At 37.4% G+C, this 144179-nt stretch overlaps 2 protein-coding genes and 4 long non-coding RNA genes across 10 annotated transcripts; 2 read left to right on the top strand and 4 right to left on the bottom strand.

Moving 5' to 3' along the window:
• The first annotated feature begins 1340 nt into the window (after positions 1–1340).
• Positions 1341–3320, top strand: LOC128921896 (uncharacterized). Of its 3 annotated transcripts, none has more exons than XR_008471214.1 (5): positions 1341–1750; positions 1874–1930; positions 1989–2054; positions 2321–2877; positions 2952–3320. It is a non-coding gene; the product is annotated as an uncharacterized LOC128921896 (long non-coding RNA). The 3 variants fall into 3 exon arrangements; XR_008471215.1 differs by having other exon boundaries at positions 1341–1754; XR_008471213.1 differs by lacking the exon at positions 1341–1750 and having other exon boundaries at positions 1824–1930.
• A 3634-nt stretch (positions 3321–6954) lies between these two features.
• On the bottom strand, positions 6955–24522 carry LOC105220220 (autophagy-related protein 9A). The gene is made up of 14 exons (XM_011196652.3): positions 24364–24522; positions 20183–20332; positions 19485–19662; positions 18550–18763; positions 18277–18401; positions 13367–13494; positions 12998–13182; positions 12196–12374; positions 12013–12144; positions 11494–11647; positions 10961–11419; positions 10554–10852; positions 10367–10466; positions 6955–7246 (listed from the first exon to the last, which is right to left on the bottom strand). The coding sequence occupies exons 1-14, from the start codon at positions 24365–24367 to the stop codon at positions 7127–7129; spliced, it is 2427 nt and encodes an 808-aa protein (XP_011194954.2). The 5' UTR covers positions 24368–24522; the 3' UTR covers positions 6955–7126.
• Positions 24523–40883: 16361 nt separating this feature from the next.
• LOC128922264 (uncharacterized) lies at positions 40884–48905 on the bottom strand. The gene is made up of 4 exons (XR_008471486.1): positions 48821–48905; positions 48638–48694; positions 41400–41803; positions 40884–41325 (listed from the first exon to the last, which is right to left on the bottom strand). It is a non-coding gene; the product is annotated as an uncharacterized LOC128922264 (long non-coding RNA).
• A 1084-nt stretch (positions 48906–49989) lies between these two features.
• LOC105220109 (E3 ubiquitin-protein ligase HUWE1) lies at positions 49990–85678 on the top strand. The gene is made up of 12 exons (XM_011196526.3): positions 49990–50470; positions 64388–64627; positions 64683–64904; positions 66593–66864; positions 66927–67384; positions 73042–83091; positions 83676–84080; positions 84319–84507; positions 84568–84889; positions 84966–85131; positions 85225–85415; positions 85478–85678. The coding sequence occupies exons 1-12, from the start codon at positions 50204–50206 to the stop codon at positions 85578–85580; spliced, it is 12885 nt and encodes a 4294-aa protein (XP_011194828.2). The 5' UTR covers positions 49990–50203; the 3' UTR covers positions 85581–85678.
• Positions 83197–83788, bottom strand: LOC128922265 (uncharacterized). The gene is made up of 2 exons (XR_008471487.1): positions 83652–83788; positions 83197–83459 (listed from the first exon to the last, which is right to left on the bottom strand). It is a non-coding gene; the product is annotated as an uncharacterized LOC128922265 (long non-coding RNA).
• Positions 85679–93548: 7870 nt separating the features above from the next.
• Positions 93549–109182, bottom strand: LOC128922262 (uncharacterized). Of its 3 annotated transcripts, none has more exons than XR_008471483.1 (3): positions 107682–108969; positions 96346–107462; positions 93549–96281 (listed from the first exon to the last, which is right to left on the bottom strand). It is a non-coding gene; the product is annotated as an uncharacterized LOC128922262 (long non-coding RNA). The 3 variants fall into 3 exon arrangements; XR_008471484.1 differs by lacking the exon at positions 107682–108969 and adding an exon at positions 108976–109182 and having other exon boundaries at positions 95730–96281; positions 96346–98741; XR_008471485.1 differs by having other exon boundaries at positions 95730–96281; positions 96346–98741.
• Between the last annotated feature and the right edge of the window lie 34997 nt (positions 109183–144179).

The raw sequence follows: 144179 nt of genomic DNA, 5'->3' as shown, positions 1-144179 counted from the left end.
ATAACGAACAAGCAAATTTGTTTAAATTGAGTACCTTAAATACGGAACATCGGGGATTTGTAAGTACTCGGTTTAACGAAAAAAATGAAGAAGACATATGAAAAAAGAGAAAAAGTCAAATAGCACCAAAAGAAATGTGCAAATTGAAAAAATGTTGAATTTTATAAAAAAACTTAAAATTATTGATCAGCACCAAATAAAAGTATAAGTGTCAAAATTGATTCATTTTGGAGGGATTTATTAGATTTGAATTTAGTTATGGTTTTTCATTATTTAACAAATTATTACTCAAACAATTTATTAAACTGCAATTTACGGATATTTAACTCATTTTTATTCAAAAACATACCTCTAAGTGAGTACTCGAATTAACGAAAAATTTGTGTGTTCGTTATTTCGGAAAACTACGGTACATATAATTGGGTGATTCGCCGGAATACTTTTAAGGGGAACTCTGCGTTGTTAACGACAAAAATAACTATTTTTAATTTAAAGTCGCTTGTGGACTAGTGAGATATTTTCGGAAAATAATTCGATGAACATTTTTATCACGGTGTTTATGTACGTTTGGTTGTCGATACATTCGCCCCTGTTCCCGTTGTCGTTATCGTTTTAAAACGACTTAAGAACGCCTATTTGGCATTCCTGTTGGCGTTAACGACATTTATCGAAAATAAATTGAGATTCCCCAATTTGAAACGACATAGAAACAGTCGTTTTTTGTCGTTGCTATAATTGTGAGCGACATAGAAACGACGCGGTTGTTTGAAGGAATATTTAAAGTGAAGATGAAAATTCCAAATCGGAAACAGTTTGAAAATTTAATTTCTGAAATGGAAAAATATCCTGCATATGCCAAGGACTTTAGAAAAGGGATAAATCCTTTAAATTTCGATTTTTTGGGAGGGATATTTTTTTTCTAAAAAAAAAACTAAATCCATTCCACCGCCATCTCGCGTCGGAAATTGTTGGCATTAATGAAATTGCATTTTTATATCTAAGGGTATATTTAAGATACGAAAGGTCTTAAAATTCAAAACGAAGAAAAATATAGTACTCCAACAAGACGAGGAGTTAATAAACAGATACCCAAACCTCCTTTGGCTGGACCACTCGGTAGAGTAGTCGGATTAGCCAGAAGCAAGGAGCATGAGACGCTGGAAGTATAACATATTTTAGAAGAAAGATTGGAGGACGCAGATGTTAGCACAACTTATTTTAAAAAATCAAGTAAAGATGGAAGACTAACATTGTTGTACGTAAGTACAATAATTACAGTGATAAGTTTATTTAGAGTCAATAGAGAATGGCGTAAAATCCATTAAGGACTGCTGTAAAAATGTGTCTCGTTACATAAGAAATAAATTTTTATATAGGAAAAGAGCGCCTTAAAGTATACTATATAAAATATGTAGACAAATTTCGATAAGGCGTTACGATCCCTACAAAACGGAGCTAACTCATACACCACTACACATGCAAATTTTTTCAGCTTTTTACAAACACATTCTTAGGCGTTACGATCCCTACAAAACGGAGCTAACTCATACACCACTACAAATTTTTTCAGCTTTTTACAAACACATACACATTGCTAACATTTTGTAGTTAAGTGGCAATCTCGGTAGTTAGAGTAGCAAAATTCATTAACCCTAATTTTTGTATGTGTAAGAGAGAGAGACAATGAACCGTTCAAAAATCGCCGCCATGGCCGCTGTTCATTTGAAAATAAAATTTTAAGTGAATGGACGTAAGTGCGTAAATATTTCTTTTATTTCGTTAAGTGTTTTTGGATATTTATCCATCTTATAAATGCATTATTTGTGTTGCTTTTGTTATTTGTTTTTATAATTAAAATTTCATTTCATTGTAGTTATACGTGTGTGCACAGCAAAGGAGGAGCAAGGAGGTGACGGTGAAATTAGTGGAGGTATGTTTCATATATTTTTAATACATAATACAAATTAGTAATTTTAAATAATTTCAAGTTTATGGATTTAGAATTGGTGTAATATATAACAACAACAACGCAGAAAACAGTGGAAAGTAACATGGTAAATATAAATGCGTATATGTGCATGTTGAGTTGGTGCGTATTAAGATGTACATACATATGTACATATGTATGTATGTACAAGAATGCATCTGTTGGATTGTGTCCAAAATATTTATTTAGAATAATTTTTATTTAAATGTTAAAAAGTTGTTTATTTTTTGTTTAGTTATTACAAGCATTAAGTTCTATAGATATATATATAGATATATATATATATATATGTTTGTTTTTTAGCATTACTTATATTTTTATTATCCATTTCAGATATTGAAAACACAAATCTTCTTCTGCTTACGCGGTTATATCCGAGTCCACAACAGCGCGCCACGCATCTCTCCTTTTGTTAGTAAGGCGTCAATTGGTAGTACCAAGTGAAGACAGGTCCGTCTCCACCTGGTCCTTCCATCGGAGTGGAGGTCTCCCTCTTCCTCGGCTTCCACCGGCGGGTACCGCATCGAAAACTTTCAGAGCTGAGGCACTTTCGTCCATTCGAACAACATGACCAAGCCCGCGTAGCCGCTGTCTTTTTTCGAACAACACCTACAGCTCATCATTTCATCTTCTGCGGTATTCGCCGTTGCCAATGTTTAAGGGACCATAAATCCGCAAAACCTTTCTCTCGAAAACTCCTAGTGCCGTCTCATCGGATGTTGACACCGTCCACGCTTCTGCACCATAAAGTAGGACGGGAATGATGAGGGACTTGTAGAGTTTAGTTTTTGTTCATCGAGAGAGGACTTTACTTTTCAATTGCCTACTCAGTCCATAAACACATATACTTTGCACAAATAGAGGATTACAATAGCTACAACTTTTCTTAGGTTTGTACTACGAATACAAATATATTCATATTTTCTAATCTTTAATAACAATTTCTATTTCTAATATTTTTCAGGCATGATAAACAAGACAACAACAAATCCCATCGGACATTTAGATTAGCAGTTGCACAACCTCTTTCCGACGAGATGAACCCTTTTATGATGTACATATGAGATAGGATTGTGTGGAATTGACATCAAACAATATTGGTTGAGTAGTTTCGTTGGAACCTTACAGAATAGTTATAAGGAAATCGTTCGCGTTTAGCACTAATGTATTAATTTTGAATTGATATAAATTATTAATTAGATTTAAATGTAAAATATTGTTAAATTATACTAATGAATGTTCGAATACTAATAACAGTCGTGATAGTAGTTGAATTTTATTTGTATTGTATGACAACAACTGCAAAAAATAAAAATTTAATAATTAATACTAACTTTATTTGTAAAATATATAAATTTTGTCTATGTAAATGATAGCTGCAAAAACGTTTGTAAAAATTAAAGGTCACTTTGTACTGAAATGCTAATATTTGAAAATTAATCTATAATGGTTATTAAAAATTTAAAATATTATACCATACTAATTTATAAATGTAAATACATCATACATTTATATTAAATAAATAAAAATAAAACAATTTCAATTTTTCATTTTTAAACGGAAAAGTAGGTGACCTATAGAATGAAGACCAATGGAGACCAATGAACCAAATTTAAGTAAGGAAACGGTGACCCAACCGGTGACCAATACCTGTGATTAAAGGGTTACCCTGAAAATGATAATTTATTGACAGTCTCCGCTGATAGATGGCTGATTAAAAAAAAACTACTACAGGGGGCTCTGCTAACCACAGAGTGACATATGCCTTTCCAAAAAAAAAATTAGAGCAGAAAGACATATGAGCATTGGCACCAAAATCCATGAGAGAGAGCGAGCAAGATAATCACACCGACATGCCGTAAAAGAGGAGAAATGATAACTTTTTCCCTGCTCCTAGAACAAAAGAGACCAAAAAAATAATACAAGCTTTCTTTACCGTTAACCAATATTCCATAAGATAAGTAACTCTACTCGTCTTGCAGGGATATACTTCAAGAATACCAATTTAGGAACGAAACGACGATAAGAACGACAACGACAACGGGAATAGGGCCGATTATTTCGACGTCCACATAGTTTACGTATTTCAATATACGCCAGTTTAGAATGAGGAGCATAAAATCTGGTTGTAGCGTTGGTCCCAGAAATAGAATGTCATTTATTGACTTGCCCGAACTTGTGTGATGCACTGAAGACAACTCTTGCTTTTTTGTCTGGCATTAATAAAGCAGGATGTGGCAGGTAAAATTAGTAGTATTTGTCGTATTGTATTGAGGTACCGACCATTATTTGATCGAGTAGTTGTGCTTTATAGAACTTTTTTCCATACTGATCTTCGGGGGTTTTAATCGATATGTATTCTTAAAGAAAAATATAATATATATATCACGATGGAAACTATTTCTGAAACTTTTTGTCAGCGTTTTCGCAGAGCTCTTTGAATAAGGAGAGTTTTCTTTATTGTTATCAGGACTTCACGTACTAGATCGTCCAGAATCCTTTCAAAATCGCTTTGCGAAACACTCGGTGGTATATAGCAACTATAGAAGTTGAGTCCACAAATATTACCTCCTGAGTAGACCATTCTCAATAGAGGCTTTTTTTGAAAAGCTTTGCCTCCGCCATAAGGCTTTGTTAGTGATGCGTTTGACGCTTCTTCTGTTTCCGACTTCTCTATGGATTTAGCAGCAATGATTCCTGCACAGTTTCATCTTTCTATGCCTCTTCATGCGTCGCTTTTTTTAGTATTCTTCTCTTTGTTAGATTTTCGTCTCGGGACCTCTTTGGCGTTGTTAAGCCTTGAGGAGGAAATTATGTCTAATGTATTTCGTTCCTGTGTGTTATAGAGCTGGGGATATCTCTCATGTTATTGTTAATTAAACGTCCCGGAGGACGCATTGTTTCAGCCAGCTTTTTTATAGCATTTCCTAGCTCTAATATGTAATTGTCATGCACCAATTTTTTCTTGTACTGGTGGTGACGATTTTAAACCTTGAACGTTTCGGTTTATTTACCACAGGAAAAGGATCAATTTCCGCACTTGTTCTCAACATCAGGTCTATATCTGCGCCAGAATTTTCAGCGCCACTATTCGTTATTTTTCCATTGTACTGGTGGTGACGATTTTAAACCTTGAACGTTTCAGTTTATTTACCACAGGAAAAGGATCTATTTCCGCACTTGTTCTCAACATCAGGTCTATATCTGTGGTAGAATTTTCAGCGCCACTATTCGTTATTTTTCCATTTGTGATATTATTACTTGTGTTATTTTTATTGACTCTCGATTTGTTTTTCATTGAATTAGATTATATGCGTAGGGGGTGGGCCGGAATATATTGGAACGGAAATACTCTAAGGCAGAATGCTCCTCCCCCGGGTCCCTGAAACCTGTCCTTTGTCAGTTCCGGAAAACAGGGACGGATCCTACGTTCAATGCAGACTTCCCGACCAAGGACCAAAATGGCTGACTACTGATAAACAGCACAGCTGATATTTCGGCAGAGCCAAGCTCACATCACCCTATCCATTTCATCAACAGAAAAGTCGGTCGTGAAAATTCAAGTGACTCCCGGTATTCTGCGTCGTTTACCGGTCGGATAATTTTAATCAGCCGCACCTAGCATGGTCCGTCGCATTGTAAGGCTGAGGCTCATTAGCCACAGATAGATAAAAAGTTATATACATACATACATGTAATACGAAGTAATCAGACATAATGAGGTTCTTATTGCAGAGGAGCGAAATTGGACCGAAAGCTAGAAAGTGCTATAACTACCCCACAAAGAAAGCTATTAAAGTTGCTACAGAAAATCATAGTGTGGAAGGCATATTCAGGTAAATTTTTTGGTTTAATGTCAACCAAACTAACTAGGTGTATTTCTCTTTGGTATCTTATTTTACAATTTTAAATTTGATGAAATAGGAAAATAAACATGCTTATTCATCCATCCGAAGAATAAAAACACTAAATTGTATAAATTCAAATTGGTATAGAAATGGACAAGAGGTTTGGCACTATAAGTGTTTGGGTCAAAAACCATACCTCAGGAAATACTCGATAAATTTCAACCATATTGTGTACATAAGATCTGCTTGACATCCTAACGTTCTTCTTCTTCTTAAATAGTGTAGACACCGCTTTGAACAACATTATTTAGCCAGCGCAGCCGCTGTCTTTATTAGCTGAACTACGCCAATATCGTCAAAAAAATCATACAGCTCATCGTTCCATCGTCTACATTATTCACCGTTGCCAATATTTAAGGGACCATAAATCTTCCGCAAAACCTTCCCTTCGAAAACTAACTAACGGCGCTGTTGAAGATTGTACCTTCTATTTAGCTCTGCAGCTCGTATTGTTTAATCCAGCATCTTGTCAAAGAAGTCACATGATAGTGAGTAACTTATACCTCGTTTGGTATCGAACGGCTCGGGGAGGTCCTTCCCGATCCAGATGGAGTTTTTGGTATTACTCAACCTCAGTTTACACAGCCACATGATACCAAATTCAGACATAGCGGTATAGAGGCAGCTCGAACACAGCTTTAAAAGACAAACAGACAGTGTGTGTCGATCATAATGTTATATCTTAGAAATGGGCGTAATCGGCTCTCAACCACAACAGCTTCCCATATTAAACGATTTGGATTCGTTCCTGATCTATTCGTTCACTTTCAGTTTTTCATATATTCTAGAGAAATTAAGAGGGTTATAGAATTTGGATACACGAAATTCGTTTACTTCATTTATTTCTCATATCAAAGTATCGAACTTACATCTCTCAAAATTATATATCTCACGAAACAACTCTCCATCATTTCTGAAATTTATGCGTGTCTTTTGAAGAATGTGTTCAAACAAAATGTATGGATACATACATACATAGATTAAACTCCAGTGGAATCCTCTTATAGAAACGATACGAACAGTTTTAGTCTGTCTTGTATCAATTTCAAATCTTGTTGATTTGTCAAAAAATATAGACCATTTATTGATATTTAAAGTACAGTGTATGAGATACTTAAATTACTTACATAATTATATCTATTTACATCCGATACATGTAAAGGATGTATTTTTAAATTCTGTGATATTACTATTTTCCTACTTTACTTAGTTAGATCCAATATTCTTCCTGCTAAGAACGCGCATTACCGAGAAGCGGTGTGTCTTCTGCAACTTTCGAAACAATAATTGCCTTTTTTGATGTACTTGGTACAGCCTCTTCTCCCACAATATTTCCAACAGAATGTTCAGTCTGGAATTTGAAAGAAATATTTACAAGATACTTGGTTTTCGGCGATCAATTGCATAGTTACAAAGAAACATTGTGTAGGGAACAAGGAAAATTGTATGACCACTTTCTAAAGACACAAGAGCAAATCATATCAATCAATGAAATATTTAAATTAATTTCACGATATTTGCGTCCACAATGTTTGTTACATAAAATACTTAATTAATCTTTATTACGAAACATAAACACCAATCGGATATTAGTGTTTGATACAGAAGTCTTGTCAGCTCTACTTTAGAACAATAGATCTGGCTGAAATTCAAAATAGAAGTTAGAAAAAAATGCATGGATGTTAATCTTTTGATATATTGTATGTAAATATCCGAGGTAAATATTAATAATAGGCGTGTTTTATTTGACCAGCAAATTAAGCTATTAACTTATTTTGTATGGAAGACTTAACCAACATAATTATGTTGGCTTGTCATAAGCTAATACCCCTGACAGACGGCGGCGTTAACTCGGAATTACTGCTTTAATCGGGGTTAATTCGAGAGTTATCTCAGTTAACTCCGTTTACTAACTCCCATTTAATCCTCAAAATTTTAGAGAGTTAGTGGGAGTTCGTGGCATTTTCGTTGGCAACATTGTTAAACATGGCCGCTTTTTATCTATTGTGAATGAAAATATGCAGTACTGACAGATGTTTTTCAATTAAATGTAAACAAAAACATACGCTTGCTATTTTTTTCTAAAATGGAAGTAATAATAATAACGTATTTATATCTATTTTTTTAATAATTAGTGATTTTGTACTATTTGTGCGGCTAACAACCGCAATAATTGCTTTCTATCCAATTTTATTTCACCAAAATGGAAATATTATTGCCAATCAGCTGTTATGGGAGTTTATAACTCACTTTGCTGCCGTCTGTCACCCACAAAATTGGAACTGATTAAAAGCGCAGTTAATCGGGAATAACTTTGCCGTCTGTCTAGCGTATAACATAGCTTGTATATTGAACTAGAGGCATTGCCAGTTTACCGCGTTTTTTCATTCACAATAGCCAGGTTTTTTTCTAAAATATTCAGGGACCGTAATCATTTTAAGTTTTATTTATGATTATTATTTATTGATTTTTATGATTTTCTTCACAATTAATGAATTACTTTGAGTAATTTTGTAAAAAATCATAAATAATTATTATTTTTGAGAAAAATAAATAAAACTCATAAATAAGAATTATTTTTGAGCAAAAAATAAAATTCATATATAATAATCATTAAATATGATTTTTATTTTTTTTTTTGCTCAAATTAAAACTCACTTTTGGATTACAGGTTCTTTATCACGTTTTTGATACTATTGTTTCAAGTCGTTTTATAAATAACATATCTGACTATTGCGATTCCAAAATAAATTGTATGAACAGAATTTCGTTGAAATTAGTGCAGTAATTCCTGAAATATGGATAAGATAATATAAGATACTTTGTCCATTAAAACTTTCTTTTGTGTATCTTCTATATTTTGGAACTGATTGAGATAAAACTTGCAAGGTGACTGCAGTTCAGGGCATTTATCCTGCTTGTGAAAATTTGGGGCCCTAGCTCAAAAATAATGCTCGATATTCACATATATTTGTTTTTAAATTTTCCTTATTTTTTCACTGATTTTCACAAGACGAAAGAAGGGAGTGGCAAATTCATATCATAAATTTGATCCGTCAGATATACTATAAAAGGACATGAAAGAATAGTACCAAAGAACTTAATAAAGTACCTGTATCTAAAAGTGAGTTTTATTTTGAGCAAAAAAAATTAAAATCATAATGTATAATGATTATTTATGATTTTTTATTTTTTTAGCTAAAAAATATAATGCTTATTTATTAATTTTATATATTTTTCTAAAAATAATGATTATTTATGAATTTTTATAAAATACTCAAAATTAATCATTAACGGTGAAGAAAAATATAAAAATCTGAATTTAAAAAATCATGATGGAAACGGATAGATCGACCAAAATGGATTAATATGACGTTATTCTTTTGTTTCTGTGACAATTGTAAGTGATTGATTTTTTAGTTTATTTACGGTCCCTGAAAATGTTATTTTGACAGATAAAAATATAAACAAATAAAAAATTTTAAATTCTATTCGATGTGATTTAGCTATTAGCTTGTGGTGGCAGAAAAAACGTATGTTGCATTATGTTCTGCTTATAGTCCAATTATGATTTTACTTTTCAATCTCAAAGTTTGATTCAGTCATGAAATACTCCCGACGTTTATGAAACAACTGTTACTACTAATAGTAACAGCCACCACAGTCGCGTTATTAACACAGTAAGGCCAAAACACAACACAAATAATACAATCATAAGTGCCAACATTCATTAAAGCAGGTATTTAATATGAATAATATCTCTATTATTTCGCACACTCAAAAACGATCTTAATTCACAGAAATACCTGCGGCCACGCACAATTTACCATGCAGAAATTTCAAATCTACTCATATTTGACAACATTTGATAGCGGTACGAGGTCACAGCCCAAAAGAGATTTTTACAATGGACGAAGTCGACTACATATACTCATATGTATATGTCTTACAAACTTAGTAACTTGATATCGATATAAGAGAGTATTCATTAAGGTGATATAACCGATATATTTAAAGCTATAAAAATTTGGATTTTGCCGATTTTACTATAGTGAATGAAAAAAAATATATTTTGTGGTTTTAAAAACTTATGGTTTGACTTAATTTTAATTGTTCATAGAAAAGTTACCATCCATGATGCTCGAAACTCTGGGGTTAGATTACTAAAATGTTTTGACCTTGATTCTCACTGATGTAATGCAATTTTATGCATTTCAAATATTTGCATAAACGTAACAAAAAGCTCAGAAAATTTATTTTTTCGAAAATTTCACTTTGTGGTAAAGCAGGTTATCGCCGGAATCAATGATTGTAGAAAATTGTCGATCGAAAATCATTTCCGTATCGAAATTGAATTCGCTGCGGATCTTACCATATCATTTATGACATTTAGAATTTCTTCCTTATAGTATATATTATAGATATTTGTTATAGGATTATTATGGTTTTGACTTAAATATTTTTAACTTACATTGTGCTTGTGTAAGTTGTGTAAATATAGTGTACTTAGACTCATATCTGCAACAGTAATATCAATTGGGTTCGATATTTTTGAGTCGATTCCATATAGACTGTAATAAAAAGAGACAAATAAAATAATATTTTAAAGACGATGTTTGCCACAATTGTTAGTATAAAAATAACTGTACCATACTTACTTATATAAAAGTGCTTCTGATGGCCCTTGCAGTCGTCCTTCTACTTTGCTAATACGCAATTTGCGCATATTTTCCAGCGAATTACCACAAGAAGTTTGTAATCGTAACATACTTCCTTGTTGCTCACCAAAGCTTTGTTGAAGCATTTGTTCAAAACCACTTGTTTGAGGAATATTCGGTGGTATGGGATGATTTTTTCTATCATTTTTTTGATTCATTGACTGTTTAATCGATGATGTTAAGAGTTCCGCCCTTTGGATATTATGTGCATTAAAAACAGATGTAGCCAAAGAAGAATACTGGAAGTTAAAATTTTGTAAAACGTGTTAATATTAACGTCATCGTAATAATACTTAACATTGTATATCAAATTATATTATACTATAATTATAATATTGTTCCAATACCTCAGCATCGATTGTGCCGAATGAAATTAAGCTTTCCGTTATAGGACTTCGTTTGTTATCCGTATCGTTGATCAATGCGTTTCTCAATTCCTCCGCAGCATGTTCTCTAATATCGTTCAAAAAATGTTCAGCATCTGGTGGGACTTTCCATTCTGGGTTGGTTAATGTGAATCGGATTAATGAAAGTTCGGTTTTTCCGTTGTCGACTGCGCTGTTTGTAGTACTATCAAATGCATCAACGTTTCCTTTTTGTTTTTTATTAGGCTTAGGAAGTTGCCAATCAGGGTTGCCATGTTTTCTAACATCCATTTGAGCAAATGAGCAGACATTTCCAACACCCTTCACACTTACTGTAAAACTTCTGAAGAATTTTACTAGTTCCAATGATTTTGGACGGAATACAAACATTAATATAAACGGAGTTACAAGAGGACTAATAATTTCATTTAACAAGTAACCCTACAATCATAAAGGTTGAAATTAAAATAAATCCAGTTTTTAGTTAAAATGTATTTTTTAATTAATAAACTCACCGCTTTAAATTGAAACAAATTTTCAAATTCTTTTCGTACAGCAGCTGTATGCGCCCTATTCTTCCAATTAGAAGGTAAATAATGCACATGAGCTAATATGGCGGTCATCAATTGCTCCGGGCACCATATTAAATTTTCGTCCGGGATCATAGTCCTGAATTTTAAATGTAATGTAATGAATATTTAGGTTTTAGTTATGAAGAAGGTAATATCGCATTCATCCACTTTATCCAATTTTTCTTCAATAAAATTTGTACTTTGATGATGTTTAATTGTTGTAGTTTTAAATTAAACTTTATATAAATCTTGTAAATCAATTCCTTGCTTAAATGCCGCACTCACACTTACAAAATAAAATAAAAATGTTTTTGGTTTTTCGGTTGCGAATATTTTATTTTTTTGAAGCTCAAAATTTTATGTTTATGCATTTTCATTATATACAAATTTACTCGAAATCTATTATGTTGCATTTTCACAGATTTAAGATCAAAGTCTAGTTAATGTATAATTGAAATTTACCTGCATATTAATCCGATGACAGAAAGAATTGTGATAATCGTTAATACATGTTCCACTTGGAAGACAAATTCGTCATATATGCCTAAAGTCAAAATTAATACCAATATTCCTCCAGAGATAAATAGTACATTTCTGAAAATTAATTTGTTAGTATAAACATTTTTAGCTTAATGGTTAACGAACCTTGCAACGACCGCCATTAAAGGCGAAGAAAATGAGTTTAGATACCTATCTGCATATTCATAAGCACGATTTAAACGTGCATCCAATTCATGTTCTAACTCATTGAAGTGTCTTAAGTATAAGCGACCATAGTTGGACCATGTTCGCATTCCTAACGTTCCTGGCTCTTTTCTTAAAATCTGTAAAAAAAACCCATATCAATTTAGATTGAACAAGTAAATCGCATTTTCTGTGTACACATTTTGTTGAATTTGGTCGAGGAGTACTAAAATTTAGTTCATAGCAATTTCTTTTAGAATGTTAACGCACTTTTACTAATTTTCGTACGGACTTGCCTTTCAAAATATAACTCAATAAATGAAGAAACGGAAACAAATCTGGTATTATATATATAATTATAGATTTATATACATATATAAGTTTCATATATTATTATTATTTTTATTAGAGATTGTCGTCTTTATTCACCAAAAGCATCGAAACATCGTTGCCAACGCAATTTTCGCTATTAAAAGCGATCCCGTACAATAAGCGGAACCGTTTGCTCAATCGCGTTTGTCACCTAATTTTTCATCATCAGATTTAGTTGTTCATTCGCGTTTGTCACTTCTTAAAGATTGCATCATCATTTTTAATTAATCGGTTAACTTGTAAATTGTAACTTAACTTTTGCTATTGAAAAACATTATTTGTAAATTGTAAGCATTTCATATTTACAAGTGATACTCAAATAAATTCGACTGATTTTTATAAACATTTCGATAATTCATTTTACTTACATATATGCTTATATAATACTTACATTCGCGTATGAGAATAAAAAATATAGACACTGCCATACAAAAATAACTGGAGCCAATAAAAGGTTAGCAAGGGCAACCCACATAATAAGTTTTGACAATCGTTGAGCTAGTTCGACCTGGTTGGTTCGATAGTTGTAGTCATCTCGGAGTTGCCAATTATTTTGAAACGGTGAACCGGGTCCTCCTATAAATAAATATCATTTAATTAAACTGATATAGTCATAGATTATTAAAAAATGTTTCTCATATTTGTGTATAGTATATTATATGTATATTAATATAATGGACAGAAAATTACTTATAAAAGTTCATTTTTATAAAAATTACCGGAATCATGTACATTTACCATTAATTTCTAATTAACTTACTAAATAGTATAAAATGTATATTAAACAAAAGTCCACGACTTAGGCTCACACATTCTCCAAGCAGAGGTACATTAAATTTCACTGGTAGTAGGTTTTTGTTCATAAGAGCGACCATATAGTTCTTAAATCTGAAATGGTAAAAGGAATAATTTAGAAGAGTTTATTAGCTAACAAATTAATAGAATAAAGAATAAAACTGATACAATAGGCGAGTTTTATTTGACCACAAAATGAAGCTATTAGCTTATTTTGTATGGAAAAATTAGCCAACATAATTATGTTGGCTTGTAATAAGCTATCATAGCTTGTATATTGAACTAAAGGCATTGCCAGTTCAACGCTTTTTTTCATTCACAATAGTTAGGCTTTTTCAAAAAAAAAGTAGTTGGCAATAGCGAGAAACCCCATTTTGACAGATAAAAATGTAAACAAACCAAAATTTTAAATTCTATACGATTTGCAAAATGGGAAATAAAAAATGTATCAATATTAATTTTGAGCATCCCGGATCTAATAATGATTGTAGATTCCTTAAAAGGTCAGAATATTATAGAAAAGCGGTAAACAAAAGGAAAATTTGATTTATAAAATAATAATATAATTTATTTTATAAAATCCGTTCTTTTTCAAATAAATTACATATCTGCTTAGAGCATTACCTGCATTACCAACATAATTCATTTTTAAGCGAATATATGAAATAAGCTAAGTGCGTTTTATTTGTCCATGATTTAACTATTGGCTTGTGGTGGTCAAATAAAACACGCCTAATAATGAATGGTTGAATTATGCAGTTTATCAATTCTATGAAATTTTCTATATTTGAATTATTCTTTTGATTTATAAATCTTTTTTTAAAAGTTAGCTTTTTAATTAGAGTTAATATTTTTAGTCTAAATAATCATTACAAATCTAATCAAATATAAATAAAATATTAATATCAATTGTTCGTCTTTAGTACTACTTTCTAATAAATATAAAACTATCGAAATTTGTAAGTTCGTCTGCAGTCGAATATTTTGTACTCTCGCAATATGTAATATGTAATGATCTTTTTTTCCTCACAAGTTCATACAGCATGCCACCTAGACTTCACCAAATCGTCTGGTAGAAAACCAAATCGATTACTTTGCAATCAGCAAAAAATGGCGACTCTCTCTTGGATGGTCTGAAACGGTCTGGTAGGACCGGTTATGGTCCTTTGCAATACCAGAATGGAGTGCCTGCACATGTTCCCCGAGTAGTAGTCATCGTTAGGATGCCTGCACCTGAAGTGAATTTTAATAGTTTATGAGGCTTCACTAACGATATCTCCTCTAACTTATCGTATTGTGCCAGAAACGCTGTCCCGATAACGCTGGACAAAGGCACAAGAGATGCTCCACAGTTTCCTTGGTGCCCCGCTCTTGACACTACCTGCATTCCTCCCGATCTGACAGCCCCATCTTATAGGCTTGTGCCGCTACCAGGCTGTAACCAGTGAGAACGCCAACCATGGTCCTACAGCTCTTTCTATCGAGCGCCAGTAGGAACCTTTTATATTTTTGATCTACCGCTTTGCACATAACCTTTGCTTTATATTAACTATAACCTTTTGTTTTCTACCCCGGTAGATCCTTCCAGCGAGCTTTGATTTTTCTTACCATGCACCTATCTATGTCGTCGTACAGACAGTGCATGGGTTTACCGATGTCGACCATGTTTCCGGGTGACAGCTGTACAGCACTCTGGGCAATCCCCGCAACAATTTCGTTGCCCTCGATGCCTTTATGGCCTGGCACCCAGTAGAAGTGTAGGCTCATATTCCTGGCGACACTTTCCACTGCTTTCCTGCTGCTTAAAACACTTCTGGCCGATATTCGAAAAGAGGTTACTGCCTTGATTGCTGCTTGGCTGTCTACGTAGATATATACTTTAAAGTAACGGGTTTGTGCGTTGGAGGCTAGCTCTGATGCCGCGACGAATCGCACACAGAAATCTCTACATATACATAAGACAAATGGCTCTATGTCTCCAAACCAATAGCTATACCCCTAAAAGATAATAATGGCAATATCACCACATCAAAGGAAACCCAGCTTGAGATTTGGTCAAATTTCAATACTAAAACCTTAGCCTCTACTCTTGAAAACTCAGTATATGCAAATGCAATGTACACATGGTCGATGGGATCATGTGTAGAAGTTCACGTAAGTGAGAAAAGTTTTTGATTATCATTCACTTGGGAATGGCCAGAAACGATTCTTCTCCACATGATTCAAGCAGCTCACGACTTCCGGTTTTATATCAAGTATCCTCTAGGTAGCTAACAAACATCCGTTCGAAGGCGAGCTAAAGTGAGAACGCTTCTGCGGTTGTGCGTAGAGTTTAGAACCCACCAAATAAAAACGAAGTACCAATGAAAAATCGACGAAAGCCTCGGAAACCCCCCTTTAATGACGACCCCTGCAAACGTTTTAAGAACAAGGATTTAAAGGCATACACCCGAACCCTTAATTGGGTAGGTGCCTCTGTCCAGCTGGTTGATGTCCTCATACGACTAAAGGACAAGACCGGAAGAAGGTACTTCCTTGTGACATCTGCTAAAGCGTCCATATACAGGAGCGCAAATTTGGTGTTGGATTTGTGGTGGGAGAGAGACTTCGTCCTGGCATACACCTGGAATGTCCGGAGCCTTAATAGGGTAGGTGCCTCCGCATAAAAGCGAGTTTCTTCAACATATCGCTTATTTGCCCACGCCCAACGGAAGAGAAGGACGATGTGACCAAAGATACTTTCTATGAGCGCCTAGAACGCACCATGGCTGTCTCCTGATCGAAACACGCGTAACCAAATCGATCACGTTGTGATAGCCGGAAGACATGTTTCCAGTGTTTTAGACGTGCGTACGCTCCGAGGACCAAATATAGACTCAGACCATTATCTGGTTGCAGCGAAGATACGCATCCGCCTCCTTGCAGCAAAGAACGCCCGTCAACAAACACAAGGAAGGTTCGACGTCGAAAAGCTGCAATCGCAACAGACAGCCTCGAAATACTCTATTCGACTTGCACTCCTGCTCTCTGAGAGCACTCATCAGCATGTCGGTATTAGGGAACTGTGGAACGGCATCTCAAACTCATTGCGTACCGCTGCAGCCGAAACAATTGGATTTCGGCAACGACAAAAAACAAGCTGTTACGATGAGGAATGCCGCCACGCAGCGGAGAGAAAACAGACTGCCTACCTTGCAATGTTGCAAACAACCACAACACGTGCGGGATGGGATAGATACCGGAGCTGAAGAGGGAAGCGAGACGCATTTGCAGACAAAAAAAGAAACAGGCCGAAATGCGTGAGTATGAAAAGCTTGAGAAGCTGGCCGACAGAGGTAATGCTCGAAAATTTTATGAAAAAATGAAGCGACTTAACGAAGGTTTCAAGACCGGAGCATGGTTTCTGAAGCATACTACAATAGATACTACATGTCTGTCCTAGGTATTACCCACCCTGGCGTTAAAATCGCCAAGCACGATTTTGACATCGTACGTTCTAGGCGCTCATAGAAAGTATCTTTGGTCACATCGTCCTTCTTTTATGCGGATTGTGGCTAGACGTGCATCCACCGGGGTGAATGCAAGGACTCGGCGACGGAGTCTCTCTCCCACCACAAATCCAACACCAAATTTGCGCTCCTTTATATGGCCGCTGTAGTAGATGTCACAAGGACCCACCTTCTTCCGTCTTTGTCCCGTCCATCGCACTGCTTGGATGGCGGTGATGCCAGCCTTTAGTCGTATGAGGACATCAACCAGCTGGGCAGAGGCACCTTCCTAATTAAGGGTCCGGACATTCCAGGTGCATGCCCTTAAATCATTATCCTTAAAACGTTTACAGGGGTCGTCATCAAAAGGGGGATGTCTCAGCCGAGGCTTTCGATTTTCCATTGGTATTTCGTTTTTATGTGGTGGGTCCCAAACCCTACGCACAACCGCAAGAGCGGGTTCGCCTTCTCACTTTAGCTCGCCTTCAAACGGATGACACTAGGAGTTTTCGAGAGGAAATTTTAGCGCAAGATTTATGGTCCTTAGTTATACGACGACGTTGAGGTCATCTTGATCGAATGGACGAAAGTGCTCCAGCTCTGAAAGTGTTCGATGCAATCACATACATACAATGTACACATAGATAACCCTATTATTTCGGTAGAATGTCCAACTGTAGGCGAGATCACCATGGTTATACGATTTATGAAAAACAACAATACGTCTCAAATCGACAACATACCCTCATAAATAATGAAAGCAGATCCAGTGACGAGTGGCTCTCTGATCCTGTCCTTCATTAAACATTTCTGGAGGGTGACTTCACAATACGCAATAATTGGGAAAGAATCACGCTAATAACCGTTGCATTCGTAGAATACTACTGTACGCAACAAACCCCACTGCGTTTCGAAATTCTTAAGCGTAAGTGGCGTGGATTGGACTTTACGCAAACCTGCAACGATATAGCAAGAAAGAAACGATAGATTGAAACCCGCCTGGACAGAGGCGAGTTGGAAGATCTGCTAATACCTGGAGAAGTCAGAAGGCTGATCTCAGACCCACAGGAAAAAGTTGGGACGAAATAAAGCATATGGTGACAGAAATGGTTGGAACTGTTTCACTGTGTTTGAAGGAAATTTTATTATATTCATATTCGGAATTTAATTAACTTATTACTTCTTAACTACATTAAACTTAAATTTATCATATTGGAGGTTCGGGTGGTTCTTGCACTATTCTTATATGTGTTTGCATGAATTGGTGATATGTGTTCAAAATAATGTAAGTTAATGAAACATTAGGTAATCCTTAAAAAACTGAATGAAATTGGTTCACAACTTCTTTACGTGTCACAACAAAAGAATGTTTTGCAAAAATACGTACCTTAAAATTCGATGGTATATATCCAATTCGGTCAATTGTTCTTTATCAATACACATATGCTGCTCGGATTGAACTTCCCTTATCTTCATTTTTACTTCATGCCACGTAGTGTTATCTATTTCTTTCTATAAAAAAAGCAATTAGGTTGAATATATTATTTATATTTAATAATTTACAAATATATGAGAATGTAAACTAACATTTAGCATGTGCCATTTTATTAAACCAAACTGAAAATAATTGAAAAAAAAAAACAAATTACTATTCACATACCTCGTCAATATGGAGTGCGGTTTGATAAAATTTTTTCATATCCACGAATTGAGTTATTAAATAAACAACTCGCAAAAAACGAACAACGAAATATAGTATTGCTAGTAGAAAAAACAAATATGTATAGCCATTAAAGTTGGCTATGCATTGTCTTGTCGGAATAACAACATCTCTTAAAGTAACTTTGGTAAGGTTACTCGGTGGTGGGGAGTCTCTGAAAAAATAGTATACATTCAATATTTTTATTTTGCAAAATTTAAATTTTTTATTATTATATATCCTAACCTCCACACCAACTTCATGACTAAATTTTAAAATCCTCTATATACCTATTTTGTGTATTGCACTGTTACTATCTATCACTTTTTGTATACTCTTAAATTTAATGTGCTATTGTTTGAGTTCTCCCGATATTAATTTATTATGTTTTTGCAAAAGGAAATAATGTTAACAGTGAAGTATACTAAAGTTTAACGTGTTTAGTGTTTACGACGAAATATCAAATTATACCAAATAAAAAAATATTAAAAAAAAATCATTTTGTATTGGTTGTATTCTGTTTGCGTATATAGTTAAAGAATTTAAGAAATAAAAAAATGCTAGAAGTGTCGAATTTATTTTGCTTAATGTAAAAATATCAAATAGCAATTTCGGTTCCACCTCAATGAAATATCAAAACTTCAATTGACAAGTAATATATGTATGTGAATTTTTAATATTTTTTTAATTTTGACTCAAGACACTGCCAGACTGACCAACAGACAAAATGAAAAAATCAATTAATTTTGTCAACTGTTCATTTTGATATACATTTAAACTTTATATCTATCTCGATTAGTTTTTGGTGTTGCAAACAAAGGTGAACAAAACAAGTTTGGCCTATGTATACGTTGGGAGAGTATATAAATTGTAAGTATGAATTAAATAGAAATTACCCAAACAATACTTGATAGTTGATACAGTATACTGTAAAAGTTAGCAACCACACCACAAAGACAAATTTGCACAACTGAAAAATCTCATTTAAGGCTATAACTGAGAATCCATGTTTTTGGTGGTAATTGTACATGCGGGTAAAAAATGAATCCAAATCTTCGATGTGATTCCATCGAGCTGAAAATAAAAAATAAAATAAAATCGTTAGATGATTTTTTTTATTATAAAGTTGTTTTACTATAGACTACTTTTATTAGATTTATTTTTTAGTTCCACTCATGATAATAATATACAATGATGAGAGTTTGTTTCGGCAAAAACTAACATCGCTTTTACAGGTTACATTTGAGGATTGTGAAATATGTGAAATTATTGAATTATTTCGATTTTATACGTGCATAATGGCTCACACCGCCCAATCTTAGCTTCAAAATTAAATTTACATTCGTAAATGTAAAACTTGTATGAACGTAAACATGTACTTATGTAAATAAAATCCGGAGGTTACACTGTATTTTTGCGCTCGGCTCGGCTTTGAGCGTCCACTCTGCAGGTACACTTATATAAAAAAAAGAAATATTGGATAAATTGTACAATATTTGATTACTATATATTTTCATTTCGATGCTCAAATGTTTGGTTTCTTAAAATTTTACAGAAATTGGTGAACACCCCAAAAAACATTTGTTAACTTTACCTTTATTTGTTTCGGGAACAACATGTATCATAATTCCACTATCTCCCGGAGTATCGTCATGGTCTTGAATGTGAAATTCACCACTATCCTTTCTGAAAGGATTACCTTCATTTAAAGACTGATAATTAGTATCTGCATTCAAAGCCATTTCTGAAAAAAAAAATCAAAGAATGTGTTATGATTCTGAAATATCAAAACAAATAAAAGACAACAATAACAAACAAAATAAAAGGCAATAATAAATAGTAAATAAAAACATTTAAATGAAGCATTATTCAAGTGTGGTTAAAATATATGCTACCTATTTCCTATCATATTTTTAATAATTGAAGGATAGTGGCGAGCAATACTGGTCGGATGTTTGTGAAATTTCAACATAGAGTGCTATAAAAAAGTAAATACCAATACGATTTGCTTGAAATTTTGAATTTTAAATTTTTATTTATTTCTTTAAACGTAATGCAATACAAAAAAATTAGAAAAGGAAACATAAACCAATGGCTTCATAGGAAAACCACCAAAAACTAATGCGTCCAGTTATGCACGCCAACCTCAGTACACAGTAATGATTGAAAAACTTAATGTTTTAATATTTTGACCAAAGAGATTTTCTTCTAAAAACACTATTTATTCCTTGTGGCATAATTTCCACCAATTTTATGATTGTGGAAGGCTGAATTATTGTCCAGGCCATACTGACACGCTCCCAAAGCTCTTTAAAATTTTTTTGGGATGATCATGCTGGCACAGAGTTCGCTTCCCAATAGCCCAAAAATTGTCGATTGGATTGAGATCTAGGTTTTGTGTTGGCCATTTAAAAGTCATCACGTCATCATCAGGCAAATTAAAATAAACAAAATAAAATAATCTTTCTTTCTCAGTATATATATATTTTTATATATTGGACCGACGTTCCACCAAGCCCACTCCATTATACCACCGCCGCCGTGTTTCATTGTTTCTTTTTCTTGATGTTGTTGGAGCTGCTTGTTAGGTCGACACCAATAATATTGCTTACCATCAGAACGGTAACGATTAATCTTCGTTTCATCAGACCATATAACCCGTTTCTAACCCTCAGTTGACCAATTTTTGGGTTCCAGGTAGAACTGGACTAGTGCATCAATATTTTTTGTTGGACAACGCAGGTTTCTTCTACTTAACAGATGCGATTAACCCAAATTGTTTCAAAATTTTTGGGCCGTCCATTCATTGGTTGGTTTGTTAATGACTTGAGTAGCCTCCTTATGGGTTAATTTGAAGCTTTTACAAATTAACTTTTCCACAGGACGAACATCATAGTCACTCAATATCCTTGGTCGACCACCAGAGTTGCCCGAAGACACCAATTTATTCTTTTTTGTCAATTGTTTTACTATTACCGGTTATTTCTGTTATTTCTCTAGATGTTTTTTAAGTTCAGATAACAAAAATATACGGTTTTGAAAATTCAGTGCGATTCTCTTAATTTTTCCCTCAATTAAACTTGCTATGTAAAAATGCTACAATTAATTTGGCAACGTACGTACAGTTAGTAAAATACTTAAAATGCCAAATGTCTTTCTTTCAACAGATAATTCAAGCCTTATTTAAATATATTGTTGTTTACTGTTAAAACTTGCAAGTAAAATAGTTAAATAAATAAAAAACAATTAAGGAAAGACTAAGTTTGTGAGAAACCGAACATTTTATACTCTCGCAATTATAGTTTTATTAATATAACACACAATTTGACCCATATATTCGACATAAAGTCCAATAGAATAACGAAAATCATATAGGAAAGAGGCGTGGTTGTGAACCGATTCCGACCATTTTCCACATGTGTTATCAGGGTTTCAAGAAAATATTATGTACCGAATTTCATTGAAATCGGTCGAGTAGTTTCTGAGATATAGGTTTTGACCAATAAGTCGGCGCGCCACGCCCATTTTCCATTTTTTAAAAAGAGTGCAGCTTCTTTTTGCCATTTCTCCTATAAAATTTAGTGTTTCTGACGTTTTTCGTTTTTTTTTTAAACATAACCTTTGTTTGGGAAGTGGCCGTGATTATTATCCGTTTTAAACTATATTAATGGTGTGTGATGGGGTACGTAAAGGAAACGACTGCAGAAAGTTTGGTTCATATAGCTTTATTGGTATGTGATGTATGTACAAAAAACCTATTTGGGAGCGCTTCCCGCTTCCCCAAAAAATATACATTCAAATATGCTCCTTCCTAGTGCGATTCTTTGTACCAAATTTTACTTTAGGTTTTTGGTTTTCGCCATTGTGTAGATGTGGCAATAGTCCGATTACGCCCATTTTCAATACCAACCTTCTCAGGGTGCCAAGGAATATGAGTACCAAATTTCATTAAGATATCTAAATTTTTACTCAAGTTATTGCTTTGCACGGACAGACGAACAGACATCCGGGCAGACAAATCTACTCGTCATCCTAATCATTTTGATATATATAACCCTATATCTCTCTTATTTCTGGGTGACACAAACAACTGTTATGTGAACAATACAATAATACTCTCTATAGCAACTTTGTTGCGAGAGTATAAAAAAAAAACATAAAATTGTATTATTCAATAGCTAGTAAAATGTAATATCACAACGACCAATCAATACCACAAAAATCAACTTTATACTCGGAAAACCTGCAGATTTAAACATTAAATAAAATTATTTTCATGTCATTCTAGCAGAGCTAGGAATACATTTCTCTTTTTTTCATGATCACATTGTTTTTATATTAATCCTTTCTCATTTTTATATACAAAGTGAGAGCAATCTAATTTTCATGTAGCAGTTAATTAAAACATTAGTTTAATAATATTCGGATCTCTAAAATCGTATTAGTTTACGTTGACTATTTGACATAATGGAACTAGCACATATTTAATGGAAACGCCAGATCCATTTCAATAAAACAACTATTACATATAAAGCGAGAAAACAGCAAATTTGTAAGATTAAAATTATAAAATTCTCATATACATATCGCTCATTTACTTGAATAGTGTCACAACTCAAAAAACACGTATTTTGAGTTGAGTATGCAGAAATGTGCGCAATTTCAGCGTCCATATTGTATAAAAACACACTTCTCAGTTGTGCCAGAATTAGGAATGGATTTTTTTCTGAAAGAGAGACATATTTTGTGTTACAACACATCTTGTCATAAAGTGAATTTGGTTTTCTTTTCAGAAAGGACGACATATTTTGTATTACAACGGTATTGGTGAAAAGTAATTAAATTTTTCATATTGATTTTTTTCAACAAAAACGACACATTTGACTTATGACGGCGAAATTGAATTATTTTTTTTTACAAATAACGACATAATTCAAAATGGATCACGTCTATGCCCAAGAAAAAGCATTAGTACACTCTATTTGGTCCAGTTATGCTCAACATGGTATTTAATATACTACACGCCACTAGGTTTGTTAATAAACTTATGAAATTTTTTTATATATGAGACAATTGAAAACTTTAAATCGCTCTCCTGAAAAATCGACTTTTTTGAGTTGTGACACTATTCAAGTAAATGAGCGATATGTACACATGTATGTATTACATGCATATGGATAGTAACCTCCACACATAATCATTGTTACTCAGTTATTTTTAAAGGTGTTTTACATAATTGTAATTTTATTAATAAAGATTAAAGCAATATCTAATAAACTTTATATAAATATATAATTCCATTCCTACTACTTTGTATTTAGCCATAGATTGATAACTACGCGATATTTAAAATAATATTCATACATTAATAGCAAGTTCAACCACAATATAGTATATTTGGGCAATACATCAAACCTCATTTTCAAATAGATAGCATTATTTCCTAAATATACGACTTTTCTTTTAGATTCAAATAGCCTTTAAGTTTAATATTTATTTCTGTTTACAAAAAATGTTCAAAATATTTTTATTGGTTTTTATTAAGTTATCAAATACTGGAGTAAAACCCATAATATTCATTGACAATTGCAGTGTAAATTTTATTGTTAAGATTTATGAAAATATACTATGTAAAATAATAATATATGTAAAATAAATACTCGAACTTTTCTGATATGTTCATATATAGCTTATTACGTTGTTGCCAAAATGTAGACTATTTTTATTGTCCTAATGCTTTATCTACCAGTTCTATTGTAAAATATCTTCACTTACCCATGGCTAAATCTTTTTTTACAAAGAGAAATACTCTTAACACAAATACACAATAACAAACTTGTTTACTTTCCCAAACATTTGCGACTTCAAATACAACAATTCTATTTTCTTTATATTTACAGGCTCGTTATGTTTACACAAGTTAAAATAATCGCAGCTGATTTGCCAAAGTTGCCATATGTATCATTTATAAATATGCTGCTTAAAAAAAATTGGTTTATAAATATTGCTAATTCTGATAGAGATGGAAACAATCGACACAATTAAAATTACTATCAGATTTAAGGAAATAAATCACCTTTTAGCAGAAATCTTCAATGTGAAAACGAAAGTTTAAAATTAATTATGCGTTAATTGGTTTCATAGCCATAACAGCATTTTTAGTTTTTGTTTTCAATTCGAAAGTGCCAAATAAATAAAATAAAATAAATAGATTCAAAAAATTAACTAACATATTTTTATGGTTACAATGAAAATGAAAATTCAATTGATAGTTATGATTATGATTATGTCATGTTAATTGGATACATTGTTGGCCGTACATTTGGTTCAATCATCATTTTTTTATATTTTGATACATGGATATGGAACACAGTTATAATATGTTTACATATTACGAGATTATCTCCATTTACGAGCTTAACTCGATAATCTGTAATTAAGAAACAAGATTTCCCATACAAAATTGCTCTCTGGATAATCCGAGATTATTTACCGAATTACTCATAGCCTTCATCATTTCGCAATAAATAGGTATATATGTATATATATATATATATCTACTTATTCTTCTTAATTGGTGTACGCACCGCTTATATTAGCTATGCACGATAAAAGTATGTTTACATATGAAAATAATCTTGTTCTAAGCTCGTTCAATAATCTAACCGTTTACATATAGCCAAATGAGATTATCAATTGTCAAATGTGTTGCATTTGTTGTTGTATTACACATATTTCTCTCTCTGTCGGCCATTGTTTTTTACATTTTCATTTGACATTTCTCCTTTTCTTCGTAAAATTATTGATAAACCTAGGAATAACACCGAAAATCTAGTTGTATAAAACGAGATAATTTTATAATCTCGGATTATCCAGAGAGGAATTTTTTATGGGAAATCTCGTTTTTTAATTACAGACTATCGAGTTAAGCTCGTAAGTGGAGATAATCTCTTTATATGTAAATATAGTATAACACCCCTGCAAGACGAGTAGCGTTACTTATCTTATGGTGTATTGGTTTTCAGTAAAACAAACTTGTATTATTTGATTGGTCTTATTTATTTTTATTTATTTAATTGTATGAGGTATTTACATTTATAAATTAGTATGACATTTTTCTTTTTTAATAATTAATATAGATTACTTTTTAAATATTAGCATTTTAGTGCAAGTTAACTTTAATTTTTACAACCGTTTTTGTGGCTATAATTTATACATTGACAAAATTTACATATTTTACTTATAAAGTTAGTATCAATTATAAAATTTTTATAATTTACAATTCTTCAAAAGTTTTATGTCTTGGTTTTTTGTCTTATTATACAATACAAATCAAATTCCACTACTATTACGAATGAATTATGTTACAAATATTTGTACATTCATTTGTATATAGATGCTAATTTACCGATATTTTACATCTAAATTAATAAATTTAGTGCTATTGCGAACGTTTAAAATTTATAATTAAGAATCATAATATTGAAAATGATAAATTGTAAGTTTAGCCTAATAATGCCTGCATAATGAAATCAGAAGCAAGATGTACAATTTCGGCGCCTCAATGATGTTCTTAGAGCTTTGTTAATTAGCCATTGTGTAGGTCCAAGGGCATATACGAGACACTGTTTAGCACGTCGAAAATAAGTAGTGAAACTGTTACTCTAAAGTTCCGATGTAATTTGTTGTACATCATCCGATGCCTGAAAAATATTTATATTTTGTTAGAAATAATTAAAATATCTATATTCGTAGAACAAACCTTGTTATTGCCGGTTGCATTGTGCGATTTTGACTTTTATTCTGCATTTGAATATGAACTAATTGTTTCAGCTGCTGCCGGTGTTGCTGTCTGCTGAGTAGTGATTACTTGCTGGTTGAAGATATCCCCATGTTACACTATTTGACTTATCCACCATTATTTATTATAAGCATGGGAAGTATTAATACTAGTTCTAGTTCGAATTTGTATTGTACGATTGATGAACGATTGCCATTGTATGTGTTGAAGAACTGCTGGTAGGATTCAGCGCACCAGAATAGCTAACTTCCTATATGGGAGTAAAATGCTGAACACAAAGACGACGGCACGAGACGACGTAGCGACGCCTGATTACAAATGTCGCTTTGAAGGCAGCGACTTGGACATTTTGAAGACAGCAGCGACATATCAAAAATCAAATTCATTTATGCCGTACTAAAATCTTTCACTTCAGTAAAATTTACATATGTATTTAGTTTAAAGCGAAATTATTGGTGCAAAAAATGTAAAAATAGGTGAATTTATTTGTTTTACATAATTGATTGTTTTTATAAATGATATATTAAAGCTATTTTACGCTTCTGCTGACAAAATAACATCTAACTTGTTAGAACTTTGAATAATTTTACATTTCACATATTAGTGGCAGCTCTACAGCGGCCATTGTCGTCGGCAAAATTAGAAACATTTCTAATTTGGCGACGGCAAAGACTTCAACCCATTTGTCGTGAAGTCGTGCTGTTGTAAAAAAATCAGTGCCCATAAGAACGAGTGTATTTTAATATTTGACAGATGTCGCTCGTCGCTTGTCGTCTTTTGTGTGTTCACCACAATACAAGTCCATTTTACGGGCGTTCTTCAATGAGTAAACATGGAAGAGATCACTTCTTCTAATTATGCTATACAATTGTTTATTAGCAATTATATATATTTGTCTATATTTATAGGCATATTCTGTGCACTTTACAAATTCAACATATTTCCAATTTATAGAAATTTGAAATTTATCAAGCAATTCGTATTTTGTGTCTAAAATAAAAAGCTATGTTTTATAAATTGTTAAGAAGTAAATTGTTCATGACAGTGCGTGGATAGTTGTGAAATTGGATTTGTTGTAATGCAGATAAATATTGTACTTTTGTCGTTATTTTTATACAAAGATCTTTTATCCTTTTATAGTATAAAGAAAATGAAGATAATGAGGGTATCTTTGGCGAAATGGTTTTCTATACACTTCTTCTCCTTGACTGGCGTAGACACCGCTTACGCGGTTATAGCCGAGTCCAAAAAAAAGCGCCACGTATCCCTCCTTCTGGCAGTTTGGCGCCAATTGGTTATACCAAGCGAAGCCAGGTCCCTCTCCACATGGTCCTTCCATCGGAGTGGAGGTCTCCCTCTTCCTCGGCTTCCACCAGCGGGTACTGCATCGAATACTTCCAGAGCTGGAGCACTTTCATCCATTCGAACAACATGACCTAGCCAGCGTAGCCGAAGTCTTTTTATTCGCTGGACTATGTCTATATCGTCGAATACCACATACAGCTCATCGTTCCATCGTCTGCGTTATTCGCCGTTGCCAATGTTTAAGGGACCATAAATCTTCCGCAAAAAACTTTCTCTCGAAAACTCCTAGTGCCGTCTCATCGGATGTTGACATCGTCCACGCTTCTGCACCGTAAAGTAGGACGAGAATCATGAGAGACTTGTAGAGTTTGGTTATTGTACGTCGAGAAAGGACTTTACTTTTCAATTGCCTACTCAGTCCATAGTAGCACCTGTTGGCAAGAGTGATTCTGCGTTGGATTTCGAGGCTGACATTGTTATTGCTGTTAATGCTGGTTCCCAGGTAGACGAAATTATCCACAACTTCAAAGTTATGACTGTCAACAGTGGCGTGGGAGCCAGGACAGCGCATACGCGACTGTTTGTTTGACGACAGGAGATATTTTGTCTTGTCCTCGTTCACTACCAGACCCATACGCTTCGCTTCCCTATCCAGTCTGGAAAAAGCAGAACTAACGGCGCGGGTGTTATTTCCAATGATATCGATATCATCGGCGTACGCCAGTAGCTGTACACTCTTATAAAATATTGTACCTTCTCTATTTAGCTCTGCAGCTCGTATTATTTTCTCCAGCATTAGCTTAAAGAAATAACACGAGAGTGAGTCACCTTGTCTTAAAACTCGTCTGTTATCGAACGGCCCGGAGATGTCCTTCCCGATCCTGACGGAGCTTTTGGTGTTGTTCAACGTCAGCTTACACAGCCGTATTAGTTTTGCGGGGATACCAAATTCAGAAATCGCGGCATAAAGGCAGCTCCTAGTCGTGCTGTCGAAAGCAGCTTTAAAATCGACATACAGGTGGTGTGTGTCGATCCTATTTTCTCCAAGATGTGGCGCATGGTGAATATCTGGTCAGTTGTTGATTTTCCCGGTCTAAAGCCACACTTATAAGGTCTAATCAGTTTGTTGACGGTGGGCTTTTGTCTTTCACACAGTACGCTCGACAGAACCTTATACGCGATGTTGAGGAGACTTATCCAATGGTAATTGGCGCAAATTGTGGGGTCTCCCTTTTTGTGTATTGGGCAGAATACACTGAGATTCCAATCGTCAGGCATGCTTTCTTCCGACCATATTCTGCAAAGAAGCTGATGCAAGCACCTTATCAGCTCTTCGCCGCCGTATTTGAATAGCTCGGCCGGTAATCCATCGGCCCCCGCCGCCTTATTGTTCTTCAAGCGGGTAATTGCTATTCGAATTTCTTCACGGTCGGGCAATGGAACATCAGCTCCATCGTCGTCGATTGGGGAATCGGGTTCGCCATCTCCTGTTGTTGTGCTTTCACTGCCATTCAGCAGGCTGGAGAAGTGTTCCCTCCACAAACTCAATATACTCTGGTCATCAATAACTAGATCGCCTCTAGGGGTCCTACAGGAGTGTGCTTCGGTCTTGAAACCTTCAGTTAGTCGCAGGATCTTTTCGTAAAATTTTCGAGCATTACCCCTGTCGGCCAGCTTGTCGAGCTCTACATACTCACGCATTTCGGCCTCTTTCATTTTTTGTCTGCAAATGCGTCTCGCTTCCCTCTTCAGCTCTCGGTATCTTTCCCATCCAGCTCGTGTTGCGGTCGATCGCAATATGGCGAGGTAGGCAGTCTCTTTTCTCTCCACTGCGAGACGACAATCCTCATCATACCAGCTGTTTTTTTTTACTTTTCCGAAAACCAATGGTTTCGGTTGCAGCTGTACGTAAGGAGTTTGATATGCCGTCCCACAGCTCTCTTATGTCGAGATGCTGATGAGTGCTCTCAGAGAGCAGTAGTGCAAGTCGAGTAAAAAATCGTTCGGCTGTCGGTTGCTTCTCGATGCCGAACCTTCCTTGTGTTTGTTGACGTGTGTGCTTTTCTACATAGAGGCGGGTGCGTATCTTAGCTGCTACAAGATAGTGGACCGAGTCGATGTTTGGACCACGAAGCGTACGCATATCAAAACCACTGGAGACATGTCGTCCATCTACCACAACATAATCGATCTGGTTGCGAGTGATTCGATCCGGGGACAGCCAAGTAGCTTGATGGATTGTCTTATGCTGGAATCTAGTACTACAGACGACCATATTTCGGGCCCAGGCGAAATCGATCATCCTCAGACCGCTTGGTGATGTTTCGTCATGGAGGCTGAATTTTCCGACTGTTGTGCCAAAGACACCTTCTTTACCCACCCTAGCGTTGAAATCGCCAAGCACGATTTTGACATCGTGACGGGGGCAGCGCTCATAGGTACGTGCTAGACGCTCATAGAAGGTATCTTAGATCACTTCGTCCTTCTCTAACGTCGGGGCGTGGGCGCAAATCAGCGATATCCCGTCCATCGCATTTCTTGGATTGCGGCGATGTCAGCCTTTGCTCTTACGAGGACATCAACCAGCTGGACAGAGGCACCTTCCCAATTAAGGGTCCGGACATTCCAGGTGCATGCCCTTAATTCGTAATCCTTTAAACGTTTGCAGTGGTCTTTATCAAAATTGGGGCTGTCATTCGAGGCTTTTTCTTCCTTTTCATTGGGGGGTGTTTTTATGTGGTGGGTCCCAAACCCTACGCACAACCGCATAAGCGGGTTTCGCCTTCTCACTTTAGCTCGCCTCCAAACGGATGTCTGTTGGCTACCCAGAGGATACTTGGTCTAAGACCGGAAGTCGTGAGCTGCTTGAGCCATATGTAAAAGAATCGTTCCTGGCCACTCCCAAGTGAATGACAGTCAGAAACTTTCCTCACTTATGTGAACTTCTACATATCACTTTATCCTCCACTATACACTGCATATGATTAAAGCTTAGTAAATTGATAAGGTTTAGATTTCGTAGTTCCCAAAGAACTTTTCTGAAGCCAAACATAACAACCAGCTAAATCAAAATTGCATTTCAAATATTTTTAAATATATTATTAAGAAATATGTACATATGTACATGTGTGATATTATATAGTATTCTATGGCTCTGCGCGGAGCAAAAGACTTGAGGGATCTGGGATGGGAAAGCGAATATATAGCCGCTGCATTCCGTTAATCAATCAACCTAATTTACGCGCGGTACTTCCCGGTAGGTTAGCGAGGTTAACGAGCAGCCCTTATATAGTCGATTGTTGGCAATATATCGCCACTCGAACATTCTGGCAACTACGAATATCGATGTTTGGATAAATCTGGCAAGTTATAGATTTTGATTGTCGATTCTAGTTTATTCTAGCATCCATGTTCGTCACACTGCTCTCCACTTAAGTCTGATCGTCCCGGTTAGACATTCTTCCAGAACCAAATGCTGCAAGCCGTTCTAGATGAACCACTATCATTTTATTCCTGGGTCTTCCAATTATCTGTATGCGATACACCACATCATTGATCCGTTTAACAACCTGGTATGGTCCTTCCAAACTGCATTGGAATTGAGGAGACCATCCTTTCTTCCGTTGTGGGTTATATAACAACACCCAATCTTCTTCCACAAATCCTTCAGAGTTCATAGCCTTGTTGTATTTTGCCTTCATTTTATCACTCATGATTTGGGTGCGCTATCTCACCATAGCATGTATTTTTCTCATATCGTCTTCTAGGACACTGCTTCCTTAATATTCTTTCCACCATTTGCGTATATTCCGAACTTTAAATCAAACGTTAACCGAATATGATTACCAAAGATTACCTTTGCTGGAGTCTGCTCCGTTGTTTCATGTACGGCAGACCGATAAGCCATCAGGAACAGTGCTGTATGGGTACCCCAATCCTTTTGATACTTGTCTACCACTTTCTTTAGATCTTCTTCCAAAGTTCGATTAAAACGTCCTACTATATCATCGACTGTCGATGTAAGGCTGTTGTACGAGTTTTCCGTATACCCAATTTGTGGCACATTTCCTGGATTAGAGCTGATTCGAAATTCCATCCTTGGTCAGAATGTAATTCTATTGGAACACCATACCTTGTTACTCAATTATTGATGAATACATTCGCTACTGTTTCAGCTTCTTGATTAGGAATGAGGTATACTTCTAGCCATTTGTTGAAGTAATCCATAACTACCAAAACATATTTGTTTCCTAATTTACTGCTGGGAAACGGACCAGCTACATCCATGGCAATTCGTTCAAATGGGGCACGCGAATAGTACTGCTTCATCTGGCCGTGACTCCTTGATTTCGGCCCTTTAGCTTCAATGCACTCAGCACAATTAGCAATCCACTCCGTGTCTGAGTGCCGACAACCAACCCAATAAAAACTTTGCTTTAGCTTTTCCAAGGTTTTTATGATTCCCATGTGCCCTCAACTTGGACCGTTATGCATCTCCATGAGAAAATCAGGAATTCTTACTTTCGGAACGATTATAAGAGTTCGGGAACTTTGTGCATCTTCGCTTTCCCATACTCGATGCAAGCTGCCAGATACCAACTTTAAGCTCCACTCCATGCATTACCAGATCGAAATCTGGATCTTCTTGCTGACATTTTCGTAATTCCTTTGGATACCAGCCTTCTGTCGAAATTATTGCCATTAATCGGACATCGGACTTTGGCCTCAGCTCTTGAACAATGTCTACATTCTAAATTATAAGGATGACGGGACATCGGGACCCATTCCCATGACTCCTACCTTTGCGAAGTTCTATAGAGAAGTCATAACTTTGGAGTCTCTCAATCCACCGTGCCGACTGCCCTTCTGGATTCTTGAATTGCAGAAGCGATTTTAATGCTGCGTGATCTGTCTTTACTCGAAATCACTGTCCATAAATGTACTTATGGAAATGTTTGATGGACTTCACCAATGCCAGTAATTCTCTTCGCATTAGGCAATAATTCTTCTCTGGCTTACATATCGCTACCCTGCGAAATTTGGAACGAATCATTGGTAATAGGTGCACAGTCCAAGGAAACTCCGTAAACTTCACGTAAATTTTGAGGTCTGGGCCAATCCTTTACTGCCTCTATCTTTTCCTGAGCTGTACAAATGCCCTTCGTTGTCACTTTGTGTCCTAAATAGCTCACTTCTTTTTGAACAGAGAACACTTCTTCGGGCTCAGTTTTAAACAAGCGCTGGCTATGCGTTGGATAACCTTTTCCAAATTTTTGAGATGCTCATCAAAGCTTTTATCCAACACGATGATATCGTCTAGGTACACCAAACATGTCTTCCAGTACAATCCTTTTAACACTTGGTCCATAAGTCTCTCAAAAGTGGCAGGAGCGTTACATAACTCAAAGGGCATTGCAGGAAATTACCTTATTCTCCAACTCTGAAATCCGTCATTTCTTTGTCTTATTCGATTACCTCCACTTACCAATAGCCACTTTTCAAATCGAGTGTTGAAAACCAATTCGTGCCTGATAAAGAGTCTAGAGTGTCATCTATTCTAGGTAATGGATAACTGTCTTTCTTCGTGACATCATTCAACTTTCTGTAGTCCACACAGAACTTCATGTTGCCATCTTTCCTGGCGGATTGGTCTTGCATCTCCGGTGTTGATGAAATGTTTCACAATATTTCTGGCCAAAAACTGCTTCTGATTATGGTTGAATCTTTTGATTTTCTGTTATTAACACTTGTCTAACGTTGTACTTGTTATCATAACCAAACATAAGAGGCACTTCCATATTGGTATAAGTCATAATTCTGTTTTCCATGTCTAATTTGATTCCTTTGCTAGCTAGAAAGTCTACTCCAATTATGACTTTGTCGACGATATCTGCTACTATAAAATTATGTAATACGGCTATCTTTCCTATTACAATTTCGCATGTTACTTCCCCGAGAACTTGAGTGTCATCTCCAGTTGCAGTACGTAACCTTGCCCCACCTAATGGTTTTACTTCCTTGTTGACCAGATCCGATCGAATTATGGAATGTGTTGCGCCCGTATCCACAGTCAGTATGCGCTTTCTACCGTCCACACATCCATTAACGGTAACGTTGTTGTTATTTCTTTTTATCTGAGTGACAGAGTTTACAGGGCATTCACTTGAGGGAGCCAGCACGCACCCCTTTCGACTGGCTTGCTTTAGTTTAACGATTGGTTGCTTTTCAGAGTTGGTTGGTCTTCTTCAGCTTTGCGTCCAACTAGATTATTGCAATTACGTGCAATATGACCACTCTTTCGGCAGTTGAAACACTTAACCACGTCATAATTTTTCTTAGGTGTTTCTCCAGATTTTTCCAGTATTTTGTGCATTTCTTCAAAAAAATTCTTTGCGCGTATTCTCGTCTCGTATACAATTAACAAAGCTCTGGATTTTTATATCCTCTATGTACTCTGCCGACATATGCGCATGGGCCAAGTGAACTAGTCTTTTAATTTCCGTAGCAAATTCCTTCAAAAACTCACTAGTTTTCTGTTTCTGATTTTGCAGTTCAATTTGGAAAATTTGTCTCCTGTGCTCACTCCCATACCGCCTTTCTACAGCAGCGATCAACTTTTCGATACTGCTTGACTCGCAATTGGGTATAGTTTGTAGAATTTCCACAGCAGCCCCTTTTAAAGCCACGAATAACGCTGCAACTTTGTCTTCCGCGTTCCAATTATTTGTAGCTGCCGTCTTTTCAAATTGGAGTTTGAAAATTTGGAACGGAATTGTGCCGTCCAATGATGGAGTTTTGACTTTGACAGAACCTGTTGAGACCACTGGTCGATTAAGTTGCAGGTCACGGAAACGATCTTTCAATTATTCCACATCAGCCTTAATCTTGTCTTGCTCTTCTTCACTTCTTCTTCAGACACTTCTGCTACTTGTGAGGTCACCTGCGTCGATATGCGTCTTTTAACTGTTCTGACACCTGAGCTGATATCCGTGAAGACAGCCCTGTTGTTTGTAAGGACACTTGTGTTGACAACTGGACTGCTGGGCCTTCATCTCCATTAATTTTCTGCGCTTGGAACTGTGACGACATCTGTGATAATGCAGACAAAAACATTTTTATGTCCGATGCCCCTGATGAACATGGAGAATCTTCTTTTTCCTCAATTTTGGTTGTTGATTCCTCAAACAGTGAGTCGAAAATAAATTCTTCCACGTTGATGCTTTCTTTTTCCATTGCCTCTCGTAATCGGGATTTCAATTCGGATTTCAAAACATTCGTTGCTAGTCCTCGTTGTTCCAACTCCCTTTTGAGTTGTGGTATCCTTAATTCACTGAATTTAACCATTATCTCCTATGGAATTTTATTTGTCAATCCCACTTCTGACACCAATTGTAACGGATTTCCAAAATCAATCGTTTCTGCTGAAACTGTACCCTGAGTTCGATCACTGGATTGTCAAATAAAAGTCACTATTTAATGGCTATACACTTATCTTTATTTCTAATTCAAAGAACTTAACACTCTACAACTTCTTACTTCTCATTTCTTGTACTTTATTCGGCAACTCTCTAATTAGAACTGTGAGTTGCAGCCAGGTCTTTCCACACCTGATCTTTTCAACAAATTGGAGGCATTCTTCGTCTGCTTAATCCGGTGGGTACTGCATCGAACATATTCAAAGCTGCAGCGCCTTCGTCCAATCGAACTCCATGACCTAGCCAGCGCAGCCGCTGTCTTTTGATTTTCTGAACTATTTCAATGTCGTCATATAGCTCACACAGCTCATTGTTCCATCATCTGCGATTTGTCCGACTCTACTTCGTTCTTGCCTGTCGTTATGATGCCGGTATCATCAGCAAATGTAGCAATTGTACATTTTTCCGGGATAGGCATATCGCAAGTGATCAAGATATATAAGAGTGGTCACAAGATACTACCTTGGGGGTACACATGTTTTTATTGGTTGCAGGGTGGTATATGATGGTCCCTGCTTGATTCTGAAGTAGCGGTTGTGGAAATAAGAGGCAAGTAGAACTATTAGATAATGTGGTAAGAGAGATACGTCTAGAAAGACAGCTGTGCAAATTCGTTTATCTTCCATCGCATCTTCTATTATGTTTGTTATGCGATATACTTGATCGATTTCTGGAATATTGAGTTCTAAAACTGAATTGATGAATTGGTATGATAACTTTTTCTCCAATTATATTCTCAAGCCTTCTGATAATGACTGCTTCGAGTAGCTTAAACAAAATAGGCAACAATGAGATTGTGCATTTTTCCCAGGTTTTTGTACCATAATGATTTGATGACATTGGGACTTATTTAAGATTTAAGTAAGCGTTTATTATCTATGTTAGCTTTGTTAATGCTATGGGTGTTAGATGTTTTAGCACAGCTATCCGGTCTTGAAACCTTCGTTAAGCCGCTTCATTTTTTATAAGATTTTCGAGCAATTCCCCTGTCGGCCAGCTTCTGAACCTCTTCAGACTCACGCATTTCGACCCCTTTCTTTTTTTGTCTGCAAATGCAAATTCTCTCTTCCGCTCTCGGTATTTATCCATCCCGCACATGTTATGGTCGTTGCGAGGTAGGCAGTTTTTTCTCTCCGCGGCTGGACGCCAATACTCTTCGGACCAGCTCGTTTTTTGCCGTTGGCGAAATTCGATGGTTTCGGCTGCAGCGGTACGCAGCGAGTTTGAGATGCTGTTCAACAGTTCTCTTATATCGCGATGCTGACGATTGCTCTCAGTGTGCAGGAGTGCAAATCGAGTAAACAATTTCTTTGCTGGCTATTGCGATTGCAGCTTTTCAACGTCGAACATTCCTTGTGTTTGTTGACGGGCGATATTTCCTGCACAGAGGCGGAGTACGCACGTCTAAAGCCTTAGAGACTTGTCTTCCGTTTATCACAACATGATCAGGAGACAGCCATGTTGCTTGATGAATTTTCTTATGGTAGAATCTGGAGGATGGAGTCATATGTAAAAGTTCACGTAAGTGAGGAAAGTTCTGACTGCCATTCACTTGGGAGTGGCCAGGAACGATTCTTTTGCATGTGGCTAAAGCAGCTCACGACTTCCGGTCTTAGACCAAGTATCCTCTGGGTAGCCAACAGACATCCGTTTGGAGGCGAGCTAAAGTGAGAAGGCGAAACCCGCTTATGCGGTTGTGCGTAGGGTTTGGGACCCACCACATAAAAACACCCCCCAATGAAAAGGAAGAAAAAGCCTCGAATGACAGCCCCAATTTTGATAAAGACCACTGCAAACGTTTAAAGGATTACGAATTAAGGGCATGCACCTGGAATGTCCGGACCCTTAATTGGGAAGGTGCCTCTGTCCAGCTGGTTGATGTCCTCGTAAGAGTAAAGGCTGACATCGCCGCAATCCAAGAAATGCGATGGACGGGATATCGCTGATTTGCGCCCACGCCCCGACGTTAGAGAAGGACGAAGTGATCTAAGATACCTTCTATGAGCGTCTAGCACGTACCTATGAGCGCTGCCCCCGTCACGATGTCAAAATCGTGCTTGGCGATTTCAACGCTAGGGTGGGTAAAGAAGGTGTCTTTGGCACAACAGTCGGAAAATTCAGCCTCCATGACGAAACATCACCAAGCGGTCTGAGGATGATCGATTTCGCCTGGGCCCGAAATATGGTCGTCTGTAGTACTAGATTCCAGCATAAGACAATCCATCAAGCTACTTGGCTGTCCCCGGATCGAATCACTCGCAACCAGATCGATTATGTTGTGGTAGATGGACGACATGTCTCCAGTGGTTTTGATATGCGTACGCTTCGTGGTCCAAACATCGACTCGGTCCACTATCTTGTAGCAGCTAAGATACGCACCCGCCTCTGTGTAGAAAAGCACACACGTCAACAAACACAAGGAAGGTTCGGCATCGAGAAGCAACCGACAGCCGAACGATTTTTTACTCGACTTGCACTACTGCTCTCTGAGAGCACTCATCAGCATCTCGACATAAGAGAGCTGTGGGACGGCATATCAAACTCCTTACGTACAGCTGAAACCGATAGTATGTAGAGCTCGACAAGCTGGCCGACAGGGGTAATGCTCGAAAATTTTACGAAAAGATCCCGCGACTAACTGAAGGTTTCAAGACCGAAGCACACTCCTGTAGGACCCCTAGAGGCGATCTAGTTATTGATGACCAGAGTATATTGAGTTTGTGGAGGGAACACTTCTCCAGCCTGCTGAATGGCAGTGAAAGCACAACAACAGGAGATGGCGAACCCGATTCCCCAATCGACGACGATGGAGCTGATGTTCCATTGCCCGACCGTGAAGAAATTCGAATAGCAATTACCCGCTTGAAGAACAATAAGGCGGCGGGGGCCGATGGATTACCGGCCGAGCTATTCAAATACGGCGGCGAAGAGCTGATAAGGTGCTTGCATCAGCTTCTTTGCAGAATATGGTCGGAAGAAAGCATGCCTGACGATTGGAATCTCAGTGTATTCTGCCCAATACACAAAAAGGGAGACCCCACAATTTGCGCCAATTACCATTGGATAAGTCTCCTCAACATCGCGTATAAGGTTCTGTCGAGCGTACTGTGTGAAAGACAAAAGCCCACCGTCAACAAACTGATTAGACCTTATAAGTGTGGCTTTAGACCGGGAAAATCAACAACTGACCAGATATTCACCATGCGCCACATCTTGGAGAAAATAGGATCGACACACACCACCTGTATGTCGATTTTAAAGCTGCTTTCGACAGCACGACTAGGAGCTGCCTTTATGCCGCGATTTCTGAATTTGGTATCCCCGCAAAACTAATACGGCTGTGTAAGCTGACGTTGAACAACACCAAAAGCTCCGTCAGGATCGGGAAGGACCTCTCCGGGCCGTTCGATAACAGACGAGGTTTAAGACAAGGTGACTCACTCTCGTGTTATTTCTTTAAGCTAATGCTGGAGAAAATAATACGAGCTGCAGAGCTAAATAGAGAAGGTACAATATTTTATAAGAGTGTACAGCTACTGGCGTACGCCGATGATATCGATATCATTGGAAATAACACCCGCGCCGTTAGTTCTGCTTTTTCCAGACTGGATAGGGAAGCGAAGCGTATGGGTCTGGTAGTGAACGAGGACAAGACAAAATATCTCCTGTCGTCAAACAAACAGTCGCGTATGCGCTGTCCTGGCTCCCACGCCACTGTTGACAGTCATAACTTTGAAGTTGTGGATAATTTCGTCTACCTGGGAACCAGCATTAACAGCAATAACAATGTCAGCCTCGAAATTCAACGCAGAATCACTCTTGCCAACAGGTGCTACTATGGACTGAGTAGGCAATTGAACGGTAAAGTCCTCTCTCGACGAACCAAATTCAAGCTCTGCAAGTCGCTTATCATTCCCGTCCTGCTTTACGGTGCAGAAGCTTGGACGATGTCAACATCAGATGAGACGACACTAGGAGTTTTCGAGAGAAAGGTTTTCCGGAAGATTTATGGTCCCTTAAATATTGGCAAATGCGAATACCGCAGACGATGGAATGATGAGCTGTATGTGTTATTCGACGACATAAACATAGTCCAGCGTATAAAAAGACAGCGGCCACGCTGGCTAGGTCATGTTGTTCGAATGAACGAAAATGCCTCAGCTCTGAAAGTTTTCGATGCAGTACCCGCTAGTGGAAGCCGAGGAAAAGGGAGACCTCCACTCTTTCTTTACCCATCCTAGCGTTAAAATCGGCAAGCATGACATCGTTGCGGGGGCAGCGCTCATTGGTGCGTTCTAGGCGCACATATAAAGCATCTTTTGTCACATCGTCCTTCTCTACCGTCGGGTCGTAGGCGGAAATCAGCGATATGTTGAAGAACCTCGCTTGGATGCGTATTGTGGCTAGACATTCATCCACCGGGGTTAATGCCAGGACTCGGCAACGGAGTCTCTCTCTCACCTCAAATCCAACAACAAATTTGCGCCCCTTTATATGGCCTCTGAAGCAGTTGTCACAAGGACCCACTTTCTTCCGTCTTTGTCCCGTCCATCGCACTTCTTGGATGGCGGTGATGCCAGCCTTTAGTTGTATGAGGACATCAACCAGCTGGCCAGAGGCACCTTCCCAAGGGTCCGATCATTCCAGGTGCATGCCCTGAAATCATGATCCTAAAACGTTTGCAGCGGTCGTCATCAAAAGTGGGGTTTCTCATCCGAGGGTTAGTTTGGTCTTTCATTGAGGAGGTTTATTTAAGTGGTGGATCCCAATCCCTATGCACAACCGCATAAGCGGGTTTCGCCTTCTCACTTTAGATCGCCTTCAAACGGATGTCTGTTGGCTACCTAGAGGATATTTGGTCTAAAACCGTTTGTCGTGAGTTGCTTGAACTATGTGGGGTAAAACCGTTTTTGGCTATTCCCAAGTGAATGGCAATCAAAAACTTTCCTCACCTACATGTACTTCTACACATGATCCCATCCACCTTTGAACGACATAAGGAGTTGAAAACTTTGCTTTTACTGCTTCAATATAAGAAAAATATTTTAATTTGTATTGGGACAAGAAAGTTTCTGTAAATTACATACATTTTAGTTGTGTATAAATTATTATATCATAGTATTATATTTGTGAGACAACCCTGCAAGACGAGTAGAGTTACTTATCTTATGGAATATTAGTTACCGGTAAAGAAAGCTTGTATTATTTTTTTGGTCTCTTTTTTTCTAGCAGCAGGAAAAAAGTTACCATTTCTCCTCTTTTACGGCATGTCGGTGTGATTATCTTGCTCGCTCTCTCTCATTGATTTTGGTGCCAATGCTGCATATGTCTTTCTGCTTTTCTATGTTTTGTTTTGGAGAGGCATATGTCACTCTGTGGTTAGCAGAGCCCCCTTTAGTAGTTTTTTATTTAATCAGCCATCTATCAGTGGAGACTGTTCAATTTATCATTTTCAGAGTAACCCTTTAATCACAGGTATTGGTCATTTGTTGGGTCACCGTTTCGTTACTTAAATTTGGTTCATTGGTCTCATTCTATAGGTCACCATTTAAAAATGAAAAATTTAAATTGTTTTATTTTTATTTTTATTTATTTATTATAATTGTATGATGTATATACATTTATAAATTAGTATGGTATAATATTTTAAATTTTTAATAATAATTATAGATTAATTTTTAAATATTAGCATTTCAGTACAAAGAAAACTTTAATTTTTACAAACGTTTTTGCAGCTATCATTTATACATAGACAAAATTTATATATTTTATAAATAAAGTTAGTATTAATTATTAAATTTTTATTTTTTGTAGTTGTCGTTATACAATACAATTAAAATTCAATTACTATTACGAATGTTATTAGTATTCGAACATTCATTTGTATAATTTAATAATATATTACTTTTAAATCTAATTCATAATTTATATCAATTCATAATTCAAAATGAATACATTAGTACTAAACGCGAACGATTTCCTTATAATTATTCTGCAAGGTTCCAACGAAACTACTCAATCAATATTGTTTGATGTCAATTCCATACAATCCTATCTCATATGTACATCATAAGAGGGTTCATCTCGTCGGAAAGAGGTTGTGCAACTGCTAATCTAAATGTCCGATGGGATTTGTTGTTGTCTTGTTTATAATACCTGAAAAATATTAGAAATAGAAATTGTTATTAACGATTAGAAAATATGAATATATTTGTATTCGTAGTACAAACCTAAGAAAAGTTGTAGCTATTGTAATCCTCTATTTGTGCAAAGTATATGTGTTTATGGACTGAGTAGGCAATTGAAAAGTAAAGTCCTCTCTCGATGAACAAAAACTAAACTCTACAAGTCCCTCATCATTCCCGTCCTACTTTATAGTGCAGAAGCGTGGCTTGGTCATGTTGTTCGAATGGACGAAAGTGCCTCAGCTCTGAAAGTTTTCGATGCGGTACCCGCTGGTGGAAGCCGAGGAAGAGGGAGACCTCCACTCCAATGGAAGGACCAGGTGGAGAAGGACCTGTCTTCACTTGGTATTACCAATTGACGCCTAACTAACAAAAGGAGAGGTGCGTGGCGCGCTGTTGTGATCTCGGCTATAACCGCGTAAGCAGAAGAAGATTTGTGTTTTCAATATCTGAAATTGATAATGAAAATATAAGTAATGCTAAAAAACAAACGTATATATATATGTATATATATATATCTATATATATATATATATCTCATATGTATATATATATATCTATAAAGCTTAATGCTTGTAATAACTAAACAAACAATAAACAACTTTAACATCAAAATAAAAATTATTCTAAATAAATATTTTGGACACAATGCACAGATGCATTCTTGTACAAGTATAAGATGTACGCTGAAGTCACTGTATGAGCCGGTCGTCGGACGCGGCAATAATTAAACAAGTTATATGTTTGCAAGTACTCTTTATTGGCCAGGAACGTGTGCTCCGGCTTAAGCTCAACTTAAATCTAAACTAGCCCAATACCTAACTTAACCATTAAACCCTAAGAACGCATATTCAGTAGTCGACGCTGCCATACAATTGGTGATAGTGCAAGCAACGATCGCTGGTCAACTGTTTACGCAATCGGCTATTGACATTGTTTATGTAATCTGATATGTGGTTGCTTTAGTGGCGGTCGTTGCCCACACAATCTGCTGATGAGGCAAGATGTTGTATTGGCCTCACCACATTCGTACCCAACTGGAAATTGGGCATTATGTGTTAACTACTCCCCCCTTCGAAACACGATCGTCCTCGTTCGTTGCCATATCTTTCACTACCAGGTTAATCTCGTGTAATGCTCGTGTTTTCTGCCAGAGGAAAGCGAGGCCACTGATCAACGCAGCTACTCCCAGACCCAGGATGAAAGCAAGTGTCCGGCTCGTGACGCTCGTTAGTTCTTCTTAAATTTCGTCAATGGTTTGTAGATTTTGATTGTTGAGGCGGTGAAGGTAAGGCAAACTCAAAATGGTTTCATGGCCAGTGAGTTCAGCAGGGGTGAAGCAGCAATACCTGGAACCTTTTCCAGCCTGCTCATTCTGTTAACGTACTTAGTGCCGTTCAGGAACACATGGTCCTCGAAAGTGACAAGATACGTGCCACTTACATTTTTCTCAGGTGTTTCATCAATGGCGATTCTGGTTGGGCTGTCGTTAATGATTATGACTCCATCGTCAACTATGGTGCTAGCGTTAAGGTGACTCGGTTGCGTGTTACAATGTGCTGTGCCACCGGTGTGAAGTTGCAGAGCGCATGTTGTATTTGTAGTTAATCTGCAGAACGTTGAAGTTGTTGTTGCTTCACAGTTGTTGACCGCCAAAATTCCGCTCTTGCACTCGACCACTGTGTTTTCGTTGATTTGCAGCACGACGCCTTTGTGTACCACCGGAAAAACAAAACTTTCCTACACAAAAGCTTAACTCTAGGATATTTGATTAAAAAATTACATCATTGTGCTGAATAACTTTAACGGTTGACACTTCCATTAGTTCAGTGATTGCTATATCTGTGATTGGCCCAACCAATATGGACTTCAAACCCTCGTCATCAATGATTACTGGATTTACTACCTTTATTTTCGCAAGGGTTATTGCGAGCATTATATTCTGAATTTCCGTGATCATAATCCTATTTCGAGTGAGTAAAATTTCAAAAAGGTGCGCCGTATCGATTTTTTCTTTCTTTGCCTCTTTGAGGAGTTCATTCACCGTACTAGTTAGTGCGTTAACCTGTTCCTGTGTCCTTGTGTTAATCACTATCTGTCTATTGTTGGATTCTGTGGAGAGGGGGAGCGTTTACGATATCAATCCCATATTGGTTCTTCAACAGAGTCACAATGGTGTCCGAGTTGAAGGACGCCTCATTATCACAATAAATAGTTTTTGTTCCTGGGAAGAAATTAATCAACTGGAGGATGGGTATTTTTACATCCGTTATTGTCCGCGACGGTATCGGTTGAACTACTGCAAATTTAGAGAATTTATCAACACAAGTTAAAAAATGCTTCTTGTCTGTGGAGAAAATATATATGTGCAGCATTTCACCTGCGTACGATGGAATCGGCGTAACGTCGAGTTCCTGCCTTCTAGGGTGTCGATGGTATTTGGCTTTCGTGCATATTTTGCAGTTTGTGACAATTTCGTTTGCCAATTTGGACATTTTCGGAAAATAATAGTCACAGAGGATCTGTTTCACATTTTCCTGCGCAGCTCTATGAGCACGATTGTGTTCAGTAGTGACTATTTCCATTTGTTCATCCTTGTTCGTAATATCCGACACCATGTTTTTGCAGTACCAGAATTTGGTAGATGGGAAGCATCTTACCAATTTGTGTTGTATGCTGGCTAGCGCCGGTAGCTCGCAGTGAATCGCGTTCACCACGAGGGGGTTAATAACCTCCTTTACTTCGTCAATGAGGCTGTTTCTATCTATGAAGTGAATAACTTGGCGGGTTTTTCCGCCAAAGAGTATAAAATTTCGTTTCAGCGACTCCTCCAAAACTATTTGATTCCTGAAGCAGTTTATGGGTTTTACTGTTGCTTCGACCGTGTAGGTCAGTGACAATTCACTGTGAACTGTCGCTGCGTCAGATTAGAGTTGGCTCTCCAACGCATTTCTGTTCTGCCGTAAGAGAGAGCATCTGCGACAGAGTTTTCCTTACCAGGTTTATAATGAATTTTAGCATTATGCTCGTATGACTTCCACCGTTTTATCTTTGCATTCGGGTTCTTATCAGAAACCGCAAACGTTAGAGGCTGGTGGTCTGTATAGATGTTGATGTCCCTAGTTCCGTAGAGATAATTTTGAAGTTTCCCTAAAGCCCACACTATGGCCAGTAATTCTCTTTCATTTGTTGCATAATGCATTTCCCTATCTTTCATCGTTCTAGAAATCATTGTAATTGGTTTACCATTCTGCGAGAGGACTGCGCCAATGCCGTTAGCGGAGGCGTCTGCCGTTAGGTCAAATGGTTTTTTACAATCTGGATACATTAAGATGACATCTTCAGATGCTAGGATGTTTCTTAATCTTTCGAAGGCATTGCGTTGCGCCTCACTAAAATCAATGGGTACCCTTCTAGACTTGTGTTTACTTACTAAGCCATTTTCACCTTTTAGGATCTCAGTTAGAGGTATTGCTATGGAGGCGAAATCTTTTATGAAACACCTGTAATAGCTTGCTAGCCCTAGAAAGGATCTAAGGCTGAACAAATCCTTAGGTTCAGGATATTCCTGAACGGCTTTGACCTTTGCGGGGTCAGTTTTTGCCCCACCTCTTGTTACTATGAAACCGAGATATTCCACACTTGTTTTAAAAAAATGTGTTTTTTTTTCGTGACACTTTCATGTTGGCCTCACACAGTTTTTCCAAAACCCAATTTATATGTTTGACATGTTCTGGAAGATGCTTCCAGCATTCTTCAAACCGAATGGCAATCGACAAAACTCATATTTCCCACCGTTAACGGAAAAATACGTTTTCTCGCGATCCTGCTCGGCGAGGATAATCTGATGGTAACCTGACTTTAAATCTAAAGTTGTAAAGTACTTAGCTTTCCCTAAATTTGCCAGAATCATTGAAATATTCGGCATTGGGTACTTATCGGCAATAGTACGCTCGTTGAGCTTCCTAAAATCAATAAATCGTAACCCTTTTTATCCACGACCCAGGTTGGGTTGTTGTAAGGGGACCTTGACGGTCTAATGATTTTATTGCGTAGCAATTCTCTTATTTCCTTTTCGACAAAATCTGCCACTCCCATTGGGTGAGGGTACAACTTCGAATAAACAGGCTCGTTATCTTTGATTCGGATCGTGGCCACAACCGAAGTGTTAAATGGTAACCGCTCGTTAGAGTCTGCTTATGCCTTAACCCTTTTCAGGATAATTTTTTTAAATTCTGCCTTCACTGAACTTGGTACCTGTATGTCGTTGACATTTGTAAAGTTAACGTTGCTGCACTTATGATATTGCAGATCTTCTAACATGGTACCATAATTTATTTTGCCTCCGTCTAGGTCAATAGTCGCGCACACCTGCGTTAGCAGGTCAAGGCCTATGATTCCGTCGAACAGTGTTAGACTATCCAACACAAAGAATTGGGATGTTACCCCGAAAATATTTATCAGGCATTTCTGTTTGATTTTATTGGACCCATGGATAGAGTTCACATTAAACGGGGAGTCTACCGGCTTTACGCCTTTAAGCTCCTTTACGGGCTTGACATAATTTTTTGCCGTCCCCGTGTTAATTAAGAACCTTAGTGTTTTCCCAGCCAACGTCCGCTCAAGGAACGGTAGCCGGGAGTGGCCTCTAAAAAATTAATAGAGTCACTTTCGTAGTCAACCCCATTTTCATTGTCTACCTCTGCTACTGCAGCTGCGGCAGCAACCTCATACGCTTGGAAATCCTGATCAACATCCGAATTATTCAAATTATTGATCCTTTGACGCCTAAAATCTGTCATACTCTATGAATTATTCTGTCTCTTATTTCCCTGAACGGGCGCATTGTGAATACCGGCAGCTTCTGCCTGTTGGTATTCCGTTGGGTGCCTAAATTTAAACGAACTAGGATCGACGTCCATAGGTTCGAGGCTTCTACCACGAAAATCCCTATAATTTTCGCGTTGCCTAAATGATGAAACCTTTCCTGCATTATTTCTGCCCTGACTCTTGAAGTAATGTGGATTTTTTGCGTGTTGGCATCGCCGCCACTATTCTGTAAATAATTATTTTGCCGCCGAGTTAGGGATTTTTGACCCCCTGACTTTTGAGCTCTCTCTTCTTCATTTTTAGCGTAAGTTGCCGCGAACATGTACCTATCGTGACTCGACTCGGCCTCGCGAGCTAGTGCCAAGGCACTTAGTAGATCCATTGGTCTAGCTGGGAATACAGCCTGGCCTTAATGGCCTTTAGCCTTTATGCTAAAAAACAAACGTATATATATATATATATATATATATATATATATAGAACTTAATGCTTGTAATAACTAAACAAAAAATAAACAACTTTTTAACATTTAAATAAAAATTATTCTAAATAAATATTTTGGACACAATCCAACAGATGCATTCTTGTACATACATACATATGTAGGTACATCTTAATACGCACCAACTCAACATGCACATATACGCATTTATATTTACCATGTTATTTTCCATTGTTTTCTGCGTTGTTGTTGTTATATATTACACCAATTCTAAATCCATAAACTTGAAATTATTTAAAACTAGCTATGCCCGCGACTTCGTCTGCGTGGAATAGTGATTTTGGGCTTCGTCTTTATCTTCGTCCGCGTCAATTTCTGTTATCAAAGAACTTCTGCGTAAATTATATTTTTTGTTTTATTTTCTGGTGGGAGAAGAACATAGTGATTTTCTCCGCAACCTGATCTTGACAACGCGACATATAATTGGCCATGTGAAAAGCAGTCTTGGCGTAAATCGATCCCCACGTGTTTAAATGTTTGCCCCTGCGATTTATTAATTGTAACGGCGAAAGATAGCTTAAGGGGAAATTGAATTCTTTTAAAATTAATAGGTGTATTATTTGGGATCATCGGGATGCGAGGTATAAGTACTGTTTGACCAACTGCTGGACCAGTCAAAACGATTGCAACGATCACGTTATTGTGTATGTGACCATATCTCTTTCAAGTTTATTTAAAATTATGTCATTAATTTCGTCCACGCTACTGTTTCTCGCCGCCAATATTGCCCTTTGACACATCCATTGGTGATCTTTATTTTCTATTTCGCTGATGTCAGGGTAAACTTTTAATATTAAATCCTCAATGTTACCTACTCTTACTCCTAAATCGCGGTCAATTCCAATTTTATTTTGAAAATGAGGTATTTTCCCGTCTCCTACTAAAAGTAATTTTGAAGCGAAAATTATACTACCTCTCCCCAAATGGGCTCTCATATTTGTCGATAATTTTAAAATATTTACAAACTTCCATAATGGAGAACTTTTAAGGCAAGACTTTACAATGTCTGCTCTAGTTCCCCTTACTATTACGGGTAAAGTTTGTCGAAAGCCCCCAGCAAACATAACAGTAATCCCACCCATGATTTTATTTAATTAATAATCTACATGAAAACAAAAAAAGGATAAATTACTGTGAAACTATTAGGAACAAAGTAATATACTAAAACAAAAAAATTGTACTATATAGAAAACTACTACAAAACGAAAATGTGTTTAAAAAGTATTACTTCGATGATAATATATATTGCAAAAACAAATTAGCGCTGCGTTCGACCGTTCAGTGCGGAGCCGACCGCGCGAATGAGCAGCGCGGCATGGTATCTCGTAGAGCTACACCCCCGTCCGGCGCGCCCGCAAACACCACTTCTCGCCCGCCCACCAGCGCAGCGCAGAGTGCGAGTGGATTTTGTTTCGGAGTTATTTATTTGTAATATTATCTTTTAAGTTGTTCGTTGAAATTAAGTGTCATCAAAGACAATTTTATTCAGAATTAACTACTCTTAACCAACAATACATTTATTTGGACAAAGTTTAATATTATTATGTTAATACAACTCTAACAAATAATTTCGACCAAATTAGTTATCACAAAAATGGTACTCACGGACTTTTTCTAGATCATTAAAAGAGAAATAATTCTTTCATACATAACTTTTGTATATCTTGAACCGCTTTCGCAGCGCAAGGAATGGAAGCCCTCAAAGATAATAATTTCCCCTGTTTTTTACACATTTACCACTGTTTATTCGCTCCTATTGGTCATCATAGCGTATATAGCCTATAGCCTTCCTCGATAAATGGACTATCCAACACAAAAAGAATTATTCAATTCGAACCAGTAGTTTCGGAGATTATCGCGTTCAAACAAACAAACAAACAAACTCTTCAGTTTTATAATATTAGTATAGATTACTAATTTGTATTATGTATTAAAAATATATGAAACATACCTCCACCAATTTCACCGTCACCTCCTTGCTCCTCCTTTGCTGTGCACACACGTATAACTACAATGAAATGAAATTTTAATTATAAAAACAAATAACAAAAGTAACACAAATAATGCATTTATAAGATGGATAAATATCCAAAAACACTTAACAAAATAAAAGAAATATTTAAAACGCACTTACATCCATTCACTTAAAATTTTATTTAAATGAATAGCGGCCATGGTGGCCGCTTTCATTGTATCTCTCTCTTACACATACAAAAATTAGGGTTAATGAATTTTGCTACTCTAACTACCGAGATTCCCACTTAACTACAAAATGTTAGCAATGTGTATGTGTTTGTAAAATTTGAAAAAATTTGCATGTGTAGTGGTGTATGAGTTAGGCTGCGTGCACGTCGGAGCTGCGATAAGCGATAAGAGCGTCGATAAGAGCAGCGACAAGAGCATAGCGTCGAGTTATAGTTTTGTGTGGTGTGCATAACAGTGCTGCGATAAGAGCGTAAATTGCATTTGCAATTTAAGTTTTGTATATTGAACAGCTAAAAAAATGAGTGATTCTGAAGAAGAAAATTTTTTATTGTTGACATCTACTGCTGCATATTATCATATACATAACACTGAGGGGAAAAAACGCTCGTTTTCGGCGCATCCTACAAATCAAGAAAGGCCAAATTTCGGAGAATTTCATCATCTTTATTGTAGCTTGAGACAGGATCCAAAAAAGTTTTTCGAATACATGAGAATGACAAGCGATACATTCGATTACATTCTGTCTCAAATTTCGGATCGACTTCAGCAAGGCTGGCGAAATTGCCACAACATTCATATTAAAGTAACAATTTTACAATAAAACACATGAAAACATATTACTGCACTTACTTTTTGTATTAAATTGTGTGGATATTTCTAACCACAATTTATCCAAAACGAACCTGTTGTGGTGGTTTGGATCTTTTTGATCCCAGATTGCTGGTTTCAAAAATACTGCACTTATTAAGTCTTCCGTGTCCATCATCGATAAGAGCGAAGAAATTACTGACCTACAATTTCTACGCTCTCATCGATGATAGCCAGCAAAGAGTGAGTTCGCGCGCTGCTCCGACATGTACACTTGTATTAAATTACATGTATCAATTTTCTACGCTTCGCTCATATCGACGCTCTTATCGCTTATAGCAGCTCCGACATGCACGCAGCCTTAGCTCCGTCTTGTAGGGAATCTATTGAAATAGGTGTGAAATTCAAACGTTTTGTTTTATTAAATTAAATTCGAATAAAGTGTGACCGCCATGTAACAATTGGTTTATTAAGATTGCAGTTTGGTGAAAGTGGGAATAACAAGTTGATCAGAAGGAGGTGGCAACTCTTTGTTTTGTTTTTCGTTATTCTCTACGGTTTATTGAATTCTAGTTGGAAGTTTTTCGGAAGATTTGGTAAAAATACTTAGAGAATTTATGTAAAAGTGCTAAAATTTATGGGCCAGTCATTACATTTTCATACTTATGATATGTATTGGTGAATTGCTTATATTGGATAATTAAATATTTTAATACCTGCGAAGATGAAGGTTGATACAAGTAAAATGAAAAAGAGTTCGTCTGAGCTTACGCCAGAATGCAGATTGCTCATAGATCAGTTGACGAAGTGTAGAAGCAAATCTGATATTTCCCGGTTTCTGGAAACAATAACAGTGTGGACATATGGGAAGTGTGAACTCTATCACTGGACTCATATATTGGATCGTTTTGATAAAATTTTAGAGGAAGGTGCGAGGCAGGTGGATGACAATGAGTTCATGTTATATTGCGATCTAAAATTTTCGAAAGAGGTATTTATTTTGGAATTCATTCATATTCATTAATATTAAAGTAAAACATACGTATGTGTCATAATCTATTATTTTTTTTGAAGTTATGGTTAAATTTTTGTGTTTTTAATTAAGCCATATTCTACAATGACCATTATAATAAGATAATTTTTTTTTTAATTGTAAAGGGAGTTTTTTTAGACATTTGGAGTTTAAGAAGAAATAAAACGCGAAATAAATGATTTTAAGAAATGCTCGGCGTGGCTGGCCTCAATAATTTACAGACACCAAGACTAATTTTCGACCATTTTAAATAGCATTTAGGACCGTATGTCAACAATAAATATTCCGTAGCAGTCTCTTTATTATGAACTAGCAGACCCGGCTACACCTCTTTGTGGCTAAGGTATACATTAAATGAAGTTGGTCCAATCTTTGCTTCGACGACGATATTGATTACTCGATTTCGGTTGATTTATATTACGCAGCATGATTACAACTCACACTACTTTTAATTGCAAAGTAAGGCAATTTTAAATAGTTTTGGATAATTGACTACGTCATCCTGGTTTGTAGCTGTGTCAACTCTCTTGGGCCTAAATTCAAAATTGTCGCATTAAGATCATCGATATCTTTTTTTTACCACCAATATAGGTCATTCAATCAGTCATTAATGGTTATCATATTGAGGTTTCATGTCAGGAAAACTTCTCTTTCGAGTCAATGAAGTGACAAATCTGTTGGAAATGCTATTAGTCCATCGAGGTGTCAACTGCCAACTACGTCTAAAGTCTCAATTTGATATTGTTGCAAAAACACTCATATGTTAGTTGTTAATTGGCGATTCTATATGTGTCGCCAAAATTAAATGATTTGAGGCATGCGATTAGCCCGTCAGTAACAGTTGATCCAGGAATAATTGGAAGAGTCTGGCGTAAATCACCTGCTAACAGAATCCTGGCTCCACCAAAAACGTTGCCGACTGGTGTTTCGTTCATTTGCAATTTAGGAGTAATTTCAAGGCCGAATGTGCCGTTTGTTTGCATACTAACAGGTGCCCCTATTTCCATTAACCTTGGTGGTGAAAATGAGTGAAATTGGTTCTGGAATTACATCAGCCCTCATATCTATACAGTATACTCTCGAAAAGTAAATCTATTGGTATTTTGGGTAATTTACTTTTCGAATAATTTACTTTTCAAAATATATTCATAAATTATCTGTTTGTATAATATTAAATGCATTTTTAAACTTAAAAAATTCATTTATTTATTTGCTTCAATAAAACATATGGATTTACATGAAAAACATATTTACATTTACATACATACATATGTACATATGTATTTACTATGAAGAGAAATAATCTTGAATATTCTTTTGTTTTTTTTTTTTTTCTTTTGCAATATATTTTCTGACCATTTTTGTACGACAATTCAAAAAGTCTGACACCTGATTTGCATCGTTTTCATTTTTAAACCAGTGGATCAAGTAGGAGAGTTTATTTACTAAAAAGACGCGATAAACAAGAGTGTAAGTGTTCGTTTGGAATTTTTTATCACACTCTCTGAAAAGTAAATTAAAAAATTTACTTTTTCGAGGTGCATGTGTAATCTTAAAGGTGATTAACTTTTCCGCGATTATTTACTTTCTGAGAATTTACTTTTCGAGAGTATACTGTACTTCTATACTAATATTATTAAGAGGAAAGATTTGTTTTTTTGTTTGTTTGTCTCGAAACTACTAAACCGATTTGAAAAATTCATTCACCGTTGGAAAGCTATACTATCCCTGAGTGACAGATGTGGATTTGTTTTAACGTATGTACCTGCCTGTGAAGGCCTTACCATACGTGTATTCAAAAACACAAATGGATTAATACAATGCGTCAATCAGCGCCCTGTATTTGTAGCTATGCACACTTCCAGTACCAATTGGCGTGTGGTATGGACACACTTATGCCACCTTGGTAGGGCCGAGGCCCATCTAAAACCTCTGCCGTACTTTGGGTCCGGCACCCGGTTGGTTGCAACTCCACACCGAGAAGCCAAAAGCCCTCTGCCTGCATTTAGGTTTTGAAACCACAGCCACCACGATACTCCCCGAAGGGCCGTAACCCAACGAGCAGGCGGAAACCGAAGCCTCCTGGGCTCCTGCTCCCCGTGGCACCGAGTTTAAGTCTCTGGTAAGACTTTGTAGCCGAAGCTACTTCCAGTTGAGCCTTTCCATACTGCTCTGCACTGGTAGGCAATTGTGGCTTGAACACAATTGCCCTTTTTGAAAGGAGTGACCAATTCCTTTTTGGAAAAAGCTAAATCAAAAAGATAACATAATTCCGTTCAAGCCATGAAATATATTATCTAGCACGTATAGATAACAGTCTGAGTATCAGCCATTATCATCAGCCTGTTATCTATTTGTGCATGTTTGGATTTTAGTCGCCTTTTACGACAGGCATACCTTACCTCGGGCATATTCTCGATCCAAACCCGCAGGACCTGATTGGATTTTAGTCGCCTCTTACGACAGGACATAGGCTATATTTAGTTTAAAAAAAATAGGGTTCCTTACTAAAACTCTGATAATGTAAAAAAATACCAAAAAGCTTTCTTTAATCGCGAATGCTGCGAAAACTATTGAAGATATAACAAAGTGATGTACTACAATTTTGTAGAACTTATCGCGACATCATATCTCTAACTATTATAGTTTTGTCACAATAAGCGATTTTATATAAAAAAAATTAATTATGATACCACTATTTGAAAATGCTCTTTATTTATACCTTAGTATTAATCCTTAATGAAATGGTTTATTATTTAAGATCGCTTCAAAACCTTTATATAACTTTTTGAATTATTAGATTCTGACATTCCATTCAAAAGATATCACGAGTTAAAATTTTGAAATTTTTCGGCGGCTATGCGTTGTAGAGAGTTATGCGTTGTAGAGTTGTAGGCGTCACTCAGGCACGGCGGTACGGGAGGGGGGTTAAGATCACTCGCGCTGTTGATTCCCTACTGAATCGTCCTGTGCGGAATTAAAAAAACGCTTGATAATAATAATATAATATAAAAATGAATTGCTGTCCGTTTGTGCCGCAAAAAAACGATAACGGACAAACCGATCTGGCTAATTTTAGTCTTGAAATATTCGTGGAAGGCCAGAAAAAGATTAGAAAGTGAGTAAATATGAAAAATTTTTATTTAATTTGAACAAATTTTTTTTTTGTAGATAATGATAAGTTCTACAAATCTGTAGTACATCACTTTGTTATATCTTCAATCGTTTTCGCAGCATTCGCGATTAAAGAAAGTTTTTTGGTATTTTTTTTTACATTATCGGAGTTTTGGTAAGGAACCCTATTTTTTTTAAACTAAATATAGCCTATGTCACTCAGGGATAGTATAGCTGTCAAACGGTGAAAGAATTTTTCAAATCGGCACAGTAGTTTTTGAGTTTATTCAGTACAAACATACATACAAATGTTTCCTCTTTATAATAGTAGTATAAATTGGTAACTCAACTGAGTATAAATCAAGTAGCAGACATTCAAGACCAACTCCAAAAAAACTCGGCTGAAAAAAAAGATAGGTAGAAAATAAAATATTTGGAGGCATACAGCTTGACATAGTTCAGCGAATAAAAAGACAGCGGCTACGCTGGCTAGGTCATGTTGTCCGAATGGACGAAAACACTCCAGCTCTGAAAGTGTTCGATGCAGTATCCGCCGGAGGAAGCCGAGGAAGGGGAAGGACTCCGCTCCGTTGGAGGGACCAGGTGGAGAGCGACCTGGTTACACTTGGAATCCCCAACTGGCGCCGAACTGCGAAGGAAAGAGAGGAGTGGCGCGCTCTCATCGATTCGGCTATAACCGGCTAAACTGTTCTACGCCAATCACATACATACATACAGCCATGGCCACGCAAATAGCACAAAGAATGCGACAACCGAAAAAAAAAATATTTTTTTTTTGCGAAAACCCGAACTTTTTTTAGGTTTTAGTTTTTTACTCAATATATGTAGTTGTAATGACCGTTCAATAAGTCCCGTTATCTTTCGGAATATGTTCGGTATATGCCATAAATAAAGTTATGAAAGTAAAATTTGTTACAAAGGATCGCATTAGGGACTTTTGGGGACGTGGCCCCACCCCTAAATATGTTTTTTGTATATATCTCTAAAACCAAGCTATATAAACCAAACTTTCTGCAGTCGTTTCTTTTAGCCACTTCTTAATACAGTTCCAAAGTTCTGAAAGAAATCGGATAATAACCACGCCCACCACCCATACAAAGGTTATGTTGAAAATTACTAAAAGTGAGTTAACTCACGAGCGAAAAACGTCAGAAACACTAAATTTTACAGAATAAATGGCAGAAAGAAGCTGTACTCAGATAAAAAAAAAATGGAAAATGAGCGTGGTGTCGCCCGCTTATGGGTCAAAAGCCATATCTCAGAAACCACTCGACCGATCTCAATGAAATTCGTTATATAATATTTTCTTGACACCCTGATAACACGGATGAAAAATGGACGAAATCGGTTCACAAGCACGCCTACTTCCCATATAACTTAATTTGTTTCCATCTGATTCGTTCACTTCATAATATAGAAATATAAAACTTTACACAAATACTGTATAAATAAAATATATAACTTTACACAAATACTGCTTAACTTGTGGAAAAATTGTCGAAATCGGTCTATAACTTTAGGCCCCGGATATCGCACATGAAGAACTCGGTGAATAAGGGTAATTTTTCACCGAAAACATAGGTAAATCTCTCAGATATTTTAATGTAATTCAGAGGGAACCTTTTTTTTATAATAGTTTGTCTCTGTACCAAAAATCGTATATCTTAGCAAAATTAAATGAGTGTAGTCTTCGATATATTTTATCTTGTTGGTGAAAATGAGTAAAATCGGTTCAGGAATTACCTCAGCCCTCATATTTTATTGGACTTTATGCCGAATATATGGGTCGAATTGTGTTATCTTTATAAAATTACCTCAACATATTGCGAGAGTATAAAATGTTCGGTTGCACCCGAACTTAGCCTTTCCTTACTTGTTTATGTTGGTTTAATTAAATGTTGCTCGGTTTTGATGTGATCACCCAAATAGCACATTTTTAGAAAGCGAAGAATTTTTTATCCAATACTCATCAGATTGAGTTTTCATTACTAACTAATGCAGATAATTTAAGATTTATTCAATTCGAGTTAATATGGGCCCTTTAAAAAATACTTTATACACAATATAGAGAAATGTGTAGAAACCGTTTGAGAAATTGTTTCTTTATTGAACTGTTCTCGGAAAATGGTTTCTAATCTCCTTAAAATTATACACATCGAACGAGACCTATTTAAATAAAAACATATGTACATAAAAAAACACGATAACCCAGAAAAACAATAATTTCTGAAAATAGAGCCACTTCTGAAAAGGCGAGGTCGATCCTTTTAAGTCTGGAGAACAAAAAAAATAATGAAATTAACTAATAATGTGGGCTTAATATATCACGGGAGATTGCAGGAAGACGTTTATATAGGTCGCAACTTTTTGGAAGCCTGAGTAGAAAAAAGCCACGCTTGTCAAAAAGGCACATCCAAAATCGTCTACAATTCGCGAGGGGAATAGGGGATATAATCAATTCTGATAGAAAATGTACTGTTCATCGTCCTAAAGGTCAATAAGTTTTGAATTCGTTTGACACCAATTTGTCACGTGCTTTATGTGATTATGTGTCACAATGGGCTTCTCAAAGGCCTAGATGCGTCGGCAGACAACCGCTTAACCTAACCTACACGTGATTATTTGTTAGTTGCGGAACTTTTCTTAGACTTTTTTCCGCAAGATCTGTGGCAAAAGCCTACGAACATTTTAAGTTATAACTGACAAACTTAAATCATTATATGTGATTCCAATGAAAGCATTTTCCAGTAATGTACTATAATGCGCACGTCTGTAATGCATTTTTATCCCATTCCATCTTAGTTTTCTTAATTTTCTTTTTTTTATCATTTCCCGATTTTCCTCGGTATAGTTCTTTCCTCTAACCATTGAAAAAAAATCCAACACAGTACTTTTCGCTTAATTGCACATCAAAATTTAACAATTTGTTCAAATAAAAGAATCCCGCAGGAATATGAGGTACCAACGGCTAAGCTTTCGGAATTTGTATATATAAATTTCACAAAATACTGTTTAAATATGTATCTTTAATATGCTGAATGAAATATATGATTGTATACATTTAAAAAAAATTGTAAATATACTCATATTTTCAACCTCTTAAACCCAACTAACCCCTTAAAGGAAACTGCATACATACATATGTGCACTTAAAGTTTTTAAAATATTTGAATATGTTTTACCATTATAGGAAAAAATGCAATAACAACTTTATGTACCAGCATATATTGTGACCCAACTAAGCGGGAAAATCAATTAACCGAGTCCAATTATCCGAGAAAATTTATATGTGCTTTCATATGCTATATTTTTTGTCCGATAACTCTGTTCAACTAAACGGTGAGACCAATTAACCATAGGGTCAATTAAACGAAAAGTACTGTATTTAAATTAACAAAGACTAATTAAAATTGTTGCTATATCAGGGAACTCTGCTTACTTTTCTTATTTTGTTAACTTTATTTTAGATTTATAGATTATTTTGTAAGGGAAATGTCTAGTTTTTTTTATTTTCTGTGGAAAACAATAACAAGTATATCCGAGCACCTAGGTAGGGATGGAACGCCGCTCGCAAAGTGATGTGTTTGATCAAAATTAGTTCGCGCAACGTGCCGCCACCCTCAGGGAGTGGCCACCCTGGAGCCCAAGTAGACAGCATAACTCCCAGTCTGACCAATCCAAACCAAACAACACCGAAGTGCGGCATTTTCCTTTACGGGTAACACAGCTGCAACAACCTCCACCTGTACGTCACTCCCTCACTCCCAGGGTCACGACAATAACACCAAGGCACACCTGACTCTTACAATTCAACTGCAACGCGCTCCAGAGCAAGATCGAGGAGACAGCTGATTTTATGAGTCGGGAAGGCATATCAATAGCTGCGGTCCAAGAAACCAAGTTAAACAGCCACTCAGATCTTCTGAGTTGTGCAGGTTTCAACGTTTTACGTAAAGATCGCGAGCGAGATAGTGGTGCTGGCCTCGCATTCATATTACACAACACCGTGCAATATCGTCTTATCGAAGGTGACATCGACCGCAGGGACACTATCCTAGAATGTCAGGGTATAGCTGTCCGGTCAGGCGATGTCGAGCTCGAAATATTTAATATATACATCCCCCCAGTTACAAGTTGCCCAACAGGATATCACCCGAATATTAGTGCGCTACTTCGTGGTGAAAACCGACTGGTACTTGGCGACTTTAACGCGCACCACGATCTTTGGCATTCTTGCCTGTCAAATGATCGGAGAGGGATGGAGCTGGCAGAACAGATAGACGATTCGACATTCTGCACAATGAATGACGAAGCTCCCACCAGAATTATGAGCACCTGCAGCAGCTCGCCAGACATCACCACTGCTAGCGGTGGTCTGATAAACAGCATAACATGGCGACCTATGCTAACTCTTGCATCAGACCACCTGCCCATAATTATCTCGATTGAAAAACCTCCCGACTTTATTTCTGCGGACAACCACACCTATGTTAACTTTAATAAAGCTAACTGGGACGGCTTCACGGAATTCACCGAGAATGCCTTCGGCGCTCTTCCCATTCCTACGGACGTAATCGTTGGCGAACGTCAATTCCGTAAGGTGATCACCGATGCTACTGCTCGTTTCATACCATCCATTTCCCGGCTGAAGCGGCAGTTTTAGCAAATGAGCGTGACTCCTTACGCCAGGTCGATCCCTGTGATCCCCGCATAAGGGATCTCAATTTGGAGATTCGACAAATGGTAAATAACTATAAGCAGACGATATGGGTAGAGCACTTGAAGTCCTGTATTCTTTCCACTGGTGTGAGCAAGCTCTGGTCAACCGTCAAATCCCTGTCAAACCCGAAGAGGCATGACGACCGGGTTGAAATTTAATTCGGTAGCCATGCCTCCTCGGACCCGGAGAGGTGCGGGAGCTATTTTAGCCGACAATTCATACTGCATCCCCCGGTTGACAAGGCTAAAAGACGTGTCACCAGACGGCTGCGCAAAATGCGAAACAACGGCGCGCCACTCGTTTTCACCAGTGGGGAGGTCATCAGGAAGACCAAGTCCTCCAAAGCCATCGTCCCTGACGTAATCAATTCTTTGATGTTAAAACACCTAGGTTCAACGGGAGTAGAATTTCTCGCCAAGGTACTTATTCTGTCCCTAACCACTCTTAAAATACCCAATATGTAGAAAATCGGAAGAGTGGTTCCACTACTGAAACGCGCCAACCAAGGGGAGTCCTATCGCCCGATAACTCTCCTTTCCCCAGTAGTGAAGACACTTGAGGCCTTACGGCTCTCGACACTCACATACCACCTGAACCTAGCTAAACATCAACATGGTTTCCGTAAAGTGCATAGTACCACCACAGCACTTAGCGTCATAAACGCCCAGATAGTTCATGGTCTAAATCAGAAGCCACCCTGTAAGAGAACCGTCCTAGTAGCGTTGAACCTGTCAAAAGCTTTTGACACGGTCAACTTAACAACGCTTCTAGACATCGAACAAACAACACTTTCTCCGGGGCTGAAGAGATGGATTATGAACTACCTGAGCGGTCGACAATAATCGGTATTATTTCGAGGTAAAACATCGAAACTTAGGAAAATTAAACAAGGGGTTCCACAAGGCGGTTTCCTCTCCCCGTTACTGTTTAATTTCTATATCTTTAAACTTCCTCAACCACCAGAGGGAATTTCCGTTACCTCTTACGCAGATGATTGTACGATAATGACGTGGGGCACTGGCATCGATGACATGTGTTCGAAAGTGAACAGCTAGCTCCCCGAACTTTCTCCCTTCTTCTCTGCGAGAAGCCTGGCACTCGCACCCACTAAAATCCACGGCGACCCTTTTTACCAATTGGTCGAAGGAGTACAGACTAAGTCTTAACATTCATGTCGATGGCACACCAATTCCGACAGTTAATAATCCCAAAATATTGGGAGTTACATTTGACAGTCTGTACTCCTTCACTCCACACACGACTGCGATAGTCACTAAAGTACAGAGCCACAACAAAATCCTCAAGTCGCTAGCCGGTAGCACTTGGGGAAAGGACAAAGAAACGTTGCTGGCCACTTACAAGGCTATCGGCCGGCCGGTCGTAAATTACGCAGCACCGGTATGGTCGCCTGGATGCAGATGAAGCTGCAGACGTGCCAGAACACTGCACTCCGAACAGCAACAGGATGTCTCTTGATGTCACCAATGACACACCTTCATAGTGAGGCCATTATGCTGCCTATTAAGGAGCATAATGAACTGCTTACCAAGCAGTTTCTACTTGGGTGTTTTCGTAGAAACCCCGACATACAAAATACATGTCCCGCATGCCACGAGTCCCCGCATAACCGCTAACCACCTCTTTGCATACCACTTTCCCTTTGGTCCAACCCTGTCGAAACAGCACGTTTCCTGGGTCTCCCGTTACATGATTTCGACGACAACTAGATTTATGCTCTTCTTTTCAGGCAGGGATAGATAACCGCTACAACAACAACAACATCAAAATTGAATTTTTAAATCTATTATTGCTGCTAAATTGTGTTCAATAGTAGATTGAATCCTCGAATTTATCAGCTCTTAAAAGCATTATTGATTTTAAAAACACAAATATTGTGAGAATCAAGGAAATATATGTTTTTCCATAAAATTCTATAAATCTGCTTAAAAAAATATGTTCATTCATAAGAAAAAATGGCATTTATGCAAAATTTAAAATTCATAAATTTATACCGTTATTAATAGATCGAATAAAAGTTTTCTGCGTGTAAACGTGTATAAATATAAGACAAGACTTATTTAAAATAATATTTTTTTTATTTATTGTACTTTTTCTAATAATTTTAATACAACTTTCTCCCTTAATCGTGTCATACATAACTAGCCAACTCTACCGCTTGGTTGAAAATAAAATCGTTTTAATTCCACAATTCGTGGATTTAGCAACATTATATTTCTTCTCTAAGAACGTCAAACTGAACTCTTTTTGTAAATGACCGAGAATTTCAGCAAATTTAACGTGTAACGCTTCATACAAATCCAAAATTGCGGCTGTTATGTATTTCGCGTTAACTGCTGCCACAAAAAACAAGTTATTTACCATTAGAGGATTCCTCAAGTTCATAATTATTTATGATCGATACAAAATATATTAAAATATTGAAATTTTATTGTTCACGTTTTAGAATAGGCAATGCACAAAAAAGTGTTTTCACGGTTCTTGGTGTTTAGACCGTTCATGTTTTAAAGCGTGCGATGGAGTTTGTTCTGGCTTAGATACCAGCCCGCATCTGTGCAGGATGGTGGCGGACAAGGTTTAGTTATTAGCATATCCGCAAATGATTTTTTGGCTAATTCACCCCGTGTTTTTGTTCTTTTTGCTGACGACTTAACCTCTTCAGCTGACCTTTGCCTCTTTGCCGCAGCTGCTGGCGGTTCCATTTTAATGTTGGATATAACCACTTTCGCGCAATCACGCCGCACGCAAAGTGATGTTTTTGATCAAAATTTAATTTTTAAATCTCTTATTGCTGCTAAATTGTGTTCAATAGAGAAAACTTTTGATGCTAATAATCAAATTTAATAAGTTATTTTTGGCGTTGAACGTTTCGTTCGTAAATAAATTATTTATTACTGCTATTATTGTTAGCAATATGTTTGAATTGCTTCCTGGACATCTTCGTAGTTCCTCACTACCTGAGCTCATAGTTTTATTTGCGGAAACAAAAAAATTAAGTAGCGAAAACTGATTTTAAATCAGGGTTCTCATTTACTACTCTGTAGCAGCAAAATTTCTAGAATTATTATTATGCTATCGCTACCGATCTCACTTTGCCGAGAGCCACAGCATAGCCTAGCATAACAATGTAAAAGTATGTGCTCTACTCTGCTCCGAGTTTTGTTAGGTAAAAAACTATAGCTGGAGCCGGAGCAAAATATTAAATTCTGCGCTATGCTCTGGCGTAGCGGTAGCAAAAAATTGAGAGCGGTATAACAGCAGAGCTAATGAAAATTTTCATGTGCTACAGCTCTCGCATGTGTTTGTTGTTTTTTTTATTTTTCTTCAGAAATCTTTTCGAAGTATTGCACAGAGCTGTGCAATATATATTGAAGTACAGTAGTTTTCCGAAATAACGAATATTCGTTTCAACGAAAACCGCTTATAACGAAAAACCAAATTTGTTACATTGAGTACCTTAAATAACGAACATCGGAGATTTGTAAGTACTCGGTTTAACGAACAACATGAAGAAGACATATGAAGAAAGAGAAAAAAATCAAATAACATCGGACCAGAATTAAACAGATAACTTGAGCAAATTCAAAAGAAATGTGCAAATTGAAAATATTACTACGTTTATGCTTCATTTCTACACGGTTATATTCTACGTGGGTAAAGCCTATAAGCATAAACGGCAAATACTCTACTCGAGGTAAATTCTGAATTGAATTAAATTGAGGGCTGTCACGTATTAAAAATTTGTCCGTATTTTCCAGATATAAGGGGTGTGCGGCATAAATCGGTTGAGAAGTGTTCGGGCAGAAATGCACGAGCAAAACCGACCACTGACCGACCCAAAAAAACGGTTTTTCTACGAAAACCGACTACCCACTCGTCGAAGTTTTTGCAAAAAAACGGTTTTCGCTCCACCATCCGACTATCCATAGTGACACGGGTGGGCCACAAAAAAACCCGTGCCAAAAAGTAACCGGTTACTGTAGTACTACACAGTACCAGGCGTTTGCCGAAAAAATTCGGTAGTAAGTGGGGTAGGGGTTTTTAGCGAAAAATTGTGAATACGGGAACCCTGTATATGCAATTTGTCAAAACAATATAGTACACCGGCACAAAAAATCAGCTGATTTGACGTTCAACTTAACTCTAAATCCGTTTATGCATCCGAGTTAACTCGTCTACATACGTAAAGAAAATATGTATATTCTATCCGAGTAGATCATTTAACTCGTGGTGAAAAAGTGATTATGCATGTGGATTGAACTTACCCGTGTATAATATAACCGAGTAGAAATGAAGCATAAACGTAGTATATGTTGAGTTTTATAAAAAAGCTTAAAATTATTGAAAAAAACATACCTCTCTACTCGAAATAACGAAAAATTCGATGTAACGAATAGGCCTGACAATTAATGTGTTCGTTATTTCGGAAAACTACTGTACTTCAATGTATATTGCACAGCTCTGTGCAATACTTCGAATAGATTTCTGAAGAAAAAGAAAAAACAACAAACACATGCGAGAGCTATAGCACATGAAAATTTTCATTAGCTCTGCTATGCTACCGCTCTCAATTGCTACCGCTACACCAGAGCATAGCGCAGAATTTAATTTTTTGCTCCCGCTCAAGCTATAGTTTTTTACCTAACAAAACTCGGAGCAGAGTAGAGGACATACTTTTAAATTGTTATGCTAGGCTATGCTGTGGCTCTCGACAAAGTGAGAGCGGTAGCAAGAGTAAAATGAAATGCTACGAGAGTAGCGTAGTTTTTCAAACGCTGTTTTAAATACAGAGAATATTAGTGATGATTTGGTCGTCAGGCTGAAATATCAAAATTGGGAACGAAACGGGAAAAAGTGAACGACTACCTCCTTGAACTTTCTCGCTTCTTCTCAGAGAGGACTCTGCTAAATCCGTGGAGACCATATTTACCAATTGGACGAAAGAGTTCAAAATAAACCTTAATATTCATGTCGATGATACTTCAATACGGACCCAGGATAACCTCAAAATTTTGTGTGTTACCTTCGACAGTCTGCGCTTCGCAATAATTACCAAAGTAAACAGCCGCAACAAAATCCTCGAGTCGCTAGCTGGTAGCACTTGGGGAAAAAGACACCGAAACGTTGCTGGCCACTTACAAGGCATTCGACCGGTCGTTTGTCAATTACAAAGCACCAGTATGGTCGCCTGGATTCAGGGGATGCAGCAGAGGAAGATACAGACGTGTCAAAAAACCCCACTCCGGACAGACACATGATACCTCTTGATGTCTCCTGAAGAGAACTTACACAACAAGGCCGTTATGCTACCATAATGAATTGCTGTCCAGGCAGTGTCTACTGGGATGAGAAAACACCACTGTAGTCATCTGCTTGAGGCGGAACATCTCGTTTCCTGGGCCTACCGTTAGATGACTTCGACGGCAACTAAGATTAGTGTTAAGTCATACATAGTTATACCATATATTCCATATCTCCGAATCTCTCATAGGATATTAGGATATAGATTACATGGTTAGAGCTGTTAACAATTAATTCTCATAAAATGTTTCCACATTGAATAAACGCAACTATGTTCGAGCGATGGAGGGTTGCTTATGGTTGGGTTATATTGCCTAATCATAAAATAATGACCATAATATATTTAGGTGTTACATATAACCATATTTTTGGGATAAAATTCTTATATCTATAATATATTACAATCGTTTAAAATCAAATGGTAGTGTGATTGTACAGTATTATATATGTAGAATACTCCTCTTATTTAATTTCTTGTGGCCCAATTCGGTACAGATAATATAAACGAAAGTAAGAATACATTCTAAAATATATTAAATTTATGTTTCCTGTAAATTTAACGCTAAGCGAGTGGGGAATAATACACAAAATGAATTGTTGTGTATGGAAAATGAAAAATATATATGATGATATGAGAATTAATTATTTTTATACTTACAAACCTTAAAATATTGAATAATAAATTTTACAACTATTTTCAGGATGTTCGTCTATTACTTCTCGTTTTGAATTTTACTACTTTATTGATTGAACACTCCTTTTCAAGACATCTTTATAATTCGGTGGAACATTTGACCCAATTGTTGTCTTCTCAGAATATGGACATTGTATTAGCAGTTTTAAATCTGCTATATATGTTCTCTAAAAGAAGTAATTTTATACCTCGGCTATCATTGGAAAAGAAGGAAATGCTTCTAACGAAACTTTATAATATTGCTGAGGTACATTTGCTGAATTTTTATTTAAATATAATACTTTAATAATAATTACTTATAGCGTTGGGGGGACCCAAATTATGGTTTGGCTTTAATAGATTGTTGCATAAGAAAGCCTAAACTGGAGTTTTTATACCAACTTTCCATTGAATACTCGGACGAAAATGGTCAAGTGGTTTTGTTGGAGATACCTGATATGGTGAAAACATGCAAGGGCTTACCCATCCCGGAAGTGATAAAAGCGATCTGTGGTCATATGAAAAATCCATCGGAAGCAGTTAAAGTAAGTTGCAAATATGTAAACCACTAGAGTCAGAAACTAATTTTCGTAGATAAAAGAAATATTAACATAGTTTGAATAACTATATAAATATACAACTAAAAAACTATTCCTTCAATAGTAGATTGAATCCTCGAATTTATCCGCACTTACAAGCATTATTGATTTTAAAAACACGAATATTGTGAGAATCAAGGAAATATATGTTTCTTCATAAAATTCTATAAATCTGCTTAAAAAATAGGTTAATTCTTAAGGAAAATTTAAAAAAATTTTAAATTCATAAATTTATACCGATATTAATAGATCGAATAAAAGTTTTCTGCGTGTAAGCTCAGTTCTTTAAAATTTATTCATATTCATGAAACGATTACAAATATTTCGTTATGCATAATAGAAATCGAGTATAATTGTTTGTAATGTAGATTAGGCTATAGAGGCTTTATATAAGCTGAACCGATCTTTCGTCGTCACATACTATACAGCACACGCTCGAAAACGTGAACTAATTAAAACCAGTGCAGTTCACATTTGCGAAATGTTCATGTTTTCGAATACCCAAAAATAATAAGTGAATAGGTGTATACACATTTAAATTCACATTTTATTGTTGTTTCGTATATATATATTTTTTTTTAATTAAGGGATATGATAGCAAAAGTAAGTAAATAAATAAAAGAGAAGACTTATTTAAAATAATAATTTTTTTTGTACTTTTTGTACTTTTTCTAATAATTTTAATACAATTTTCTCCCTTAATCGTGTCATACATAACTAGCCAACTCTACCGCTTGGTTGAAAAAAGAATCGTTTTAATTCCAAAATTCGTGGATTTAGCAAGATTATATTTCTTCTCTAAGAACGTCAAACTGATCTCTTTTTGTAAATGACCGAGAATTTCAGTTTTTCTTTTAACGTCAACACTTAGGTTAGAACGTATTTTTAAGCAGCAAATTTAAGGTGTAACGCTTCATGCAAATCCAAAAATGCGGCTGTAATGTTTTTCGCGTTACATGCTGCCACAAAAAACAAGTTCTTTACTATTATTATTTTACTCAAGTTCATAATTATTTCAGATCGATAATGAATCAGATGAAATTTTATTGTTCACGCTTTAAAGCTTTCGTGCTTTGTTCTCGTTTTAGAATAGTCAATGCACAAAAAAGTGTTTTCACGTTTCTTAGTGTTCACATTTTAGACCGTTCATGTTTTCGAGCGCGCGCTGTAGTTTGTTCTGGCCTAGATACCAGCCGGCATCTGTACATGATGGTGGCGCACGGTATTAATTCACCCCGTGTTTTTGTTCTCTTTGCTGACGACTTAACCTCTTCAGCTGACCTTTGTCTCTTTGCCGCAGCTGCTGGCGGTTCCATTTTAATGTTGGATAGAACCACTTTCGCGCAATCAATGGATTCCTGGGGATCTTCCTTGGTCCTGCATCTAGACCAAGTTTAGCTTCTATGTTTTCACCGGTCTTCTTAGAGCTTGTTGAGAGCGCAGCCCTTTTTCCAGTTAGTTCCTTCCTGCAGGTCCGGTTGCGCATAGCCGCCGCTACGTACGTAAGTCTAGAGACCTTGCGAGCGTTTTCTGCCGACCTTATTGATATTAAGAAAAATAAATGTTTGATATAGAGATAAACTACCGAAAAACTAATCATAAAATGAGACCTAAAACAGCCTAAAATCTTTCAGATGCGAATTGCACATAGGATTCGCCTTGTATCTGGTTTTAGAGATAAAAAGCTGCGTTTGCAGTTTGTTCAAGCTCGTCTTCAGGCTATATCAGTACTGATTTATTCTAATGCTTTACAAGACAACGTTGATAGAATTCTATATTCCGGCTTTGGTGAAGAACTCTGCGAGTTAATAGATAAAGAGGATATATATTTAGTTGAAATTCGTGCGGCCGTTCTTAGAACATTGACATCTATGCTGCACTTTGACCGAAATCCAAATGTACCAAGGTATGTATATTTCATTGATGGTAACAACATTATAATATTTATTGAGTTTTTTTTTATTTTAGACCAGGTTCGAGATTGGCAAAGATTATTCAATATACAGGAGCAGAACGGCAAGGAGGCATTTTGCCACTTTTAGTCCGCGACTGTATAATAAGCCTGACGAACGAAGGAATTTGCGAAAAATATCCATTAGTTCTTGCCACTTCATTATTTAGTTTACTTTATCATTTGGCCAGTTATGAAGCAGGTGGTCATGCTTTAGTTAAAAGTGGTATGATGAAATCTCTGCTACAAGTAATTAATTGGCCTGGAGTCGATTTGGAACACATAACATTTGTTACACGTGCTGTGCGAGTCATTGACTTAATTACCAATATTGATATCAGCAAATTTCATCAATGTAATGGTCTCAATATATTTATTGACCGGATGGAAAAGGAAATTAATTGCTGCAGAGATGCCTTGGCTAATTTAGAAATAAAAGTGGATTTTATAGACGATGTGGAACAAATTTCAAATGGTAATATTTATTATAATTATTATAAATATATAAGTGCGTATATATATTAGTTTTTCTTACTCCATCGAACATTTTTTTACCATATACTCTCGCAACATGTTGCATAGATTTTTGTAACACCTAAACTGGTTAGATGCCAAAACGCGTCGAAATCTGGATGTCTATCTGTCAGTCCGTCCGTTTTCTGATCTATTCGTGTAAGCAATAACTTGATAAAAATTTACGATTCCTTGGCATTCTGAGGAACATGGTACATGGAATCACGCTAGGGAGGGTGGGAATACCCTAATAGGTTTAATGTACATGTCTCATAAACTATTAAATATTTCAATTAAATTTTCTGAAAAAAAATCGGTTAACTACTTCGGGAAATGGGTGAAAGCGGATAAACTACGCCCACCATCAGAAAATGGTTTGGTTTAAAACTACTTACGCCATATTCAGCGCATATGTTGATTTCCAATATAAGCACAATAATTTTGACGGCTAAAATTTTACCGTAAATATCGGCAAATCTCCCAGAAATCTTAATGAAATTAAGAGAGTGACATTTCCTGATAACAATGGGCCTCATGCATAAAACGTGAGCTTGAGCTCGGACTCGATTTTTTGAGTAAAAGGTGCTTGTCGTATGCATAATAAAATTTGATGTGTTTGCTTTTACTCGCTGATTCCGTTTGATCTCATCGTGCTCAGTATGAACGAAGTTAGATGAGCTAGTGCTCATTTTCATATGCATAAAAACAAGCTTTTGCTTTCTTTTGTGAGCTCTTGCTCAAATTTTGTTGAGGCTGCCTTATAGTTGACTCGCGTACACTAAAAAGGAATCATGGCTGAATATTTTGTGCCACAAAGAAATATAAAATGTTATCAACAGCGTAAAACAAATTTAACAAGTGAGGATAAAAAATTATATAGGTTTGTATTCTTAATTATTAATTTTTTTTATTATATAATTAATAATAAAATGATAAATACATAGGTTTGATGACACTAGCATCTGTTGGTTGGCTTATTATTTTTTTGAGAAGTCAGAAGAAACACTTAGTGATGCCCTCAGTAACATTGATAACATTTGACTGTATTTAATATTTTGTGCAGATCCTGGATTCCAAAATGGTATAACCTCAAAATTGCATAGTAATGTTCAAATCCGGATATCTGTCTGTCTGTCCGTCCGTCTGCCCGTCTATCCGTCCGCGCAAACTGTAACTTGAGTAAAAATAGTCACATATCTTCCTGAAATTAGTAGACGTGTTTTTTGGCACTATAAGAAGATTGATTTCGTCCACCAAATGGCGGAACCCGAAAAGGCATAAAGTGCCATAACTAAGCCATAAAATAAGCTATGAAAGTAAAATTAGGCAAAGGATCGCGCTGTAAAGGGGCATATTTGGATGTAATTTTTGTACATATCTCGTAAACTACATACAAAAGCTATATCAACTAAACTCTCTAAAACCATTTCTTTTAATCGGATTATAACCACGCCCACCTCCCATGCAAAGGTTATGTTAAAAACTACTAAAAATGCTTTAATAGGAAAGGAAAATTAAGGAAAAACCCCAGAAACCTGAAATTTCGTTATAAAGATGGTACATAAAAGCTGCACTCAAATTGGAATACAAAAGTTCAAATTGGCTCCTCCCACAAACCCATACGACAGAAACTAATCCACCAATTTCAATGAAATTCGGTTCATAATATATTCCAGCCATCCCAATAATATGTTGTGAAAATAGGCCAAATCGGTTCATAACAACGCCTATTTCCTATAACCAGAACTGTGAAGTCAATCTGAATCGTCGGGTCATAACTTTTCCAACTTTCAATGTACTTTATACCATATATATGACGAATATGTGAGTCAAATTGTATGTTATAGTAATAAAATTAAATGATAAATCGGAATTTAGAGAGTATAAAATGTTCGGTTACACAGAAACTTAATGCTTTTCCCGTTAATTGAATGCCCAATTTTTGCTCAATTTCTTTTACACATGTTTCTAGTGTATGTTTATTTTATTTTTAATGCTTGGTAATTGACCTTTTTCTAGCAAATATTTATTTTGTTTTAGTTTTTCTACTAAAAATTTAGAAATGTCGTAAGTTTCTATTTTATTATTATTATTTGACCCTACTTCTACTTCACTTTCACTTGACGACACGTTTGCACTTCTATAACATTAGATGTTTGATCTCCCTTTGCTCAAGTAATTGCAATTTGTTTGAACTCATTTTTATGCATACGAAATTGAGCAAAAGCTGTTGCTGTTTGATCGAACTCGACTTACGAGCAATTGCTCACAAGCCTCAACTCAGCGCTTTTACTCGTTTTTATGCATGAGACCCAATGAGTCCTGGCGTTGAAAATAAATAAAGTGGGGTGAATATTTCTTGTTAGCCTCATATACAGCCATGGTCACCCAAATAAGACATTTAGCCATAGGTTGGAATAAGGCTTATATAACTGAAAATGATCTTTCAAATATTGAAGCGGACTTAAATAGTTATTACTTATTTATTAATTCATCCATTTATGTAAAACAAATTAAAAAAAAATCACAAATTTTTTATATTAATTAAAAAACTTTAACCTTCTCGAAAAAGCTTGGGACATCCAAATAGCAAAATTTACAAAAATTGCAAAAAATGTAAATCTAAAAAAAAATATTTACTTATTTGGTGTCACATTAAAAATATGTTTTTACTACTTGATACTGAACCCTCAGTTTTCAAATAAAGCCTATTACGCTTTCTACAAACCTCCATTATCTCTCCAAAGGAATGGATACCAAAGTTTCCTTAACACCTCCTCATAAATCCTCAAAATTCATGTAATTCCTGCTGAAATTTTATGCTATGCGATGATCAATCCAAACCCATTATTTATTTTGTCATAAGCCAATACTTTGTGTCCTTCATTGTTTAAGCACACGTTGTTATCCTGCAAAGAAGTCCAGGGGAGTGGCAATCAATTAAAAACAAATGATTCCATTTCGTTTTTAATATGTCTTAATATTAAAACCAATCGATTCTCCCAGTTATTCGATAAACTGGGCCCACTCTGTGCCAGGCAAGAGAACCCCATTTCATAAAATTTCCGTCTGTATATTTTACTGTCGTTTTTGTGTATCTACGATTCAATAATTGACCTTTAGGACGATGAACAGTACATTTTATATCAGAACAGATTCTATCAATTTGTAATTAATCAATTCACAGCACATTTTTCAAAAAAGTAAGATCCTGATCCTTATGTCCACTGGTGAAGTGTAGACAATCTTGGATGCGCCCTTTTGTTAGTCGTGGCTTTTTTCTACTCAGGCTTCCAAAAAGTTGTGGCCAATATAAACGTCTATCTGCAATCTCCCGTGATATATTTAGCCCATATTATTAATTAATTTCTTTATTTTTTTGTTCTCCAGACTTAAAAGGATCGACCTCGACTTTTCAGAAATGGCTCAAGTTTTAGAAATTGTTGTTTTTCGCGCTAATTGTGCTTTTTTATGTGCATATGTTTTTATTAAAATAGGTCTCGTCGATGTGTATAATTTTAAGGGGATTAGAAATCAGGTTTCTCCACAATTCTCTATGTTGTGTATAATGAGTCTTTATTTAAAGACTACAATGCTTTTAGCGGCCTATATAAACGCGAATTGAATAAATATTAAATAAACTGCCTTAGTTAGTAATAAAAAATCAATCTGATGAGAATTGGATAAAAAAATTCCGCTTTCTAAAATGTGCTATTTGGTTGACCACCGAGCACAATTTAATTAATCTAACATATGCTGAAAGATAACGCGTCTTATTGAATGGTTATTATAACCAGATATATTGAGAAAAAAAAAATAAACACAAATAATTGCCGAATTCTTTGTTTGATTTGCGTGACCATGGCTGTACTTGATATACAGTAGATAGAAAAAGTAAGTTATCAAAGGGAAATATAACACTGCGGGGTGAATAAAATTTTAATGCTTATATTTCCTCCAAAGAGCAGATTCAATAAATAAAGAAATATATGAAAAAAAAATATTTTTTCACTCAATATTTTTTATTTAGACCATATTCCACAGTATCAAATTAAAGTATTTTTAAAATAAAAAACCAATTTAATTTTATAAAATTAAAACATATACACAAATATTAAATTACATGGAGAAAAAGCAAGTTATCAAACTGTATTGAACCAATCGTTCTTGCAAGAAATTTAAAATCTTCAACGATGGCCCAATCATTCTCCATTTTTTACACGTTCGTTCTTTGAGGAGGCCAAACAACACACTCACAGTTAAATTTTTTAAATACTCGGTGACTTTTGTAGTAAGGACAGGGCGTTGTCCTGTTGAAGAAGAATGATCCTGCTGATCTTTTAATTTTTTTACATAAACTGCAGCAGTAAATTTTTTTCCAGAACCACAATATTGTTTAGGCCATTCACAAATAAGCATCCCCAAACCATTAAGCCCATTTTCACCGACTTAACTGTGGGTAGGGTGCGCTTGTATGACAGTCCTTCTTTGTGTGAGCGCAATACGTAAACCATGCAGTCTAATCATCGACTAATCAGTCCAGACCACTTTATGCCAACAATTTTGAGGTATTAATATGTGCTTTTGTCGTTTTTTCTTATTTGCCTCATTTAGGTAGTGTGACTTTCTTGCAACGCGGCTGTGAATATTTGCTTGGCGCCATTTTATTACTGGTAGTGTGCACTGAGAGCACTTTCTTGCCTCTTTTTATATGCTGTACTCACATTTTTGGTACAGATTTGAAAGGATAATTTTTGGGTGCCTTTCTCTCTTCTTCTTGATGACTCCATTTTCTTTGTTGTAACCAGCCATAACTTTCCATATTGCGACCTGGCTTTTATTAAAACTTTCGGCAATATAATGTTATAATAATGAAGTAAACAAAAAATCAAAGTCTTACTTACAAATTCAATTTTGTATTTTAGAAAAAAAGAATTCTTGCATATTTAAAGAATTTTTGTAATTACTTTACTTATTTTTTCCACGCTTTACCACTGAGCCCATTTATAGAATGCAAATTTCTTACCAAATGCGCAATCGGCAAAAAAGATCATCAACTGTGGTACTTTAATAACGGTACTTTTTGAAACAAAAAAATTTATATTCGATAAAGGAAAAAAATGAGATCATTTCAAAAAGTGTTGGATGTTTTGATAACTTACTTTTTCTACCTACTGTAAGTATTTTCACTTCTGACGGGCTTTATACCGTATACATATATCGGTAAATATGTAAAATACCTTATTATCAAATTAAGTTAATGTATTATATTGTGGTGTGATGTCTAAATGAGTGAATTCGGTCACTATATTTATTATTATTTTTTGTTGTTGTAACATGATTTTGGGCATAGACCTTTTAGAATCTCAATATAGCCAATATAGTGATAAAAAATAATACATGTGTATTGTATTTATTGTAACTTCTTTCAGTTAGATTTATATTGATATAAATATATGTAGTAATGAAATGTACAGAATCTATGACTAAAACAAGTAAATTTACCCAATATTCTTATATAATTTTTGAATTGCTTTCAAATTGCGATTGTATAAAATCTTCGGGTACACCCGAACTTATCCTTCCCATGCTTGTTATATTTTCTTTTTAAACTTGCAGATCAAGGAAATGGAGATAATGCACAACCAGAAGTGTTAGAAGATAATGAAGCCTATGTAAGAAGAAGTGAACTGCAACGAGGCACAAGAAAGTATAGTCGAGTATCGAATGAAAAATCGGCGTCACAATCATCCATAACTGAGCAGGACGGGAAAAAATTAGCATGCGTTACTCAAAGAGCAGCGTTATTGAAATCTATGCTTAACTTCCTAAAAAAATCGATTCAAGATCATGCCCATTTTAATGGAATGCGAAATATAATGGAAAGTTCCTTGCCAAAATCGTTGCAGCACATAATATCAAATGCGGAGTATTATGGGCCGTCATTATTTTTACTAGCTACAGATGTTGTTACGGTTTATGTTTTCAATGAACCATCTTTATTGTCATCTCTACAAGAAACGGGTCTAACTAATGTAATCCTTCGCTCGTTGCTACAAAAAGAAGTACCAGCCACAAGGGAAATTTTGGGTTCATTGCCGAATATTTTTTCAGCCCTTTGTCTAAATGAACGTGGACTAATGGAATTTATGTCTTATGATCCATTTGATAGATTCCTGAGGGTATTGCTATCGCCAGATTACTTAATAGCTATGCGAAGGCGACGGTCGTCAGACCCCTTAGGGGACACATCTACGAATTTAGGTAATGCTATGGATGACCTCATGAAACACCACCCGTATTTACGTACAGACGCGATAGAAGCCATAGTACGATTACTTAATGATTTAGTTCGATTTGGATCTGATTCGAAATATGTGTGTTGGAGAGCACATAAAGATAATAGCACATCTATTGCAAACACGATCAATCCGAATAACCAACATACTCCCAACACTGAGAACACACTGGAATTAAGATGCAATGAAAATGATAGCAGTGGGGAAGACGATGAAGATGATGATGAAATGTCTTCTGCGTCACAGCAACAGCAACATAGACAAAATAGAACTATAGAGCAACAAGTACAAATCCGATTAAATCATGAACGAGAAGCCATTCCTTTAATCGACTACATATTAAATGTCATGAAATTTATTGATGCGATATTCAGTAATAGTTCAAACGGTGATCATTGTAGAGAATTCGTAATGCATGGCGGGTTGCAACCGCTGCTTTCGTTGCTGTCATTGCCAAATTTACCAATTGATTCACCTGTATCTACAACAGCGCAAGCAGTTGCTAATGTATGCAAATCTATTTTGAATTTAGCCCATGAGACGACAGTAATAGATATTGCACTCGAAGAGTTATCAAAGATAACAAACAAATTACAACCGCTAATATCGAATTTTAATTTTCCCGGAGAAAGTATACTTTTACGTGAGTTAATGGCATGTCCCAAATTAGATGATGGCTTTTCTACAGCTGATTACACACCGCTGTTGCACAATATGAGTTCGGTTCATGGATATGTAGTTCTTCTAGTTCATTTATGCCGTAACGCTTCGAGTGAAATGCGGCTAACTTTACTAAGTCGGTGGGGAAATAATTCTGGTTCTGGCATACAGTTATTGCAGAGTTTAGTTCGTCTATATATTTCTTTGGTATGGGAGAGTACCATCTTGTTGAGCCTGTGTTCTGATGAGATAAATGAAACGGGATTGTATGAGACGATTGGCGAACAAACAGCGGGTGCTGAAAAGGATGATTCGACTATAAAGAAATTGAGCTCCATTAAATTCAAGATAAAAGCAGATGATCAACTGCGTTATATAAAGTCACTATTGGCAGCTTCTTCTCGGCTAGGACGGGCACTGGCTGAACTTTTCGGAACCCTGGTGAAACTTTCTGTTGGTACACCACAGGCTCGCCAACGGCGGAATAATGATTATTCATCAAACGCTGCAAACAGCAAGATTCCAACAGCAGACGCTAAGGAAATTGCTCGAGTTCTTAGCTCAATTCTGGTAAATGGCTTCAGCCATGAAAATAATGCAACAAAGCCTGCACCAAAGTTAAAACTTACATTTCTCATATGTTCTGTAGGATTTACTGGTCCAATGCTGTTTGATGACAAACGAAGTTGCTTTCATTTAATGATCTCTCAATTTTGCGAAGAAAATGGCTTAGGAGCATTTTTTGATATGTTCTATTGGGCTTTATCGCTAGATAATAGTACGAATACTTTTGGATTTGAAAACTGCTTGTTATTAAATAACATTTTACAAAACACTTCGAGTGATGCCAATGAATACCCTGCAGGAACTGGAGAATTTATAGATGCCTGGCTACAATTGCTTGAAAAAATGGTTAATCCTCGAGGAATTCTTGATTCACCTTATGCTTTGGCAACAAAAGGCAGTCATGGTTCAGATACTATTGACTTCGAGCCAATATTTTATTTAATACAAATGCATCAACTTGCTATGCATGTTGTCAGGCGCATTTGGAAACGTAAGCCCATTCCCAATTATGGGGTATCAATAACGGAAACCATTATGGCTATATTGAAGCATATTATTAAATCATACAGTATGATATGCAATCGCTATAAAACACGTTTAGATGAAATTCAAAATGCTGATAAACTACTTGAACAACGGAAAAAAACTGAAAAGTCTTCAGATGAAGGCTTTTTAAATGCTAATCACTTCAAAGTATTGACGGACATGGGATTTGGCTCACAACACGTTATGGATGCTCTAAGAAATACGCGTTCGCTTGAACAAGCAACGGAGTTTCTGTTGAATCATCCAGAGGCAACTACTACTGAAGCTCAAAATACCCAAAGTATTTCAAATCAACTCAACAGTCAACATGCTGGTAATGACATGGAAATTGACATAGATTCAGCATCGACTTCCGGTTTGAACCGAATGAGTGTTACAAGAGGAAATTTAAAATATAAACAACATGGAGGTTTTCATAATGTTCAACTTTTACCAAACGAAATATTTAATCAATTTTGCAATGACGTATTTGAAAGAGTATTTGCATTTATGGAATATTTGCCTGAAACTGTCAACACCGGTACAGAGCTGTTATCTGCGCTGTACAGGCAGAATAATCAGCAAAATAAACGGGAATTTATTGTAAATCTTGTAAACGGTGTTACCGAATGTATGGAACAAATTATTAATATCATAAAAAACGAAAAAATAACAAATTCATCTGAATTGGGGAACATTTTCTTTGGAGAAATTTCTACAAAACTTCTTATACGTCTCAAAGTCTCAACAATACTTCTAGATGAAAATTATAGTGATATTAGGAAAGAGTTTTGTGCTATAGTATCCCAAGAAAAATCTATGCATATTATAGTCAATCTGCTCTATGAGACTGAGGCTTTATTGAATGAACAGACATTAATAGGTGTTAAGCCACAATCGCCTCAATGGTTGCAAAACTTCATAGAGTTCATTGACGCAATTGATAATGTTTGTGTAATATTGCAACGACGAGAAAATATGCGAGCCGTATGTAGTGATAAATGGAGATGGTATGACGTTTCGACTGGTAAATGGAACTCCTATACCGAATCGAATAATAATTTACTTAAAAATGCTTTTGCAATGGGCGAAAAGTCTCAAGTGATTAACATAGGGCGTCAGCGATATACCGTTAATTTTAATTATATGACTCAAGTGAGTGAAGCATCAGGAAGTCATCGATCGGTGTTACCAGACCTAAAAATATCGGAAGCTATATGCTCACTTAAAAATGGAAATACGAATACGAAAACAGATAGTATTCTTACTCGCAGTGTGCAGTCAAAGCCTGGTGGTGAAGGTGTAATTTATAAAGACGAATTAATTTGTCTTCGTTCATTAACCAATTTATCCCAGGGTAAGAAAGATTGTGAAACTGAGGGGAACCTTGTTCAGACTAATGAAAATGATTCGCAACAAACTTGTACGGCGCAATTAGAAGAAGGGACTACATTCGGGCAAAAGAAAATTAAAATTAAAAACACTTCAAAATCAGCCCCAAAAAAAGGAACATCAGGATTTTCGAAGCATAACAAAAAGATCATACTACACGAAGAGCTTGTTGGATTGTCTCGCGAAAATTGTACCGATATAATTGCCTGTCTTGTCCACTTGCTAAGACCTGAATTTATGGTAGACTTTGAAACAAAGATTTCCATTATGAAACTTTGTGCTAGATTAACTAAGGATTATGAGAATGCAAAGGCTTTTTATAAAAATGGCGGAATATCACTACTACTTAAGATGCGTCAAGCATGTGGAATGATGGAGTTTCCCACTTATGCCATCGTTATAATTCGGCATGTTCTCGAAGCTCCCTCAGTTTTACAAGATTCCATCGAAAGAATTTTGATTACACGCTCTTCGCCAACTGTGCCCGTTGGACATCGCGATCTGGTATATTTTCTTACACAAGTATCATCAGCGGTAGCTAGACATCCGAAAATATTTCTTTTGGCGGCAAAAGAGTCATTGCAAGCTGATAATGCTTTGAGTTCGAATTTTCCTATAGACGAATCAAGGTTCCTTATAAAGTCCCAAGCCCAAAATAAACCTGGTGACCTCATCAATAATACCATTCTAAAAATTGATGACGCCTCAGAAGAAACAGTAAAAGATATATTGAGAGCAATAATTCAACCTTGTATACATTATGGAGGGCTCTCCATAGATGAATATGATGGGAGCATAGGAAAAATGGGGGAGTCGTCACCAACACAAGTTGATAAAACTCAACCCAAATCGTCTTCGTCTAAAAAATATACAGAAAATATTGAAACAAATCCTTGCTGCTGCAGTTGGCATATTCCATCTACAAGTCATACCCACCAAAAGCCAATATTACCGCGATCGACTTTATTAAAAATATTAGCAGACGCAGTTAGATCCTATCAGTGCTTAGTACCGAAAATTATTATGGAATACATATACGTACCCTCCGACAGCTCACTAATTAAAAAACCGCAGACTTGCATCTCATTTATTTTAGATAATTTTCTACCAATAACTAATCGCCAACAGGACCCAGAAGTGAGTATGATGTCAAGAGTGCTACTTTCTTCGTTATCAGATTGTGTTAGTCAACCAATAGTTCAATCGAAATTGGTCGAAGAGCTCCATGAAGCGATTGTGCGCACACTTACTGAGCCTAGTTATACAGAAAAACACGTTCGTTTGCAAGTTCTCATTGGTTTAATACCCATAATGATTGAAAGTCCAATGTTGTCAAACAAACTGCATTTGCAACGCAATAATATGTATAGAATTTTGTTAAAGCAAGGAATAATGACTGATTTGGCAAAATTGGCGCAATATAAAGATTTGTCGAATTCAAACACTCTGACCACAGTGCATTCAACTTTACGTCCAATGGAAATTTTATTAAGGCTTACTATTACACCAGGCACTCTTTCTTCTAGGAAAATATTTTTTGGCACTCCACCAAACGGTAACAATTCTGTTGTGAATCGCCGTTTATATCCAAGGTTAACATCACGCATATCTAATGAAAACGCTGGGCCTGTAGGTAGTGAGCACGTGCTCCGTGATATTATTCGGAACGTTTTATCCGATCGTAGACAGGCATTCGATTTTATTTTGAATGGCGAAGATATATTCTTAGATTCAGAAGATCCAATTAACTCCATGGCGACTGGTAACGATGACGCCACAGAAAATGTGCGGGAATCACAACTTTTAGCTTCAACAAACTTACGACCTCAAATTAATTTTGATCAACTATGGGATGATCTTTTGCAAAATGGCCATGTAGCATTTTTAGGCAGAAGCTCTGATTCTAATAATGGCCCTGCTGATGGAAATAGAATGGACTCAAGAAGTAACCGATCAGATGGCAATCAAGTTGTCAATACGGAAAACGGAGCAAATGGTGGTAGTGATGGCGCATCAACATCTTCGGAACTTGTCGCAGCTGTTGTAGACAACTCAACTTCTTTATTGGGAGAAGTTAGCACAAGTGAATCTGAATCAGACTCAAATGCTTCTACAGAAAATGAACGCAATGACGAAGACGAGGATGATGACGAAGAAGAAGATGGTAATGAAGAAGACGTGGAAGATCATAGTGAAACAGATGCTGATGAAGAAACCCGTCAATTTATTGAAGTTTTTGATCATATTTATGAGCCCGAATCTTCAGAAACTGCGTCAAATGATGCCGATGATGAGGCATCAGAAGTCAGTGGTAGAAGCGGTGAACAAGTGGTCAATGGATCTGATGCTGATGACGAAGTTTCAGAGGTTAGAGGAGGAATTTGTGAGCAAGTAAATAATGGTGATAATAATCTTAATGCCGAAAATACAATAGTAAATTCGCCCGTAATTCGAGAGGCTCGTGTGGAAAGTCAAAATGATATGTTGTTATTGTCTGAACCGGTTACACGAAGTAACGTACAGCCGTCCCCGAATGCTGTTAGCAACATAGTTCAAGAATCTTTTGCAGATAATAATCTGACAAATACAGACGAAAGTTCAGTTCGAACAAATCCTTCATCTGTTTGGGTAGCACCGAGGCTCGGTCCAACTAGAACAGATTTAAATTTTGTGGTAAATACTGAAATGGGAAATACTTCTACTACTAATCATGAGCGCAGTCAAAACAATACGAACACAGTATACGTTGGATCAACAAATAACCAAACTACAACAATAGGAAGTTTGATTCAAAGGCGTGAATCTACCAGGCGTTTAATTTTGCTTGATCAACAGTATTGCACTCTAATGCCATCATTTAATAATCCGACCGAAGAAGGGCAACTTGATATATTCAATCAAGATAGCTTACATTGGTGGCTCGAGGAGTCTAAGCATTTGGACTTAGAGTCCCAAACAGATACATGTTTATATGTTGCCCATCTTCTGATTCCATTTTTAATTAGAGCATTCAAAGACAATCAAAAGACGAAATCTATAGATCAACCACTATCCACTACCACTTACAATTCTCCTAATCGCCGCAGTGCCATACCTGTATTCATTCAACAGACTACTAATTCTAATAGTGGATCTGAAAATACGTCGTCGGCAAATGAAAATATAACGGAAAGAAATGAAAACACTGCTATATCCACTGATATACTAGAACAGCAGGGTCAAATATCAAATGATGATGGCGGTGAAGTGGAATATTCAAGTGAAGAAGAAAATCCAACTATACTGGTAACGAACGAGGAAGAGACTCTTGAGGACGTTGAAGATGATTTCGAGGATGAACAGGATGAAAATAATTCAAATATTAACCCAACAAATTTGAGAGAAGAAATTAACGCCGCTTTTGATATTCCACTTGGCAACGAAATGCACACCTCGCTGGAGCCAACAAATACAGAAAATATAGATAACTTAATGACTGAAGCGTCTGAACTTTTTACTACAAATGAATCAGTAGAGATAGCAACTGATAATATTGTACCAAGAGTCATTAGTGTAATGGGTACTCCAAATCAAGAACTTGCTGCACCAACAGCTGAAGAATATCATTCTGAAAATGTTGAAACTGTCTCAGAAGACGCACCTTCTGAAATGAATGCTGAAGTCCGAGCTGCATTGGGTGATCTACAAGTTCCGGAAGGTGTAGATCCATCGTTTTTAGCCGCATTGCCTGCTGAAATGCGTGAAGAAGTTATAAATGAACATTTAAGAATGCAACGCATACGTCAACGAGCACAACAAAATGCAATTCAAGTAGCACATGATTCTTTAATAGAAGTTAATCCAGAATTTTTAGCTGCATTACCACCAAATATTCAGACTGAGGTTTTAATGCAACAACGAATTGAACAACAACGTCAGGCTGCCTCAGCAGCTAACCCCGAAGATCCCGTTGATACAGCGGCTTTCTTCCAAAATTTACCTGAGACATTACGTCGAGCAATCCTTACTGATATGGAAGAATCACAAATTGCAAGTTTACCTCCCGATTTGGCTGCAGAAGCCCAATATTTGCGACGCGATTGGGAGAGTCGAAACGGTTCAAATATAGATACTCCTCATGTACTTCGACGTTTTCCGTCGTCTTTACAAAATCTCACTGATGATTCGAGATGGCATTCGAATTATGATACAATATGGTATGAAGCAGAGCGGACTCAACAATCTCAGCATCACCAGCATACAACAATTGTACATCAACATCAGCAACAAATTCATGGCAAGCCTATAGCTCTGCTCTTCATGGAGGATGATAATAATATGCTTGATCCAGATTGTTTAGCAACAATTCTCCTATTTTTATTTACCGAAGATACAAAAATCAATTATACTCGTTTTCATCGAGTTATACGCAATTTGTGCTATCATGCTCCGACAAGAGCCTGGATTATACAGTCATTGATAAGTATTATACAAAAAACGAACGAAGATAAAACAAATGAATCAGATGGATTTATTGTCAAACCTAATTGGCTTAAACTGAGGATAGATGCAGCGTTTGGTTATAAATCGAATGTGTTTATTATTAATGAAATAACACAAAAAAATATTGAGGGCAATTCAACGTCAAATTATAATATTAGTATAAATCCTCAAGCAGCACAGATGGTTGTTAAGAACTGTTTGGATTTGTTATTTGTTTTAGCGAGGCATTTTCCACGGAGTTTCGTTCCATTTAAACAGGATCAAAAGAGAAAGATTGACCCAGGTACTGAATCGAATGAAAATAACAGAAACATGTCTATATCCAGTGGATTTTCGGGAAATACATCAGAAGTGAACAGAGAGTCTCTCATAATGGAATCAAATATGCAGCGCAACAGTTCTTTGAACATTACTAAACCATCACAGAAGACATCAGATTTTAAATTAGATGAAGGCCCATCAACATCAAAAGCCGCAGCTAATCGTGGACAAAAAAATTACTCATCTGGAGTGAAAAGCAAGCACCACAAAAAGACCACATATAATACTAACGGTAAACAATTTTGGGACGTTATTTTAAAAATCGATTTGCTTACACCTCAAAGACTTTCGAATACGCAAGATTTTCCACTTATTTCATATCCACGATGGGAGTGGGAAGAGCCAAATGTCGAATTTCAATCATTTAATGACACTCAATTTTCAAAGTTACTTGAAATGCTGCCATACAAAGTAATTTGTCGATCTCCCCAACTCACTGATATGCTTATTAAACTATTGGCCTCTCTCAGTGGAGAACTTCCCAAAGAGAGTGATTTGGACGACAGTAAGTTGAATAATAAACCTTCCGATGCAGAAGAAAAGGGTCAAAGTGCTACAACAAATGTGGAATCAAAACAAAAAGAAGAATATTATATCAATACTGAAACTAAACTATATACTACTGGTTATCGTGGAAAAAGTAAATTGTACTCGAGAAACTTTTCACAATTGCAGTTAGTTACAGAAGTGCTGACTCATCAATGCGGCACAGTTGATGGGCTTGACAACATTTCAAAACTGATTGTAAATTTAAGTCAATGTTCTCATGCTTCGAATGCAATATTTCTGGAGTATTTGTCCTCAGCAGTATTTGGGCTGGCAAAAGAAGTTCGTTTAGCCATACAAAATTTACTCGATGAAATCCGATCCTACAAAGTTCTCAATAAAGTCGATAAGGAAACTAAATGTGGTGTAACAATTCAAAACAAAGGTGTTCTTGAGGGAATTATGCAAGACCGTTTTACATCAGAAAACGTAATTATTTCGGCACCGAGCAATTTTAAACCGTCATGTGAATTGCAATTACCGTCTATAAAAAAATTACTTTCACCTTCATCAGCTCAATTGTATTTTTTGAAAACTCTTAAGATATTTATACAAGTGCGTGAAGTATTCTATTCTGAAGATTCTGTAGGTTTGGATCCAGCGAATAAAAAGCCAACTCTCAGTCAGATAATATGCCTGCAAGATCTATGGAACACATTAAGTGAATGTTTAGTAGCTTTAGAAGAGTCAAAAGATGAGTATGCAGTTCTTGTTTTGCAACCAACTGTGGAAGCATTTTTCTTAATACATGCCACAAACAAGAAAAATGAGAAAAAACCCGCATCTAACATTGAAACTCAAAATTCTACCTTAGAAGTAATAGAAGAAGCAAATCCCAGTCAGAGCGTTTTAACTTTAAACAACACTGATAGAACAGGTTAGTAAAAATTATATACTTTGACAAATATATATTTTAACTTAACATTTCGAAAAAAAGGTTTAAATCCTATACTTTTCCAATAACAAATTGTTTCCTAATGAATTCTCCAAGAATATATCATTTAAGAAAATTATTTGTACATTTTTAATATTTTAATAAATCAGGAGAATAATTTCACTTCAACTTAGTATGAGTTTCTCATACTACTTTCATTCACTTAGTGCCAAAATCTTTATAATATCAGCACATACAATGTACTTCGTTCTTTCGTAATACATCTAAGGAAGAAACTCGTGTTGTACATCTTTAAGTTATCCAACAAGTGAAGAGAAAAAATCTTGAAACGCTGGTATTTCGTCTGAGATCTAAAATAAATAATTCAGTTCTAATCAATAATTTATAATATCAGATTTATTAAATACTTTTAAATCCAAATTAAATTATAACGATATAATAACAGCTTCTTGTTCTATACAAATTGCAACACTAATTTTTGTTTCCGATTTTTTTAATAAGTAAAAACGTCGTATTGTATTTAGAAATAATATTTAACTTACCCCATTCAACACATTTACACTTAGATTCAACAGATACTCAAGGTTCAAGTGGTTCGTTCGAGTTCTTAGAAAATGTACGCAAGTCTTGCATACGCACAAACCCATTGGAAGTTCAGCAACGATTAGATAAGGAGAACTTTTTACGTTTTGCGGAAAAACATCGAACTGTGCTTAATCAAATACTTCGTCAATCCCCGATTCATTTATCGGATGGGCCTTTTGCGGTTTTAGTTGATCACACACGTATTCTTGATTTTGATGTGAAAAGAAAATTCTTTCAAACTGAGCTTGAACGAATCGATGAAGGTGTGCGCCGTGAAGAAAACACAGTAAGCGTACGACGCGTTACAGTATTTGAAGATTCGTTCCGTGTATTATATCGCTTAGGACCAGAAGAATGGAAAAATCGTTTTTACATAGTATTTGAAGGTTAGTGTTTTATTAAAGTATGTTTTACCTTCATGGGATGATAATATATCCACAAACCTGCAAATGTTTGGTTCAATTGGAGTTTAGTTGATTTATTTTTTGATATTAATTTTAATTATCATTATTATTGAATTCTGTTCGACTAACACATCGATTGCAACTATTAACTGGGGTCATAAGTTTTTATGTAAATATTGTGAAAGTTTTTTTAAACCTAATATTTGTATATATTTCATAGATGAAGAAGGACAAGATGCTGGTGGTCTACTGAGGGAATGGTACGTTATAATTTCAAGGGAAATTTTCAATCCCATGTATGCATTATTTTGCGTTTCTCCGGGCGACAGAGTTACTTATATGATAAATCCATCAAGTCATGCTAATCCAAATCACTTGAGTTACTTCAAATTTGTGGGACGTGTAATAGGTACTATTTTTTTAAACTTAAATAAAATATTTTATAATATTTATCTCCTAATCATTGTAGCAAAGGCAATACATGATAATAAATTACTAGAGTGCTATTTTACTCGTTCATTTTATAAGCACATTCTCGGAAAGCAAGTGAAATATACTGATATGGAATCACAGGATTATGAATTTTATAAAGGCTTAGATTATCTTATGAAAAATGATATTTCCACTTTGGGCTATGAACTCACATTTTCTACAGAAATACAGGAGTTTGGTGTTACCCAAGTCCGGGATCTTATTCCAAATGGACGTAATATAGCAGTAACTGAAGAAAATAAATTCGACTACGTCCAGTTAGTTTGCCAGTTAAAAATGAGTGGTTCAATTCGTCAGCAGTAAGTTTAAATTATATATAAAAACATCTATTCCTATCAATAGTACTATGTTTGAAACATTCAATATAACTTACAGATTAGATGCGTTTCTTGAAGGTTTTTATGATATTATACCCAAACATCTAATTTCAATATTCAACGAACAAGAACTTGAATTACTCATATCTGGTTTACCTGACATTGATATTGAGGACCTTAGAACTAACGCAGAATACCACAAGTATACATCAAAATCTTTGCAGGTAAATAATAATTAATATTGAAATTAAATTTTATCAAACTAAATTTTGCCTTTTAAATTATCTTATGGAATTACATTGCTCTCTCTTTTATAGATACAATGGTTTTGGAGAGCTTTACGCAGTTTTGACCAAGCCGATCGAGCTAAATTTTTACAGTTCGTCACTGGAACATCTAAAGTTCCTCTCCAAGGTTTCGGGTCTCTTGAGGGAATGAATGGCATTCAGAGGTTCCAAATTCATCGTGATGACCGATCGACCGATAGATTACCATGTGCACATACCTGGTAAGGCTATTTTATGTTAATATAAGCTATAATCTAACTTACTTCTATCTATTTGTTTGCAGTTTTAATCAGTTAGATTTGCCGATGTATAAATCCTATGAGAAATTACGAAGCAGTCTACTTAAAGCAATTCATGAGTGCTCGGAAGGATTTGGCTTTGCATAAACATAAATTAAATGAAATTAATATTTAAATATATATATATCTCATATCACATTTTGTCAAAGGGGTCACAAATTAAGTAAATGGTTTATTGACTTATATTTGTGTTCCCTTTATAGTATGATTCCAAAAAATCAGAAGATTAGGTGTTTCAAAAATTGATCTGTAAAAAGTTAATTTTTTTTTTCGTTATTCCGTTTTGGAAAAGTATCCTTAGAAGAAAGGCTGGAATGTTAAATTATTATCGTCATATATAATTGATGATACAACATTTAATATGAAAGTTGTAATGTGCATTACGTATTTGCGTAAACGTATTTATTGGAATCCCATCGTTGAGAACCTTTGCTTGATAACAGGAGGTACTTCGTCTTGTCCACCAGACCCATCTGCTTCTCAAGCATTTGAAATTAAAGAAATCGTCTTGTTGTAACGGTTACCCAAACCTGCTTGAACCGACAAGCCTACATTAATTGGCATCGAAGTTATCTAACGGGACTGTGGTTTAGGTGGCATTCAAAAAGGTGGTTAGTGTCATGCGGGGACTCTTTGCATACAGGATATATGTTGAGTATGTTATAGTGTCTTGTCTGGATAAGTAGGAGTTTAACCTGGTACAATATCCCGAACGAAGTTGAGCGAGGGTCACTCTAGTTTCGCGAGTCAACTCGAGCTCTGAATCAACGATGGATGGTGTTTTATATCCTCTCATCCGAAGTCCGGTCGGTATAGTCCTGTATGTCGTCGACGTATTTCACGGAGGTACTCTGTTAAGTTGCCAGCATCGTTTCTTTGTCTTTACCCCATGTGCTGCCAGCTAGCTAGCTAGACTTGAGGATTTTGTTGGGGGTCTGCAACTTGGTAATCGCGTTCGTATGGGGAGTGAAAGCTACCCAGTGTAAAATCGAAAATTTTTGGGATCTTAACAGTCGGAATTTCGACGTCTTTGTCTTTACCCCATGTGCTGCCAGCTAGCTAGCTAGACTTGAGGATTTTGGTGGGGGTCTGCAACTTGGTAATCGCGTTCGTATGGGGAGTGAAAGCTACCAGTGTAAAATCGAAAATTTTTGGGATCTTAACAGTCGGAATTTCGACGTCATGGACAGAAATGTTCAGGCCTAAACTGTACTCATTCGTCTAGTTAGTGAATTGAGTCGTTGTGGATTTGGTAGAGGAGAGTGTTAGACTCCTAGCAGTGAAGAAGCGAGAACGGTCGCTTCACTTTCGAACACATGTCAATGATTCCATTGCCCGATGTCATTATCGTGCAATCATCGGCGTAAGAAGTGCTTGAGATAACTCCTGGTGGTTGAAGGAGCTTCGAAATATAGAAGTGCTGTGGTGGTGCTGAAGGTCGGGCATAACGAAGCTTCAAGTGTCTTCGCTATTGGGGAAAGGAGAGTTATCGGACGATAAGACTCCACTAGGAAGGATGGCTTCCCTGGTTCCAATAGTGGGACCACTTTTCCGGTTTTCTACGAGTCGGGTATGTTAAGATTGAGGACCTTGGTGGGGTAATTTAATCCCTCCGAGCCAAGGTGTTTTAGCATCAACATGTTTATGCCGTCAGGGCCAATGGATTTGGACGATGTGGCCTTTTTCGTGACATCTGCAACCTCACCGCTGGTGAAAATACGCGGCGCGCAGTCTTTTAGATGGTTAGAGTTAGCTTAAGTCGCCAGGTTATGCTATTTATCAGACCATCTCTACCGATTGTAATATCAGCTGCGAATCTCAAACACCATACGATTTGACAGGCAAGGATTACATAAATCGTGGTGCGCGTTAAAGTCGCCAAGTACCAAACGGTTTTCACCTCGAAGCAGCACTATTGTTCGGATGATATCCTGTTGGGCAACATGTAACTAAGGGGATGTTTATATTAAATATTTTGAGCAAGACCGTATAGCTATACCCTGAAATTCTAGGGTAGTATCACTGCGGTTAATGTGGCCATCGTCTAGACGATATTGCATTGTATTGTGTAAGATGGATGCTAGGCCACAACCATTGTCTAGCTCGCGATTCTTACGTACAACGTTGAAACCGGCGCAGCTCAGAAGATCTCGGCGGCCGTTTAGCTTTGTTTCTTGGATCGAAGCTATCAATACGCCTTCCCGGAGTGGTGATCCTGGCAGTGAGGGAGTGATATACATGTATTGGTTGTAGCTGCTCTAAAGCCCTCAGAGGAAATTGTCGCACATGGGTGTTGTTTGGTGACACCACTTGAGGTTGTTGCAGGGCAGACTCCTGCAGCATGGGGCAACGAATGATTCACGAGTGGTGCGCAGTCCGGAACACGTCAGAAAATGACGCCAGCCAAAGAAAAAATTACACTTAACTCATGTGATATTCCGTATTACGGTATGACACGCGGAACAGACGATATGAGGAACCAAGAGTTGCCTTGTGTCTCTCGTACGGGGATTGGAGCGGGAAGAAAGTTGGGGAGAGGTCTGATCAGATTGGGAGTCATGCACTCGAGAGCTCCTGAGGGCCGTTGAGGTCCTGTCTTGGTCATTCGCTGTAGGCGCAAACTCGGTGGCGATTGTCCTTGGCTGCATGGGGCCACATAACTTGTGGTCCAGGTCTTAAGATGGCTCCATCCATTGCATGTGTTACGACTCGGAGAGGTTCTTCTCTATACGGTACTGGTGATAGCGCTCAATGTCATTTTAAATAGGTTTGTAGGGATCACAAATTAAGCTTTGAAAATAACAAGAATATGGTGCGTGTTGATCTAGGAGTTAGTGTATCGTGAATATCTGGGCAATGGTTTATTTACCAGGTCGGAACTCATTCTGATAATGTCTAACAAGTTTAATGACGATGGGCTTCAGTCTTTCAGAGTACGCTCATGGGTACGCGTTTCACAGACTAATCCTTTGTAGTTGGCGCAGATTGCTGTATCACCTTTCTTATGAAAATTTCGGCAACGAATTGTTATCGTTCACCAATCACGAGAATTGTCCCCTCCATATCCTTAGTATGCTCTAGGCATATTATGTGGGAGATTTTCCAACAGAAGTCACGTGGCCATGTTCCTGTCTGCCGGCCTCTCAAGCTCCTTGTTTAACGTATTTCTGCCTCTCTCCCCTCCGCTATCTGCGTCCCATTCTAGAGAAACGCCACAACACTCATCATCGTACCAGTAATTTCGGCGTTGAGGGTGATGACCTCATGAGTGGCGGTACAGCGGTAATGTGATGAAAAATTTACAAGAGTAAGATCAGTAATAGAGCGTGTTTATAGAATTTTGAATAGTTGTTATCGATGCCAGCTTGCTGAAATAGAGCTGCACTATACACCAATGAGAGTAGTCAAAAGCAGTCATCGATTGGCTAACTGCTATAGACAGGCCAATCGAACAAACTTTCCAAATTTTCATACGAACTGGCAGCACTGAAATTGAATTGTCTATACTTGGTCGCACGGAACTCTTCTACCACTGCCCATGTCTTACGTTTTCTGCAACAAATTTTATTTTTATTAAAGTTTTTTATTCAATACATTTAATACAAAAATACTGACGATTTATCTTCGCCTGCCATTTTCAATTTAACATTTGTGTATAAAATTTGTATTATTTTGACAGTGATTTGTCCTTTGAGCCGTTCACAATAGTAAAATGGTTCTAAAATGTGTAAAATAAAATTTGGTAGCACTGAGCAAGCGGCGAAAGAATTTTTAATGAGGTATTCCCATTCTCCTGCAGGAATTCAACTAGATAACTTTGTTGTTGCTTTCACATGTAAAATTTTTGACGGGCGAGCAGCACCCAAAGATAGCGAGCAGAGAAGTGACCAATCGATGGCAGCTCAAATCTTGAACGCTGGAAATCTTGAAATCCTGCATAAAATTTGCCTCCCATACAACATTGAATCACCACAATCATTGAAATTAATGAATAATAATCTACTTTGTCTTTACCCAATAAAGAACAAAACGAGTTTTCACTAATGGTGCAAACAATACTTCGGTCTCGTAATAAGTTTGAGTTCCTAATTTAAATCATGTAACTATGTGAAGCAAATTGACGTTATTAATAAAAAAATTCAATAAGAGACTTCATAATATTTGATTTATTTCAATAATATATATGTATAATATATAATACAATATTAACATTTAACATTTGTTCCTTGATTTAAATTTTAAAATTCTTTAGTTTTTTCTTTCTATTTCTTTTTTTATTCTATTTGTTCAAGAATTATTATTAGACTAAACCGAACTGGTTCGCCCATCTACCTACGTTAGGTCCGTAGCAAATACAGTCAAGAAGATTTTGGCTTGCTATAGGTTCTCAAGTTAAGGTAATTAATTATTACTAATAAAATTTTATGGATTTAATATGGGCAAAATATAGATATAACACTTTCAATATTGATTTCTTTAAGCAAATCATACTCTTTATCCATCAAAGTGAGATGATTAAAACGATCTTCGTCCATCGTGTTTCTCAACGTTTTAACGTTGAAAAATAACGTTCGAGAGATACACGTAAATACGCAAGGCAATTCCTATGTTTGGGGAACATGATTCTATGAAATTATTTAAAAAAATGCAATTCCAAAAGCTTTTGCTGTTACTAACAGTAGACACATATGTTTTCAGAAGTTCAGCGAAGTGCACTAGTTCGTCGCCTATGGTGTTCTCCAATTCATATTCGTATGATATAAGCCTGCTTGTCAGTTAAGTTAAAACGTCCAATTAAGTTAAAACGTTTGCAGGGGACGTTATCAAAAAGGAGGGGGTGTTTTGTTATCCAAGGCTCTGATCGATTTTTCATAGGGCAAGTGTTTTTTATGTAGTCGGCTCAAAACCCTACTGGGGTTTCCCGTCTCACTCGCCTTCAAACGGAGATTTGTTGGGCTTACAAGTGTTCTAGAATTGTGATCCACGTAATTGTCATTATTCCCATTTCTATCTTATTCATAGTTGAAACTAGTCCGTAAGCTTTATTACGACGGCCTTTCACACTTTATTGAGAATGTCTTCCAAAACTTGCCATAAAACCATGCACAAGCACCAGTGTAGCATCAGATCGGGATGACCATCTAGTGTCCGATCGGAACTTTTTATGTAGAATCTTTCAATGCTGTGGTAAGAAGACCCCATCGATAGGTAGAAACCGAAAATTGATAGATGTTTTCAACAAAATCGAAGAAAAGTACTGCTAGCACTCGGTACTTAGCAACCGAATTTAATGAATGTCCAAGGCAGGAAATACATTCTGCGTACTTATATATTGCCTTGATTCGTGCTTGTATTTACCACTCATGTTGCTTGCATTATCGTAGTTTTATCTACGATAGTCTTTGATTTAATGCCACATTCAATTAACCCATTAATTCCCAAGGGTAAAAATAAATGCATATTTTATGGTTTTATTGTTTATTACGTTTAAAAATACATAAAAAAAGAGAAAATCATTAATAAAAAATATTGATTACTGAAGTTATCTATGCTATTAGCTCAACGTTCTAGAACCAACTGAATAATAAAAACAAAACAGAACTACTCCTTGAATAGAGAGAACCCATTATTGACAATACATTTCTAACACGAATGGCATGCTGAGTAACAATAACTGACTATTGTTACTCCCAACGTTGCGTATACACAATGTTTCCTAGAAGTGTAAGATAAACAACACGTGTAGGTAGTTTTGTCCACCAAAATGGTTTATATCACAAATAAGATATTATTAAAGCTTTGGAAATGATTGCGGTAAACGGAATTTTAAGACGATAGTGTACTATATTTAAGGCTTAAAAAACAATATTTATTATTAAAAAATATTGAAATTTGTTCTAAGTTGTAAGTATTTTTCTGGAGCGCCTGGAGTCTGCACTTGTAATTCGGTGCCGGTGTTGGAGGTCGTGCGATGCATCTGAAACAGTCGAACCAATTTTTTTTTTAATTTTTATAATTTTTTTTTTATGAACTAAACTAATACCGAAGAAGTTATAAAATTCCAAATTTTTTCGAAGTTTGAAAAAAAAAATCACTTTTTTAAGAAAAAAAAGGGGGAATCTTTAGTATACTATCCCAGGCTTTCGGTAAATAACGGGTATCGTTGGAAAGACGAGGTTCTCCATATTAAGGATATATACATATAAAGCTGCATCTGACTTATAGTTTTCGAGATATTCACACTTAAAGTTGAAAAAAGTGCAACTTTTATCTCGAATTTTCACAATATATACATAATATTTTATTAATATTATGCACTTATTTTACACTTACACTTCACCACATTGTTTCTGCATATTTATTTTATAAAAATTATGACGAAAATATCTGTAAATAAATATTTAACACTTTACACAAATCTCTTAATTTCAACAATAGCAAAAAGTATTGCAGCTGGACAAGTAATAAGTGTTGCCATATCAAATATTTTGCAAACGAATGAGAAGAATCAAAGTAAATAAATAACCCAAATGCAGAAAACAAATGCCCTATAAAAAGATTGTATAAAGATAATATAAAGAATGTTTATGATATTAACTCAATGTACTATAAGTAAGCGAAATGAAAAGTTTTTTCGTATAGAAATACTTTCCGCATTGGCGGCCTTCGGCCGCGCTTCAAAAAAATAACCCTGGTCGAGCCAACACCGAGAGTTATCAAAGAGGGGGAAATGAAAAGTTCTTTCGTGTAGAACTACTTTCCGCATTGGCGGCCTTCGGCCGCGCTTTAAAAAAATAACCCTGATCGAGCCATCACCGAGGGCTATCAAAGAAAAGATAATACCGAAAGATTTTGCATTAGTCATAACACCATTATGGTTTATGTATTTCGGGTATAATCTTTTTTTCTGTTTATTTTTATTCTTTTAATTTTTGCAAAATATTTGATGTGGCAACACTTATTACTTGTCAACCTGCAACCATTTTGCTATTTTTTAAACGAAGATTTGTGTAAAATGTTAAATATTTCTTTACAGCTATTTTCGTCATAATTTTTATAAAATAAATACGCAGAAACAATGTGGTGAAGTGTAAGTGTAAAATAAGTGCATAATATTAATAAAATATGCAGTATATATTGTGAAAATTCAAGATAAAAGTTGCACTTTTTTCAACTTTAAGTGCGAATATCTTGAAAACTATAAGTCAGCTGCAGCTATATATATATAAATATTCTTAATCCGGAGAACCTCCTCTTTCCAACGATACCCATTTTATTATCGAAAGCCTGGGATAGTATACTAAAGCCGACCCAAAAAAATTGACTTTAAGTTGCAAAACAAGTAGTTTAAATAATACTTTTGTCCAACTTTTTTAGTTCAAATAGAAGATAATTTAATACTGAAGCTAGATCACTTTGGTGTCTTTGGATCGATCGGACATATATTCTTTTTGCTATCGCCGGCACCGTTTTCTAACACTTGTGAAAATAAAAACTCTAGAAAACGCGTTTTAAGGTCTTCATTCGCATTCGCACCTGCTCGACGCTCGGCCACTAAATCTGCTCTATCTTCGAAAATATGTCGAATTGGCCTCTGGAATTTTAAAGACATATTCTTGGATAGTTTTGGAAGAGATTTAAAACAAAACAAAAAAATCGATTTTTTGAAGCCTGTAAAGCAGACTACTGCCTTAAGAAATCTAGAAAATTTTGCACTAGTTGTTCATCAGTATGACCTTCCATGTCTAAGAACTTAACGAATCTTTTCACTGGTCCAGTTAGTAGAACACAGCACACTACCAGAGTCAGTTGGTCTACGATATATCTGGAGTAGAATCCAATGAAACTGAGTAGTAGAGGGGTTACGCCACCCTGAAATTTTAAAAAATTATTTTTTTTGTTTAATTTCAAAATCTATATTCTAACGAGTATTTTGAGATGAAAATTGTTTATCCAATTTTTTATACGGTATTTTTAGCCCAAAGTATAAGTGTAGTGCTTCCAATTTCGTTTAAAATTAAAAAAAAAACTTGTTGCAGAATTGAATGGCCAATCATGAACACCATCAAGGAGTGCTTCGGAAAAATTTATCCACACTAATGCTTATATATCTGCAATCTTTAATTTAAACATTTTTTTTAATATGTATTAAGTTTAAGATATGCATTATATTAGCTATAAATGTAAAGAAGTTCTACCTCACATAGTTTTGACAAAAAAATTTCCTAAAAAATATTTAGGGTGGCTTAACCGCTTGTAATTGTTGAGCCAAGATGACCAATTGAACGACAGTAGAATTTCATGCGAATGTCACCTCGAAAAATTCTTGGCATTGTTTGGCCGAGCTCTCAGAACAACGCCGAGCCAGGCGTTAAAGGCTATTCTGCACTTACTGACATATTCTGTAAGCAACAGGCGGCGAAATCGGCACTTAGACTGAGATAATCTTCACTACTGCAAACCTGCAACAGAGGACATTCTAGTATACTCGGCAAGTTCCCATTTCTACCAAATAGGACGAACTTTCGCAATCCTATTGCAATGAATCTAAAATCTGAACTACATATATCATTCTTCTCTAGAGAGGAGTGGGATATGGGAAAAGTAGACAAAGATTCAGCGATAAGTATCTACACGGACGGGTCAAAACTAGACAAACGAGTTGGAGGTGGGGTATTCTCGGAAAAACTAGATACCAGAATCGCCTTCCGACTACCGGATCATTGCAGTGTGTTCCAAGCAGAATTCACCGCAATTAAAGAAAGCCTTCTCGTTCTGTCAAAAAGAGTATTAGCGGCCAGACAGATATTCATATTCTCGGATAGTCAAGCGGCTTTAAAATCATTAAAGTCTCATAGAATATCTTCAAGATAGTGAAAGAATGCTTGGATTTATTATTGACAATGACGTCATATTTCACGATAGACCTACAATGGGTCCCAGGACATAGTGACATCCCTGGGAACTGTGTAGCAAATGAACTAGCCAAACTAGGCACCACACTGCAGTTGGAGGCCGATAAAGAGGCAATCTATATACCTCTGGCAACCTGCAAATACTTAATCGATAAACATGCAGTAGATACGGCTGAATCACAATGGAAACAAGTAACGACTTGCTCCGTAAGTAGACAAACGTGGCCAGAGTGGAATAAGAGCCAGTACTTGCCGCTTATTGAAATTTAAGAGGAATGAAACAAGAATCCTTGTAGGGGTGCAAAAGGGACACTGTCTGATTGGGAGACACGCCAGCAGACTAGGCCTACCTTTCAATGATTACTGCAGGAGCTGCCAAGAAGAAGAAGAAGAAGAAACGATTACACACCTTCTCTGTGGATGCAAGGCTCTGTACAGAAAAAGAATCGCAACCATTGGACGCGGTTTTCTCGAGGATGTGGGCGAAGTAGCTAATGTCAAACTGTGTGAACTTTTTCACTTCATTAGGACCACAGGGTGGTTTAATGATGACTCGATACTGTGAGGAATCTCAGTCCCAGTGGTATCACAATGGGCCTCCCAAAGGCCTAGGTGCGCCGTTTGGCAGCCACTCTACCTAACCTAACCTAACCTTGGCCGATATACATATTTCCTTTGAAAATACATCGCTTTTGTGTATCTATAATTCGGGTAATATTTTCACATTTTCCGTTTTCAAATCGTTTGGCATGTTTTGTAAATAGTTCTGTTTTTGCTTTTTTTCGAAAAATTAGCAAATCGTTTAGAGCCGTGTTCGGAATAGTTACCGTTTTACTGTTTCATATTCGGCAAGGTAAACCATAGCGATTTTAAAAAGAAACAATGCCTTAATAGCCACTCTACCCTGCAAGACGAGTAGAGTTACTTATCTTATGGAATATTGGTTACCAGTAAAGAAAGCTTGTATTATTTTTTTGGTCTCTCTTGTTCTAGCAGCAGGAAAAAAGTTACCATTTCTCCTCTTTTACGGCTGTCGGTGTGATTATCTTGCTCGCTCCCTCTCATTGATTTTGGTGCAAATCTTGCATATGTCTTTCTGCTCTAATTTTTCCATTGTTTGATTTAATCAGCCATCTATCAGTGGAGACTGTTCGATTTATCATTTTCAGGGTAACCCTTTAATCACAGGTATTGGTCATTTGTTGGGTCACCGTTTCGTTACTTAAATTTGGTTCATTGGTCTCCATTGTCCTTCATTCTATAGATCACCTACTTTTCTGTTTAAAAATGAAAAATTGAAATTGTTTTATTTTTATTTTTATTTATTTAATTGTATGAGGTATTTACATTAAAAAATTAGTATGGTATTTTACAATTTTAATAATTAGTATATATTAATTTTTAAATATTAGCATATACATTGACAAAATTTACATATTTTACATATAAATTTAGTATTAATTATTAATTTTTTATAATTTAAAAATTTTAATTCAAAAAAATTAATTATTGATTTTTGTGTTGTTATACAATACATATTACATTTCATTACTATTACGATAGATACTAATTTAACAATATTTTACATTTATATTAATAAATTGAGTGCTATTTTTACGTTCAAATGAACAATCACAATATTGAAAATGATCAATTGTAAGTTCAGCCTAATAACGCCTCCATAATCAAATCAGAAGAAAAATGAACAACTTCGACTCTCCCATCTGCCTAAAGTGGCATAATCCTTTTTCTGCTTCTCTTTTTAGTTTTGCATGTACGCACCAGATGTGCGTTGCAGCTCGCTTTGTCTTCCGAGACCATTTTCTGCTGTTATTTCCTCAAAATAATCTGCAGCACCCAGTCAACCATAGTACTGTAAAGAGAAAATTAAATAAATGCAAAATAATATCAGTAATAAATTATTAATGCGCACTTACATCCGCTCACTCAAAATTTTAATTTCATATGAATGGCGGCCATGGCGGAGATTTTGATCGGTTCATTGTAGTACGTGCATCTCTCTCTTATACATCAGAGAACGTTAAATATAGAGAAGGTTCATTTGCGGAGAAGCGTGTGAATTGTCAAAACCTATCAAGATTCTATAAGCGTGTTTCAACACGGCCGGCTGGGAAGGAAAAATATTGACAGTGCCTCGCAACAGAGCTGAGTATTAATTGAAAAATATGCTCAGAAGTTAACATTTCTATTATAGACGCATGTTAGGCGTTGTGTTTATATGTTGATGCATTTATATGCCTTCTATATACAATTGATGTTAAATTCGTTTTGCGGATATTTATGAATGCATCCACAATTGAAAACATTTCAAATGAATTATGCGATTTCAGAGGCATATATAAAAAAAGTATGTGTTTTATAATAATATACATACATATGTATGTACATTAAGGTGGCCCTTATTTTCCAAAGTATTCCGATTCTCGATCGCACCCCCTAGAAATATGCGAATAGCCCAAAAACTAGTATATACAAAGTTTTGGGTCAATCAAAAAAGGTTTAGAGGTTGCGCAAGGAGCTTGAATTCCTCAAAAAAATAAGAATTTTTGCCATTTTTATGTCTCAGACTTCCATATTTCAAAGCCACACTATCTGGTTTCCAACCGTAATAAGATCTGCATTTTATTACCTTTCCAAAATTACCACAATCTTAAAAATCGGTCGATTGATGATAGAGTTACAGAAATACAAATATGAAAGTACATTTAATGTGGTGCATTCTCAAGCGTCGCATGCTCGTGATATACCGTTATAACGGTTCTAATGTTATTCTGATTATCTTATTACGGTATGGAAAACCAGTAAGGGATAGTGTGACTTTGAAATATGGAAGTCTGAGACATAAAAATGGCAAAAATTCTTATTTTTTTGAGGAATTCAAGCTCCTTGCGCAACCTCTAAACCTTTTTTGATTGACCCAAAACTTTGTATATACTAGTTTTTGGGCTATTCGCATATTTCTAGGGGGTGCGATCGAGAATCCAGAAACTTTTTTTATCCTCCATACAACTAAGGGCCACCCTAATGTACATACTTGTACATGTTTATATTTTTATATTAAATACATTTCGTATAATACTAAAATAAACCACGTATTTCATAACTTAAACTTGCATATACATACATATGTATATCTATATACATAAGCATTTACGTATGTAAACGCAATGTTGCGTCACTTTGGCATTGCGCAGGCGGCCATCAATTTTTCGACACATCGAACTTTACAGGGCCGTTTCAAGTGATCCCGTCGTAATAATATTTGCGCTTCATATGTATTGTCAAATATTGAAGTATTAATTGTTTATCTATATAATTAAATCCATTTTAATATCTACCAACATATTAAATCATGTTTAGAATAATTACTATTGCTATTTTTAAGAAACAAGGCATAAAACTTAAATCGTTATATGTTGGGCATCTGGGCCTTTCTGCCTGTATACGCTCCACATTTCTTACAACTATTTGACATAAACACAAAAAAATCATAAGCTACAGCCATTCGTTGTCCGTGGCAACGAAAATCTTATATGAAGCCATGAGTACACATATTTACATAAATATATTGAATGTTGACAAATTGACATATATATACAATTCGAATGGTTTTTTGATATTTGTTTACATGTGCACATATGTAATTACGAATGCGCGTACGTTTATCATTTTGTGATAATATATGTACATATTTATGATATTATGTGACATTTTAATGACTAAAGCAAATAAATGTAGTATTATTATGTTAAATTTACATAATAATATAAAGTAATTTAGTTTATTGTATATTGTAAAGAATTACATATGTGTGTGCGCATGTGCCTTCATATCAATTATAAACAAAATATCTATAAATTATATGCAAAAAAGTCACACGCGCATTGTATATAGGCAAATATGTAAGCGTACATTTCCTAACATAGAAATTAACACCACTTTTCTCATTTAGCACTGAAAACTCTCAAATCTGTTATTTTTGAGGCCTCTGATGTTAAACTGTGGTGAAACACGCTTATAGTGTGACAATCGGCACACCATGAACCTTCTCTATATTATACGTTCTCTGTATACATGCAAAAATTGGGGTTAATGAATGTTGCCACTCTAACTACCGAGATTGCCATTTAACAACAAAAAGTTACTATTGCGTATGTGTTGGTAAAAGCTGAAAAACTTTGCATGTGTAGTGGTGTATGAGTTAGCTCCGTCTTGTAGAGTATCGTCTTTTGGGAAATTCCGTACTAAATCTGCATCCGTTTCCATAAATACAACTGAAATTAGTTGTTGGTTTGAATTTTTGTGTTTTCCCCTTAAAGTTTAAAGAAAAACTTTCAGATACATATGTATGTATGTGTTTTGAATATTTTTATTTTATTAAATACTTCCATTTAGGGTACTTACAAGTTGTCATAAAGTTGTAAGTCATATGTAAATGAAAAATTAGGATGGGGTCACGTAAGTGATGAAAGTTTCCGACTGTCGTTCACTTGGGATTGGCCAGAAACGATTCTTTTGCATGTGGTTCAAGCAACTCACGACTTCCGGCCTTGTTTCCTCTGAATAGCCAAGAGACACAATGTCATTTAAGGGTATGCACCTGGAATGTCCAGACCCTTAAAACGCAGGTGCCTCTGCCCACCTGGTTGATGTCCTCGTAAGAGTAAAGGTTGACATCGCCATCCAAGAAAGGCGATGGACGGGACTTGTGACATCTACTACAGCGGTCATATAAAGAAGCGCTAATTCGGTGTGGGATTTGTGGAGGGAGAGCAACTCCATCGTCGTTTATTTGCGCCCCCGCCCCGGAAGAGAAGGACGATGTGATCAAAGATACCTTCCAAGAGCGTATAGAACGTACCTATGAGCACTGCCCCGCTACGATGTCAGAATCGTGCTTGGCGATTGGGTAAAGAAGGTATCTTTGGCACAACAGTCGGAGAATTCAGCCTCCCTGGTCGTCTGTAGTACTAGTTTCCAGTATAAGAAAATACATCAAGCTACTTGGGTGTCCCCAGATCGAATCACGCGCAACCAGATCTATCATGTTGTGATAGATGGACGACATGTCTACAATGTTTTTGATGTACATACGCTCCGTGGTCTTAACATTGACTCGGACCATTATCTTGTAGCAGTTAAGATACGCACGCGCCTCTGTAGCAAAGCGCACACGTCAACAAACCCAAGGAATGTTCGACATTGAGAAGCACTCAACTTGCACTCCTGCTCTCTGAGATCACTTAGCAGCAACTCAGTATAAGGGAAATGTGCGACGGCATATCAAGCTCCTTGCGTACAGCTGTAACCGAAACTTTTAGCTAAAGTAACAAAAACAGCTGGTATGATGAGGATTGTCATCTCGCAGTGGAGAGAAAACAGACTGCATACCTCGCAATGTTGCGATCGACTGCAACACGAGCGGAATGGGATATATACCGAGAGCTGAAAAGGGAAGCGAAACGCAATTGCAGACCAAAAAAAGAGGCCTAAATGCGTGAGTGCGAAGAGCTTGACAAGCTGGCCGACAGGGGTAATGCTACGAAAAGATCCGACGACTAACAGAGGTTTCAAACCGGAGCACACTCCTCTAAGACCCCCAGAGGTGATCCAGAGGTTGATGCCCCTAATATAATGAGTATGTCGAGGGAACACTTCTAGGAGATTCCAGGAGATTTCGAACCCGATTCCCCAATCGACGACCATATTCAGATATTCCATTGCTCGACCATGAAGAAATTAGAATGGCGATTATCCGCTTTAAAAACTGCAAAGCCCGCCGAGCTATTCAAATACGGCACCGAAGAACTGATAAGATGCATTCATCAGCTTCTTTGCAGAATATGGCCGAATTAAAGTATGCCCCACGATTGGAATCTAAGTGTAGTTAGCCGAATCCACAAAAAGGGAGATCCCACAATTTGTGCCAATTACCGTGGGATAAGCCTCCTCAATATCGCTTACAAGGTTACAAGGTTGAAAGACTAAATCCCGCCGTCAACAAACTGACAACAAACAACTGACCACGCCAAATCTTGCAAAAGACGCGTAAAAAGATGATCGACACAGAACGTCTCTTTGATATTAAAGCTTTAGGTTGTAGATAATTTCGTCTACCTGGGAACCAGCATCAACACCAATAATAATGTCAGTCTAGAAATCCAACACGGAATCACTCTTGCCAACAGGTGCTACTTGGACTGAGTAGGCAATTGAAAGGTAAAGTCCTCTCTCGACGAACAAAAAGAAAGCTCAAAAGAAAGGCCCCTCATCATTCTCGTCCTACTTTATGGTGCAGAAGCGTGGAAGATGTTAACATCCGATGAGACGGCTCTAGGAGTTTTCGAGAGAAAGGTTTTGAGGAAGATTTATGGTCCCATAAACATTGGCAACGGCGAATACCGCAGACGTTGTTACAATGAGCTGTACGATTTCTACGACGACATTAACATAATTCAGCGAATTAAAAACCAGCGGCCAGGTCATGTTGTTCGATTTGACGAAAATGCGCCAGCTCTGAAAATGTTCAATGCAGTAACCGCTGGTGGAGGCCGAGTAAGAGGGAGACCTCCACTCCGTTGGATAGGCCAGGTGGAAAAGGACCTGGCTTCACTTGGTAGCACCATTTGGCACCAAACTGCCAAAAAGAGGAATGAGTGACGCGTTGTTGCGGACTCGGCTATAACCGCGTAAGCGGTGTCTATGACATTCAAGAAGAAATAAAAATAAAAACAACAATTACCTCTGATAAGTATTTCGTTGAAATAAATATCAAAAGAAATTGAAATATAAAATCAAAAGTAATCAGAAATTAGTTCAATCACGAACAGAATACATAGCGCCCAGAGTCATAAATGCGTAAATTTATTTTCCTATACAATCTAACAACAATTTTTTTAAACAATTTTTTTTTTTTAATTTTTAATCGCAAATTTATAAATCAAAGGCTGTAAAACTAGAGGATTATAAACGCAATAACAATTCAAGCGTACAATCATCGCAATTATGCTGTAAACCCATCCTCTGTAAAAAAAGATGTTCGTTCACAAATGGTTTTACCGTTTTCAAAATTTTTGCACAAAATTAAGTTTTGCTTTTCTGAAATCCACTGCTGACATTTGTAGTTTAATTCTCTTAAGACAAACTATTTTCTAAAATATTAGGCAATAATTTCGGATAAAATTTTGGATACGTGCTCAGGTCAATATTGGTATCCTTTCCAACAGAACGTTGTTTCAAACCTTTAGTGAAAAGCCTAATAGTATGAAGTGAAACCAGATCACTTTCCACTTGGTCTTTCCATCGGAGTGGAGGTCGTCCTCTTTCGCGGCTTCTTTCAGCAGGTATTGCATCGAACACTTTCAGAGCTGGAGTGTTTTCATCCATTCGTACAACATGACCTTTTTTGGCTGGACCATTTCAATGTCGTCGTATAAATCATACAGCTCATCGTTCCATCGTCTGCGGTATTCGCCGTTGCCAATGTTTAGAGGAATATAAATCTTGCGCAAAACCTTTCTCTAGAAAACCCCAAGAGTCATCTCATCGGATGTTGTCATCGTCCACGCTTCAGCGCCATACATCAGGACGGGAATAATGAGCGACTTGTAGAGTTTGATTTTGGTTCGCCGAGAAAGGACGATTGCCTACACAGTTCAAAGTAGCACCTGTTCGCAAGAGTGATTCTGCGTTGGATTTCGAGGCTGACATTGTTGCTGTTGTTAATGCCATACGCATACGCTTCGCTTTCTTATACAGTCCTTCGCCGCCTTATTTGAAGAGATTGACCGGCAATCCATCGGCCCCCGCCGCTTTGTTGTTCATCAAGCGGGGATTGTTATTCGAATTTCTTCATGGTCGAGTAATGGAACATCTATTCCAACGTCATTGATTGGGGAATCAGGTTTGCCATCTCCTGGTGTTGTACTTTCACTGCCATTCAGCAGGTCGGAGAAGTGTTCCCTTCATAATCCCAGTATGCTCTGGACATCCGTTACCAGATTACTTCCTCGGTCCCTATATGATAATGCTCCGGTCTAGAAACCTTTTGTAAATAGTCTGATATTTTCATAAAATTTTCGAGCGTTACCCATGTCGGCCAGCTTTTCAAGCTTTTTATAATCACTCATTTCGGCATTTCTGTTATTACCTCTGCAAATGCGAAAGAATCGTTCCTGGCCACTCCCAAGTGAAAAAATCTAATAAAAGGCTTTGTATTTTGGACATAGTAAGGACATTTATTTAATGTCGCAAATTCTAGGCAACATCTAAAAAAACTGTTAATTTTACTTTCAATAGTATATACATTTTTTCCTTATTCTTGACGACTTTTTATATCATAAATTATTCGAGACAATAAAATTATGTTGAAGATATATGTACATTAGGGTGGGTCAAAATGGAGCTTCCGGTTTTTAACGAGAAACTTTTCATTTTGTTTTTTTTTATATGTTACCTAACCACCCATAAAAATTAAAATAATAATAAATAAAATTTCAAACTTTAATAACTTTAATCTTCCGCGAAATCGTATTGCAGTTAACAATTTCATTTTATATCTATATATAAAGCAAAAAATTAACTGTTAAGGGCCAAACAAAATATAATATACTTCTAAAGTTCACAATTAATTAGTTTTAAGGTCTTGTTTGCTGTCCATCCTAGATCTTGCGTTTCGACTTGCAACCGTGACTGCCATAACACCATCACGATTTTTTTCTATAGTTCGACGTGAAACGCTAGTCAGCAGTTGCACAAAGCGCTCGGTTCCTTGAACATGTGGAGGAATTTGTGGATCCGGAAGTGGAGGATTGTCAAATTCTATGTATTCGAGCAAATGGTCATAGGGTATGTTTGCAGTGAAGGGTGGCTCCGACAAAATGCAATTGTTATCTAAGTTTATCATCTCAACATAATCAGTGCAGTCAAAATTTATAGTTGGTTTTTTGTAAGCTCTTAATTTTGTTGGGTCGTAAATTTTTTTTTATGGAGATGACTCCATAATTAAAAGAAGTTTTGCTTTAAAATGTTAGAATCGTGTGTGCCTCTGCACACTTCTTCCTTGAGTAAAAACTTCTAACTGTTATATTGTATCAAAATAATTTAAAACGATGGTTTCGGAAACAATTGTTTTATTAGTAATTCATCAGCGTTGCTTTGCTTTCTCTGAGAAGGTGATAAAATCATAGCAAACAAGTAAAATAAAAAAAACAAGTGCAAATCAAACAAACAATCGACAGTATAACAGAAATTGGATGATTTAATTTTTTTTAATAAATGAAAAGGAAAACAGTAACAACTACAAGAGTCGAAAACATAAAGCAGTGACCGTACAGAAAAATACCGTTATATGGGAGATGGCCGTAGTTTTTACCCAATTTTAATCATTTTCATAATCTCACCTAACTAGGTACAATCTAAAATGTGTATCAAATTTACACGAAATCGATAAGGTAGTTCCAGAGATTTACATATGCACTCAAAAATGGGCGGTGACATGCCAAAATTTTCATATAGTAGGATTTCTGGCTGCAATACAACACCGAATACCAAACTCAAGATGTTTCCCTTCAACAGTTATTAAAATTTCTGATCTTTGGTGTTTTCAAAAATTACCGTTATATGGCAGGTGGGCGTGGTTTTTGTCCGCTTTTGATAATTTTCCAAATATCGCTTACATAGGCATAATGTAATACGTATACAGAATTTGAAAAAAATCGGTGAGGTGGTTCCAGAGATATACATACGAACTCATAAGTGGGCAGTGCCACGCCCCCTATAAATTTCTGTACTGTCGAATTTTCTGCTTAAATACAACATCATACCAAATTTGAGCAAATTAGCTTCGATTTCTACAAAACAAGCAAACAATCGACAGTGGAATAGGAATTGGATTTTTTTTTTACAAAATACAATTTACGAAAGATTCTCGTTAAAAACCGGAAGCTCGATTTTTAGTTTAGACCCATGGTTTCTTGGGCAAATTTTCTTAGAATTCATCGTAGTTTACGATTTCGATAACTGCTTTGTCAAGAAAAAATAGACTCACTCTAATGTACATATGTATATACGATTTTGTAGAACTTTAGACTAAATTTATTAAATTTTTTAAAATTTTCATCAACAAATAAATTTTTTGGTATTCTGTGGCAATTTTGATAAAATACAAAACTTCAGTACGCATAGCTTTTTGTTGCAAATAATGAAAACTGAAACAGCTGATTTCTGTCCAATTACATTATATTCAATTGAAAAAATGAAGACTTTACTCGGTCGCCACAGCCTCGTCAACCTCGCTAACAAACAGGGAATGTCGCTCAAAAATGAGGTTTATAAATAATCGGATGGCAGAGGCTATATATTCGCTTTTCCATCCCAGATCCCCCTAGTATTTTTCTCTCTCGTAGAATACTATATAATATAACATGATCATTTGTATGTCCTTTTTAATTTTTAAAAATATTTGGAATGCAATTTTGATTTAGTTGGTTGTTAGTTTAGCTTCGGAAAAGTACCTTGGGGACTACGAAATCTAAACTTTGTCATATATTGGCAAACATTTCTTCTTCTTCTTGACTGGCGTAGACACCGCTTACGCGGTTATAGCCGAGTCAAAAACAGCCCGCCACGTTTCCCTCCTTCTGGCATTTTGGCGCCAATTGGTTATACCAAGCGAAGCCAGGTCCCTCTCCACCTGGTCCTTCCATCGGAGTGGAGGTCTCCCTCTTCCTCGGCTTCCACCAGCGGGTACTGCATCGAATACTTTCAGAGCTGGAGCACTTTCATCCATTCGAACAACATGACCTAGCCAGCGTAGCCGCTGTTTTTTTATTCGCTGGACTATGTCTATGTCGTCGAATAACACATACAGCTCATCGTTCCATCGTCTGCGGTATTCGCCGCTGCCAATATTTAAGGGACCATAAATCTTCCGCAAAACCTTTCTCTCGAAAACTCCTACTGCCGTCTCATCGGATGTTGACATCGTCCACGCTTCTGCACCGTAAAGTAGGACGGGAATGATGAGGGACTTGTAGAGTTTGGTTTTTGTTCGTCGAGAGAGGACTTTACTTTTCAATTGCCTACTTAGTCCATAGTAGCACCTGTTGGCAAGAGTGATTCTGCGTTGGATTTCCAGGCTGACATCGTTATTGCTGTTAATGCTGGTTCCAGGTAGACGAAATTATCCACAACTTCAAAGTTATGACTGTCAACAGTGACGTGGGAGCCATGACGCGAATGCGCTGACTGTTTGTTTGATGACAGGAGATATTTCGTCTTGTCCTCGTTCACCACCAGACCCATTCGCTTCGCTTCCCTATCCAGGCGGGAAAAAGCAGAACTAACGGCGCGGATGTTGTTTCCAATGATATCGATATCATCGGCGTACGCCAGTAGCTGTACAGTCTTATAAAATATTGTACCTGCTCTGTTTAGCTCTGCGGCTCGAACTATTTTTTCCAGCATCAGGTGAAAGAAGTCACACGATAACGAGTCACCTTGTCTGAAACCTCGTTTGGTATCGAACGGCCCGGAGAGGTCCTTCCCGATCCTGACGGAGCTTTTGGTGTTGCTCAACGTCAGCTTACACAGCCGTATTAGTTTTGCGGGAATTCCAAATTCAGACATCGCGGCATAAAGGCTGCGCGTATTCTTGCTGTCGAAAGCAACTTTAAAGTCGGGAAATAGAAGGTGTGTGTCGATGCGGTCAATCGCAACATTGCGAGGTAGGCAGTCTGTTTTCTCTCCACTGCGAGACGACAGTCCTCATCATACCAGCTGTTTTTTTGACTTTTCCGAAAACCAATGGTTTCGGTTGCAGCTGTACGTAAGGAGTTTGATATGCCGTCCCACAGCTCCCTTATACCGAGATGAGTGCTCTCAGAGAGTAGGAGTGCAAGTCGAGTAGAAAATCGTTCGGCTGTCGGTTGTGATTGCAGCTTCACGATGTCGAACCTTCCTTGTGTTTGTTGACGTGTGCGCTTTTCTACACGGAGGCGGGTGCGTATTTTAGCTGCTACAAGATAATGGTCCGAGTCGATGTTGGGACCACGAAGCGTACGCACATCAGAAACACTGGAGACATGTCGCCCATCTATCACAACATGATCGATCTGGTTGCGGATGATTCGATCCGGGGACAGCCAAGTAGCTTGATGGATTTTCTTATGCTGGAATCTAGTACTACAGACGACCATATTTCGGGCCCCGCCGAAGTCGATCAGCCTCAGACCGTTTGGTGATGTTTCGTCATGGAGGCTGAATTTTCCGACTGTTGTGCCAAAGACACCTTCTTTAACCACCCTGGCGTTGAAATCGCCAAGCACGATTTTGACATCGTGGCGGGGGCAGCGCTCATAGGTACGTTCTAGGCGCTCATAGAAGGTATCTTTGATCACTTCGTCCTTCTCTTCCGTCGGGGCGTGGGCGCAAATCAGCGATATGTTGAAGAACCTCGCTTTGATGCGGATTGTGGCTAGACGTTCCCCACCACGAATCCCACACCGAATTTGCGCTCTTTTATATGGCCGCTGTAGTAGATGTTACAAGGACCCACCTTCTTCCGTCCTTGTCCCGTCCATCGCATTTCTTGGATTGCGGTGATGTCAGCCTTTACTCTTACGAGGACATCAACCAGCTGGGCAGAGGCACCTTCTCAATTAAGGGTCCGGACATTCCAGGTGCATGCCCTTAAATCGTAGTCCTTTAAACGTTTGCAGTGGTCGTCATCAAAATCGGGGTCTCTCATCCGAGGCTGTTTCGTCGTTTTCATTGGGGGCTGTTTTTATGTGGTGGGTCCCAAACCCTACGCACAACCGCATATGCGGGTTTCGCCTTCTCACTTTAGCTCGCCTCCAAACGGATGTCTGTTGGCTACCCAGAGGATATTTGGTCTAAGACCGGAAGTCGTGAGCTGCTTGAGCCACATGTAAAAGAATCGTTCCTGGCCACTCCCAAGTGAATGACAGTCAGAAACTTTCCTCACTTACGTGAACTTCTACATATGACTCCATCCACCCAAACATTTGCTAACCTATAATTGTATGCAATATATAGGAAACAATTTGGTCTATAAATAGGAAATATATTGAATTTGTAAAGTGCACAGAATAGGGATGTAAATGTGATTTGTTTAAAATTTAAATTCATTATACCACTATATCTATAAAATATTAGATTAATACTTGCTGATCCATAATAAATAAGTATATGAGCATTATTAGTAATGAAATATGTATTTCCTATTATTTACCCGTTTGGCATTGATTAAGCCAATGAGTGTTGAGACCCTGATCTGATATCACTCAGCTACAAATGCACTTCTCAACGCTAATAGCCTAGACCAGTGATCGGCAGCCCATTGCCCGCGGAGCGCTCTCTGAGCGCACACTGAGTGTACGTGTGAAACACACGTACTTGCAATTAATTTTACACCATAGACGCGATGTCAGGTCAGTTGCTTGTTGACTTCACAGCGAGCAAGACGTATGGTGGATTGTACGCACGCATGTATGAACACAAAAGACAATGCTTTTATATATATTATTATATTTCTATTTAGATTATTAATTTTTTTTATTAATTTTGCAAGTCAGTTCATAAAAACACAACGATTAATTTTCCAACTTCATTCGCCATTTAAAATGTTTGTAATATAATTAATAATTGTGTGTTTAATTCGAAGTAGTACTATCGATTTTTATTTTGCAAAAAATTTAATTTACATAAAGTTTACTGCTTTATAATGTTTTCATACACATTTCTAAGCAGTATTAACAATTGATTGTATGTGTAAAACTGACGTACACTATAAAAACGACTGTTAGGAAACCAGTATTGGTCCTAATTTCACCAGTTCTAAGAAAGTTCGGGACCAGTAGAACATAACTCTTGGTCAGTTGAGTAGCTCTCAACACGCATACACTCTCACAAAATAAATTGTTTGATTGTATAAGTGTGCCGACCACTAGCCTAGACAGACGACAGCTATAGTCTATGTACATTAGCGGGCTTGATTTGCTTTAATAGTAATGCACAAAAATTTCGTGCATTTAGCTGAATTTACCAAGTTTGAGTTGGCAATGTTGCCCAAAAATGGCCAATTTTTGCTATTTTGAATGCTGATTAATACAAAGAAGAAGAAGAAGATATCAAATGATTTATGTTTCTATTTTGCAAGTTAAATTATGTGCAATTATATTAACAGTAACTAATTTTAATGTTTTTAGATGGCAGAAAGCAAACAGAGAACAGTTTCAACAACATCAACGATAACCAGCGACGAAAATGTGCTGATAGATTTGTTTTTTTATATTTGCAAATTTTTAATGTATAGTAGTTTTCTCAATCAGCTGTCTAAATGCACAAGTCTGCCGTCTGTTACCATAAATTTTTTATGCGCATTAGCATTTCTTAATGCCTATTAACTTTGCTCGTCTGTCCCTGCTATAAGTTAATGTATAACAGAGAACTGCATGAGTGCCTAATTTCATCACACAGAGTAAACTTGCTTGAAATGCGATGGCGGTCTCCACTTATCTACTCACAGATCTATGAGTGAAGAAGCTACTGAGTCACTGATATATGTACTTGCTATTGCATAGTACTTGTATTTGTTTTACGCACTCTTCCTTTTGATTTCCACTGACAAGTAGCGTTCTTACACAAGACCAGATCACTGGATTGTCAAATAAGAGTCACTATTTAATGGCTATACACTTATCTTTATTTCTAATTCAAAGAACTTAACACCTTATTACTTGTTATACGAGTTTACACTTTCTTCTTGCACTTTACTCCGCAACTCTCTAATTTGAACTGTGTGTTGCTGCCAGTCCGGCAGCCTTTATATAGTCGATTGTAAGCGATACATCGCCACTCGAATTTTCTGGCAACTACAAATATCGATGTCTAGATACATCTGGCAAGCTATCGATTTCGATTGTCAATTCTAGTTTGTTCTGGTGCCATTTCGTTACAATATTGTAACAGATGTATCTAGACATCGGTATTCGTAGTTGCCAGAATGTGGGGCGGCGATGAATCGCTTACAATCGACTATATAAGGGCTGTCGGATTGGCAGCAACACACAGTTCTAATAAGAAGTGTAAAAGTGTAAAGTTATAAGTTAGAGTTGTAAAGTAAAGTATTCAGTAATAAAGTGTTAAGTTATAAGGAATTAGAAATAAAGAATAGTGTACTCGTATAGCCATTAGAGTGCGATTTTTATGTGACAATCCAGTGATCGAACTCATGGTAAAGTTTCAGCGTTAACGATATATTTTGGAAATCCCTTACAATATGATAGTTAGAATTGAAAAATTTTGTTAGCGTGTATTTATATCCCTTTTTAACTGCCACTCGTGTAAATCACATACAAAACGAGCGTACAAAGAACAACAAAGTTTAAATGAACTCAATATTCAGAGAGTTGCTAAAATTGGAGAATGTTATTTACTCAAACCGCTTTTTCTGTGTTGTCGATCAGCTTAGGTAATAACATGAATAAGCAGAAGAAGTTAAGTATTTTTTTAACCGCTTAGAGCTAAGTATGAAAAACATGCGAGTAAGCACGCGGCGTGTTTTGAGTGGCCTTGCACTTCTGCAAGTCTCTGATGTATAACCGATAATTTTATTAATATCTGTATCAATATTCCTTATTCGACGAAATCGTGAATTCACAAATCTTCGTTACAACATTTTTTTATATCTTAAAATCTGATAAAGAATGTAATGCTAACTTTTTATCATTATTTTCGCTATATAGCACCCCTATAAAGAGTTTTTCAATAAAATCGGTAAAAAAGTTTTAAATAAAACAAAAACAGTTTGGGATGTCAATGAAATTCTTTATTCCTTGGTAATACATTCGATGCTATTATGTATGGAACTCGAGCACGCTTGCCCTGAATCTAGTTTTCGACGGTTTTCAAGCATAAATCGGCCGATATAGCTGAATTTTCACGTTCGTGCGCACGTCTAACGTCAAATCGCACAATCGAGATGACCAATTGACTGGGCCATTTTGTGAGATAACACGTTCACCAAACTTTTCAATAAATCGATTGTGACATTCGCTGTGTGGCTTGTGGTGACGTCCTGTTGGAATCACATATTGTCAAAGTCCATATCATCCAATTCTGGCTAAAAATATTCGGTTATCATTGAGCGGTAGTGATTCGCATTCACAGTAACGTGCCGGTCTTGATCATCACGGTAATTTTTTCGGGATGTAATGGTGACTCCTGGAATACTTGTGGTTTGCTGCCTGACCAATAACGCATATTTTACTTATTGACGAATCCATTCACCCAAAAATGAGCAAATGGCGTCGTTTGCGGTCGCTATTGGTCTACTTTTGTAGCGTCCCTTTTGAAAGATCCTTTATATACATATATATATGTATAGTATACTAGCAGATCCGGCTAAGGTATACATTAAATTAGTAAATTTTTCAATATAGAGAAAAATTCTTACGTAAGACGTTATAGCCAATAAATTTTGAAATTATTGATATACATACATTATTGTAGATCAACATAATTTGTTAAACTTTAATTTATTTAATCTTATATTGAAGTATATAACAAATGACATATACCAAAGTTGTTAAAGATTTAATATTACTGTAATTACTAACAAATAAAAACGAATACAATTATCTGCATTAAATACACCAGACATTATCGTCTTCATCACATTTTTAGTTTTGGATACTATCCGATTTCATGGAAAAAGTCGCAGATTATCCTGATAGATAAACCTGGGAAAGACCTGACAAAGCCGTCTTCTTACAAACCAATCAGTCTTCTACCCTGCATTTCTAATTTGAAAAGGTGTTACTATCAAAGATGTCTCCTTTCTTCCACGAAAATGAAGTAATACCAGCGCACCAATTCGGGTTTCGTGCAAAACATAGCACGATGGAGCAAGTAAATAGAATAACTAACGAAATAAGAAAAGCATTTGAGCACAGAGTACTGTTCAGCTATATTTCTAGACGTAGCTCAGGCATTTGATAAGGTGTGTCTTCTTACAAACCAATCAGTCTTCTACCCTGCATTTCTAATTTGAAAAGGTGTTACTATCAAAGATGTCTCCTTTCTTCCACGAAAATGAAGTAATACCAGCGCACCAATTCGGGTTTCGTGCAAAACATAGCACGATGGAGCAAGTAAATAGAATAACTAACGAAATAAGAAAAGCATTTGAGCACAGAGTACTGTTCAGCTATATTTCTAGACGTAGCTCAGGCATTTGATAAGGTGTGGCATGAAGGGCTTTTATATAAAATTAAAAAAATTTTACCTTTAGAATTGTATAAAATATCGGAGTCTTATTTAAAAAAGAGGCAATTTATGGTTAAAGTAGGAGACTTCATATCTGAAGTGCTGAACACAAAGACGACGACACGACACGACGTAGCGACGGCTGATCACAAATGTCGCTTTGAAGCCACCGTCTTGAACATTTTGAAGACGGCAGCGACATATCAAACAGCAATTTCATTGTTAACGTATTAAAATCTTTCACTTCAATAAAATTTACATATTTAGGTTAAAGTGAAATTATTTGTGCAAAAAATGTAAAAATGGTCGATTTATTTGTTTAAAATAATCGATTGTTATTGTAAATGATATATCAAAGTTATTTTAGGTTTCTGCTGGCAAAATAACGTCATACTTATTAGAACTTTGAATAATTTTACATTTCACATATTAGTGGCAGCTCTACAGCGGCCATTGTCGTCGGCAAAATTAGAAACATTTCTAATTTGGCGACAGCGAAGACTTCAACCCTTTTGTCGTGAAGTCGTGCTGTTGTCAAAAAATCTTTGCCCATTAGAACGCGTGTATTTTAATATTTGACAGATGTCGCTCGTCGCTTGTCGTCTTCTATGTGTTCAGCACATGATGAAAGACAGATAAGGGTTGGTGTACCACAAGGCAGTGTTTTAGGCCCAACTCTGTACATCATATATACTGCTGATCTTCCAACAACTAATAATGTTTTGAATCACGTCTAAATAGAACAGATATGCCTGCATACTAAAGAGCAACGTTTCACCAAAACAATTTAATCACCTGGTTGAGCTTGTCTAGTTTTAATTATTATAGTTTTAAGATTAAGGTAGCATAACAATAGGCTTTAAAGAGCAGATTCAGTAGATAAATGAATATTGAAAAAAAAGAATCATATTGGCCAAAAGACGTTCACTGCTGTACATAGTACTTGGTTATACCGTTAATTAATTTTAAACTTTCTTATAAAATAGGGAAACTCCAAGTTGATTCCGCAAACTTGCAACGACTGTCATTGCTATTTTTTGATAGTCATTCAAAAGTCCGACGGGCATGCGACCTGTTTCGGTCAATGTTTCAGTATCGTATTGTTTTTACCTTTGTAACTCATGGGCGTTTCTTGTTTAGATATATATATATATATATATATATATTTGGCGTAGGAACCGCTTTAAGCGATTATAGCCGAATACAGCAGAGCCCGGCACTCATTCGTCCTTTTTGCTTTTTGATCACTTGCAGGTCACTTTTCACTTTGTCTTTCCATCGGAGTGGAGGTCGTCTTCTTCCAGCGGGTACTGCATCGAACACTTTCAAAGCTGGAGTGTTTTCATCTATTCGTACAACATGACCTAGCCAATGTAGCCGCAGTCTTTTTTTCGCTGAACTATGTCAATGTCGTCGTATAAATCGTACAGCTCTTCGTTCCATTGCCTGCGATATTCGCCGTTGTCAATGTTAAGAGGGCTATAAATCTTGTGCAGAACCTGTCCCTCGAAAACCCCAAGAGTCGTCTCATCGGATGTTGTCATCGTCCAAGCTTCAGTGCCATACATCAGAACGGGAATAATAAGCGACTTAAAGAGTTTGATTTTGGTTCTCAATTGCCTACTCAGTCCAAAGTAGCACCTGTTGGCAAGAGTGATTCTGTTTTAGATTTCGAGGCTGCCATTGTTGGTGTTGTTAATACTAGTTCCCAAGTATACGAAACTATCTACAACTTCAAAGTTAGGACTGTCAACAGTGACGTGGGAGTCAAGACGAGAGTGCGCTGACTGTTCGTTTGATGACAGGAGGTATTTCGTCTTGTCCTCATTCACCACCAAACCCATACGCTTCGCTTTCTTATCAGGTCTGGAAAAAGCAGAACAAACGGCGCGGTTGTAGCTTCCGATGATATCAATATCATTGGCGTACTCCAGCAGCTGTACACACATATAGAAGATTGTACCTTCTCTATTTAGCTCTACAATTGTGAGTCGTCCTGTCTGAATCCTCGTTTGGTATCGAACGGCTCGGAGAGGTCCTTCCCAATCATGACGGAGCTTTTGGTGTTGCTCAACGTCAGTTTACATAGCCGTACTAGTTTTTCAGGGATACCAATTTCAGACATCGCGGCATAGAGGGAGCTTCTTTTCGTGCAATCGAAGGCACCTTTAAAATCGATAGAAAGGTGGTGAGTATCGATTCTTCTCTCTCGGGTCTTTTCTAAGATTAGGCGCATGGTTAATATCTATACACCAGATGGTGGATTTTCCAGTTCTAAAGCCACACTGATAAGGTCCAATCAATTCGTTGACGGTGGGTTTTAATCTTTCACACAATACGCTCGACATAAAAATAAATAAATTACAATTCATTTATACATACATAATATGTATTACATATATATGTATATTTATGTATATACCCTGCCAGTCAAAAGTGGTTAAACCTAAGCTTTTCAATTCCTCAAGCGACGTTAAAAATGTGGCCAGCATTGCTGCTCGTACAGCTTTTAACAACTTCCCTTCACACGTCAATACATACGTATCATACGCCTCTCTTGCGTTCATTGAGCAGTTCAATATAAATTATATATATAACAAGTAAGGAAAGGCTAAATTCGGGTGCAACCGAACATTTTATACTTTCGCTATTTATTGCTATAGTTTTATTAATATAAATTTACCCATATATTCGGCATAAAGTCCAATAGAATAACGAAAATCATCATACAAGGTTTATGATTTCACTCATTTTCACAACCAACATACATTATATCCAAGATTATATGCTCACTTAATTAGGCTCAGCTATTTCAAATATTAACGGATATATACGGAGTGAAGCCATCCGTATTTTTGAAAAACCTATAGTTAAGTAGATGGGAGCTAGGGGAAGTTATGGCCCGATTTTAATAATTTTTGGTACAAAGACACACTATTAGAAGAAAAGGATTTCCTCTCAATTAAATTAAAATATCTGAGAGATTTACCGATATTTTCAATGAAAAATTACCTTAGCCACTGAGTTCTTCATGTTCAATATCCGGGGCCTTGAAAAGTTATAGTCCGATTTCGACAATTTTTTCACGAGTGCAAAGTTTTTTTCCGCTATCTTCATTGGTTCCTTATGTATGTATATATTGTGACGAACATGTATGCTAGAATAAACTAGAATCAACAACGAAATCGATAACTTGCCAGATTTATCCAGACATCGATATTCGTCGTTGCCAGAGTGTTCGAGTGACGATAACTTGCTATCAATCGGGTATATAAGGGCTGCCGGACTGGCAGCAACACACAGTTCTAATTAGAGAGTTGCCGAGTAAAGTGTAAACAAGTTAGAAGTAAGAAGTTGTAAATTTGTACAACGAGTAATAAAACGTTAAGTTTCGGGTATATAAGGGCTGCCGGACTGGCAGCAACACACAGTTCTAATTAGAGAGTTGTCGAGTAAAGTGTAAACAAGTTAGAAGTAAGAAGTTGTAAATTTGTACAACGAGTAATAAAGTGTTAAGTTTGTTAAATTAAAAATAAAGATAAGTGTATAACCATTAAACAGTGACTTTTATTTGACAATCCAGTGATCGAACTCAAGGTAGAGTTTTAGAGTAAACGACAGATTTTTTAAATCCGTTACAATTGGTGTCAGAAGTGGGATTGACAAATAAAATTCCATAGGAGATAATGGTTAAGTTCAATGATTTAAAGATACCACAACTCAAAAAGGAGTTGGAACAACGAGGCTTAGCAACGAATGGGTTGAAAGCTGAGTTACAAGCCCGTTTGCGAGAGGCCATGAAAGAAGAAAACATCAACGTTGACGAATTTGTTTTTGAATCGCTGTTAGAGGAATCGACAGCGAAAATTGAGGAAAAGGAAGATACTCCATATCCATCAGGGGTACTGGACTTGAACAAGCTTTTGTCTGCAATATCGTCACAGTTCAAGGAGATGAAATCCCAGCAGCAATCACAGTTTGAAGCGCAGGACGCGCGTTGGTCAATGCGAATGGAAGAACTGGACACACGTTTAACAACAAAGTTGTCCCAACAAATGAAGGACCAAATGAAAGAGCAAATAACAGAACTATCAACGCAGATATCAGCTCAAGTATCAATACAGTTGAAGGAACAGGACGCACGTATATCACAGGTGACTTCACAAATAGCAGAAGTGTCAACAAAGATTTCAGAAGAGCAAGATAAAGTTAAAGCTGATGTGGAAGAACTGAAAGATCGTCTCCGTGACTTGCAACTAAACCGACCAATGGTGTCAACAGGACTTGTCAAAGTCAACACTCCATCATTTGACGGCACAACTCCGTTCCAGATTTTCAAACTCCAATTTTAAAAGACGGCAGATACGAATAAATGGAATGCGGAAGACAAAGTTGCCCAATTGTTCGTGGCTTTAAAAGGGGCTGCTGCGGAAATTCTACAAACTATACCCAATTGCGAGTCAAGCAGTTACGAAGCGTTGATGGCTGCTGTAGAAAGACGGTATGGAAGTGAGCACCGGAGACAAATTTTCCAAATCGAACTGCAAAATCGCAAACAAAAAGCTACGGAAGTGGAAAGGTTAGCTCTCTTGCACTAGCATAAGTCCACAGAATATATAAAGGATATAAAAATCCACAGTTTCGTTAATGGTATACGAGACGAGAATACGCGCTATTCTGCACTAGCATGCCCAAAATTAACATTTGCAGAAACAGTGTCCTTTGCGCTAACGCACGAAACTGTCTCTTTACTTAGTAACAGAACATTTAAAGCTCATCGTGTAGAAATAGAAGAGCCTGCCTGGACGAAGAAATTTTTGGAAGAAATGCATAAAATGTTAGGAAATCTGGAGAAACACGTAAGAAAAGTGATGGTGTGGTTAAATGCTTCAACTGCGGGAAAGGCGGCCATATTGCACGTAATTGCAATATGGAATCGAATCGACCCAATTACCTATCCGGACGTAAACGCAATGCTGAAGAAGACCAACCAACTCTGAAAAGCTCCCAATCGTTAAACTAAAACGAGCCAGTCGGAAGGCTCCCTCAAGTGAATGCCCTGTAATCTCTGTCTCTCAAATAAATAGAAATACGAACAACGTTACCGTTAGTGGATGCGTGGATGGTAAAAAGCGCATTCTGACTGTGGATACGGGAACAACACATTCCATAATTCGATCGGATCTAGTTAACAAGGAAGTAAAACCACTAGCTGGTGCAAAGTTACGTACTGCAACTGGAGATGATGCTCAAGTTCTCGGGGAAGTAACGTGCGAAATTGGAATAGGAAAAATAGCCGTGTCACATAACTTTATAGTGGCAGATATCGTCGACGAAGTCATAATTGCAGTAGACTTTCTAGCCAGTAAAGGAATCAAATTAGACATGGAAAACAAAATTATGACTTATACCAATATGGAAGTGCCTCTTATGTTTGGTTATGATAACGAATGCAACGTTAGACAAGTGTTAATAACAGAAAATCAGAAGATTCCACCAAAAGCAGAAGCAATTATTTGGGCAGAAATAGATGGAGACTATGGGACGGACACGTTGTGGGTTGTTGAAGGCACAAAAGAATCTATACCAAACGTACTTATAGGAAAAACCCTGACTATGACACGACAAGACAAAAGAGTTCCAGTAAGAGTCCTTAATGAGTATAAGTCACCAGTCACAGTCTTCAAAGGAGCTATATTAGGGCAGTGTCAAGAGATTGAGGCCGTAATAAATTGCGAAACAGATTTTGATGATAATTCCAGTTGTAAAAACAATCTTTCAAACGAGATTAATGCATGGACCAAGGAACTTGAAGTAGACCATAAAAAGAAGGCCAAACAACTTCTTCTCAGATACTCCACCATATTCGACAAAGATGAATCCAAACCAGGTAGAACCAAAATTGTGAAACATTTCATCAACACCGGAGATGCAAGACCAATCAGCCAAGCTCCTCGCAGCGTTCCATTAGCCAAAAGTGAAGTTGTAAGCCAGACCATACGCGGCAAAATTGAACCATCATCGAGTTCATGGAGTTCACCTGTAGTACTTGTGAAGAAGAAAGATGGTAACATGAGGTTTTGCGTGGACTACAGAAAGTTGAATGATGTCACGAAGAAAGACAGTTATCCATTACCTAGAATAGATGACACCCTAGACTCACTATCAGGCACGAATTGGTTCTCAACACTCGATTTGAAAAGTGGCTATTGGCAAGTGGAAGTAAACGAAGAAGACAAAGAAAAGACGGCTTTCAGCGTTGGAGATGGTCTATGGCAATTCACTGTAATGCCCTTTGGGTTATGTAACGCTCCTGCTTTTTTTGAGAGGCTTATGGACCAAGTGTTAAAAGGATTGCACTGGAAGACATGTTTGGTGTACCTAGACGATATCATCGTGTTGGGTAAAAGCTTTGATGAGCATCTCAAAAATTTGGAAGAGGTTTTCCAACGTATAGCCAGCGCTGGTTTAAAACTGAGCCCAAAGAAGTGTTCTCTGTTCAAGAAGGAAGTGAGCTATTTAGGACACAAAGTGACTACGAAGGGAATTTGTACAGCTCAGGAAAAGACAGAGGCAGTAAAGGATTGGCCCAGACCTAAAAATTTACATAAATTGCGGAGTTTCCTTGGACTGTGTACGTATTACCGACGATTCGTTCCAAATTTCGCCAGCGTAGCTAGTAGCCTCCATGAACTCACGAAGAAGAACAGAGCCTTTGAATGGAATGAAGAACAAGAATTGGCCTTCTAAACTCTGAAGGAGAGATTATGTACTGCGCAAATGTTAGCATATCCAGTTCCAGGCTCAACGTTCGTTTTGGACACGGATGCTAGTGGCTATGCAATAGGAGGCGTTCTAGCACAAGTGATTGACGGGAATGAGAAAGTGGTCGCGTATTATAACCAGACGATAAGTAAGCCAGAGAAGAATTATTGCGTAACGCGAAGAGAATTACTGGCATTGGTGAAGTGCATCAAACATCTCCATAAATACCTGTATGGACAGCGATTTCGGGTAAGGACAGATCACGCAGCATTAAAATGGCTTCTGCAATTCAAGAATCCAGAAGGACAGTTGGCACGGTGGATTGAGAGACTCCAAAGTAATGACTTCTCTATAGAACACCGAAAAGGTAGTAGTCATGGGAATGCGGACGCGATGTCCCGTCGTCTTGTAATTTAGAATGTCGACATTGTTCAAGAGCTGAGGCCAAAGAAGACATTATAGATGTTCGATTAATGTCAATAACTTCGATAGAAGGCTGGGATACAAAGGATTTACGAAAATGTCAGCAAGAAGATCCAGATTTGGAACTGGTAATGCATGGAGTTGAGCTGAACAAGCGTCCAACGAGAGAAGAAATAGCTGCAGAGAGTCCAGTTGCAAAGGCATATTGGGCACAGTGGAACAGCTTAAAGTTGGTATCTGGCTGCTTGCATCGAGTATGGGAAAGCGAAGATGGACAAAGTTCCCGAACTCTTATAATCGTTCCGAAAGTAAGAATTCCTGATGTACTTAAGGAGATGCATAACTGTCCAAGTGGAGGGCACATGGGAATCACAACAAACAAATATGTTTTGGTAGTTATGGATTACTTCAGCAAATGGCCAGAAGTATATCCAATGCCTAATCAAGAAGCTGAAACAGTAGCGAATGTATTCATCAATAATTGGGTAACAAGGTATGGTGTTCCAATAGAATTACATTCTGACCAAGGAAGGAATTTCGAATCAGCTCTAATCCAGAAAATGTGCTTAAAATTGGGTATACGGAAAACTCGTACAACAGCCCTACATCCACAATCCGATGGAATGGTAGAACGTTTCAATCGAACTTTAGAAGAACATCTAAAGAAAGTGGTAGACAAGTATCAAAAGGATTGGGACACCCATATAGGTTTGTTCCTGGTGGCTTAAAGGTCTGCTGTACATGAAACAACGGGGCAGACTCCAGCAAAGGCAATCTTTGGTCATCATCTTCGGTTACCGATTGATTTAAAGTTCGGAATAAACGCAAATGGTTGAAAGAATGTTAGGGAAGCCAACAGTGTCCTAGAAGACGAAATGAGAGAAATTCATGCTATGGTGAGACAGCGGACGCAAATCATGAGTGATAAAATGAAGGCAAAATACGACGGCAATGAACTCCGAAGGATTTGTGGAAGGAGATTGGGTATTGTTATATAACCCACAACGGAAGAAAGGATTGTCTCCAAAATTTCAATGTAGTTGGGAAGGCATTTGAAACTTCATTGCGGTAGTTTTCCGCCGCCGTAGTATCAGCAGCTGATGCCTCGCCTTGAATTTTTTTAAATTTAATATTTTCACGTCGCTGTCAACGCCACATCCAACCAGCAGTTGGCTCAAAGTCGCAGCCCATTTTAAGTGCGAATTCCTTTACCTTTGGTGCAATTTGAGCTCCACAAATTGTCGCATCCAATGATCGCATCTGGTTGAACCATTTTGATAAAGCTTCCTCAACTTTATCGCATGTACCAAAACGCAATCGTTTGCGTTTTAAATTAGTTTTCGAGGCAGCCGCCTCAATTTCTTCGCGCTTTCTCCATATTCGATGGATGGTTGAAATGTCCACCTTGAACTTTTTTGCCACATCAGCCTTCGACTTTCCTTCGTGTTCAATCAAATTTATTGCTTCCAACTTTTGTTTTATAGTCAAAGCAGTTTTGAGCGTTTTACCAGGCATTTAACCGGCACTTAACCGAGTGGTACTTAAACGGGGAAATTTCTATTTTTTTCGAAAAAATGTTCGAAGCAGTAAAATACAGGTACTTAAGCGGGAATTACAGTTAAGCGTGGAGGCACTTATGCGGGATTTACTGTATATGGGAAGTAGTCGTGGTTGTGAGTCACGAAAATATTATATACCGAATATCATTGAAATTGGTAGAGTAGTTCATGAGATATGGTTTTTGACCCATAAGTGGGCAACGCCACGCCCATTTTTCACTTTGTAAAAAAGTCTGAGTGCAACTTCTTTCTGCCATTTCTCCTGTAAAATTTAGTGTTTCTGATGTTTTCCGTTAGTGAGTAAGCGCACTTTTAAGAAAATTCAACCTAACCTTCGTATGGGAGGTGGGCGTGGTTATTATCCGATTTCAACTATTTCCATGGTGTGTAGTGGGGAACGTAAGAGAACCAACTGCAGAAAGTTTGGTTTTTATAGCTCTATTGGTTTGCAAGAAATATACAAAAAATTAATTTGTGGGCGGAGCCACGCCCACTTCACCAAAAAAATTACACCCAAACGTGATGCTCTATACCAAATTTTACTTCCATAACTTTTTTTTTTGGCTTAGTTATGACACCTTATGTGTTGCCATTTTGTGGACGTGGCAATGGTCCGCCATTTTCGAAAGCAACCCTGTCACGGTCCCAAGGAACATGTTTTCCAAGTTTCATTAAGATATCAAAATTTGTACTCAAGTTATTGCTTGCACGGACCGACGGACGGACAGACAGAACAACCGTTATGTGAACAAAACTATTATACAGTAGTTTTCCGAAATATCGAACACATTAATTGTCAGGCCTATTTGTTAAATCGATTTTTTCGTTAATTCGAGTACTCACTTAGTGGTATGTTTTTCAATAAAAATTTGTAAAATATCGGTAAATTGCAGTTTAATAAATTGTTTTATTAATTATTTGTTAAAAAATTAAAACCCATAAACAAAATAATCAGCTAAATTCTTCCAAAATGGACCAATTCTGACTGTTATTCTACTATTTGGTACTGATCAATAATTTTAAGCTTTTTTATAAAATTCAACATTTTTTTCAAATCACACATTTCTTTTGATTTTTTTCAAGTTATATTTTTAATTCTTGTTTGATATTATTTGATTTTTTCTCTTTCTTCATATGTCTTCTTCATGTTGTTCGTTAAACCGAGTACTTACAAATCCCCGATTTTCGTTATTTAAGGTACTCAATGTAACAAATTTGTTTGTTAGTTATAAGCGGTTTTCGTTAAAACGAATATGCGTTATTTCGGAAATCTACTGTACTCTCTTTATCAACTTTGTTGCGAGAGTATAGAAATATAGCTGAACTGCTCAGCTGATAGAGCGTTGGATTTTTTATTATTTTAAAATTTTCTTGTTTGTTCTTTTTTTGTTGCACTTGCCATTGTTTGTCTCTTGACGTCTGTATCATATAATATCATATTTTTTGTTCGGCTCTATACGAATATAGGGACTGCTTTAAAATTGTTCCTTGATAGTAAAATTTTAAATTTTGTATTTTGCCCTGGTCGAAAAATTCCATTTATGGAACGAAATTTGCATGAAATTTAATTAAATTAAAATTCTTATAATATCTTAAAAATTTAAGATTAATAATAGATTAAAAATATATTAACTAAATAAAATTAGTTAATATATGCATTATATTAAAATAAAGACTAATATTTGTAAAAAATATTAATTAAATAAATATAGTTACAATATCTAAAAAATCCGCCATGTCATGCGTTGAAGTGATAATGTGAGTGACCACAACCGATTTTGCCGAAGTAGGCAACTTTCTTCGGAAACACTTTGCAATAACACTGTTGTATATGTCGCGCGCAGGGCATCCAAATACTCCTTATCTAAATACATCCTCCTCCAAAGACTTGACAAATGGTGGTCACACCTTCGGCCAGCGTCATGCAAAATACCACAAAACGCAAATCGAGTGGACGACATTCGAAGAGCTCTTGCAGGTGCAAAGCCACAACAATATCACCTTTGACCAGCAGTAGGTCGAGTTGAGTTTCCTTCCATTTGTTTGGTCATCGGATGTCAACGCCGGCGAGCGCCTTCAGTTCGAGAAAAGATTTATATAACACACAACGTTTGTTCAACATGATTTGCTCGTAGTATTCCTATTTCAGCCGCCACAACATCATGCAGCTATAAGTAGTATATTAACAGTTCGTTTTCAATTTGAGCACGATCAAAGATTTATTCGGAAATGTTGCTTACAAAGCTATGCTTTGACTCGTCGCAAATTACAACGTTTTTAAATAGTTTTTTATTTTCCCTTTTGGAATTTTTACACATTTAGCGATTCATTATTATAGATAGGAGTTGGAGTAATATTATATATATTATTTTACCACTACTCAATAGTAAATGGAAATGCCTGCAGATAGTGTGAATGATATAGGTAGGTAGGTAGGTAGGTAGGCACTCCTGCCGCCCTTCTGGGCTCAATTAGCGCTAGATGCGCCATTTTGTTACACTATTGTAAGACCTTAGAGATTACTGCTATAGCGTTTCATCTCGGCGTTCGAACCATTTTGTGTTCTCTATGAAACTACTAATTTCTGTTATTCTTTTTGAGGCCAGTTATCCAAGATTTGGTGCCTGATAACTTCCAAGAGTCCTGTGTCTGATTTGAGCTAGTGCCGGGCATTCGCAAAGATAGTGGAAAACCGTTTCCTTTTTGTCTTCTAGTTTGCAGGAGCGACATATGTGGTTATGGGGCAAACCCATTTTCAGCGCATGTTCTCCAAATGGCCAGTGTCCTGTTATTGTGGCTGTAAGCCTGTTTATATTTTTCCTGGATTTATCTAATAAATCCTTCGTTTTTATCTTATTATAATCGGGCCATACCTGTTTTGTTATTTTACATTTGTTGTTTGATTTCCATCTTTTTATGGCTATTTGTTCGTAATATGTGTATATCTCTCTCCTGATGGTTCCTAATGGGCATGGAATTTGTTCCGCCTCGGATTCATCTAGAGAGGCTCCTGTCTTTGCCAATTCATCAGCTTTTTCATTTCCGTAAATATTAAAAGTTACGTACTCCAACTGGAGATGATGCTCAAGTTCTCGGGGAAGTAACGTGCGAAATTGGAATAGGAAAAATAGCCGTGTCACATAACTTTATAGTGGCAGATATCGTCGACGAGGTCATAATTGCAGTAGACTTTCTAGCCAGTAAAGGAATCAAATTAGACATGGAAAACAAAATTATGACTTATACCAATATGGAAGTGCCTCTTATGTTTGGTTATGATAACGAATGCAACGTTAGACAAGTGTTAATAACAGAAAATCAGAAGATTCCACCAAAAGCAGAAGCAATTATTTGGGCAGAAATAGATGGAGACTATGGGACGGACACGTTGTGGGTTGTTGAAGGCACAAAAGAATCTATACCAAACGTACTTATAGGAAAAACCCTGACTATGACACGACAAGACAAAAGAGTTCCAGTAAGAGTCCTTAATGAGTATAAGTCACCAGTCACAGTCTTCAAAGGAGCTATATTAGGGCAGTGTCAAGAGATTGAGGCCGTAATAAATTGCGAAACAGATTTTGATGATAATTCCAGTTGTAAAAACAATCTTTCAAACGAGATTAATGCATGGACCAAGGAACTTGAAGTAGACCATAAAAAGAAGGCCAAACAACTTCTTCTCAGATACTCCACCATATTCGACAAAGATGAATCCAAACCAGGTAGAACCAAAATTGTGAAACATTCCATCAACACCGGAGATGCAAGACCAATCCGCCAGGCTCCTCGCAGCGTTCCATTAGCCAAACGTGAAGTTGTAAGCCAGACCATACGTGAAATGAGCGATAGCGGCATAATTGAACCATCATCGAGTTCATGGAGTTCACCTGTAGTACTTGTGAAGAAGAAAGATGGTAACATGAGGTTTTGCGTGGACTACAGAAAGTTGAATGATGTCACGAAGAAAGACAGTTATCCATTACCTAGAATAGATGACACCCTAGACTCACTATCAGGCACGAATTGGTTCTCAACACTCGATTTGAAAAGTGGCTATTGGCAAGTGGAAGTAAACGAAGAAGACAAAGAAAAGACGGCTTTCAGCGTTGGAGATGGTCTATGGCAATTCACTGTAATGCCCTTTGGGTTATGTAACGCTCCTGCTTTTTTTGAGAGGCTTATGGACCAAGTGTTAAAAGGATTGCACTGGAAGACATGTTTGGTGTACCTAGACGATATCATCGTGTTGGGTAAAAGCTTTGATGAGCATCTCAAAAATTTGGAAGAGGTTTTCCAACGTAGTTCTCTGTTCAAGAAGGAAGTGAGCTATTTAGGACACAAAGTGACTACGAAGGGAATTTGTACAGCTCAGGAAAAGACAGAGGCAGTAAAGGATTGGCCCAGACCTAAAAATTTACATAAATTGCGGAGTTTCCTTGGACTGTGTACGTATTACCGACGATTCGTTCCAAATTTCGCCAGCGTAGCTAGTAGCCTCCATGAACTCACGAAGAAGAACAGAGCCTTTGAATGGAATGAAGAACAAGAATTGGCCTTCTAAACTCTGAAGGAGAGATTATGTACTGCGCAAATGTTAGCATATCCAGTTCCAGGCTCAACGTTCGTTTTGGACACGGATGCTAGTGGCTATGCAATAGGAGGCGTTCTAGCACAAGTGATTGACGGGAATGAGAAAGTGGTCGCGTATTATAACCAGACGATAAGTAAGCCAGAGAAGAATTATTGCGTAACGCGAAGAGAATTACTGGCATTGGTGAAGTGCATCAAACATCTCCATAAATACCTGTATGGACAGCGATTTCGGGTAAGGACAGATCACGCAGCATTAAAATGGCTTCTGCAATTCAAGAATCCAGAAGGACAGTTGGCACGGTGGATTGAGAGACTCCAAAGTAATGACTTCTCTATAGAACACCGAAAAGGTAGTAGTCATGGGAATGCGGACGCGATGTCCCGTCGTCTTGTAATTTAGAATGTCGACATTGTTCAAGAGCTGAGGCCAAAGAAGACATTATAGATGTTCGATTAATGTCAATAACTTCGACAGAAGGCTGGGATACAAAGGATTTACGAAAATGTCAGCAAGAAGATCCAGATTTGGAACTGGTAATGCATGGAGTTGAGCTGAACAAGCGTCCAACGAGAGAAGAAATAGCTGCAGAGAGTCCAGTTGCAAAGGCATATTGGGCACAGTGGAACAGCTTAAAGTTGGTATCTGGCTGCTTGCATCGAGTATGGGAAAGCGAAGATGGACAAAGTTCCCGAACTCTTATAATCGTTCCGAAAGTAAGAATTCCTGATGTACTTAAGGAGATGCATAACTGTCCAAGTGGAGGGCACATGGGAATCACAACAAACAAATATGTTTTGGTAGTTATGGATTACTTCAGCAAATGGCCAGAAGTATATCCAATGCCTAATCAAGAAGCTGAAACAGTAGCGAATGTATTCATCAATAATTGGGTAACAAGGTATGGTGTTCCAATAGAATTACATTCTGACCAAGGAAGGAATTTCGAATCAGCTCTAATCCAGAAAATGTGCTTAAAATTGGGTATACGGAAAACTCGTACAACAGCCCTACATCCACAATCCGATGGAATGGTAGAACGTTTCAATCGAACTTTAGAAGAACATCTAAAGAAAGTGGTAGACAAGTATCAAAAGGATTGGGACACCCATATAGGTTTGTTCCTGGTGGCTTAAAGGTCTGCTGTACATGAAACAACGGGGCAGACTCCAGCAAAGGCAATCTTTGGTCATCATCTTCAGTTACCGATTGATTTAAAGTTCGGAATAAACGCAAATGGTGGAAAGAATGTTAGGGAAGCCAACAGTGTCCTAGAAGACGAAATGAGAGAAATTCATGCTATGGTGAGACAGCGGACGCAAATCATGAGTGATAAAATGAAGGCAAAATACGACGGCAATGAACTCCGAAGGATTTGTGGAAGGAGATTGGGTATTGTTATATAACCCACAACGGAAGAAAGGATTGTCTCCAAAATTTCAAAGTAGTTGGGAAGGTATTTGAAACTTCATTGCGGTAGTTTTCCGCCGCCGTAGTATCAGCAGCTGATGCCTCGCCTTGAATTTTTTTAAATTTAATATTTTCACGTCGCTGTCAACGCCACATCCAACCAGCAGTTGGCTCAAAGTCGCAGCCCATTTTAAGTGCGAATTCCTTTACCTTTGGTGCAATTTGAGCTCCACAAATTGTCGCATCCAATGATCGCATCTGGTTGAACCATTTTGATAAAGCTTCCTCAACTTTATCGCATGTACCAAAACGCAATCGTTTGCGTTTTAAATTAGTTTTCGAGGCAGCCGCCTCAATTTCTTCGCGCTTTCTCCATATTCGATGGATGGTTGAAATGTCCACCTTGAACTTTTTTGCCACATCAGCCTTCGACTTTCCTTCGTGTTCAATCAAATTTATTGCTTCCAACTTTTGTTTTATAGTCAAAGCAGTTTTGAGCGTTTTACCAGGCATTTAACCGGCACTTAACCGAGTGGTACTTAAACGGGGAAATTTCTATTTTTTTCGAAAAAATGTTCGAAGCAGTAAAATACAGGTACTTAAGCGGGAATGACAGTTAAGCGTGGAGGCACTTAAGCGGGATTTACTGAATATGGGAAGTAGTCGTGGTTGTGAGTCACGAAAATATTATATACCGAATTTCATTGAAATTGGTAGAGTAGTTCCTGAGATATGGTTTTTGACCCATAAGTGGGGAAGGCCACGCCCATTTTTCACTTTGTAAAAAAGTCTGAGTGCAACTTCTTTCTGCCATTTCTCCTGTAAAATTTAGTGTTTCTGATGTTTTCCGTTAGTGAGTTAGCGCACTTTTAAGAAAATTCAACCTAACCTTCGTATGGGAGGTGGGCGTGGTTATTATCCGATTTCAACTATTTCCATGGTGTGTAGTGGGGAACGTAAGAGAACCAACTGCAGAAAGTTTGGTTTTTATAGCTCTATTGGTTTGCAAGAAATATACAAAAAATTAATTTGTGGGCGGAGCCACGCCCACTTCACCAAAAAAATTACACCCAAACGTGATGCTCTATACCAAATTTTACTTCCATAACTTTTTTTTTTGGCTTAGTTATGACACCTTATGAGTTGCCATTTTGTGGACGTGGCAATGGTCCGCCATTTTCGAAAGCAACCCTGTCACGGTCCCAAGGAACATGTTTTCCAAGTTTCATTAAGATATCAAAATTTGTACTCAAGTTATTGCTTGCACGGACCGACGGACGGACAGACAGAACAACCGTTATGTGAACAAAACTATTATACAGTAGTTTTCCGAAATATCGAACACATTAATTGTCAGGCCTATTTGTTAAATCGATTTTTTCGTTAATTCGAGTACTCACTTAGTGGTATGTTTTCCAATAAAAATTTGTAAAATATCGGTAAATTGCAGTTTAATACATTGTTTTATTAATTATTTGTTAAAAAATTAAAACCCATAAACAAAATAATCAGCTAAATTCTTCCAAAATGGACCAATTCTGACTGTTATTCTACTATTTGGTACTGATCAATAATTTTAAGCTTTTTTATAAAATTCAACATTTTTTCAAATCACACATTTCTTTTGATTTTTTTCAAGTTATATTTTTAATTCTTGTTTGATATTATTTGATTTTTTCTCTTTCTTCATATGTCTTCTTCATGTTGTTCGTTAAACCGAGTACTTACAAATCCCCGATTTTCGTTATTTAAGGTACTCAATGTAACAAATTTGTTTGTTCGTTATAAGCGGTTTTCGTTAAAACGAATATTCGTTATTTCGGAAAACTACTGTACTCTCTTTATCAACTTTGTTGCGAGAGTATAGAAATATAGCTGAACTGCTCAGCTGATAGAGCGTTGGATTTTTTATTATTTTAAAATTTTCTTGTTTGTTCTTTTTTTGTTGCACTTGCCATTGTTTGTCTCTTGACGTCTGTATAATATAATATCATATTTTTTGTTCGGCTCTATACGAATATAGGGACTGCTTTAAAATTGTTCCTTGATAGTAAAATTTTAAATTTTGTATTTTGCCCTGGTCGAAAAATTCCATTTATGGAACGAAATTTGCATGAAATTTAATTAAATTAAAATTCTTATAATATCTTAAAAATTTAAGATTAATAATAGATTAAAAATATATTAACTAAATAAAATTAGTTAATATATGCATTATATTAAAATAAAGACTAATATTTGTAAAAAATATTAATTAAATAAATATAGTTACAATATCTAAAAAATCCGCCATGTCATGCGTTGAAGTGATAATGTGAGTGACCACAACCGATTTTGCCGAAGTAGGCAACTTTCTTCGGAAACACTTTGCAATAACACTGTTGTATATGTCGCGCGCAGGGCATCCAAATACTCCTTATCTAAATACATCCTCCTCCAAAGACTTGACAAATGGTGGTCACACCTTCGGCCAGCGTCATGCAAAATACCACAAAACGCAAATCGAGTGGACGACATTCGAAGAGCTCTTGCAGGTGCAAAGCCACAACAATATCACCTTTGACCAGCAGTAGGTCGAGTTGAGTTTCCTTCCATTTGTTTGGTCATCGGATGACAACGCCGGCGAGCGCCTTCAGTTCGAGAAAAGATTTATATAACACACAACGTTTGTTCAACATGATTTGCTCGTAGTATTCCTATTTCAGCCGCCACAACATCATGCAGCTATAAGTAGTATATTAACAGTTCGTTTTCAATTTGAGCACGATCAAAGATTTATTCGGAAATGTTGCTTACAAAGCTATGCTTTGACTCGTCGCAAATTACAACGTTTTTAAATAGTTTTTTATTTTCCCTTTTGGAATTTTTACACATTTAGCGATTCATTATTATAGATAGGAGTTGGAGTAATATTATATATATTATTTTACCACTACTAAATAGTAAATGGAAATGCCTGCAGATAGTGTGAATGATATAGGTAGGTAGGTAGGTAGGAGTGCCGCCCTTCTGGGCTCAATTAGCGCTAGATGCGCCATTTTGTTACACTATTGTAAGACCTTAGAGATTACTGCTATAGCGTTTCATCTCGGCGTTCGAACCATTTTGTGTTCTCTATGAAACTACTAATTTCTGTTATTCTTTTTGAGGCCAGTTATCCAATATTTGGTGCCTGATAACTTCCAAGAGTCCTGTGTCTGATTTGAGCTAGTGCCGGGCATTCGCAAAGATAGTGGAAAACCGTTTCCTTTTTGTCTTCTAGTTTGCAGGAGCGACATTTGTGGTTATGGGGCAAACCCATTTTCAGCGCATGTTCTCCAAATGGCCAGTGTCCTGTTATTGTGGCTGTAAGCCTGTTTATATTTTTCCTGGATTTATCTAATAAATCCTTCGTTTTTATCTTATTATAATCGGGCCATACCTGTTTTGTTATTTTACATTTGTTGTTTGATTTCCATCTTTTTATGGCTATTTGTTCGTAATATGTGTATATCTCTCTCCTGATGGTTCCTAATGGGCATGGAATTTGTTCCGCTTCGGATTCATCTAGAGAGGCTCCTGTCTTTGCCAATTCATCAGCTTTTTCATTTCCGTAAATATTAATGTGGCCAGGCACCCATATAATGGACAGGTTGAGTTTTTCTGCTAATGAGCACAAAACCTTCCTGCAATTGCTGACTACGTGAGAATTAATCTCCGGAGACGACAAGGCAAGCAATGCTGCTTGACTGTCTGTGTATACATTCACTTTCTGTATCCCCCCATTGTTGTTCAACATGTCTTCACAGGCCTTTTGTATGCCAAGCACTTCCGCTTGGAAGATACTGGAAGAATACCCCTGTACCTACTCCGCAGTCCATTTTGGACCCGTCGGTATAGATTGAGATCGTAATCTCCTCTATTTCTAGACCTCTTCTCCATTCACGTCTAGAGGGAGGTATCCTCACCTGAAAGTTAGTGTTGAAATCTAACATTGGGGGATATAGTCTGATTTTTATAAATTGTTAATAAAATGATTCAGGATACCACTATGTCCATAACTTTTCTGGTTCCAACCAACTTTTCTTATGAAAACGTCGATGGGCAGTGGATAGAGGAGTACATTTAGTGCGTCAGTCGAACATGACTTAAGCGCCCCAGTAACCCCTGCACAGGCTGTCCTCTGTAATCCATTTAATTTTTTGATGTTATTCTGCTTATTTATTGCTGGCCACCAGACCAAAGCTCCATATGTAAGTATTGGTTTGATTACGGCCGTGTACATCCACATGGCTATGTTTGGTTTAAGGCCCCAGTTTCTGCTTATTATTTTCTTGCATGTATAGTGGGCCACATATGCTTTTTTAATCCTGTTATCGATATTTATTTTCCAATTTAATTTGGTATCCAACTGCACCCCTAGGTACTTGGCTGTCGAGGACAGAGAAATTGTTGTACCGTTGAGTGAGGGTCTGTTTTATTGGGGTTAACACCTAAGCCATTGCAAAATCTGAAAATTTTGCAATCGTTTCGCACAAATTGTATCCCATGTCCAGGATAAATTATATCTTTATTGATGAGAATGGTTTACCTTCGTTTCGTTTGTAGAAATTTTAAAATAGCTGCTATTTAGCCCTTTGATTAGCTCATCTTTAACCCAGGGCTCCTGTATGAGTCCGATGTCGATGCCCCTCTCATTTAAGAGGATTGTCAGATTGGCTGTAGCACTTTTAGAGTGCTGCAGGTTTATCTGCACGCATCTAATCTTACTCGTCATTTTAACTATCTTATATGGCGACATCCCTTAGCAACTGGCTGGCGTCATCGACCTCTTCCATGTCGTCTTCGTCAGCCGCTTTGTCGCCCTGGAACACTTTCAGCCTGGCCCTGCGGATACCGAAGCAGATTTTATTGTCAGCTTTCGATAGAGCCTCTATCGACTCCTCGCTAATGGCCACTAGTATACTTGATTTGTTGGGGTTTTCATCTTTAATTAGCTGCCACTCGTCAATACCAGGTATTGACTTGTTTTGCAGCTTAATGCATCTGAGGAGTTTTTCTCCTGGCTCCTCTAGAGGGGGTAGCCAAATACGAGCACGAGGTCTTCTTGGAATGTCCTTGGCGGGTATAAGCTTCAATTTGACGCCTACAAATGCGTCGCTGATTTTGGCGACGCTACCCGTAAGGAAGTCCAAAGAGGCCTGGTCCGCGCACTTGATCACCCTGTATCCCCTAAGGGTTTCCGAGGAGTCGAACTCTGGATGGGGACCCGCTGGATTTTCAAGTACATAGCTTAGGACTAGACTCGATAATCTGACGTCAATCTCCACCCATATTTCCTGAATCGTGGTAGGTGTGGAGGAGTTGTCGTCAATGACATACAAGTGACTGTCCCTAGCTGCATCACAAAAATGCCTAGCTGTTGTACTACTCCGTTCAGTTCCCTTCTTGGGTTTTTTGGACAGAGTTTCTAACTGATCATTTTGTGAGCGATTCCTCTTTTGCGACTGCTTTTCGATTTCGGCGGGGGGCTCCGATTGCTTCCTTTTCAGGAAGCTTTCGTACTCCACCACTATTTGCTGTAATCCTTTTTTCTCTTCTTCGTCAACTGAAGTGCCGGCAGCCTGATCTTTGGCTATCTTGCCTAACACGTAGACGGCCCTCTGGTACCGGCTTTTCCTCACTTGATTTAGGGATTTCTTACGTTTTTTACGGTTTTCTCCCTTAGCTGCCAGTGTACTTTGGTTGGTACTCTGGGCAGCTTTAGAGGTGGAGGGTTCCTTATAAAAATTTGGGGTACTTTGGTTGGTACTCACTGTATTAGCTGCTGTCGCTACCGCTTTTGTTATTTTTTTTCTGAGCTCATGTTTGGTCCCACGAGTAAGCCGGAAGGGGTTGGTCACGCGTCCGCAGAGCCGGTATGCGGAGAGAAAGCATTTGATACCTCTGACCTCGCCTGGGCATCGGAGGGGACCGTTCGCGATCAGCTATTCATTACCACCCGCTGACAATTCAGCCCTCGGCACGGGTACCTCAAATCCTTGGCTTAGGGTGGTGTTGGTGCGGGTATCCTCACACTTTCCACAACAAGAGGTGGGTGTAAAACCAAAAGGATCATTCATCCACACCCCCTTTATGAAAATTATGAGGAAAGAGGGAACTCTTAGTTCGTAAGAGCAGTGTGGGTTCCCATTTGTGATTCTCACATTTCTATTACTTAAGCCCCTTCGCCACGACAAGGCGACCAACCTCGAAAGGGGTGAATGATATAACTACATATAGTAATTGCCAGATACTTATATCCAAAAACATTATTATGCGGGGCCATGTCAGTGCCAAATTTAATATCTTAATTTGTTGCACAGTTATAACTCTATATAAAACACATAGCGTCATCGGATGTTGTCATCGTCCACGCTTCAGCGCCATACATCAGGACGGGAATAATGACCTACTTATAGAGTTTGATTTTGGTTCGTCGAGAGAGGACTTTACTTTTCAATTGCCTACTCAGTCCAAAGTAGCACCTGTTGGCAAGAGTGATTCTGCGTTGGATTTCAAGGCTGACATTGTTGGTGTTGTTAATGCTGGTTCCCAGATAAACGAAATTATTTACAACTTCAAAGTTATGACTGTGATGATATCAATATCATCGGCATACGCCAGGAGCTGTACACTCTTGTAGAAGATTGTACCCTCTCTATTTAGTTCTGCAGCTCGTATTATTTTTTCCAGCAATAGATTGAAGAAGTCGCACGATAGTGAGTCACCCTGTCTGAAGCCTCGTTTGGTATCGAACGGCTCGGAGAGGTCCTTCCCGATCCTGACGGAGCTTTTGGTGTTGCTCAACGTCAGCTTACATAGCCGTATTAGTTTTGCAGGGATACCAAATTTAGACATCGCAGTATAAAGGCAGCTCCTTTTCGTGCTATCGAATGCATTAAAATCGATAAAAAGATGGTGAGGATCGATTCTTCTCTCTCGGGTCTTTTCCAAGATTTAGCGCATTGTGAATATCTGGTCAGTTGTCGATTTTCCAGGTCTAAAGCCACACTGATAAGGTCCAATCAGTTCGTTGACGGTGGGCTTTAGTCTTTCACACAATACGCTCGACAAAACCTTATATGCGATATTGAGGAGACTTATACCACGGTAGTTGGCGCAGATTGTGGGGTCTCCCTCTTATGGATTGGGCAGAGCACACTAAGATTCCAATCGTCAGGCATGCTTTCTTCCGACCATATTCTACAAAGAAGCTGATGCATGCACCTTATCAGTTCTTCGCCGCCGTATTTGAATAGCTCGGCCGGTAATCCATCGGCCCCCGCCGCTTTCTTGTTCTTCAAGCGGGTAATTGATATTCGAATTTCTTCATGGTCGGGTAATGGAACATCTATTCCATCGTCATCGATTGGGGAATCGGGTTTGCCATCTCCTGGTGTTGTACTTTCACTGCCATTGAGCAGGTCAGAGAAGTGTTCCCTCCATAATCCCAGTGTGCTCTGGACATCCGTTACCAGATTACCTCCTCGGTCCCTACATGATAATGCTCCGGTCTTGAAACCTTCTGTAAATCGCCTCATCTTTTCATAAAATTTTCGAGCATTACCCATGTCGGCCAGCTTTTCAAGCTTTTCCTACTCACGCATTTCGGCCTCTTTCTTTTTATGTCTGCAAATGCGTCTCGCTTCCCTCTTCAGTTCTCGATATCTATCCCACCCCGAACGTGTTGTGGTCGATCGCAACGTTGCGAGATAGGCAGTCTGTTTTCTCTCCATTGCGGAACGACAATTCTCATCGTACCAACTGGTTTTTTGGTCCATAATCCAAACTGTTGAATTGGCATAGCGTATAGAAATCGAATTTCATACAAATTTCCTTCCATAAATGCCTGGTGGCAGGCGATTTTAATGCGTGGGTGATGGAGTGGTGTAGTATCTGCACAAACTCCAAAAACAAACTCCTTTAACTCGGCATATTGGCCTCATATTATAGACTCCTTAGAACGTAAGGAGGATTGTTGCCAGTTACCTGCCTCATCGACTGTTATTATACGATACTGAAGAAGGACCGAGAAAATAGAGGGTAACAGAAGGAGTGCCGCAGGGTTCAGTGCTAGGGCCCCTTCTGTGGAATGTACTGTATGACGGGGTATTGCGTCTCCCACTACCGAGGGAGGTAAATTTCATTGTGTTTTCCGTTATACACCACCTTCCTCGCACTTACCGTCTGATTGTATATTTCAAATTAAGTTCGAACACACGCTTATGTTTTTTCAATAATAATAATTCTAACAATTATTATATTATATTAATGTTAATACAAATTTTGAATTAAAAAAAATGCAAAAGGTAAATTTAATTTTGAACGGGATGACTGCCAAAAACGTGAAAATTCGCCTAAGGGATTCGTGCGTCTCGGACCGATGTCGTAGCGCAAGAGGGCTGTCCGATCATGTTGTCTGTCCTTTTGTTCTTTTGGGTTGGCGTATAGTTTGTGCATTGGTGTGTGCTGCTCTCTTGAGTGGGTGGTATCATTGTGTGGGTGTTAGAACGTGGTGTAAAATGTGGTGTGGTGATGATGTCAGTGTTGTGTGTTAGATTAAAAAATGTGGTGTGATGGTGTGTCTGGTTGAGAGGGCTGAGACTCATTTGGACATCCCGGCCCCTCTAGGCGAGTAATTAGCCTAGTAGTCGTTGCAACTGCTGTAAAGTGGCCACCACATTGCTGAGCCCAGTGGACCGGCGAGACGGCGACCTGTGTGGACGGCGGCGCGTGAATGTGCTATAGTGTGGGCGTCGATTGCGAGAATGCTGAGGTTGCCTACGTGCAACATGGTTCGTCTGCGAGCGTCGGTTTGTACCACGGTCATGGGGGGCAGGTTGTTGTCCGCCATCTCGATGTAGGAGGGTGTGATGCATCCACATGCATATTTGGACCCCCTTAGCTGGAAGTACACCAAACCCCCCTTAGCTGGGTAGTCGCCAAACAATTCAGGCAGTGGCCATGTGCCTGGGCGACCTGTTGTCGTAGCGGCGGTAGCATATTCTTGAATATGCTGCAGTGTGGCAACCGATGTTGGCGCCGACAAAGGGGGCATCGGGTGCGCTGCGGACCTGCTGGTACCGGCGTCGGGTTCGTGCGTGATGCACGGGCAGCGGTTGGTGGCGCTATGGCCGCAGGGTTGCGAGGGGCTGGAGTGGGCCCCGGGCGTGTTACGAGGATAGTTGACTGCACGGCTGGCGTTGGTGTAGTGGGCATATCGCTATCCATATTTACCTGACAAAATGGTATTAATATTATATGCATGTTGTAAATATTGATACGTTAGTTGGTGCTACGTTATGTAGTATGCGTTGGCCGTCATGTGGATCGACCATTTATAATTCGTTTTTATAGTTTCATTAATTAATTAGGATTTATTATACGGGTTTTTCGGTTTATCGGTTTATTGTTTTCGTTTTAGGTTATTATTTTATCGGCTGTCGGCAAAAAGCATAGTTTAACGAGTGGCCTAGTTAGTGTTCCGTTTTGCGTACGGGGATCGACTACGCGAATATGACCGTCGGAGCCGTGATAAAGCTTCTCTATGCGGCCAAGGCGCCATTCGGTGGGGGGGAGACAATCGTCATTGATCAAAACGCAATCTCCAAGCTGAGGCGCTTTTTCTGGTGTTTTCCACCGGTACCTTCTGTGGAGGTCCTTTAAGTAATCTTCTTTCCATCGAAGACTGAATTCATGATGGAGAATTTTAATTCTTTCCCATCTGTTTAATAAGGAGAGCGACGCCACGTCTGGCTCAGGTGTGGCCAGTATGGGCGCTCCTTTAAGAAAATGCCCTGGTGTATGGGCTGTAAAGTCTGATGGATCTTGCGAGAGGGTAGCGAGAGGCCGTGAGTTAAGGACGGCTTCAATTCTTGTTAACAATGTCGTAAACTCTTCATAATTAAATTTGTAAATGCCAGCTAGCTTCTTGAAATGAGATTTGAAGCTTTTTACGGCTGCTTCCCATAAACCACCCATGTGTGGAGCGCTTGGGGGGATAAACTGCCAATTGATGCCTTGGGGAGCATATTTTTGTACAATGTCAGGTGAGACTTGTTTTATGAAATCCACAACCTATTTTTCTGTGGCTCTTTGAGCTCCGATAAATGTTTTACCATTATCGCTCATGATTTTTGATGGAAAGCCACGTCTTCCGACGAAGCGAGCAAATGCCGAGAGAAAAGCCTCCTTCGTCAGATTGGTGCATAGCTCAAGGTGCACTGCTTTTGTCGTAAAACAGACAAAGACAGCCACATAGCCTTTCATGAGAGTGGGAGACCTTAGCATAGACGCCTTTATTTGAAAAGGCCCATCATAGTCGACACCTGTAGTGGTGAAAGGCAGAGCGAAGTTGCAGCGTTCAGGTGGAAGTGCCGCCATAATCTGCGTTCGCATTTTCTGCTTGTGCATAGTGCAGATCTTGCACATGAAAATGCACTTCTTGATTTGGGGCTTAAGACGGGGAACATAGTACTCTTGACGAACCATTTGTTGCATGAGGCGCTGTTCGGCATGAAGCATGAGTATGTGGATGTAATTAATTAATAATGTGGCAAAAGGGGATTTCTCTGGTATTATTATGGGATGGCGTTCGTTATATGTAAGGCTTGAATTAGCAAGCCGACCATTCGCACGAAGCAGACTTTTCTTGTCTATGAATGGATTTGATACTAAGAGTGAGCTTCTTTTGTCAATCAGCTTCTATTCTCTTAGTAGTGATATGTCGCGGCAGAAGTAGCGCGTTTGGGTTGATACGATAAGTTGCTCCCTTTACCTTAAGTTTCAGTACCTCTATGAATTTGAGCACATAGGCGACTACTCTGAGTGCTCGGGGGAACGATGAAAATCGTTCAAGGATGTCGGCATCATCCAGTGTAGTGTGATAAGTGGCGATTTTTCGACTTTCAGGGGCAATTATGTTGTGCATTGGCGATTGTGGCCAAGAATCATGAGATTCTGTTAACCATCGGGGGCCATTCCACCAGAGAGTGGTGGTTGCGAGATGAAGCGGTTTGCATCCTCTTGTACCTAGATCGGCAGGATTGTCAGCACTGGCTACGTGTCGCCAAGTGGCTGATCCGACTAGGTCCAATATTTGAGACGTTCGATTAGAAATATATGTTTTCCACGCGGACCAGAGATATAATTTGTATTTGGCCATGTTTAAGTGGGTCTGCACCATAGATGCTAATTTAGCTAGTAGCAGTGCGGCACAGAGTTCAAGTCGTGGTAAACTTAGTGTTTTTAGAGGAGCAACTTTTGCTTTTGCCACCAGTAGGTGACTTGTAGTTGCGGTATGACTTTGTGTGCGCACATATATAGTGGCGCAATATGCCTTTTCAGAAGCGTCACAGAAGCCATGTAGTTCGACCTTGTATTCTGGGGAATAATGTACCCACCGTGGTATTTGTATCTGAGAAATGTCGTTCAGATTATTAGCAAACTGGGACCATTTTTCTAAGCGAAGAGGTTTTACTTGTTCGTCCCAATCAGTTCCGTCTAGCCATAATTCTTGAATCAGGATTTTCGCTTGTATCATAATTGGCGATAGCCATCCTGCGGGGTCGAAAAGTTTTGCCACGGAGGATAGAATTTGTCTTTTTGTGGTGGCGGATAATGCGGATATTGACTCTGTAGTGTATGAAAACTGGTCAGATATCGCATTCCATTGGATACCTAGTGTTTTTGTTGTACTTTCCTTTTCGAATATGAGGAAATTAGTATCCAACAAATTGCCTTTTGGTATATTTTTTAATATATTTGGGTGATTAGCTGTGATCTTTTTTAAGGGGAACCCTGCGGTGCTGAGGGCACTTATTACTTGTGATAAGGACTCGTATGCCTGTGGAAGACTGTGGCTTCCAGACAGGATATCGTCCACATATGTTTGTGTTTTTAACACTTGTGTTGCCAGAGGAAAATCTGACTTTGTTTCTTCTGCCAATTCGTGTAGTGTACGAATGGCTAGGTATGGGGCACAGTTTACACCAAAGGTTACTGTTTTTAATTTAAAGTCGCGTAGTGGACTGTTGGGAGATTTTCGGAAAATAATTCGCTGAAAATCTTGATCATCTTTATGTATGACTATTTGTCGATACATTTTCTCGACGTCCCCATTGAATACGTATTTGTATATACGCCAATTTAATATGAGGAGCATTAAATCTGGTTGGAGCGTGGGTCCCGTGAATAGAATGTCATTTAGGGAATTCCCCGAGCTAGTGGATCTCGATGCATTAAATACAACTCTAACTTTTGTTGTTTTTTTATCAGGCTTTACTACTGCGTGATGTGGCAAGTAGAATGAGTGATATTTGCCTTTAATGATTTTTTCGCATGGGCTTATTTCCTCCATGTGATCTGAATGGAGGTATTCTTCTAAGACACTATCATACTCTTGTTTGAGTTCACCTTTTCTAAGTAGGTTTTTTTCCATACTTAGAAACTGCTGTATTGCAGAGGTGCGAGAGTGACCTAAGGCGAGTGTGTCTGGAAATTGTTGTTTTAGTGGGAGTCGTACGACATACCGACCATTATCTGATCGAGTAGTTGTGGCTTTGTAAAAGTCTTCACAATACTGATCTTCTGGGGTTTTAATTGGTATAGGGGGGAGTTCTTCTAACTCCCAAAATTTCCTTAATTGTGAATTAAGGTATTCGTTGGAAATTTCATCAACTTGAGTTGTCATGGTGGAAACTGTTTCTGTAACTATCCCACTTAATATCCAACCGAAAATGGTGTTTTGGGCTAGTAGGGTGTTTGTAATTTTTTCCACTCCTTCAAGTATTATTTGCGGTATAAGGTCGCTGCCTATCAGAATGTCTATTTGAGATGGGGTGTAGCAGTTAGGATCTGCTAGATTCAGATGTGACACCTTATTTCAATGTTTGCTATTTTTTTATAGCTTGGAAGCATGTTTGTTAGTTGCGGTAGGACTATAGCATCTGCATGTATGCGCTTATCCGCTTGGGTGGAAATTAGGGTAATGGGGCAGATTTTATTTGAGTTTTGAACTCCTCTTCCGCCCATTCCCGTAATATCAAAATTGGCTTGTTTTGTTGGCAGTTTTAGCCTATTTTGTGCTTTTGACGCTATAAAGGATCGTTGCGATCATTGGTCTATTAAAGCTCTGAGTTTGAACAGTTCTCCTCTGTGTTCGATGGAGACAACTGCTGTGGGTAGTAATACGTTACTTTTAATTTCGCTGTGTAGCGATTGAGTTTTCTGGGCCTTTGAACAACATGGCGTTTCTAGGCAAATTTCGGGGTTTTTATTTTCTGGAGTTGCGGTTGCAACTAATCCCGTGACTCCTTTTACATAAGCACTGTGTTGGGGTGTATTGGGAAAATTTTTAAAGTGCAACATTGAATGATGTCTTTTATGACAATATACGCAATTAAATTTACTTTCGCAATTACTTAAATTATGTGCATGTGACAAGCAATTAGTACAAAGACGTTTTGTTCTGACGAAATTGTTTCTTTCGTTAATATTTAGTTTTTTGAATTTCTCGCAAGATTTGAGTTTATGCCCTCCTGAGCATAGTTCGCATGACGTGTTTTTATTCTGTTCAGATGAGAACGAATGAGTTTTATAAAAGCTTCTGTTTAAGTTGCTATTGTTACTAGCTTGGGGTCTATTGAAGCTTCGATTTTGGTCGTGTTGAACGTGTTTAGTTCTAATTACTTTTTTATCTACCCTTTCTGCTATTTCGCATTGGGTAGTTAGGAAATCTTTAATTTGTTGCCACGTTGGACATTCCTTTCGCGATGAGAGCGATTGCTCCCACAAAAGCAAAGATTTTTCCGTTAATGCTGCGGTGCATATGTTAACCAGTATAAGGTCCCAGTTATCGGTGGAAATATTCTGTGTCGATAGAACCGACAAACAATTTGAGACACTTAATTGAAGTTTGATGAATTCTTCACTTGTCTCTTTGTGAATCTTAGGCAAGTTCATTAATATCGTTATTTGTTTATCGACCAATATTCTTTTATTTTCGTATCTTTCTTTTAGAGCTTTCCAAGCCAAATTGAAATTGTCGTCATTTAATGCGAACTGTGTGACTATTGCGCCTGCCTGGCCTTTAGTTTTGTATCGGAGATGATACAATTTTTGCGCTTGTGTTAATTGAGGATGATTAATGTAAACGGCAGTGAATATGTCCCGGAAGGACGGCCATTGATTATAACCTCCATGAAATATTTCTGTGTCACATGCTGGCACCTTCAGGTGTATGCTTGGATTTGTGTCTTGTACTTGTATTTGTGGCAGCTCAACTCTCGGATGTGGAGCCGGTGCAATTGGGTTCTTTAGTTTTAGCTGATCTGAGATCATAGCTTTTGTCTCTTCATATCGTTCTAGACAGTTTTCATACTTGGCGTAAGCCGAAGATTTAAAATTTTCTGGTAGATCTGAATCGTCAGATTCTACTATTGCGTCATAAGCTGCTTGGAGACGCGTCCAAAAATTGTCAATAGATTGATTTTTGACTTCTAATACCGATTCAGAGTTGTCTTGAATCGGTGAAGATGAAAATCGAGTGCAGTATCGTATTAGGCTGTCACTCTCAGATATGAATTTTGTATATAAAATGTCTTTAATCTTTTTTTGTTTTGTGGCACTTTGTTTTGAGCGTGTAGCTTCTGCAGGTGTACATGGACTTTTTTCGTCGGAAATCATTTTTTGAACTTTTCGAAATTGAGTAGATTTAGATTCTTTTGGCTCTGTGTTCATTTAGTATATGAAAATTTGATAATATATCTTATTTCAGTGTTAACTTATAAATGCCGATACCGAAACTCCTTTAAGTAAATAAGAGTTATTATTCCCGAAAATTTAATAAAAGATACGTTTATTGTTTTTATTTATCGCGTGTATTGTTTTATTATTTGTTGCTGAATTGGCTTATTTGACTATCCGCGTTTGCGCTTGTAATTTTTAAGGACTTATTCGAATGTCCTCGTATGTATTTAATGTGAGAGGTCAATAGTCTTTTTATATACATATGTATGTGTGTGCACGTTATGTGCCTATTATGTGCGATTCATTGGAGATTATATCCGGCCAGTAAATGCCTAGTATTCTTCGAAGGCAACGGTTGACGAAGGTTTGTAGTCGTTGTGAATCCCTGGTGATGACATTCCATACAGCAATACAGAATTTATGTTGGAGTCAAACAACCGCACTTTTGTTCGAATGGATAACTGTTGAGACTTCCAAATATTTTTGATATGAGATTACTTATATCCGCAGAGGAACCTCCCGAAGCGGTTATCGTGCAGCCAAGATATACGAATGATTCAACATCTTCTACGTATTCTCCAAGTATATGCAGTGGACTCTTATTGTTGGTGTTCAAAAGCATATTTTTTTTTTTTTTAATTAATTTTAAGACCTGCGTTTGCGGATGATTCGGCTATATCGTCGAGCTTAGCTTACATATCTGCGTGACTATGCGATAAAACGTATATGTCATCCGCATAATCTAAGTCTTCCAGCCGATCAAACAGTCCCCACCTTATACCTCTCTCTTCACGCGTTGCGCTCCTCATCACAACATCCAGAACTGTGTTAAAAAGTAAAGGCGATAAAACACACCCTTGTCGCACGCCTCTTTCGACAGGAATGCAGCTACCAAGTTGGCTATCGTGCAACACGCCGCAACTGGCCCCAGAGTACAAGCCCTTTATAAGTGTAATGAGGGTGTTCGGGATTCCTTTACATTCCAGAGCGCTCCAAATTGCACGATGACATAGCGTTTCGAACGCTTTCTGGAAATCTATGAAAGCTACATATAGTGAGGAGCGCCATTCCGCCGACTGTTCAACGATTATTCGCAAAGTGTTTACATGATCAACACACGACCTTCTGGGACGAAAGCCGGCCTGTTCCTTTCTGAATCCTTCGTCTAGTTCCAAAGCTAGTCTAAGGCTTATAATTTCAGCTATAACTTTATTGAGACAATTTAATAGCGTTATTCCCCTCCAGTTATTGCACAATGTGAGGTCACCCTTTTTCGGAAGATTAATGATGATACCTTCTTTTAGCTCATGCGTGAGCTGTTTCGACTGCCAGAATTTTTTAATAAGAGGCAGGATCAGAGAGGCACTCGTCACTGGATCTGTTTTCATAAGTTCTGGGGGTATATTGTCAATTCCAGGCGCCTTGTTGTTTTTCATACATTTTATAGCCATGGTGATCTCGGCTACATTTGGACATTCTACGGATATAAGGGGGTTATCTATGTGTGCTTTGCATTTGCATATACGGTGTGCATTGTCAAGAGTAGAGGCTAAGGTTTTAGTGTAGAAATTTGACCAGATCTCAAGCTGGGTTTCCTTTGATGTGGTGATATTGCCATTGCTATCTCTTAGGGGCCTAGCGGTTGGTTTGGAGTGACATAGAGCCAGTTGTCTTGTGTATATGTAGAGGCCTCTGCTGCGATTCGTCACGGCTGCAATTTGAGCCTTTTTCGCGATGTCATCGACCCACTTTCGCTTGTCACGCCGCGCACTCTTTTTAATCTCGCGGGCTAGTGCTGAATACTGCCTTTGCAGCAGTTTTTTTATATTACGCGTTCTTGCAGCGTTAAGATCTGCTTTCATTCGTTTCCTATGTGCAATCAGTGCCCAAGATCTGTCCGATAGCCACTTTTTCCGCGCACTTTGTGGTGTTCCAATCAGTATTTCTGCTGGTTTAATGAAAATTTCTTTCAACGTGCTCCAATTAGAAAGTTCTTCTGCTGTATGCGAAGATAGGGAGCTTTTCAAGGCTTCTGAATATTTCCGCGCTGTTTCCCCCATTTTGAGTCTGCTTAACTGGAATCTGTTTGACCTGAGGGGTGGCGTTTTGTTTACAGCCGCAATTTTTAGTTGCAATGTAGCTAAGAGTAGATGGTGATCGCTGTCTGTATCTGCCCCCCGTTTGACTCTTACGTCCAACAGAAAGTGTCGCCATTTTTTGCTGATTGCGAAGTGATCGATTTGGTTTTCTACCAAACGATTTGGTGAAGTCCAAGTGACTTTATGAATGAATTTGTGAGGAAAGAGTGTACCACCAATGACGAGTTGGCTACCCGCACACATTTCTGTAAAAAGAGCTCCATTTTCAGTCATCCTCCCGATTCCATGTCTTCCCATTACTTCGCTGTAATTGGTATTGTCAGGTCCAAGTTGTGCATTGAAATCCCCCATCACTATAAGAATGTCCCCTTTGTTGACCGATTCTATGGTCCTCTCTAACTGCTGATTAAAGTCTTCTTTGATGGAGATGTCGGTAACGTCAGTGGGAGCGTAGCATTGTATACAGGTTATATTGCGGGCGCGGGATCGAAATCTGGCCGAGATTATTCTGTCGCTGTGCGGTTTCCATTCTATAAGAGTTTTGCGAGCAAAATTCGACAGCAAAATAGCAACACCACTGCTTCGAGGTTGATTTGTTGGTTTGCCTGAATACAGAAGGTGCATACCCGCGGTCTTAACTTCGCCGAACTCTGGCCATCTGGTTTCAGACAGGCCAAGGACGCTGATGTTGTATGCTTGGTCCTCCCTAATTACTTGATGAAGTCGTGACGGTTCTAAGAGCGTACGTATGTTTCAGTTTCCAAATCTTACCCTTGTTTCCATTGCAAATTTCGTCATCAATTTGTGGGGTTGGTTTTTATGGTTTCTTTTTGTGGTTTCTA

This window comes from Zeugodacus cucurbitae, chromosome 5 (genome assembly GCF_028554725.1).
Source record: "Zeugodacus cucurbitae isolate PBARC_wt_2022May chromosome 5, idZeuCucr1.2, whole genome shotgun sequence".
Lineage (NCBI taxonomy): Eukaryota > Metazoa > Arthropoda > Insecta > Diptera > Tephritidae > Zeugodacus > Zeugodacus cucurbitae.
This window is presented reverse-complemented; position numbering and strand designations above follow the sequence as displayed.

Excerpts from the sequence above, each read along its gene's own strand:
- LOC105220220 (XM_011196652.3), bottom strand. Across the intron at positions 12,145-12,195 it reads TTAATGGCGGTCGTTGCAAG|AAATGTACTATTTATCTCTG; the intron begins GTTCGTTAACCA and ends ATTAATTTTCAG. Across the intron at positions 10,467-10,553 it reads TCAGAAGCACTTTTATATAA|TCTATATGGAATCGACTCAA; the intron begins GTAAGTATGGTA and ends TTTTTATTACAG.
- LOC105220109 (XM_011196526.3), top strand. The coding sequence starts at position 50,204 with ATGAAGGTTGATACAAGTAAAATGAAAAAGAGTTCGTCTGAGCTTACG. Across the intron at positions 84,890-84,965 it reads AGTGGTTCAATTCGTCAGCA|ATTAGATGCGTTTCTTGAAG; the intron begins GTAAGTTTAAAT and ends TATAACTTACAG. Across the intron at positions 85,416-85,477 it reads TTACCATGTGCACATACCTG|TTTTAATCAGTTAGATTTGC; the intron begins GTAAGGCTATTT and ends ATTTGTTTGCAG.